The sequence below is a fragment of the Dama dama genome, chromosome 16, assembly GCF_033118175.1.
Source record: "Dama dama isolate Ldn47 chromosome 16, ASM3311817v1, whole genome shotgun sequence".
In the NCBI taxonomy this organism is placed as follows: Eukaryota; Metazoa; Chordata; class Mammalia; order Artiodactyla; family Cervidae; genus Dama; species Dama dama.
The window spans coordinates 27,509,229-27,653,407 of record NC_083696.1 but is presented as its reverse complement, the minus strand read 5'-3'; the positions used below and the strand labels follow the sequence as shown (position 1 = coordinate 27,653,407).

Genomic DNA, 144,179 nt, shown 5'->3' with positions numbered 1-144,179 from the left:
TTGAACTGTGGTGTTGGAGAAGACTTTTGAGAGTCCCTTGGACTGCAAGGAGATCCAACCAGTCCATTCTAAAGGAGATAAGTCCTGGGTGTTCATTGGAAGGACTGATGCTGAAGCTGAAACTCCAATACTTTGGCCACATGATGCTAAGAGTTGACTCATTGGAAAAGACCCTGATGCTGGGACTGGGGGCAGGAGGAGAAGGGGATGACAGAGGATGAGATGGCTGGATGGCATCACCAACTCGATGGACATGAGTTTGAGTAAACTGGCAGTTGGTGATGGACAAGGAGGCCTGGCGTGCTGCGATTTATGGAGTAGCAAAGAGTCGGTCACGACTGAGCAACTGAACTGAACTGAACTGAACTGATCCCTAGGTACTTTATTTTTTGTTGTTGTTGCAATGATGAATGGATTGTTCCCCTAATTTCTCCTTCTGATTTTTCATTGTTAGTATAGTATAGTAATGCAAGGAATATCTGTGTGGTAATTTATATTCTGTGAATTTACTGTATTCATTGTTAACTCTAGTAATTTTCTGGTGGCATCTCTAGGGTTTTCTATGTATAGTATCCTGTCATCTGCAAACACTAAGAGTTTTACATCTTCTTTTCCAATCTGGATTTTTAAAATTTCTTTTTCTTTCTGGATTACTGTGGCTAAGACTTACAATACTATGTTGAATAGTAGTGATAGAAGTGGGTGCCAGGTCTTGTTCCTGATCTTAGAGGAAATGCTTTCAGTTTTTCACTGTTGAGAATAACGTTTGCTGTCAGTTTGTCATATATGTCCTTTATTATGTTGAGGGAGGTTCATTTTAAACCTACTTTCTGGAGAGTTTTTATCATAAACGGGAGTTAAATTTTGTTGAAAGCTTTTACTGCATCTATTGAGATTATCATATGGTTTTCCCCTTTCAATTGGTTAATACAATGTATCACATTGATTTATTTACATATATTGAAGAATCCTTGCATCACTGGGATGTGCTTAGTTGCTCAGTCATATCCAACTCTCTGTGACCCCATGGACTGGACCCCTCTAGGCTCCTCTGTCCATGGGGATTCTCCAGGCAAGATTACTGGAATGGGTTGCCAGGGCCTCCTCCAGTGGATCTTCCCAATGCATGGATTGAACGCAGGTCTCCTGCATTGCAGGCAGATTCTTTACCATCTGAGCTATCAGGGAAACCCCTGCGTCCCTGGGATAAAGCCCACTTATGAGCCTTTTAATGTGTTGTTGGATTCTGTTTGCTAGAATTTTATTGAGGATTTTTGCATCTATCTGCATTAGTGATATTGGCCTGTAATTTTCTTTCTTTCTTTCTTTGTGTGTGTGTGTGTGTGTGTGTGTGTGTGTGTGTGTGTGTGGCATCTTTGTCTGGTTTTGGTATCAGTGATAGTGGCTTTGTAGAATGAATTTTGGAGGTTTTCCTCCTCTACAATTTCTTGAAAGAGTTTGCAAGATATGTGTTAGCTCTTCTCTAAACTTTTGGTAGAATTCACCTGTGAAGCCATCTGGCCCTAGGCTTTTGTTTGTTGGAAGATTTTGATTAAAGTTTCAATTTCTTTATTGTTTTGGGTTTGTTTTTGCAAGTCTTTTCTTTCTCTTGGATTTCTCTTCTAAAGAAATTCCTTTAGCATTTGTTGTAGAGCTGGTTTGGTGGTGCTGAATTCTCTTAACGTTTTGCTTGTCTATAAATCTTTTGATTTTTCCTTTGAATCTGAATGAGATCCTTGCTGTGTAGAGTAATCTTGGTTATAGGTTTTTTGCTTTCATCATTTTAAATATATCCTGCCACTCCCTTCTGCCCTACAAAGTTTCTATTGAAAGATCAGCTGTTAGCCATAGGAATCCCCTTATATGCTATTTGTTGCCTTTCCCTTCCTGCTTTTAATATTTTTCTTTTCTTTTCTTTTAGTTTGATTAATATGTGTCTTGTCATGTTTCTCTTTGAGCTTATGCTCTATGGGACTCACTGGGCTTCCTGGTCTTGGGTGGCTATTTCCTTTCTCATCTTGGGAAATTTTTGACCATAATCTCCTAAAATATTCTCATACCCTTTGTTTTTTTCTTTTTCTGGGACCCTTATAATTCAAATGTTGGTGTGCTTAATGTTGTCCTAGAGGCCTCTCAGACTATATTCACTTCTCTTCATTCTTTTTTCTTTATTCTGCTTTGCTTCAGTTATTTCCACCATTCTATCTTCCAGCTCACTTATCCATTCTTTTGCCTCAGTTATTCTGCTCTTAGTTCCCTCTAGTGTATTTTTATCACGGTTATTGTGTTTTTCATTGCCAGTTGTCTATTCTTTATTTCTTCTAGGTCCTTGTTAAATATTTCTTGTATCTTCTCAATATGTGCCTCCATTCATTTATCTGTGCATCCATTTTATTTCCAAGACTTTGGATCATCTTTACCATCATCTTTATTATCATCTTTACTGTATACTCTGAATTTTTTCAGATAGATTGCCTATTTCTTCTTCATTTGCTTGATCTTATGGGTTTTTATCTTGTTTCTTCATTTGCTAAATGATTCTCTGTTGTTTCATTTTGTTTAAGTTACTGTGTTTGAGGTCTCCTTTCTATAGTCTGCAAGACTGTAGTTCCTCTTATTTCTGGAGTCTGCCCCCTCTGAGTGGCGTTGCTCCAGTGCCTTGTGAAGTCTTCCTGCTTGTGAGGAGTTGTGGCTGTGTTTTGGTGGATGAAGCTGGATCTTGTCTCTCTTAAGGGCAGTGCCATGTTCAGTGGTGTGTTTGGGGTGTCTGTGGGCTTGGTATGGCTTTACACAGCCTATTTGCTAATGCGCAGAGCTGTGTTCCTGTTTTTCTGAAGGTTTGACATGAGACACCTGGTCTAGAGCTTGCTGGTCTTTTTGAAGGGCCTGATCTTAGTGTTGAGATGGAGACCTTTGGGAGATCTCTAACTGATTAATTTTCCATGGGGTTGGGAGTTCTTTGGCGGTCCAAAGTCCTGGAGTTGGGTCTCCCATCTTGGAGATTCAGGCCCAGTCCCTTACTGTAGCACCAATATTCCTCAAGTCACACAGGACAGAAGACAAAACCCACAAAGAATGGTGAGAGTAACACTCAATAGGCAAGAATACCCAAAAACACTTACAAAGAGAAAAGAAGAGAGTAAAAGAGGAAAAAAAGAGTAAAAATGGAAATGAAAAAGGAGAGCAATCAAGCCAATAAACAAACTCATAGGTGTACTGTTAAAATAGGAAAAAATAAAATATATTTATTTAAAAAAAAATGTTTTAAAAAAGGAAAAGTAAGTTTAAAAACTAAAAATTAAAGGACACAGACATAGAGAACAAACTTGTGGACACAGGGAAGAGGGAGGAGAAGATTGGATTAACTGAGAGAATAGCACTGAAATATATATATTACCGTATGTAAAATTAGATAAGTCAGTGGAAATTTGCTGTATGATGGTGCTCTATGAAAACCCAGAGAGGTGGGATGGGGTGGGAGGTGGGAGGGAGTTTCAAGAGGGAGGGGACATACATATACCTATGACTGATTCATGATGATGTATGGCAGAAACCAACATAATATTGTAAAGCAATCATCCTCCAATTAAGAATAAATTAATTAAAATAAATAAATAAAGTAAAACTTAAAGGAATAATAAAGAAGGAACAACATTAGAACAATATGAAAAAGAAAGGAAAAAGAAAAACATGTGTAGAATGGTAGTAAGGATGACCTCCTGAGTCCTCCACTGTCCTCTCCACACAGTGAGCACCAGAAAATCTACTTACTTAGGAAGTCCTGCAATGTTTCTAGAAAGGTCTCTGAACCTGCTGTGGGCACTGTGGGTCAGCTCAGACTCAGCTCTGGCCTTATCCCAGCTTGTGTGTGCATGTTCAGCCCCTGCAGTCCTATCTGACTCTTTGCAACCCTATGGACTTCCGTCCGCCAGGCTCCTCTGTCCATGGGGTTCTCCAGGCAAGAATACTGGAGTGGGTTTCTGTGTCCTGCTCCAGGGGATCTTCCCAAGCCAGAGATCAAATTCGCATCTCCTGCATTGCAGGCAGATTCTTTACCACTGAACCACAGGGGAAGCCCATCCCAGCTTGCACTTGCTTCCAAACCCACAATTACACCCAAAGTACACAGTTTAAGGTAAGTGTGGAGATTGAATTTGCCACACCTGCAGCTGCAGGATTGAATTCCCCTCCTCTTCCTGGCTCACACATTCCCTGGTGTCTGCTTTGGTTTGGGGCCCACCTCTGCCTCTACACCACCCTCCACCGACATATGTTGCTATAGTCTGAGGAGGATCATGTGCTCTTCCAGGGGAACTGGCCCCAGGTCAAGGGTCCCTCAGCAGAATCAAACTGCATAGGCTCATGGGAAGGTGTGGGCAGTAACCTGTGCCTAGTCACAGCTTGGTGGCACTTGCTTCCTCTAGGGTCAGGACCACAGTGGCGACTGTATACCCTGAGTACCCTGTCTCAGGCGCTCGCCCAGGCTTTGGCAGTGGCCCATTAGCTTGTGTTCTCCTCTCCGGGATTGTAAACTGTAGTCGTGTCTAGTTCTTCCTCTGGCATTTGTGCCAGCTTTGGCAGTGGCCAGGCATTTCTACCTCTGGGGTTGTGCAATTCATAGCCGCTGCTCATCCCATCTATGACACTGGCAAAGGATGCTTCCTGTGATCTGTGAGCATGTAGAGTTAGTGGGTCTCCATGGCAATGATCTCTTGCGTGTCTGGGAGGCCCAGGCTTATCCCTGGGACTCCCTCAGCTGTGTTGTACTAGCCCCCTCAGAGTATCTTCATGGTAGTCAACCCCAGTCATCTCCCTGGAGTCCTAATCCTGAAGCCTGAACCTCACCACTCAGCCCCCCTCACTGTAGCACGCATGCAAGCTAGTTCTTGGCTGGAAAATGCTGACTGACAGTGATCTCTGTGGTAAATTCTCTCTGTTTTGCCTTCCAAGCACTTGTTGCTGTGTTCCCCTCTGAGGAGACTTGTGAGAAGCTTCCCCTCTGACGAGCTCCCCTCATCCCTGCCTGGTGAAGGCATTTCTGAGAGTGTGAAGAGACTTTTCCTCCTTCACGACTCCCACCCCAGGGTGCAGATTCTCCTCTCAAATTCTTTGTCTCTTTTTTTATCTTTATCTTTTGCTCTACCTCATTCTGAGGAGAATGGCGTGCCTTTTTGGAAGTCTGGGGTCATCTGCCAACATTCAGAAGGTGTTCTGTAGGAGTGTTCCACATGCATAAGTTTTTTTGATGTATTTGTGGGGAGGAAGGTGATCTCCCTGTCTTACTCCTTCGCCAACCTGAAAGTCCTGATGTGATTGTTTCAAACATATTTTTACTAACAGTGTACCAAATTTAGAAAATAATTCCCCTCTCAGGATAATTAGTATTTTCCTATAGTAAACAGGTAAGTTTTGACTAAAAGTACACATGCCTATTGAAATGAAATCTCTGGTGTGTCTGGAGCTCTGGCCTCTAGATTTGTTCTCGCCCCTGATTCAGTACTGCATGACTTTGGGTCAGCTAACCTATTTGGGTAAGATTCCTCCCTGAGAGAGACTTCTGTAGATGATTTCTAGAACTCCTTGGAGTGCTAAAATCCCAGCTTATCTGTGCATTTATTTCCTTTTTTCAACATCATGCTCTGCTGCCAAATCAACCACAGACTTGCCTTTAAGGCACATGTACTATTGCTCATTCCTCTAAATGCGCACTTAGAACAAAAAGAAAGGAAAGGAAATAAAATTCTTGACTTGTGTCTGGTGTAGGCTATTTGATCACAGCAAGACTCTACTTGTACGGTTGACAGGTTTATCCTTCGGGCTTGTAATGTAATTCTTATCATTAAATAACTGAGGAGATGAGGACTGTTAAAGGAAGAACACAAGAGAGAGAAATAATAAAAAAGACTGTTGGGTCACAGAGTGGCTGTCCTAGAGAGCTTATTGGGCAGCCTTGAGTCTCACCTAGACTTTAGCTCCACTCATGAGTGTCAGTGACAACTTCCTACCATATCCACACTTGGAGGCTTTTGTATCCAGAATGAGCCTTCTGTCTGTGGATTTAGTATGGGTATCTGCTTTCCTGGGTCTTTTATTCAAAATTGAAAAAAAAAGTTTTCTTTCCCATCCTATTATTCCCCACTCTGGAGCCAGAGCTACTCTAAGGAAACCTTAGAAGTAACCACCACTCCTGAACAGTTCCCATGAAATTCTTCACTTTATCATTGTGCCTCAACTTCTGATCAGAGATTTATTTGTTTAACCAGTACAGTTCATCTGAAGCCAGCAGCCAGATTACACTCCTTTGGTGTAATCAATGGGCTTTCTTCTGAACACTTACTAAACTTAGGTTGACTTGTGGCACGTAATGGAGCAAGTATTAATGGGATCAAGGGATGGTAGAGGGTGAGGTTTGCTACACTAAGTGGTCAAGGAACGTGAAGTATGCATATGAAGACAAAGAAGGAAACAAAAGGAGGCTTTTCAGACCTTGACAAAGATAAACCTGATTTATTCAAACATTTTGATCAGTGTCAGCACTGCAGGATTTGTAGCCCTAGAAAAGTAACCAGCAACCATGAGAGGATGTTAAATGCATAAAGAAGCAAACAAAATGATTTAGGGCCAGTCACTGATTATTAGTTTTAGAATTGATTTTGTAGAGTCTAAATCTCTCAAGTTCACATCTACCATTTATAATGAAGCCACTAGGTGTCAGCAGATCTCTGTGCTCTAGGATGGTGTTTGCTCTCAGTTGTCAGCCTAGGAAGTATTTTTAAATAAGTTTCATGATTTCTTCTCATGGCATGTTAAACTGCTTTATGTAATCACTTCGATATAGTTTCTTCCTTTGTTTTATTACTTGTTTTCTTCCATGAATAAGCATACAATATGGAAAACAGGAGGATTTTTGACCAAGCTTCCTGGGGCTAATCTGCCCTCTTGTTAGCTCAGATCTCAGCCTGAATCATTATTAGTGTAGGTGAATGCTATGACTGGACCTTCAAAGCTCTTCTCTCAGAAAAAAAAATTTAAAAAAACAAAATCATTTCCTCCAAAATTTTGACATACATTCAAAAGGCATATTTAAAAGTCTTAAATATGAAACAGATAAAAATATTAAATGTTTAGTTGCCTATAAAATAAATTCACTCAACAAATGTGGGTCAAAGATCTACTTTGAGCAACTAAGATGAGAAGAGATTACAATAGACCTAGCATGAATTGACAATCAGATGTAAAGCAACTTATTGCACTGTCTTTCCCCCAGTTATCCTTTTTTAAAAAAATCAACTCTATTGAAGTATAATTTATATCCAATAAAATTCATCTATTTGAAGTATATAATTAAATTATCACCACAATACATTATCCCTAAAAGATTCATGTCTGTTTGCATCTAATTACACTTAAGTTTGATTGTTACAGGAAGATAGACTTACATTAATTTATTTAGTATTTGATTTGTTTAGTGGAAGAAAACATTTCTTTTCCTTTCGAAAATGTGTCCTTAAATCACCTATCAAAGTCTCCCTGAAGTCTTACATCATTACCTCTGGTTTTGTAGAATCTGCTTTGTAGAACCTGAATGTACTGCATTCCTTTGCAATTTAGCTTTGAAAGTTTTGAGGCTGGGCTAGTCAGACACACTTTGTCTCCAGCATCTCTGACTTCTGGTGCTCAATTCAACAAATTTGAGCTGATTACATAACTGCAGAAGAAAAATAGTGGCAAGAGAAGAACTTGTTGATGCTGTTGAATTGTAGTACAGGTAAGTTCCAAATTAGAGGGAAATATTAACCTTGTGTACCTAGTGACTTTCTAAACTAGAAAGAGGGGAGAAGGGAAATGAAATGCCTTGGGGAACTATTTGCCAAGCTATTTTTTTTCATATAGTATTTTGCATAATATGAACAAGTTTGCAGGTGAGATAACTGGGGTTCAGAGAAGCTAAGAAACATGACCAAGACCACAGAGCTTTAAATGGTCAGGATTCAAGCCTAGGTCTATTTGGCAACAAAGACCAGGCATTTTGCACAAATGCATTTTTCTCCTATTGGGAGAAGAAGAAAAACTTCATGGAAAATGTGGTGTTTGAGATGAATCTTGTAGGTTTTCTGTTGTTTTGTTTGTAGTATATTATCTGGTTTTGTTATCAGGTAATGCTGGCTTTGTAAAATAAGTTTTACAACTTTTGGGAAGATAAAGTCAAAATATTTGATCCATTTGTTGTTTAAGACTGTGTTGTTTAATTTTCATGTATGTGAATTTTATGGTTTCTTCTTGTTATTGATTTCTAGTTTGACATGGTCAGTCAGATAAAATACTTCACATGTTTTCAGTCTTTTAAATTTTGTTGAGACTGGTTTTGTGACCTAATATATAACCTATCCTGGAGATTATACTGTGTGGGCTAGAGCAGATGGTATATTCTGCTGTCTTTGGGTGAAATATTCTGTGTATATCTGTTAGGTCTATATGCTCTAAAGTATAGTTCAGATCCGATGTTTCCATATTGATTATCTGTCTGAATGATCTATCCTTTGCTGAAAGTGGGGATATTGAAGTCCCCTTTATTGTACTGTTGTCTGTTATTGCCTTTGGATCTGGTAGTGTTTGCTTGATATATTTAGGTGCTCCAATATTGGGTGCATAAATATTTACTGTGGTTGTATCCTCTTGATGAATCTGTCCCTTTATCATCATACAATGATGCTTTTTGTCTCTTGTTATAGCTTTTGACTTAAAGCCAAAGCTATATTTATTTACTATTTAATATAAATATATATACCTCTTTTTTAACTTTTTTTACTTTACTTTGTATGAAATATCTTTTGCCATTGTGTGTCTCATTGAAGCTGAAGTGAGTCTCTTATAGGCAGCATGTAATTGGGTCTTATTTTATTTTATCCATTCAGCCACTTCATTCCTTTTGGTTGGAGAATTTAATCTATTCATATTTAAATAATTATTGATAGGTAAGGACTTATTATTGCCATATTGTTTATTGTCTTCTGGCTGTTTTGTAGTTTCTTTCGCCCTTTCTTTCCCTCTTGCTGTCTTCTCTTGGGAATTGACGATTTTATATAGTGGTATACTTTTTTTTTCCATTTATTTTTATTAGTTGGAGGCTAACTACTTTACAATATTGTAGTGGTTTTTGCCATACATTGACATGAATCAGCCATGGATTTACATGTGTTCCCCATTCTGATCCCCGCTCCCACCTCCCTCCCAGTGTTCATTGCAGCACTGTTTATAATAGCCAGGACATGGAAGCAACCTAGCTACCCACCAGCAGATAAATGGATAAGAAAGCTATGGTACATATACACAATGGAATATTACTCAGCCATTAAAAGGAATACATTTGAATCAATTCTAATGAGATGGATGAAACTGGAGCCCATTATACAGAGTGAAGTAAGCCAGAAAGATAAACACAAATACAGTGGTATACTTTGATTCCTTTCTCCTTATTGTGTGTGTATTTACTTAAGTTTCTGTTCTGTGGTTACTCTGAGGCTTACTTGAAACATCTTCTTGATTTAACAGTCTGTTTTGAGAGTGGTCCCAAGATGATGGAGGAATGAGACTAGGAGACCACTTTCTCCCCCATAAATACATCAAAAATCATCTGCAGGTGGAGCAAGTTCTACAAAACAGCTTCTGAACACCGGCAGAGGACCCCCAGATACCCAGAAAGGCAAACCAATCTCTTCAAAATGAGGTAGAACAAAGGATAAAGATGAAAAGTGAGACAAAGAATTTCAGGACAGAGATCTATCCTGGGCAGGGCGTCGTGAAGGAGGAGATGTTTTCACACACTAAGAAACCCTCTCACAGGCAGGTCAGTAGGGAATTTTGGAACCTCAGAGGGAAGCATAATCCAAAAAAAAAAAAAAAAAAAACAGAATTTGCACCAAACGGCAATTACAAGCTGAGAAGCAGCTCACATGCTCGTGTCTGCCTGCAGGCAGCAAGTGGAGGCTGGATGCAGAGGTGCAGGCTACGTGGTCAGTCCTTAGGGTAAGGACTGGGGTTGAATGCCATAAGGACACTTTGAGGGGACTAATGTGACATAGCAACCCAAACCATGGGAATGCCAGAGAGACAAAGAAAAACAAAAGCCCTTTCCCATGGGAAGGCTCTAATGCCACACTGTGACTTGGAGTGCTCACAGAACAAAGGATCAAAGGATCGTGCCCAAATAACAAAGGAGAGCAAGCCGGCTGCCATTTACAGCCCTCCCTGGAGGCAGAGAGACAGGTGCACAACAATCAGAGGCAGAAAGCAAGGGGCCACTGCAATCTCGGCCCCAGAGACTACACCTTCTGCCAAGTTTAGTGGGCCCCAGTCACTAACCAAATCTTCCTAGGATCCTGGGTGGTTCATATCTGCCAGGAGTATCACAGCCTGAGACCAGCTTGGCTGAGGAAATGCACAGCCCACCTGGGACTCTGCCCCTGTAGCACCCCTGGGGCCCAAAGCAGCTTGGATCTGGGACGTGCACACTGCCTTGGACTGTGGCAACCCTCCTTTGGTCCACCCACTGTGAGCATTCCCCACACATCACAGCTGTGTTTGTTTGCACTGTCCCTCTCCTCAGCACAACTGAGCAAGTGAGCCCGAATAAGAGGCCACTTTCGCCCCCTCGTGTCAGAGCGGAGATAAGACACTGAAGAGACTTGCAAGCAGAGGAGGCCAACCTAAGCAAAGAAAAGAAGAGGGAATTGCCCAAGAAGTGGCAGGTATACACAGATTAAAATCCTTCAGTTAAACTCAGACTGCGGATTTGAGGGGCAACTATAGGCTTTGAAAATGAGTACAAGGAACAAAAGATTATCTGACACTGAAATGACACCACACAGCCCACAACAGCTCCAGAGAAATTCCTAGGTATATTATTCTATATTACTATTTTTTAATTTTAAAAAATTTTTATTCTTTTTTTTAACTTTATTTCTCATCCTCTTTTTCTTTTTTCCTTCTTACTGTCCTAATATGGCTTTTTATGTCTGATTTAGTTTTTTTTTTAATATTCTTTTGAGAGTCTAATTTTTATTCTCTGTTTTTAAATTTTGCTTTTTTTTTTAATCTGTTGATATTAATTTTGTACCATTAAGAGTTTAATTGTTAATATCCATTTTCACTTAGGGATTTGATTACTGGCCTGATTGCTCTCTTCCCTTTTGACTCTCCCTGTTCTCCTCCTGGTCACCGCTTTCTCCTTCTTCCGTCTTCTCTTCTCTATATAACTTTCTGAATCTCTTTGGGTGTTCTGGCTGTGGAGAGTTTTTCCCCATTAATCTAGGGGTTTTGTCTTCAGTGCTGTGTGGACGGAAAAGTCTTGATGCTACTGTAAAAGGTTGAAACCAAAAACCAGAGGCAGGAGGAGACAGTGCATTTTCTTTTGTTGGAACTCTCGTTGTCCTTTTTTATATTCCGTCAACACAGAGTCTGCCTCGTTGATCGTGTGGATTTAATCTGCAGCTTGTACAGCTGGTGGGAAGGTTTGGGGTCCTCTTCTTTAGCCACACTGCCCCTGAGTTTCAACTGTGATTTTATCTCCACCTCTGTATGTGAGTCGTCCACAGGGGTTTTACTCCTGAGTCTGCCCTGGAGGAGTCCCCCAGTGAGGACCAGGTGTGGAGGTGGCACAGCTGCTTGGATTGCAGGGGCCCTGGCACGACCAGGTACTTAGGAGAGCCAGTGGCTAGGGCAGCAGGAATTATGGTGCCCTTAGGGTATTTTTCTAGCCTCTGGCATCTCTGTCCCAGTGGGGATCAAGTGTGGAGGTAGTGCAGTTGCCTGGATCACAAGGACTCTGAAGATGCCAGATACAGAGGGCTGCTGGTGGCTATTATCACAGGAGATGTGATGCTAGTAGGGTTTTTTCTAGCCTCTGGCAGCTCTGCCCCATTGAGGATTGAGTATAGAGGTGGCACAGTTGCTTGAATCATGGGGACCCTGGAGGCAAGAAGTGTGCAGGGACACTGACTGCCTCAGTCCCACAAACTATGGTCCCATCAGAGTCTTTTTCTAGCCTCTGGCAGAAGGTGGTCAGAGTGCCTCTTTGGCTGGTCCTTCTCTGTTGCTTGGCGCATCAGGCACTTAAATGACCACCCTGGCTGGGGTCCTTCTCTTTTGCTCCACACGTCAGATGCTTAAAAAGCCAGCCTCTCTGGAGTCTTTTTCTATTGTTCAGCTGCCATTGTTGGCATGTGAGGAGAGAGAGGCTACAGTGATGGCTCCACCCCCATGCATGACTCAGCAGTATCACCTTGCCTCCATGGCTGCCTGGTTTTCCTCCACAGTCATTTCCCACTGCAATCTCCTCCCTCATGTCCCCTCAGGTTTTCTCTCTGCAGTCAACAGCAGACATCCCCCTGGTATTGCTCTCCAGTCCCTATGCTCCAGCTTCCAGCTGCTGCACTTTCTAGGGGACTTGCATCCCTGTCTGGGGTATGTATGGCTGTGCCAAGGATTGTTTGTGTGGTTCTCACTCCATTTAGACTGTCATGGATCTGCTGCTTCACTCTCCAACAGCCTCAAATGCTTCCCCGGTGTCCCAAACAATTGCCCTGATGTGGGGATCTGACCCCTGCTTCAGTTCTCCCACCCGCCAGGTGCAGGTCCAGTCCTGCTCACTCTCTTATTTTTTTCCCTTCCTTGCTTTGTCCTACTGAGTTCTGTGTGGTTCTATATATTCTTTTCCATTGGTCAGGTACTCTTGCCCGCTCTCAGCTGGTGTTCCACGAGATAGTCTGTGTCTTAAGGTGTGTTCCTGATGTATCCATAGAGAGAGAGGTACTCCACATTCACCTACTCCTCTGCCATCTTGTTCGCTCATTTGTAGATTTTATGATCGCCATTCTGGCTGGAGTGAGGTGATACCTCATTGTAGTCTTGATTTGCATTCCTCTAATAATTGTGATGTTGAGCATCTTTTCACGTGCTTTTTGGCCCTCTGTATGTCTTCATTGGAGAAATGTCTATCCATCCATTTTTAAAGTTTTTTTAATTGAGCTGCATGAGCTGTTTGGTATATTTTGGAGATTAATCCCTTACTGGTTTCTTCTTTTGTAAATATTGATTAATCCCTTGATGATTTCTTCTTTTGTAAATATTTTCTCCAATTATGTGTGTGTATTTTATTTTTTGGTTTGATTATGGTTTCCTTTTCTATACAGCAGTTTTCAATTTTAATTAGGTCACATTTGTTTGTTTTTGTTTTTATTTTCACTGCTCTAGGAGGTGGATCAAAAAAGATATTGCTGCAATTTAAAGTCAGAACTTGTTCTGCCTATGTTTTCCTCTAAGAGTTTTATGGTATCCAGTCTTACATTTAGGTCATTAATCCATTTTGAGTTTATTTGTGTGTGATGTTATTCCCAATGATGAAAAAATGAAAGCCTTTCCTCTAGGTCATATATGACAATCCCAGAGCTAACATCAAATTCAACAGTGAAAAGCTGAAAGTGTTTCCTCTAAGATCAGGAGCAAGACAAGGCTGTGCACTCTTGCCATCTTTATTCAACCTTGTGGAAATCCTAGCCACAATCATCACAGAAGAAAAGTAAATGAAATCACATTGGAGAAGAAAAAGTATAGCAGTCAATATTTACAAATGGCATAATTCTATGCATAGAAAATCCTAAAGATGTTGCAATAAAACCACTGGAGTTCATCAGTGAATTTAGTCAAGTTACAGGATGCAATAATAATATGCAGAAATCTCCTGCACTAACAATGAAAGATTAGAAAGAGAATTCAAGGAAGCAATCCCACTTATCATCACATCAAAAAGACAAAATGCCTCAAAATAAGCCTACCTATAGAGGCAGAAGACCTGTATTCAGAATACTATAAGATTACTTTTGCTGTTGTTCAGTCACTAAGTCATGTCTGACTCTTTGTGACCCCATGGACTGCAGCATGCCAGGCTCCCTTGTCCTTCATGATATCCCAGCACACCAGGCTCCCTTGTCCTTCACAGTCTCCCAAAGATTGCTCAGATTCATGTCCATTGAGTTACTGATGCTATCTAATCATTCCATTCTCTGCTGTCCCTTTATCCTTTTGCCTTCAATCTTTCTGAGCATCAGACTCTTTTCCAATGAGTTGATTCTTTGCAGTATATATATATATATATATATATACTGGAGCTTAGGCTTCAGCATCAGTACTTCCAATGAATATTCAGGGTTGATTTCCTTTAGAATTTACTGACTTGATTTCCTTGCAGTCCAAGGGATTCTCAAGCTTCTTCTCCAGCACCATGACTCGAAAGCATCAGTTCTTCAGTGCTCAGCCTTTTTTATGGTCCAACTTTCACATTCATAGATGACTACTGGAAAAACCATAGCTTTGACTATACAGACTTTTGTCAGCAAAGTGGTGTCTGCTTTTGTTTTAAATTTTTATTTTTAGCTTTAATCAAAGAGTAATTACTTAACAATATTGTGATGGTTTATGCCATACATCAGCATTAATCGCCGTAGATTTTCATATGTCCCCTCCCTCTCAAACCTCCCTCCTACTCCCCTACATCCCAGCCCTCTAGGTTGTCACAGAGCACCAGCTTTGGGCTCCCGTGTCATGCAGCAAATTCCCACTGGCTATCTGCTTTACCTATGGTAATGTACATGTTTCAATGCTACTCTCTCAAATTATCCCACCTTCTCTGCTCCCCATGTGTCCACTGGCTATCTAGTAATATTTTACATATGGTAATGGACTGCAAGGGGATCCAACCAGTCCATCCTAAAGGAAATCAGTCCTGAATATTCATTGGAAGGACTGATGTTGAGGCTGAAACTCCAATACTTTGGCCACCTGATGCGAAGAGCTGAGTCATTTGAAAAGACCCTGATGCTGGGAAAGATTGAAGGCGAGAGGAGAAGGAGATGACAGAGGATGAGATGTTTGGATGGCATCACAGACTCAATGGACATGGGTTTGGGTGGACTCCAGCAGTTGGTGATGGACAGGGAGGCCTGGTGTGCTGCAGTCCATGAGGTTGCAAAGAGTCAGACACGACTGAGCAACTGAACTGAACTGATGGTAATGTATATGTTTCAATACTACACTCTAAATTTGTCCAATATTCTACTTCCCCACTATGTTTAAAAGTCTGTTATTTAAGCCTCCAACTAATAAAAATAAATGGGAAAAAAGTCTGTTATTTATATCTGCATCTCCATTGATGTCCTATAGATAGGTACATCAGTAACATCTTTCTAGATTCCACATGTATGTGTTAATATACGATATCTTCTTTCTCCTCCTGACTTACTTCACTTTGTATAATAGGTTCTAGCCCATCCACCTCATTAGAACTGCCTCAAATGCATTCCTTTTTATATTGAGTAATATTCCATTGTGTATATGTAACCACAACTTCTTTATCCATTCATCTGGTTTTGGATATCTAGATTGCTTCCATGTCCTAGCTGTTGTAAATAGTGCTGTGATGAACACTGAGGTACATGTTTCATCTTCAGTTATGGCTCCCCAGTATTGGAATTTCTGGGCCATGTGGTAGTTCTATTCCTAGTTTTTAAAGGAATCTCCATACTGTTCGCCATAGTGACTGTATCAATTTGCATTTCCACCAACGTCCAAGAGGGTTCCTTCTGCTCTACACCCTTTCCAGAGGCGTTTTTTTTTCGGGGGGGTAGCCTTTTTGATGATGGCTATTCTGACTCATGTGAGATGATATCTCATTGTAGTTTTGATTTTCATTTCTCTACTAATGAGTAATGTTTCATGTGTTGATCGTATTTTCACATGTATGTCTTCTTTGAAGAAATATTTGTTTAGGTCTTCTGTACACTTTTTGATTGGGTCGTTTGTTTTTCTGGTATTGAGCATCTTCAGTTCAGTTCAGTTCATTTCAGTCGCTCAGTCGTGTTCGACTCTTTGCGACCCCATGAATCGCAGCACGCCAGGCCTCCCTGTCCATCACAAACTCCCGGAGTTTACTCAAACTCATGCCCATCGAGTCGGTGATTCCATCCAGCCGTCTCATCCTCTGTCGTCCCCTTCTCCTCCTGCCCCCAATCCCTCCCAGCATCAGAGTCTTTTCCAATGAGTCAACCCTTTGCATGAGGTGGCCAAAGTATTGGAGTTTCAGCTTCAGCATCAGTCCTTCCAATGAACACCCAGGACTGATCTCCTTTAGGATGGACTGGTTGGATCCCCTTGCAGTCCAAGGGATTCTCAAGAGTCTTCTCCAACACCACAGTTCAAAAGCATCAATTTTTCGGTGCTCAGCTTTCTTCACAGTCCAACTCTCACATCCATACATGACCACTGGAAAAACCATAGCCTTGACCAGATGGACATTTGTTGGCAAAGTAATGTCTCTGCTTTTTAATGTGCTCTCTAGGTTGGTCATAATTTTCCTTCCAAGGAGTAAGCGTTTTTTAATTTCATGGCTGCAGTCACCACTTGCAGTGATTTTGGAACCCAAAAAAATAAAGTCTAACACTGTTTCCACTGTCTCCCCATCTATTTCCCATGAGGTGATGGGACCAGATGCCATGATCTTAGTTTTCTGAATGTTGAACTTTAAGCCAACTTTTTCACTCTCCTCTTTCACTTTCATCAAGAGGCTTTTTAGTTCCTCTTCACTTTCTGCCATAAGAGTGGTGTCTTCTGCATATCTGAGGTTATTGATATTTCTCCCGGCAATCCTGATTCCAGCTTGTGCTTCTTCCAGACCAGCATTTCTCATGATGTACTCTGCATTGAGCATCTTAGCCGCTTGTATATTTTGGAAATTAGTTCTTCAGCAGTTGTTTCATTTGCTATTATTTTCTCCCATTCTGAGAGTTGTCTTTTCACCTTGCTTATAGTTTCCTTCATAGTGAAAAGATTTTTAAGTTTAATTAGGTGCCATTTATTTATTTTTGTTTTTATTTCCATTACTTTATTTTTTGGGGCTCCAAAATCACTGCAGATGGTGATTGTGGCCATGAAATTAAAAGACCTTGCTCCTTGGAAGGAAAATTATGACCAAGCTAGATAGCATATTAAAAAGCAGAGACATTACTTTGTCAACAAAGGTCTGTCTAGCCAAGGCTATGGGTTTTTCCAGTGGTCAGGTATGGATGTGAGAGTTGGAGTATAAAGAAAGCTGAGCACCGAAGAACTGATGTTTTTGAACTGTGGTGTTGGAGAAGTCTCTTGAGAGTCCCTTGGACTGCAAGGAGATCTAACCAGTCCATCCTAAAGGAGATCAGTCCTGGGTGTTCATTGGAAGGACTGATGTTGAAGCTGAAACTCCAATACTTTGGCCACCTGATGGAAGAGCTGAGTCATTTGAAAAGATCCTGATGCTGGGAAAGATTGAGGGCAGGAGGAGAAGGAGATGACAGAGGATGAGATGGTTGGATGGCATCACTGACTCAATGGACATGGATTTGGGTGGACTCTGGGAGTTGGTGATGGACAGGGAGGCCTGGCGTGCTGCGGTTCATGGGGTTGCAAAGAATCGGGCATGGCTGAGCAACTGAACTGAACTGAACTATTTATTTTTGTTATGCCTATGTTTTCCTCCAAGAGTTCTATAGTTTCTGGTCTAACATTTAGGACTTTAATCTATCTTGAGTTTATTTTTGTGTAACACTTAGGAAGTGCTCTGATTTCATTCTTATACATGTAGTTGACCAGTTTTCCCAACAACACTTATTGAAGAGACAGTCTCTTCTCCATTGTATATTTTTGCCTCCTTTGCCAAAGATAAAGGTGCCTATAGGTGCATGGATTTGTCTCTGGGTTTTGTACATTGTTCCACTGGTCTATATTTCTATTTTGTGCCAGTACTGTACTATTTTGATGACTTTAGCTTTTTGGTAAAGTCTGAAATCTGGAAGATTGATTGCTCCAGCTCCATTCTTCTTTCTCAAAGTTGCTTTGGCTATTCAGAATCTTTTGTGTTTTCTACAAATTGTGAAATAATTTTTGTAGTTTTGTGAAAAATGCCATTGGTAGCTTGGTAGGAATTGCATTGAAAAATAGAGGAAATGTTTTCTTTCAATTTTTCACCATTGAGAATATATTTGCTGTGAGTTTTTCATATATGACATTTTTGTGTTGAAGTATGTTCCTTCTATGGGCTTCCCTGATGGCTCGGTGGTAAAGAATCTGCTTGCAGTGCAGGAGACCCAGGTTTGATCCCTGGGTCAGGAAGATCCCCTAGAGGAGGGCATGACAACCCAGCCCAGAATTCTTGCCTGGAGAAGCCCGTGGACAGAGAAGCCTGGCGGGCTATAGTTCATAGGTTTGGACAGAGTCGGACATGACTGAAGTGACTCAGCACACCACATCATCTTGCTTCTGTGCCTACTTTTTGGAGAGCTTTTTCCTTTACCATAAATGGTGTTGAATTTTTAAAAAATCTTTATCTGCATCTCTTCAGATGATTATATGATTTTTATCTTTCAATTTGGTAATATGATGTGTCACATTGATTGATTTGCAAGAATCCATGCATCTCTGGGATAAAGCTCACTTGATCATAGTGTCTGATCTCTTTAATGTGTTCTGGGCTTCTGTTTGCTAGAGTAGTGTTGATGATTTTTGCATCTATGTTCATCTGTGATATTTTCCTTTAATTTTCTTTTTTGGTGTTATTTTTGTCTGGTTTCGGTATCAAGATAATGGTGACCTCTTAGAGTAAGTTTGGGAGTTCTCCTTCCCCTACAATTATCTGGAAGAATTTGAGCAGGATAGATGTTTGCTCTTCTCTAACCTTTTGGTAGAATTCACCTGTGAAGCCATCTGGCCCTGGGCTTTTTTGGTGGGGAGAGGGGGGAGATTTTTTATTAAAGTTTCAATTTCTGTGTATGTGATTGGTCTGTTAATATTTTCTGTTTCTTCCTGGTTCAGTTTGGAAGGTTATACTTTTCAAAAAAATATGTGCATTTTTTCCAGGTCCATTTTATTGGCATATGAGACTACTCATAGTGGTCTCTTAGGAACCTTTGTTTCTGCATTGTCTGTTGTAACTTCTCCTTTTTCATTTCTAATTTTATTGATTTGAGTCTTCTCCCCCCCCCCTTTTTTTTTTTGATGAGTCTGGCTAATGGTTTGTCAATTTTATCTTCTCAAAGAACCAGCTTTTAGTTTCGTTTATCTTTGCTATTGTCTCCTTCATATCTTTTTCATTTATTTCTGCTCTGATATTTATGATTTCTTTCCTTCTACTAACTCTGGAGATTTTTTGTTCTTCTTTTTTGTATTCCTTTATGTGTAAGGTTAGGTTGTTTATTTGATGTCTCTCTGGTTTCTTGAGGTAGGGTTGATTGCCATAAACTTTCCTCTTAACATTGCTTTTACTGCCTCCCATAGGTTTTGAGCTTTCTTGTTTTCATTGTCATTTGTTTCCAGGTACATTTTGATTTCCTTTTTGATTTCTTCAGTGATCTGCTGATTATTCAATAGTATGTTGTTTAACCTCCATGTGTTTGGATTTTTTATAGTTTTTTTTTTTTTCTTTCTGAAGTTGATATTTAATCTTACAGTGTTGTGGTCAGAGAAGATGCTAGAAATGATTTCTTTCTTTTTTTTTTTAAGTTTACCAAGACTTGATTTGTGGCTCAAGATCTGATCTATCCTGGAGAATGTTCCAAGTGCAATTAAGAAAAAAAGTGGTCTATTATTTTTAGAAGAAATGCCCTGTAGCTATCATACATATCAATCATGTCCAAATGGTCCAATATATCATTTGAACCCTGTGTTTCCTTATTAATTTTCTGTCTGGATGACCTGTTCATTGGTGTGAGTGGGTTATTAAATTCCCCCACTGTTATTGTGTTACAGTCAATTTCCCCTTTAATTGATGTTGGCATTGGTCTTATGCATTGAGTTGCACCTATGTTATGTGCATATATATTAATAATTTTTATAGCTTCTTGGATTGATACCTTGATCACTGTATACTGTCTTTCCTTGTCTCTTGTAACAGTCTTATTTAAAGTCTATTGTATCTATATGTACATTGCTACTCCTGCTTTCTTTTGATTTCCCATGCATGGGCTATCTTTTTCCAGCCCCTCACTTGCAGTCTGTCTGTGTACCTAGGCCTGGGGTGCATCTCTTGTAGATAGTATATATAGGTGTCTCATTTTTGTATCCATTCAGCCAATCTTTGACTTTGGTTGGAGCATTTAGCCCATTTACATTTAAGGTAATTATTGGTATGTATGACCCTGCTACCATTTACTTTATTGTTTTGGGTTTGTTTTTATAGGTCTCTTCTTTTTGTGTTTCCTGTCTGGAAAAGTTTCTTTAGCATTTGTTGAGGAACTGACTTGGTGGTGCTGAATTCTTTTAGCTTTTGCTCATCTGTAAAGCTTTTGATTTCTCCTTTGAATCTGAATGAGATTCTTGCTAGAATAATAATCTTGGTTATATTTTTTTCCCTTTCATCACTTTAAATATGTCCTGCTATTCCCTTCTGTCTTGTAGAGTTTCTGTTGAAAGATCAGTTGTTAGCCTTATGGAGACCCCCTTGAATCTTATTTGTTGCTTTTCCCTTGCAGCTTTTAATGTTTGTTCTTTGTGTTTAATTTTTGTTAGTTTGATTATTATGTGTCTTGATGTGTTTTTCCTTGAGTTTATCCTATATGTGACTCTGGGCTTCTTGGACTTGGGTAGCTATTTTCTTTCCCATTTTAGGGAAATTTTCAATTATAGTCTCCTCAAATATTTTCTCATGCCCTTTCCTTTCATCTTCTTCTGCTGGGACTCCTATGATTTGAATGTTGTTACATTTAATGTCATTTCATTGGTCTCTGAGACTGTCCTCATACTTTTTATTCTTTTTTCTTCATTGTGTTCTGTTTCAGCTATTTCCTCCATTCTAATTTCTAGCTCACTTATCCATTCTTTTGTTTCAGTTTTTTTGCTGTTGGTTCCCTCCAGTGTATTTTTAATCTCAGTTATTGTGTTGTTCATTGTTGATTGTTTATTCTGTAGTTCTTCAAGGGCCTTATAAACATTTCTTGTATCTTCTCAATCTGTGTCTCCAGTCTATTTATTCATGTCTCCATTCTATTTTCAAGATTTTGGATCATTTTTACTATCATTATGCTGAATTCTTTTCAAGTAGTTTGCCTATTTCCTCTTCATTTGTTTAATCTTGTGGGTTTTTATCATGTTCCTTCATTTGTTGGCTGTTTTTCTGTCTTTTCATTTTGTTTTAAATTACTGTGTTTGGGTCTCCTTTCTGCATGCTGGATGGTCATACTTCCTCTGAATTGTGGAGTCTGCCTCCCCTTGGTGGTATTGGGTCAATGTCTTATGAAGTTTTCCAGTTGGATTGATTTGTGATTGTGTTCTTTTGATTTAGCTAGATCATATCTCTCTGAAGGGCAATGTCATGTCCAGTAGTGTGTTTTTGGTTGTCGGTGGCTTCAGTATGGCTTTGAGTAGCCTGTCTGCTAATGTTCAGGGTTGCACTCCTGTTTTGTTGAAGGATTGTCATGGGATATCCTGCACTGAAGCTTCCTGGCTTGAGTGGGGCTTGGTCTTAGTGTTGAGTTGGAGGCCTTTGGGAGGGCTCTTGTCTATTAATGATCTACGGGATGAGGAGTTCTGTAGTGGTCCAAAGTCCTGGAGTAAAGTCTCCCACATCCGGAATTCAGGCCCAACCCCTTACTATAGCAGTAAGATTTCACAAGCCGCATAGTACAGAAGATGAAACCAATTGACTAATGGTGAAATAATTTTCAATAATCAAGATCATTAAGGGAGTGTGAAAAAAAAATATAAACTAGAACTAGAGTTTTGAAAAATGCTACAAACTGTGAATAGGGGTAAGCAAAGTGAATGTCACTGGAAAGGATTTGAAAAAACACTCAGTAAGAGAGAGTATAGGGGGGCAGCCCTAAGATGGTGGAGGAATAGGACGGGGATACCACTTTCTCCCCCACAAATTCGTTGAAAGATCATTTGAACACTGAGCAAATTCCACAAAACAACTTCTGAAAGCTGGCAGAGGACACCAGACACCCAGAAGGGCAGCCCATTCTCTTTGAAAGGAGGTAGGGCAGAATATAAAAGATAAAGAGACAAAAGAGTTAGGGATGGACACCCATCCCGGGGAGGGAGTTGTGAAGGAGGAGAAGTTTCCAAGCACCGGGAAGCCCTCTCACCAGCGGGAGTTTTGGAACCTCGGAGGGCAACATAACCGAGAATTAAAAAAAAAGAATCCACAGATTATGCGCCTAGCTGCAACTTCAGCAGAGAGGTAGCCCAGATGTTTGCGTCTGCCAGCAGCGAACAGGGCTGAACAGAGAGGCATGGGCTGCATGCATAGAGTGGGGACTGGTCCTGAATGTCCTAAGGACAATCTGAGGGCATTGATGTGAGAGAGCAACCCAAACTGTGGGATAGCCAGAGAGAAAAAGAGAGAGAGAACTTTCCCGCAAAAGCTCTGAGGCACAGCCTGGCCCTCTCACAGAACAAAGGATTGAGCCAATACCAGAGGAGAGCTAGCTGGCTGCAGACTGGCAAATCAAACCACAATGAGGTATCATCTCACACCAGTCAGAACGGCTGTTATCAAAAAGTCTACAAACAGTAAATGCTGAAGAGAGAGTGAAGTAAAGGGAACCCTCTTACACTGTTGGTGGGAATGCAAATTAGTACAGCCACTATGGAGAGCAGTGTGGAGATTCCTTAAAATACTGGAAATAGAACTGCCATATGACCCAGCAATCCCACTGCTGAGCATACACACCGAGAAAACCAGAATTGAAAGAGACACATGTACCCCAATGTTCGTCGCAGCACTGTTGACAGTAGCTAGGACATGGAACAACCTAGATGTCCATCAGCAGATGAATGGATAAGAAAGCTGTGGTACATATTCACAATGGACTATTACTCAGCCATTAAAAAGAATGCATTTGAATCAGTTCTAATGAGGTGGATGAAACTGGAGCCTAATATACAGAGTGAAGTAAGTCAGAAAGAAAAACACCAATACAGTATATTAATTCATGTATACAGAATTTAGAAAGATGGGAACGATGACCCTATATGCGAGACAGCAAAAGAGACACAGATGTAAAGAACAGACTTTTGGACTCTGTGGGAGAAGGCAAGGGTGGGATGATTTGAGAGAACAGGATTGAAACATGTGTATTATCATATGTGAAATAAATTGCCAGTCCAGGTTTGATGCATGAGACAGGGTGCTCAGGGCTGGTACACTGGGATGACCTTGAAGGATGGGATGGGGGGGGAGGGGGAACACCTGTACACCCATGGCTGATTCATGTCAATGTATGGCAAAAACCACTATAATATTGTAAAGTAATTAGCCTCCAATTAAAATAAATTAAAATAAATAAATAAAAATAAATTTTAAAAAAGAGAGAATATAAAACTAATTTCCTGTGATATTTTGTCAAAATATGTTTAAAGGAAATAATAATTACTTAAGAAATCGCCTATTAGGGAAGGATGACAGAACACCTTACTTTTTCTCTGGTGACCTCCAGAAAAGACAGAGTTCTTGCCAGTGTCTATTCTCTGATTCTCCCAGTGAGGCTAGGGGTTCTTGCCATCATTTTATGTGTGGGAAGTGATGTACTAATCGCATGGCAGCTGAAGAGAGGTCTGAAACCTAGATTGGCAGTCATCAAAGCCATGATAGACACTTCAAAATAAATGTCTAGAGGGGTGGTAATTTTTAAAAAGACTTCATGCAACCAGAGCCCTGAAAAAGCCTTTGAAATCCTGCCTACCAACTGTTAAGACCACTGGCTTTCTCCCTTAAGAGAACTTTAGAAAATTAAGGAGGTATAAGCCACACTAAAATACGTTTGCAGCTTTACTTTCGGAAAAATCAATCTTGCTATAAACTTTCATGTTCCATGGGATGATCCAATCAATGATTTAATAACAACAGTAATAAAAACAGAGCAATAAGCTCTTCTAGAATGTTCAGAATCCAAGGAGTAATGGCATTCTGGCTTTGATGACTTCTGTTCTTGTTTACACAGCAAATGAGACTAGTATTAACAGCCTTTGGAAATAGGCCCTTTCATATTTGACACTGATGTCATCTGGCTCAAATATTAATAAAAAACCTTAAGAAAAATGAGTCTGTCTTTCCTAGAGGCTGTCATTTATTATTTAAACATTGAGATTCCCTTCATTGTCCTGCTGGATCTTTATGTCATAGTTAGCCTGGCATATACCCAGCCCAACTAGTTGCCCTTTTATCAGTCCTTTGGATGGATCCACAGTTGCCTCACTTAGAAATGGGATCACCAAGCCTCTCTGTGCCCTCTTATTCCCCTCTGGTGCATATGAATGTCCTTTGCTAAATGCGACTTTGGTAAATGGAGACCAGAGACATCCCTCACTTGCTCACCACTGCCTGCATATCTGGTCTCAAAAGCACCCTTGCAGAACACCGTATCCTGTAAAAATCAGCCTAACATCTAAAATGTGTACATCCTTCAGTGCCTTATATATGCTTTGTGTTTTTCCATTTGAAAAACAAATATGTTCTCAATATCTATTACATAAGGAGGTATTAGTAAATTGAGATTTGCTTGCTGATGACTTGAATGTCCAAGGCAGGACCTTGCATATGGCAGTGGGAAACAGATGTGCTGATAGGAATGAAATGATGATGCGGAACGATTTTCGTTATTATTATTAGTCTTATGGTGGGTAACATTTAGGATACTTGCCAAATTATAGAACTGCTTCCTTATCAGCTTTGTCCCATTTTTATACCTTGTCACCTGAAGCAGAATTCCTTTTTTTAAAGACATATCAAAATTTATTTGACAAGTTTTACATTGATAGATGTCTTGGAGCAGAATTCCTAAAATGTGAAAAAGGTACATACACGGAGGTGGATGAAGAAACAATTTGTTTGTTCAACCAAATGGCTAAAAGCACTGTGATCAAGGCTTGGGATCTAAAAATAGTCATTTTTAGAACAGTCGCTTCAATTTACATCAAAGTAACATCTAAAGTTACATTAAGCCCTTGGCAACATTGCCATCTCTTTTGAGGGCCTGCACTACAACCCTCACCCTTCCCCACCCCCAAGCTATTAGATGCCAATATCTGACTGTGGACTGGCAAGAAGTTTGATAGCTGTGGGGCTGGGTATTGCAGCCCTTGGATTTGCAAGTTGTTAAGTATTTCAGATCTGGAAACCTCTAGGACAAGTAATCACAGAAACTGCAAAGAAGATATCAACTCCTAGCTTTTCATCCTACTATAAAGGAGGATTTGAACAGAAAATGAGTAGGTGAGAAGTAAGTCTTATTTTGGGTTGCAAGCCTATTTGCCAGCAAGGCCAACATCAGAGCAGTTCACAGGAGAAGCATGACTTTGAATCACCCAGATAAAGGTGGATCTCCTTACTTAGCAACCAAAATTAATGAAGCGAAGACTTACTAGAAGCAACCACCAAACACTGATTGATGCTCAAGGTCCACTTTGAAGGAGAAAAAGGGGGACTTCATAAAAAATGTCTTTCAAGTTAATCTAAACCATGGCCTTCATAATTTTCATATATATATATGTATATATATGTGTGTGTGTGTGTGTTTATATATATATATATGTCTGACCACAATCATTTCTTCCACTACTAAAATATATAATAATAAAAGATGAACAATCTTTTTTTGATGAACAATCAAAAAAAATACATTAAGCATGAACACACCTGTTGCAGGAATTAAGAGAACACATAAAAAAATGCAATCCGTTGTCAACATGATGCAATGAAGTTTGCATGCCCTAAGTCTTGAATCAGGTCCTGGGTGCAAATGTCCTAGCCTGGGAGATCTTTGGCAAGTCACTAAATGTCCCTAAACCTCAGTGCCCTCATCTGTTAACCTCACAGGGCTGCTATGAAGAGTAAATGTGACAATGAATTTGGAGACCACTTTGTCAGTGCTATTCCAATGTTCTTATTTTAAATTTCATTGCTTTTAGAGCTGTATGTGCTGGGTACTGGGACATTTAAAAATTCCTCACCACATATGGTGGGCTTCAGAGAGCCCTGATTCATGTGATGCTAATTTGTAAATGGCAGCCACACCCAGCTTTGGGATTGTGTGGCAGTCTGTGGCAAGAACTGTCTTCCCCATGAGCTGTAGCTGCTGCTGCTGCTTTCTTCTTCCCTCCATTTCTCCCCAGAATTCCACCACCATCCCCCACCAGTAGCTGTGACAGTAACTTTGGGCACAAGATTAAATACACTTTTCTAGCTGGCTTATACAGTTAAGCGCTAAACATAACTAAGCTTCCACGTCAGAAAATCTTGCAATTTACAAAGGACTGGTATATTTGGAAATTGAGGACTGCTCTGGCAATTTTTTTTTTAATGTGTAGACCTGGCATGATTTTTCTCTAAATTAGATAAGGGACATTTGCAGGTAAAGGCAATACTCTAGCTAATGTTTAATGTTTAGGAGCAACTAGTAAAGTCATGAGGTCTGATTTTTCTTTAAATGTCTATAGCCAAAACTTAACCAAATTAGGAATGGAGCTTCCTTAATCTGATCAAAATTATCCACAAACCACTTACAGGTGAATATGGTGAAATATTGGGCTTCCTAGGTGGCTCAGATGGTAAAGTATCTACCTGCAATGTGAGAGACCTGGGTTCGATCCCTGGAGAAGGGAATGACCACCCACTCCAGTATTCTTGCCTGGAGAATCCCAGGGACAGAAGACCATGGTGGGCTACAGTCTATGGGATCACAAAGAGTCAGACACGACTGAGTGACTAACACTTTACTTTACCTATGGTGAAATACTGAACATGTTCTCCTAAGTTGGGAATAAGACAAGGATGTCCACCCACATCACATCTATTCATCTGGAGGTCCCAAACAGTAGGGAAAATCAAAAGTAAAGGCAAACTACAAAGATGAGACACAAAGAGCTAGAGGTGTCTTTGTTTGTACATGGTGATTGTGTACATAGAAAATTCAGAGTAATTCACATGATGAAACTTTCTAAGATGCTGAAAATATTATGTATTATGCACAACAAAAATATATGTTTTGATCTAGGTGGTGATTACATAGGTACATATTCATGTAAAACTACTCAGCTGTACACTTAAGATTTATGAATTTTACTTTACGTAAATTGTACCTCAAAATAAACTATAAAGCTTTAAAATAATTTGCATCTATCTATAACCATTGATGATTTTAAAACATGCCTGCAAATTATGACATCTGTCCCTTCAAGATGTACAGCTTAATTCCCATCCCCTTGAATGCTGGTTGGACATAGTGACTCACTTCTAATGAATAGAAGTGATGTTATGTGACTGTTGAGACTGGGCCATAAATAGGATATAACCTCCACCTCTCTCATCACATTTGCTCTGTGGGAAGCCAGCCATCATATCATGGAGATATTCAATCAGCTTAGTGGAGAAGCCCATATGGTAGAGAACTGAGGCTTGGTACCAACAGCCAGTCCCTGCTGCCAGCCACATGAATTGGCCAATATGCAGGTTGGTTTTCCAGCTCATCAAGCTATCAGATCCTGACAGCCCTCACCTACTACAACCTTATGAGAGACGGAGAGTCAAAACCACCCTAAGTTCTTTTATCGCAAATAAACTGTAAGAGATAATAAATATTTATTATTAAGTCAGTAAGTTTTGGAGTAACTACATAGCAATAGATAATATATGTGTTCAGGGCCAGTGATTATGTTTCAGTAGGATACTTCATGATTGTAAATGACGGAAATGTTTGAGATTCTTTATATCTTATATTCTAAATATTTTATATTCTCTACATCTTATATTCTAAACTGTAAAACCAGTTTTAAGTGCTATATATAAGGTATTACTTAACATAAATATGACTTTTCATACTGTTGATGGGGTTCTTGAGGCAAGGATACTGGAGTGGTTTGCCATTCCATTCTCCAGCGGATCACATTTTGTCTTTTAGTTGAAAGTTGAGACCGCTGAAGTAAGAGATGAAGGAACCCTGGAAAGATTTCTTTTTTAAACAAAGGAGCTTTGGAATGCCTAAGATGGAGATAGATAATAAAAGTTTGTGGGATGTGTGCATACATTGCTGAGTGAGTAAAGCTAAATTGTTTACATTCTGCTCCAGTTAGACTTCATTTATTTATTTTTGGCTGCGCTGGCTCTTGATTGCTGTGTGTGGGCTTCCTGTAGTTGCAGCAGGCAGGGTCTGCACTTGGCTTTCTCCCGTTGTGGAACACGGGCTCCAGGGTGTGGGGCTTCAGTAGTTGTGGCATGTATGCTCAGTAGTTGCGGCTCCCAGGTTCTAGAGCACAGGCTCAGAAGTTGTGGCACACAGGCTTAGTTGCCACAAGGCATGTGAGATCTTCCCCAGTCAGGGATTGAACCTGCGTCTCTGCATTGGCAGGTGGATTCTTTACCACTAAGCCCCAGAGAAGACTTCCAGTTAGATTTTTGACAGTTGATACTAAAGAAATGAGCTGTGGCCAAGGGGAGAGGAGGTAAGGGCCATAGGGAGCTGTGGGGAACATGTGGCAGAGGTGACAAAAGGCAGATTTATAGATATGAAAAAAGGAAAACCTAACTGGGAGATGGGAAATGCCAGACTGAGGGACATTTTTGGTCACTGGAAACTTTGGCTCAGTGGGGCCAAGTATGAACCTGGGTGGTGGTGGCAAGCAGACAAGTGTCCAGAGGCTTTGGTCCATGACCTCATGACAGGCGCCTCTCTCCCTTTCAACACCTCCTCAGCCAAAAGCCAACAGGGTTATCTAAGCACGCTCTGATCCTGCAGTGGGAGAATTATGCATTTTGTTCTCACTTTGATCCAAGAGATTAGTGTGTTTTTCACCAAGTTCTCTATGAAGAGGGTGGGAACAGGCAAGATTTAGAGGAAAACCAGCAGACACAGCCTATCCGAGGCTGTGCTTGGAGGCAGACGGCATTAAGTGAAACTTTGCAGAATGCCAGGACAGGAAACAGCTTCGAGGCTGGACACAGGGGAACCAGAGCCTGGGGATAACTCATGGACCCAGAATTTTTAGGGTTTTGTATGTTAACAAGCAGTCTTGGTCATCATGTGATACCGCTAGACTTTTGATCAGCCAGTGAATCAAACACACTTATTGAATAACCACAAAATTGTGCAATTAAAGTGGTAAGTTAAGTGTCTGAGCACTTTGTTGTTCAGTCACTAAGTCATGACTGACTCTTTGCGACCCCATGGACTATAGCATGTCAGGCTTCTCTGTCCTTCACGATCTCTCAGAGTTTGCCCAAACTCATGTCCACTGAATCAGTGATGCCATCCAATCGTCTCATCCTCTGTCACTCCTTTCTCCACTTGCCCTCAATCTTTCTGAGCATCGTGGTCTTTTTCCAATGAATTGACTCCTCATTAAAGGGCCTTATAAGCACAGGCCACATTTCTTTCTATTTTCTATGAATTAACCCATGGTGCAAAGTGGCCAGAAGAATTTATTTATACCATTTCTAGGATGCTGTTGACATTGACCTTGCCTTTGAAAAAAAAAAAAAATGTGGTAGTTATTGACATATTGAGCAAAGTAGAGTTAATAAAGCAAGGGTTTAGGCATCAAAGCATGTGCTAAATCTGACCTGGCTACTGGCTGAGGGATGTTGGACTAGTTGCTTGACCTCTGAATGTTTCCCCCTCATCTTTAAACTGAGGATGCTGTTGTTGATGTTGCTCCCTAAGAGCTCCTGATGTTATGAACAACCCATAAATTGTCAAGGGTCATGTGCATGTCAGCTGTTATTTTTATAATTCAGGGCTATCATCCTTGGTCTCATGAAATCTCAGATCTATCCTAGTCTGGCCCATTGCAAGGCTTCTTGAAGTCAGGAATGACAAGTTCTCCATGAACTTGATGGGTGCAGACATACCTCAGGTTCCAGGGACAGCCCTCTCCAGACCCCGCTATCAGCCCCAATGAGTGGTGGGGACTTCTCTTCAGATGTGGTGGGGCAGCATCATGATGGGTATCTTTCAGGCTTTGGCAAAATAAGCTATAGTTTACATTAGCTTTTGTAAATTACAAACTCCTTCAGAGGTCTGAGTGTAGATTCAATAAGTGTGAAACCTTGATGAATAGAATCAAAGGAAAACCTACTGTTTAAAGAATATCATATGATATTGCTTATATGTGGACTCTTAAAAGAAATAGTATAAATGAACTTATTTACAATATACACACTATTATATATGAAATAGATAACTAATAAGGACCTTCAATATTGCACAGGGAACTCTACTCAATACTCTATAATGACTTATATGGGAAAAAATCTTAAAGAGTGGATATATGTATATGCATAACTGGTTCACTGTGCTGTACAACAGAAATGAACACAACATTGTAAGCCAACTCTACTCCAATAAAAATTAAAAAAAAAACAAGGATCTCATAGAAAAATGGATACAATTATAAAACAGAAAAATAAATATAAATATTCAATGAATATAAAAAGTAAAGACTATCAGGTATTTTCGTCTTTTGTGAGAGATGAAGTCTGAATTAATAAGTCTTCTCTTTGAGAAAAGGGGAAAAAAACACCCTACATCAATGATTTTAGTTTTTCAAAAGTCAAGATCCTTCTCTGGAATGGAGTTCAAGGCAATGTAGAATGACAGTTTTCTATAATGTCAAAGATGGTCTTCACTGAAGGTAAAATTGCATTTCTTTGTTTATTCATTTAACTAGGATACACTGAGCTTCCATTGTGGACCTAGCATTCCTTTAGACAATGAGACCTGCCTTTGAGGAGTTCATAGTTTAGTGAGAGAGAACAGACATCAATGGAACAAGCATAAAACTCGTACTGGGTGCTGGGCCATCAAGGGGATGTGTGACTTGTGATGGACCTGGTCTTGGAAGGCTTCCCTGAATAAACTCAGGATGAGTCAAACTTTACAGTCAAAAGGGAAAAAGTGCTCACTTCAGCAGCACAGAGACTAAAATTGGAATAATACAGTTAGCATGGTCTCTGTGCAAGGATGATATACAAATTTGTGAAGTGTTCTATATTTTTACATAACAATGTGAAAGTGTTTAATGCTAATGAAGTATATACTTAAATTGGTTAAAATGGTAAATTTTGTGTTATGTATATTTTACCACAATATAAAAGGGGGTATGGTGTTGGGATGGTTCCATTGCAGACAGAGAGAACAGCATGTACCAATGTCTTGTGGGAAGAGAGAGCATGGATGAAAGGAAAGCCAGCAGGTCTGGTCTGTCGAGATTTGGAGGATGTTTTATGGCCTGAGATGAGGCCGGAGTCACAGGCAGAGAAAAGGCCATAGAAAATCTGGATATTGATATTTGTCCTGAGATCAGTGGGAGATTGTTGTTGAGCCTTCGTCAGGACAGCAACAGAAATATGTTTTAAAAAATTACCACGGACTAGGATGAAGAGTGGGTAGAGGGGCAGTGGATGTGGCTGACCAACTGGGAAGTGTCAGGGTTCTTCAGAAGAGAGATGGAAGTTGCTTGAACTAAGATGTTGAGGCCGAGGTGGAGAGAAGTGGATATTAATAAATCTGAGAAAAGTCAGAGGGCCAATAACTGAACTTGTTGAAAGGTTGCTTTGTGGGGTGAGGGGAGAAATCAGTCAAGAAAGATTTCCATGTTTCTGGATGGATGGTGGTGCCAGTGCCTAGGGCAGGAACCTCAGATAGAGGAGTTTGGAAGGGTGATCATAATTCTTGTTTTGGACTTGTTGAGTTTATGAGTCTCAGGAAGTTTGTGGCTGCCAGTGCAGGGGAGCCTACACATGGGGCTCAGTGCAGGTCAACTGAGGCTCACACTGATTTCTGGGAGAGTTCCTGGTGACACTACCTGGTTCCCAGCGTGACTTGTTCTCTGAGGCATGTTTGTCATGGGACATGTGAGAACCCATGACCACTCCCAAGAGAGAAAACAGATATAACACCCAGTCTGCTCCACTTGGCAGCTGACAAAAATAACTTTTTCTTCTGAAAGGCTGCTCTGTGAGAGAATCTTGACTAAACCATACATGGTGTGGGTGGTAGATAAAATAGGATTAGGTGTATATCACTAGGAGAGCATCCATATCTTCAACTCTAGTCTTTTACACCCATGGATTACCAGTCTTCAGAGTGCTTCTGAAACATCAAGCATAAAAGGCAGATACTGTATGCTAATTCACTGAAGCTAAATGCCATGTTCAGTCACAGTCCTTGAGTCTCTGGAACAGCTGCCTTTTCACTTAATGATTTTGGAAAATGAAAAACATACACGTTTGAGATCCACCCAAGGCAGAGGTAGCATCATATTTTTGAGCTTCTCTGTAATGCCTACCACCATCCCAGTCCCATCTGAGGTAACCTCGTTCTTTATTCATGCCCCACCAGTGAAAGACATGTAAAGGCTTCAAGTGAACAATAAAATGTCAAGAAAACACCATTTTAAAAGGTTCTAGGGGAGGAGCCAAGATGGCGGAGGAGTAGGACGGGGAGACCACTTTCTCTCCTACAAATTCATCAAAAGAATAACTGAACGCAGAGCAAACTTCGCAAAACAACTTCTGATCGCTAGCTGAGGTCATCAGGCGCCCAGAAAAGCAGCCCATTGTCTTCGAAAGGAGGTAGGACAAAATATAAAAGATAAAAAGTGAGACAAAAGAGCTAAGGACAGAGATCCGTCCCGGGAGCTCTTAGGCGGCATTGCTTGGGGTAGGGTCCGGGCCTGAGTGCCCTGAGGACAATCGGAGGGAGCTTCTGTGAGTTGCCAACATGAACTGTGGGAGACCAAAAGAGAGAGAGAAAATTAACCGGCCCGAACACACTGCCGGCCGTTCGCAGAACAAAGAGACCGAGAGGGTCCAGAGAGGAGCTCGCAGGCTGCGGACCGGCCCAGCCCCGCCGGAGGCAGGAGGCACGGGGGAGGGGAAGGTCGCGGCGAGACACAGGGCGCAGGCACCCGACCGGCGCGGGCGGGGACTGGGGCTGGGGACGCGGAGGGCGGAAGGCGCGCGCACCCGACTGGCGCCAGCGGAAACTGAGACTGGGTCCGCGGAAGGGAGGGGGCGCGCCACACCTGGGGAGAGTGCGCCCACCGAGCCCCTGGCTGCCTGGACCGCTCTGACGGGGAAGGCACAGAGAGCAGGCGCAGCTTTTCCTTCTGCGCTTTTGTGGAACACCCAAGGGCTGGAACCTCGCGCAGCGCGGGGCGCGCTCCATATAGAACAGCCGGGAGCCTGAGCAGCGCAGACGGAGAAAGCAGCATCAGCCCCTCCCGGCAGCCCCAGCCCATCCCCGCGGCGCAAGCCCCCCCCCGCGGAGCGACGGAACTAGCTACCTGAATAAGAGTCCACCTCCGCCCGCCTGTGTCAGGGCGGAAATGAGGCTCTGAAGAGACCGGCAAACAGAAGCCAAATAAACAAAGGGAACCGCTTCAGAAGGGACTGGTGCAACAGATTAAAATCCCTCTAGGAAACACTGACTACACCGGAGGAGCCTGTAGATATCGAGAAGCGTAAGCTGGAACGAGGAGCTATCTGAAACTGAGCCGAACCCACACTGACCGCAACAGCTCCAGAGAAACTCCTAGATATAATTTTACTTTTTTCTCTTTTTTTATTTTTTTTCTTTTTTACTTTTTTTTTTTTTCTCTTTTATTTTCCTTTAAAATCCCCTATTACTCCCCCCATTACTCCTTAACTTTCATTTCCATAGACTTTTACGATTTTTTAATTAGGGGGAAAAAAACAAAAACAAAAAAAAATTTTTTTTTTCTTTCTTTTTTTTCTCTTTCCTTTTTCTCTTCTATTTTCTATTTTTTTTCTCTTACTTCTTTTAAAGTCCTCTAGTACTCCTCTACTACTCCTTAATTTTCATTTTCAATACACTATAACCTTACAAAAAAAAAAAAAAAAGAAGAAGAGAAGCCCTATTTTTAAACCGAAGATTATTCTCTCCCAATCTTGACTCTCTGTTTTCTACCTCAGAACACCTCTATTTCCTCCTTTCCCCTTCTCTTCCCAATCCAATTCTGTGAATCTTTGTAGGTGACTGGGCTACGGAGAACACTCTGGGAACAGATAGCTGCGTAGATCTCTCTCTCTCCTCTTGAGTCCCCCTTTTTCTCCTCCTATTCATCTCTATCTCCCTCCTCCCTCTCCTCTTCTTCATGTGACTCTGTGAACCTCTCTGGGTGTCCCTAACGGGGGAGAATCTTTTAGCCATTAACCTAGAAGTTTTCTTATCAGGGCTGTATAGTTGGAGAAGTCCTGAGACTACAGGAAGAATAAAACTGAAATCCAGAGGCAGGAGACTTAAGCCCAAAACCTGAGAACACCAGAAAACTCCTGACTACAAGGAACTTTAAGTAATAAGTGACTGTCCAAAAGCCTCCATACCTACACTGAAACCAACCACCACACAAGAGCCAATAAGTTTTAGAGCAAGACATACCACGCAAATTCTCCAGCAACGCAGGAACATAGCCCTGAACATCAACATACAGGCTGCCCAAGGTCACACTTAACACATAGACCCATCTCAAAACTCATTACTGGGCACTCCATTGCTCTCCAAAGAGAAGAAATCAAGTTCCACGCACCAGAACACTGACGCAAGCTTCCCTAACCAGGAAATCTCGACAAGCCAATCGTCTAACCCCACCCACTGGGTTAATCCTCCACAACAAAAAGGAACCACAGACCTCCAGAATACAGAAAGCCCACTCCAGATACAGCAATCTAAACAAGATGAAAAGGCAAAGAAATACCCAACAGGTAAAGGAACATGAAAAATGCCCACCAAGTCAAACAAAAGAGGAGGAGATAGGGAATCTACCTGAAAAAGAATTTAGAATAATGATAATAAAAATGATCCAAAATCTTGAAAACAAAATGGAGTTACAGATAAATAGCCTGGAAACAAAGATTGAAAAGATTCAAGAACTGTTTAATAAAGACCTAGAAGAAATAAAAAAGAGTCAGTTACAAATGAATAATGCAATGAATGAGATCAAAAACACTTTGGAGGGAACCAAGAGTAGAATAACGGAGGCAGAAGATAGGATAAGTGAGGTAGAAGATAAAATGGTGGAAATAAATGAAGCAGAGAGGAAAAAAGAAAAAAGGATCAAAAGAAATGAGGACAACCTCAGGGACCTCTGGGACACTGTGAAACACCCCAACATTCGAATCATAGGAGTTCCAGAAGAAGAAGACAAAAAGAAGGGCCATGAGAAAATACTCGAGGAGATAATAGCTGAAAACTTCCCTAAAATGGGGAAGGAAATAGCCACCCAAATCCAAGAAACCCAGAGAGTCCCAAACAGGATAAACCCAAGGCGAAACACCCCAAGACACATATTAATCAAATTAACAAAGATCAAACACAAAGAACAAATATTAAAAGCAGCAAGGGAAAAACAACAAATAACACACAAAGGGATTCCCATAAGGATAACAGCTGATCTATCAATAGAAACCCTCCAGGCCAGAAGGGAATGGCAGGACATACTGAAAGTAATGAAAGAGAATAACCTACAACCTAGATTACTGTATCCAGCAAGGATCTCATTCAGATATGAAGGAGAATTCAAAAGCTTTACAGATAAGCAAAAGCTGAGAGAATTCAGCACCACCAAACCAGCTCTTCAACAAATGCTAAAGAATCTTCTCTAGACAGGAAATGCAGAAAGGTTGTATAAACGTGAACCCAAAACAACAAAGTAAATGGCAACGGGACCACACCTATCAATAATTACCCTAAATGTAAATGGGTTGAATGCCCGAACCAAAAGACAAAGATTGGCTGAATGGATACAAAAACAAGACCCCTATATATGCTGTCTACAAGAGACCCACCTCAAAACAAGAGACACATACAGACTAAAAGTGAAGGGCTGGAAAAAAATATTTCATGCAAACGGAGACCAAAAGAAAGCAGGAGTCGCAATACTCATATCAGATAAAATAGACTTTCAAATAAAGGAAGTGAAAAGAGACGAAGAAGGACACTACATAATGATCAAAGGATCAATCAAAAAAGAAGATATAACAATTATAAATATATATGCACCCAACATAGGAGCACCGCAATATGTACGGCAAATGCTAACGAGTATGAAAGAGGAAATTAATAGTAACACAATAATAGTGGGAGACTTTAATACCCCACTCACAACTATGGATAGATCAACTAAACAGAAAATTAACAAGGAAACACAAACCTTAAATGACACAATGGACCAGCTAGATCTAACTGATATCTATAGGACATTTCACCCCAAAACAATCAACTTCACCTTTTTCTCAAGTGCACACGGAACATTCTCCAGAATAGATCACATCCTGGGCCATAAATCTGGTCTTGGAAAAGTCAAAAAAATTGAAATCATTCCAGTCATCTTTTCTGACCACAGTGCAGTAAGATTAGATCTCAATTACAGGGAAAAAATTGTTAAAACTTCAAACATATGGAGGCTAAATAACACGCTTCTGAATAACCAACAAATCATAGAAGAAATCAAAAAAGAAATCAAAATATGTATAGAAATGAATGAAAATGAAAACACAACAACCCAAAACCTATGGGACACTGTAAAAGCAGTGCTAAGGGGAAGGTTCATAGCATTACAGGCTTACATCAAGAAACAGGAAAAAAACCAATTAAATAACCTAACTCTACACCTAAAGCAATTAGAGAAGGAAGAAATGAAGAACCCCAGAGTTAGCAGAAGGAAAGAAATCTTAAAAATCAGGGCAGAAATAAACGCAAAAGAAACTAAAGAGACCATAGCAAAAATCAACAAAGCTAAAAGCTGGTTTTTTGAAAAAAATAAACAAAATTGACAAACCATTAGCAAGACTCATTAAGAAAATAAGAGAGAAAAACCAAATTAACAAAATTAGAAATGAAAATGGAGAGATCACAACAGACAACACTGAAATACAAAGGATCATAAGAGACTACTACCAGCAGCTCTATGCCAATAAAATGGACAACTTGGATGAAATGGACAAATTCTTAGAAAAGTATAACTTTCCAAAACTGAACCAGGAAGAAATAGAAGATCTTAACAGACCCATCACAAGCAAGGAAATCGAAACTGTCATCAAAAATCTTCCAGCAAACAAAAGCCCAGGACCAGATGGCTTCACAGCTGAATTCTACCAAAAATTTAGAGAAGAGCTAACACCTATCTTACTCAAACTCTTCCAGAAAATTGCAGAAGAAGGTAAGCTTCCAAACTCATTCTATGAGGCCACCATCACCCTAATTCCAAAACCAGACAAAGATGCCACAAAAAAAGAAAGCTACAGGCCAATATCGCTGATGAACATAGATGCAAAAATCCTTAACAAAATTCTAGCAAACAGAATCCAACAACATATTAAAAAAATCATACACCATGACCAAGTGGGCTTTATCCCAGGAATGCAAGGATTCTTTAATATCCACAAATCAATCAATGTAATACACCACATTAACAAATTGAAAGATAAAAACCATATGATTATCTCAATAGATGCAGAGAAAGCCTTTGACAAAATTCAACACTCATTTATGATTAAAACTCTCCAAAAAGCAGGAATAGAAGGAACATACCTCAACATAATAAAAGCTATATATGACAAACCCACAGCAAGCATCACCCTTGGTGAAAAATTGAAGGCATTTCCCCTGAAATCAGGAACAAGACAAGGGTGCCCACTCTCACCACTACTATTCAACATAGTGTTGGAAGTTCTGGCCACAGCAATCAGAGCAGAAAAAGAAGTAAAAGGAATCCAGATAGGAAAAGAAGAAGTAAAACTCTCACTGTTTGCAGATGACATGATCCTCTACATAGAAAACCCTAAAGACTCTACCAGAAAATTACTAGAGCTAATCAATGAATATAGTAAAGTTGCAGGATATAAAATTAACACACAGAAATCCCTTGCATTCCTATATACTAACAATGAAAAAACAGACAGAGAAATTAAGGAAACAATACCATTCACCATTGCAACAAAAAGAATAAAATACTTAGGAGTATATCTACCTAAAGAAACAAAGGACCTATACATAGAAAACTATAAAACACTAATGAAAGAAATCAAAGAGGACACAAACAGATGGAGAAACATACCGTGTTCATGGATTGGAAGAATTAATATTGTCAAAATGGCTATTCTACCCAAAGCAGTCTATAGATTCAATGCAATCCCTATCAAGCTACCAACAGTATTTTTCACAGAACTAGACCAAAGAATTTCACAATTTGTATGGAAATACAAAAAACCTCGAATAGCCAAAGTAATCTTGAGAAAGAAGAATGGAGCTGGAGGAATCAACCTGCCTGACTTCAGACTCTACTACAAAGCCACAGTCATCAAGACAGTATGGTACTGGCACAAAGACAGAAATATAGATCAATGGAACAGAATAGAAAGCCCAGAGATAAATCCACGAACCTATGGACACCTTATCTTTGACAAAGGAGGCAAGGATATACAATGGAAAAAAGACAACCTCTTTAACAAGTGGTGCTGGGAAAACTGGTCAACCACTTGTAAAAGAATGAAACTAGAACACTTTCTAACACCATACACAAAAATAAACTCAAAATGGATTAAAGATCTAAATGTAAGACCAGAAACTATAAAACTCCTAGAGGAGAACATAGGCAAAACACTCTCCGACATAAATCACAGCAAGATCCTCTATGACCCACCTCCCAGAATATTGGAAATAAAAGCAAAACTAAACAAATGGGACCTAATGAAACTTAAAAGCTTTTGCACTACAAAGGAAACTATAAGTAAGGTGAAAAGACAGCCCTCAGATTGGGAGAAAATAATAGCAAATGAAGAAACAGACAAAGGATTAATCTCAAAAATATACAAGCAACTCCTGAAGCTCAATTCCAGAAAAATAAATGACCCAATCAAAAAATGGGCCAAAGAACTAAACAGACATTTCTCCAAAGAAGACATACAGATGGCTAACAAACACATGAAAAGATGCTCAACATCACTCATTATTAGAGAAATGCAAATCAAAACCACAATGAGGTACCATTACACGCCAGTCAGGATGGCTGCTATCCAAAAGTCTACAAGCAATAAATGCTGGAGAGGGTGTGGAGAAAAGGGAACCCTCTTACACTGTTGGTGGGAATGCAAACTAGTACAGCCGCTATGGAAAACAGTGTGGAGATTTCTTAAAAAACTGGAAATAGAACTGCCATATGACCCAGCAATCCCACTTCTGGGCATACACACTGAGGAAACCAGATCTGAAAGAGACATGTGCACCCCAATGTTCATCGCAGCACTCTTTATAATAGCCAGGACATGGAAGCAACCTAGATGCCCATCAGCAGATGAATGGATAAGGAAGCTGTGGTACATATACACCATGGAATATTACTCAGCCATTAAAAAGAATTCATTTGAACCAGTCCTAATGAGATGGATGAAGCTGGAGCCCCTTATACAGAGTGAAGTAAGCCAGAAAGATAAAGAACATTACAGCATACTGACACATGTATATGGAATTTAGAAAGGTGATAACGATAACCCTATATGCAGAACAGAAAAAGAGACACAGAAATACAGAACAGACTTTTGAACTTTGTGGGAGAATGTGAGGGTGGGATATTTCAAAAGAACAGCATGTATACTATCTATGGTGAAACAGATCACCAGCCCAGGTGGGATGCACGAGACAAGTGCTCCGGCCTGGTGCACTGGGAAGAACCAGAGGAATCGGGTGGAGAGGGAGGTGGGAGGGGGGATCGGGATTGGGAATACATGTAAATCCATGGCTGATTCATATTAATGTATGACAAAACCCACTGGAAAAAAAAATAATAATAATAAAAATAAATAAAAAAAAAAAAAATAAAAGGTTCTAGCTTGTATAATGGCCAAGTTCTGGGGTAAGTTCAAACATGTATGGCCCTGGAATTGGCTAGTCATAGTCAATTTAAAAGTGGATACAAGTATGACATAAACCTGCAGATTTGATGGTAAATATATATTGAGCGAAACTTGTTAATCTGCAAAGGTCATCCTAGATGACCTTTGAAGTATCCTCAAGAAAATACAGTACAAATGTGAATAAGGCTACATGTAAACAAATATTACAAGTACATCTAAGGAAAGCATTCCAGTATGAAAATAGAAGGGTAATAGTACACCCTGGAGTGAAAGAAAAAGGGTCAAAACATGAGAACATAGGGCAGTTTGTCACTGTTCTGATTCCATAGTCACCAAGTACCATTCTCTTGTTGATTTGGCCCTGAATGTTAGCTTTGGTCTGCAAGTGGAAGAAGGCACCAAAAAGTTGGTACAATGATTTGAATCACCTAGTAAAAACGTTCAAATTGCATATTCAAAGTATTCTAGTTGCAAAATGCTGTATTGTTATTGAAATTTATATCACCTATTTGATAAGTTAGGTTGGTGCTAGTCTGTTTCATAGCCTCCAAACTGCTTTGGTCCCCTTCAGGAACACACAATCTGTGGGGTAGTCAGATGCTTTAGACTTGCCAGTAAACAGTGTGTGTGTGGTGTGTGTGGGGGGGTGGGGGGGTGGCGGGGGTGTTCACAGTCATGTTGGACTCTTTGTGACCCCATGGACTGTAACCCGCCAGGCCCATCTGTCTGTGGGATTTCCCAGGCAAGAATACTGGAGTGGGTTGCCATTCCCTGCTGAAGGGGATCTTCCTGATCAGAGATCAAACCCATGTCTCCTGCATCTCCTGTACTGATAGGTGGATTCTTTACCACTGAGCCATCTGGAAAGCCCCTGCCAGTAAACAGTATTTTGGTTTAAACAGAACATCTGGTCTATTTAAAGTTCCATTGCCTATCAGGACTGGTTTAAATATTCTCTTATGTATGGCTTTTAGACAAAAGCTCAGTCTTTGGAATGTCACCATCCTGTTTTTCCCCTTGGTGTCCCAGAGTACAAAGCTTGTTCCTTACAATAAAGAGTTTGCCAGATCTTTGTCCCTGGGAAGGAGACTAAATCCTAGGAATTTCCTGAGTAATAAGAGTATCTTTGTTATTCATGAGCCTCTGGGATCACACGAGAGTTTCTTCTAACAAGATAACTCAGAATGGAGATTAGTTACCAGAAAGATGAACCATGTAATTAGAGGATTGAGGTTTTGAGCCAGTATGATCTCCTGGGAGGAGAAAGAAGCTGGAGATTAGGTTCAGTCACGTGGCCAATGACTCCACCAATCGTGGCTATACAATAAAATTCCAATAAAATCTCTGGACACTGAAGCTTGGTTAAGCTTCCTGGCTGGTGAACACATTAATGTCCAAGGAAGGTGATGCACCCTGATTCCATGGGGAAGGGCATGGAAACTTTGTGTTCATAACAGTTTCAGATGTCACCCTATGTATCTCTTTTTTTGTCTCAACTGATTTGAATTCTTTTTAATAAAATTCTATTTATAAGGAGAGTGCTTTCTTAAGTTCTGTGAGTCATTCAAGTGAATTGTTATAACTAAGGGGAGTCGTGGGGGCCTCCTGGACTTGTAACCATTCGGTCAGAAAAATAAGTGGCGTAAGAATCCCTGAACTTGTGGCTGGCATCTCAAAGGGGGATGGTCTTGTTGGGGACCCATGAAGTCTGATGCTAACTCTAGGAGTTTGCATCAGAATTGAATTGCATTGCCAAGCACAAAGGTTGTACTCATGGCAGCAGAAGAGATATATCTGCTCTGTCCTGGTGTCCTTGGGATTCCTGCTGGGGCACATCCCCCAGGTAAGTCTACAGACCTGTGATTAGCTTCCATATCTGTCAACACCAAAATATACACATAACCTCTTGACTCTACTAATAACAACTTTGTATTTGAGTCTTGGTCACAGTCTTAGCAAGCAACGCTTGAAAGCTAGACTTGTAGGTTTCTGTTCACTCTGTTATTCACTCTTCCAATCACTATCCCAGCCAAGAGAGTTACCCATTAATAGTTGACTGCTAATTTTAAATATTTATTTTAAAATACTGTGAATTTAATTCCAGGAAGAGTCTCAGAAGAAAAGTATCATCAGGTCACACTTGGTAAAAAGTTCAGTTCAGTTCAGCTCAGTCGCTCAGTCATGTCCAACTCTTCGCGACCCCATGAACCACAGCACGCCAGGCCTCCCTGTCCATCACCAAGTCCCAGAGTTTACCCAAACTCATGTTCATTGAGTCGGTGATGCCATCCAACCATCTCATCCTCTGTCATCCCCTTCTCCTCCTGCCCTCAATCTTTCCCAACATCAGGGTCTTTTCAAATGACTCAGCTCTTCACATCAGGTGGCCAAGGTCCTTCCAATGAACACCTAGGACTGATCTCCTTTAGGATGGACTGGTTGGATCTCCTTGCAGTCCAAGGGACTCTCAAGAGTCTTCTCCAACACCACAGTTCAAAATCATCAATTCTTCTACACTCAGCTTTCTTTAAAAAGTTAGCCCCAGTTAAACACTCTTATTTTTTTTAACCAAGTTTTAACACCTAAATTTTATCACTTGGCATTGTCCTCCCACTCATAAGACCTGACAGGGAAAAGATAAAGCATGATAATTCAAGTGGTATCTCCTGGGACTCCTTCTTGTCCACACATCATCACAGGGTCCCTGTCCTGTGCTGTATTTGGGGGCACTTAGTTTACCACATGTGCTTTAGTTGGCAGGTAGACAAAACAAGAATGATGTCAGATTGGTGTTGTTTCACCCTATGTTCAATGTGTGTCAGACTAGGACAGCAGAAAATAGAGAACTAGAAAAAGAATACCTAGTAAATACCAACCAAGGAAAACTGGGGTAGCAATATTAATACTACAATAAGTCTAAAGTCTGTGATTTCTTTGTTGCACATTTCCAACCCACTGAGCAGCCCCATTATTCAATCTTCTGTACTCATCTAGAGGATGAATTCTTGCATTCTGTTTTTCAACTAGTCTTATAAGAAAGCTTGTTTCTTCTTGGTTGTGATCTGGATATGCTCCTAGTGCAAGGTCAAAAAAAGTTCAACTTTGACCTGACTTTGAGGTACCACCATTGATTCTGAGGTCTTGCACCAAGACTAATTCCTCTGAGACCTGGCTCTGTTTTCAGTTATGTTTATGACCAAATCTTCAGAGTCAGGCTTGTGTTTCAAATTAACTGCTGGGAGGAGAAGGGGCACTTGTTGGTTGACCAGGAAACAGAGATGAATCAACATGAAGTGTCCTCCACCGACTAGTGCAGGGATCCGGGCAGTGCTGTGGGGCTTCACTCAGCTGGACCCTCCAGGAGATACCATGTGCTGGTAAGGAAATGGATACTGCAGAAAAGTGCTAAGTGTTTGGTCTTAAAAAGTTCAGCCTACTCTGCCTCCCTCTCTTATTTAAGCTAGAGAAAGAGGTGAAAAAGAGTAATTACAGAGGGACAAATAGTCAAGGGAACAAGGAAAGAAGGGCAAGAATCAGTGTTTAAAATGCTGATCTTTGGAGGATGTTTGATCAGTCTCCAGGACTGGGCTTCCCTGCTCTTGCAGCTCACTCACCTTCCTGTGCTGTGGGAGCTTCTGAGGAAAAGCTCTGTGAGGGAACTTTCCTCAGTATACTGTGAACTTTTATCTTAACCATGGGTATAAGCTACTATTTTAATTTTTAATACAGTTGACATTTGAATAATGTGGGGGATATGGTCCAGACTCCCTGCAGTTGAAAATCCACTTATAACTTTACAGTTGGCCCTCTATATCTGTGGTTATGCATGTAGGGATTCAACCAACTGCAGGTCATGTAGTGCTACAATACACATTTATTGAAAAAAATCTGAGTATAAGTGGGTCTGTACAGTTCAAACCTGTGTTGTTCAAGAATCAGCTGTACACTGAAATAAATAAATGTACCCCTGCCAACACCTATTTAGTGCCGAGATTTTTCATAGACAAGGATCAGATCAGAACAATAGGGATCTCCTCTCCTGGTTTTACACTGGGGAAGGGTCCCAAACCTCCACTGTTCCAACATCACAGACACTGTTCTAACATATCTATGTACCATCTGTCTTGTTATTTGTTTAACATTTTTTTAAAAATGTGCTCACTTTCTTTTACTTAAATAAATATATATAAACATTTATAAATCTCACCCAGTTTTTTTTTTTTTAACCAATATATACAAATACTTATGGGCTTCTCATATAGCTCAGTGGTAAAAAAATCTAACACAGAAGATGCAGGAGATGTACCAGCACCATTTATTTAAAAAAAAAAATAAAAAAGCTATCCTTCCTCTCAGATGGCTCAGTGGTAAAGAACCCTCCTGCCAATGCAGGAAATGTGGATTCGCTCCCTGGGTTGGGAAGATCCCCTTGAGTAGGAAATGACAACTGACTCCAGCATTCTTGACTAGAAAATTCCATGGACAGAGGAACCTAGCGGGTTACAGTCCATGGGGTCACAAAGAACCAGACATGACTGAAGGCCTGAACTGAGTGACTGAGCATGTACACATGCACATAAATACTTATACATGTCTATGAAGCATTTTTTAAAAGCCTTTTACCATCATTTGTCTGACTATCACATAGCAGGAGATACTGGCTGTGAGAAAAGACTGGAAAGACTCATTACCAGTTGGGATCAGGTGAAGGAGTTCTCTTTCATGCAGGGCTTCTCAGGAGTTGTACCACCTCCCTGAGGATGGATGGACTTTTAAGGAGCCAGCCTGTATTTATTGCACTAGAGTGACACCCTGGGCATCAGGGAAGTATCTGAAGACAAGGGAATGTTCCTTGTGGGAGGAACTATAACATATTTTGGTATCAACCCCAAACAAACAATGTTTAAACTATTGGCCTCATTCCTAATGTACCCTCTCCTGTCATGTCAATGTACCCTAGTCTGTCATGGTCTTCCTCTGGGGAAGGCCTTGCTCCTCACCTGCACTTCAACTGTGCTTCACTGCTCATGGTGTTTTGTGGGGAGGGGGCCCAGGGTTACAAACAATCCTTTGATTTATCCAGAAGTCACTGGGCTCATCTTACCTGAATGTGTAGGACAGTAAATCTTTTTAAGCAGTGTCCACTCCCCACTCCACTCCCATCCCCCATGTCTCCGGTAGCAAAGCCTTTATGTTCCATGTTGTCTACTGGCTGGACACATATTTCAGGTAGTCTGCACCAAAAAATAGTCAGTCTGAGGGCTTTGGCACTGATCTGGATGTTGAGAGCTCTTCACAATTTTACCACTTAATTGCTTTGTGAAAAGAGATAACTTCTGCTTTCATTTCTTCTGTCACTGATACTAAATTGTTTGTCCAAGAAGACCTTTTATAGCTACTTATCAATCATACATGAAGCTGTGGTTTAAATTCAGTAAAGCCTTTTTTTTTTTTCCCAGTAAAGCCTTTTTGAGTGGTGTTCATCTCTAATCTGGTGAAATTCAAGATTTTACCATATTTAGTTTATGTTTCACATAATACATCACATGACACAGGGTAATTAAAGGAAATGTGCTAATTAATTTTGAAATAAAAAACTGTATGTTTAAAGATGTTTGTTTTAAGTCAAAGCATAAGGCAAATTAGTCATGCTTTGGTCCCTATAGTTTATCACTTAAGACCACATTCTTATTTGTACTTTCACTCACCTTGAATGAAGTGGAGATCTCATAAAGGGTACACTTTCCAAATCAAATTATTTGGATAAACATAGTTTTAATAAAGACAATCCCTAGCATCTGTGGAGTGCGTTTTCCACACCACTGCCAGGATTGTTTTATCAGTCACTAAGACAAGTTCTTAGCAAGTTACTGCCCTGCTCAAAAACCTTTGATGAGTCTCCATTGCCATTGGAGACTCATCAACTTTGGAGACTCATCAGCTCCTTAGCCAGCATTTTAAGGGCCTCCTCATTTAACCCCAAGGCATCTCTCCAGCTAAAATCTCATCCCTCAGGAATGCTGTTCCCCATTCTTGAAGGCCTGATCTCTACCTCTCTGTGAGACCTCCATGCTTCTTTCAAGCTGGATCCTTATGCCTTTCTTGTGGCCTTACCCTGTTGATTCAATTTCCATCCCTCTATCCTGAAATAAAATTGACAAATTATATGTATTTAAGATATACAACATAATGATTTGATACATACATAATTTGTGAAATGATTACCACAGCCAAGCTAATTAACATTTCCATCATCTCACTTAGTTGCCTTATTTTGTATGTGTATGTATGCTTGGAGAAGACTCTTGAGAGTCCATTGGACTGCAAGGAGATCCAACCAGTCCATCCTGAAGGAGATCGTCCTGGGTGTTCATTGGAAGGACTGATGCTGAAGCTGAAACTCCAATACTTTGGCCACCTCACGCGAAGAGCTGACTCATTGGAAAAGACCTTAATGCTGGGAAGGATTGGGGGCAGGAGGAAAAGGGGACGACAGAAGATGAGATGGCTGGATGGGTCACCGACTCGATGGGCATGAGTTTGAGTAAGCTCCAGGAGCTGGTGATGGACAGGGGGGCCTGGCGTGCTGCGATTCATGGGGTCGCAAAGAGTCGGACACAACTGAGTGACTGAACTGAACTGAACTGATGTATGCTGAGAACACTTAAAGTCTACTCTTTTAGCAAATTTCAGATACACAATTCACCACAGTGGTTGCCAAGGGCTGGAGCCTGGAGGAAATGGAAAGATGGTACAAAGTTTCAGCTATTCCGGATGACCAAGTTTTAGAGACCTAGTGTACACCTTGCTGACTGGTTCAGTTTTGTATGTCTTTCTCCACTCAATCCTGTGCCCTCGGGAGAAGTCATTCCCAAGTCTGGCTAAGCATCAGAATCTCCTGGGTCGCTCAAATGAAAATGCAGTAATTCCTGAGAGCCATACTAGACCAACAGAATTAGGATCTCTGGGGGTGGAGTCCAGGGATCCATAAACTTTAATAAAAGTTTTCTAGATGATTCTGACTGAGGCAGAAGGTAGATGAATTTCCCAGTGTGAGCAATTGGAGTTCATTCCCTGTGGACAGGAACTCCAAAATATCAATAGCAGGACAATCTAGAGGAGGCTGGGCCTGCCAAGATAAGAGATAAGAGACCACGTATTTCTCATTCTAAAAGTCAGGGAGATCTTCTGACTAGGAAACTCCTTGGAAGTAAAAAGGGGAGTGATGCCAAGCTACCTATAGTCCTCTTCCCTGGAATCCATCTTGGCTGAGAGATGTGTGTGCACACATAGAAGGGTCCTGAGATATATCAAATGCAGACTCAGAACCGGTGTGCAGAATGACTGGCCAAAGGAAACCTGGAAGAAATGACTCATATAAATGACAAACTATCACAGGGTATGACTCTCTCTTTGAGTCTACCTATGTGTCTATCTACATGTACTGTACTCTTTTTTTCTCTTCCTGATGAGGAACTGAGTACATCCTGAGAAACGTTGGGCTGGACGAAGCACACCCTGGAATCAAGATTGCCAGGAGAAATATCAATAACCTCAGATGTGCAGATGACACCACCCTTATGGCAGAAAGTGAAGAGGAACTAAAAAGCCTCTTGATGAAAGTGAAAGAGGAAAGTGAAAAAGTTGGCTTAAAGCTCAACATTCAGAAAACTAAGATCATGGCGTCTGGTCCCATCACTTCATGGCAAATGGACGGGGAAACACTGGAAACAGTGTCAGGCTTTATTTTTTGGGCTCCAAAATCACTGTGGATGGTGATTGCAGCCATGAAATTAAAAGATGCTTACTCCTTGGAAGGAAAGTTATGACCAACCTAGATAGCATATTAAAAAGCAGAGACATTACTTTGCCAACAAAGGTCCGTCTAGTCAAAGCTATGGTTTTACCAGTGGTCATGTATGGATGTGAGAGTTGAACTGTGAAGAAAGCTGAGCACTGAAGAATTGATGCTTTTGAACTGTGGTGTTGGAGAAGATTCTTGAGAGTCCCTTGGACTACAAGGAGATGCAAGCAGTCCATCCTAAAGGAGATCAGTCCTGGGTGTTCATTGGAAGGACTGATGCTGAAGCTGAAACTCCAATACTTTGGGCACCTCATGCGAAGAGTTGACACATTGGAAAAGACCCTGATGCTGGGAGGGATTGGGGGCAGGAGGAGAAGGGGATGACAGAGGATGAGGTGGCTGGATGACATCACCGGCTTGATGGACATGAGTCTGAGTAAACTCCGGGAGTTTGTGATGGACAGGGAGGCCTGGCGTGCTGTGATTCATGGGATCACAAAGAGTCGGACATGACTGAGCGACTGAACTGAACTTAAAGACTGTAATAAAATCATATCAGCATGTATATTTATGCACCTCTATAAAATTAGACACACATATATATGTGTACACAAAATTTGAAAAAATTATAAATGCAAATCTAATCTGTTCATTTCACTACCTGTCAAGGTCTTTCTAATTCCCTGTGGATCAATACAGAATCTTTAGCTTGGGCTCCAGAGGTCCCTGCTCACATCTCCACCCTCCTATAAAATAGTTGCCCTCTTCATCCTGTGTTATAGACACATATTTCCCGGTTCATCACTTCCCAGGACCCTCATTCCTCCTCTACCCTGCAATCCTACTGCTCCTCTTTAGTTCTTCTTTCATGCTGTTTCTTTTCTTCTGCATGACTCTTACTCATTTTTATAGGCCTCAGCTTAAACATCAGTGTCTCAAGGGGCTTTCTCTGACCCTCCGATGTGGTTAGGTATTCTGATATTTATTCCCATGGCTCTCTGTCCTTACTAAATTTTCATTTTATTATTAGCCTCTTTCCCCAAACTTTGCTCAAATTTTCCCAGCTGTAATTTACTGCTTATTAGTTGTATCTGGGCTTCCCTGATAGTTCAGTCGGTAAAGAATCCGCCTGCAAGGCAGGAGATCCTGGGTTGGGAAGATCTGCTGGAGAAGGGATAGGCTACCCACTCCAGTATTCTTGGGCTTCCCTTGTGGCTCAGCTAGTAAAGAATCCGCCTGCAATGTGGGACACCTGGGTTCAATCCCTGGGTTGGGACGATCCCCTTGAGAAGAGAAAGGCGACCCACTCCAGTATTCTGGCCTAAAGAATTCCATGGACTCTATAGTCCATGGGGCTGCAGAGTCAGACACAACTGAGTGACTTTTACTTCACTTAGTTGTATCTGAATTGGATAAGAGCCTATAGCAAGGATTTGAGCATGTACTCTGGATCTCATAACTGAGGGATTGTGGAATCACCTCTCTAGCCCTCTTGCCACCCTGTGACCCCCTTAGCCATAGGATCTCTTTTAGTTCTGCAGTGGCAGAAGTTTATGCCACCCCATAGCATCTGTGAGTGCTGTGATACCCTCCCCAACACCGTGCGTGTCATTCTCTGGGTCGCTCTGGCCATCTGGGCTCTTTGGCTGGCTGGGGCTTTTCACACTGCTCTTGTTCGCAGTGAGGAATCCCTGGGTAGAGGACTGGAGGAGCCCTAGTTCCTGTGACTGACAGAATCCCTCCTGATCTGTGACCATGATCATGTCTGGGCCCAAGAGGAGGATTCCGTGAAAGTGACTTTAAATTCCAAAATGTGTCTAAAGGCAGCTGGAGCTGGCACTTGCTAGAGCGTCAGAGAACTAACCATGACAGGCATGAGGGAGTTAACACAGGACACACACCATTGAGGACACAACAACCAAGTTTATTAACATTATCCTGCTTTCACTGCATGCTTCTACTTAAAAGTTTATAAAAATTTGTATGAGGAGAAAATAATTTAGTTCAGTTCATTTTCAAACCATAATGTTAAAAATTATTCTTTTTATGAGAATAATTTCTTTAGCTTTCTTTCTGTTAGTAGTAGCATTTCTGTCTTCATTTAAAAAGGGGGGGGGGGTGGGGACAGGAAAAAAGATTGTATGACTCTGTTTTTCCAGAATACTTAGGGAAGCCAGGTTCCCAAACAGTATTTGCCCCTGGTAAGCTTGAATAAAATATTCAGATTTCAAAATGAGAAGAAAATGTGGAAATAAAGTACATTACGTGGATCTTTGAAACTTGGAAGTGCTAATTCCAAGAGATTTTTATATTAGATACCCCAAGCTTCATATCCCATTGGCGGTCATCCTGTCCTCTGTGACAGGGAGGATTGAGATGGATAAAGAGTCCCATTAGCACTAGGGGAGGTTTCACATGTAAATCCCTTCACAAATGGGAGAGCAAATAAAGAGTGTCCTGCTGAGTAAGTCAACATAACTTGGGTGTTAGTTTTTCTCCTAGAAAAGTGCCCTTGGTGGTTTATTATCTTTGAAGTGGATGAAGCCGGAAGCTCTCAGCCCACAGTGTTTTCCTGCTTTTCCTTTCCATCAGGATTGTCCAACATCCTCAGCCTCTTCTCCAGTCTCTGCTTCCATTCTTCTCTGAGCCTGAGGAGAAGAAACAACATTCATGGTTATTGCATTTGTTTCCACATCTGCTGGTCCAGTGAAGTTTATTTTCTTCTGAAGAATATTTTTAAGAGAAACAATTTTTTTTTTTTTTACAAATTAATGAAGAAAATAATAAGAGTAATGAACAGTCTATGAATGCGTAGTTTTCTCCAAAATTTACTCCTTCCAAAATTCATATGTGGATTCAGTGTAATATCAATCAAAATCTCAGCAGGAATTTTCTGTAGCTATAAACAAGCTGATTCTAAATTTTATATGGAAAGGCAAGAGAAGTTGATTAGCAAAACAATTTTAAAGTAGAAGAAAGTTGGAGGATATATACTATGTGACTTACGAGGCTTAAAATAAAGCTACCATCATCAAGACAGTGTAGCATCAGGGAAGGAACAAACGGATCATAGAACACAATAGAGAGTATAGATATAAATACACACAAACACAGACAACTGATTTTTGATCACCAACAAAGACAACTCAATGGAGGAAGAATGTGTGAGCGCTGAGTCACTCAGTTACGTCCACCTCTTTGTGACCCCATGGACTGTAGCCCACCAGGCTCTGTTCATGGGATTTTCCCAGCAATAATACTGGAATGGGTTGTCATTTCCTCCTCCAAGGGATCTTCCCAACCCAAGGATCAAACTCACATCTCCTGCATTGGCAGGCAGGTTCTTTACCACTGAGCCACCTGGCACGAAGGATAGCTTTTGAAAAAATGGTACTGGAACATTATACATCCATATTAAAAACAACATGGCCCTTGACCCACACTCCACATCTTATACAAAATTAACTAAAAATGGATCATAGACTTGAAGGTAAGTAAGACTAAGGCTTCAACAACAAAGCCAAAAAAACAATATCTTCATGATCTTGGGATCAGGGAAAAATTCTTATATACAACACAAAAAAACATGATTCATAAAAGAAGAGAAAATTTGGGACTTTATCAAAATTAAAACATTTGCTCTGTGAAAGATACTGTGAAGAGAATCCATTAAAAGACAAGCCATGAACAATATTTGCACTTAACATGTCTGATAAGAGACTTGTTTCTAGACAATATAATATTTCAAACTCAATAATAAGAAAATAATATAACGGATAAAATATTTGAACGGCCATTTTTCTAAAGAAGTTATGAGTGGCAAATAAACCCGTAAGACATACTCAACATAATTAGGATGAGTGGCAAATAAACAGATAAAAGATGCTCAATATAATTAGGAAAATATAAATTAAAACCACGATGAGGTATCACTCACTTGACAGAAAGACCAAAACAAAAACAAAGCCAACTCTGTCTCTCCCCACCTCCCCCGGCAAAGCTAAAATTCAACCTTCACCCACCAAACCAAAAAAACCTTCACAAAAAAACTCACACCAAGCATTAGTCAAGATTCTGAGTAATTGGAATTTTCTTACATTGTTATTAAAATACAAAATGGTGCAATCAGTTTGTAAAACAGTTTCTTACACAGTTAACCGTATGTTAACCATATGACCCAGTAATCTCAATCCTGAGAGTCTACTCAAGACAAATAGAAATTTATGTTCACATAGAAATCTGTATGTGAATGTTTATAGCACTTTATTTATAGTCACCAAAATCTGGAAATAACCTAAGTGTACTTCAGTGGGGGAGTGGATCACCAAGTTATGACACATTCCTACCATAGAAAAGTACTCATCAATGAGAAGGAATGGATACACACAATTGATACACACAAGAAGAAGAAATCCCAAATACATTGTGCTAAATGAAAAGAACCAGACATAAAAGACTACATACTGTATAATTCATTTATGACATTCTGGAAAAGGCAAAACTATAGTGAAGTAGAATAGATCAGTGGTTGCTATGGACTGGAAATTGGCACAGAGGTTGACCCAAAGCAGAAGCATAAGGGGATTTTTTCAGAGTGATGGAATTATTCTACATTTTGATTGTGGTGATTATGTGATTCTGAGCATTTGCCAAACTCATAGATCTGTACACAAAAAGAAAAGAAATGTAGGCATATAAATCAATTAAGAAAAAGAAAGTCTATAATCTAACAGGCACAGCCTATACATATATAAATATAGTTTCCTCAGAAAAAAAATCCAGCTAGTTCCTATGCATATGAAAAGATCTCAACCAAACTTGTAATTAATTAAATTCAGTTTAAAACAGTGAGATGCCATTTTCACCTGTTAGATTAAAAGTGATAAAAAGTTTGACACCACACAGAATGAGTGACAGTAAAATTTGGCATTCCCACGCTTGAGAGGAAGTTTAAACTAGAACAACCTCTTTGCAAGACTAGTTGTCAATACTTTAAACATTCATCCTTTGACAAAACATCTTAATTTCTATGAACTTATCCCATAATATTATCCATGTATGAAAAATGTATGTATAACTATTCTTATTGCAACATTAACTGAAAAGTCCCAAAATGAAAAACAGCTTAAACGTCCTTCAAGGTGATTGGTTAAATTGATTGTCACGTCATTACAGTAGAAAACATTAAAGAAGAACTGAAAATGTTAATATAGAGAAACTTTCAAGATAGAGTAAGTTAACAAAGGAAGTTGCAGAATAGTGAAGATTGTATAGGTCCTATTTTGCATAGAAATATAGCACACATATTTATTTGCTTACTAAAACTAAAGTTTTGGGGAGACATATATGAGAAATTGTTGATGGCTATTTTCTCTGGAGAGCATGTCAAGGAGCCTAACTGAGAAGGACACTGGTTTTCCAAGGTATACAATTGGTTAGTTTCTTAAGTTGGATAAATGCTTTTATTCATTTACTAGGGCAGCCATAAAGAAATAACACAGATTGTTTGGCTTAAACAACAGACATTTATTGTCTCATAGTTTTAGAGGATGGAAGCTTGAGATGGAGGTGTCAGCAGGTTTGATTTCTCCCAAGGCCTCTTTCCTTTGCATGCAGGTGGCCTTCTTAATCCATCCTCACATGGCCTTTTCTCTGTGTTTGTGCACTCTTGGTGTCCCTTTGTGTATCAAACCTCTTCTTATCAGGACAACAGTTAGATTGGGCTGGGAACTACCATAAAAGGCCTCATTTCAACTCTCATCTTTTTTAAAGGCCCTATCTCCAAATACAGTCATGTTCTGAGGTGGGACTGGGGGTTAGGACTTCCACATACAAATTTGCAGGGTGGGAGGCACAATTCATAACAATGCTAAAGCAGTGCATGATTATTATGGATAAATGAGAATATATAGTAAAGAATAAAGAAAACTTGGATTCAGCTTTACTTTTCAGTCTTGTAAATAACGCTAAAATGAATATGATAATATGTAATACTCTTTCCATATACTAGTCTACTTTCATTGAAGAGATTCCCAGAGGTGAATAACGAGAGGGTGTAATTTTTTTAAATTTGTTTTTATTTTTGACTGCTCTGGGTCATCATTGCTGTGCTCAGGCTTTCTCTGGTTGTGTCTAGTAGGGGCTACTGTCTAGTCTCATTGCAGTGGTCCCTCTTGTTGCAGAGCATAGACTCTAAGGCATGCAGACTTCTATAGTTGTAGGGTGTGGGCTCAGTAGTTGTGAAAGCATGTGAAATCTTCCCAGACCAGGGATCAAACCCATGGTCCCCTGTATTGGCAGGGAAATTCTTAACCATTGGACCACCAGGGAAGTCTGAGGGTATAAATATTTTGAAAGCTCTAGGCATCTATTACCAAACTGTCTCCAGGAAACTTCTTACTTAAAAGTCTGCTCAATTATGGGCTCAAGAGAGAATGGAAAGAATTTGGAATGTTGGCCTGTTGGTTGGTTGTAGTTGTTGCTTAAGCACATTAGCAACCAAGGACTGAAAGTTGAAATATTGAGAGAACTAGGGACATGGGGGAATACTGTAAAGACATTGGTTATCATCCTCATTCTGCTTCAGCTTTAAATAGAATGAATGACACAAAGATATAATTTTCCAGTTTGAAAGGGGAAATAAAACTTGTAACTGATGCTTTTCCATTAGTGGGCATGTGATGGCTGGATGGCATCACCGACTCGATGGGCATGAGTTTGAGTAAACTCCGGGAGTTGGTGATGGACAGGGAGGCCAGGCGTGCTGCGATTCATGGGGTCACAAAGAATCGGACATGACTGAGCAACTGAACTGAACTGACCTTACACATGGACTTCCCTGGTAATTCAGTTGGTAAAGAATCCACCTGCAATGCAGGAGACCCCAGTCTCATTCCTGGATCAGGAAGATCCCCTGGAGAGGGTTGCCATTTCCTTATCAAAGGGATCTCCCCAACCCAGGGATTGAAACTGTGTCTCTGGAGTCTTCTGCATTGGCAGTCAGATTCCTTACCACTGTGCCACCTGCGAAGCCCCAGTATCATGTAGGTTCATCATTAATTAAAGGGGTTTTAACTTTTCCTTTGGGTGGCGAGCATGAAAATGTGTTGCTCAGAGATCCAGCTGGCCAACTGCTTGTTTTTGTAAATAAACTTTTATCAGAATATAGCCCTGCCCATTTGTTGAGATACTGTCTGTGACTACTTTCACACAGTAGCAGAATTGAATAGTTGCAACACAAGAGCATATGACCCAGAAAGCTGAAAATATTAAGCATTTATTGTTTGTCTGATTTCATCAAATCATAGCTGAATTGCAATCACAGGTGGACTATAGACACAAAGATTAGCAAACGCCAATAGAAAGATGCTATGAGAATCTGTTAGCTATATGAAATGTGTAATAAAAAGCATTGCATGTTTTCTTATCGTTTGTAAAGATTTGTGTTGTACATCTTTTTATCAGTAAAATTTATAATAAACTATGTACATATAAGTGTATATATATCAGTTCAGTTCAGTTCAGTTGCTCAGTCATGCCCAACTCTTTGCGACCCCATGGACTGCAGCACACCAGGCTTCCCTATCCAAAACCAACCCCCAGAGCTTACCCAAACTCATGTCCATTGAGTCGGTGATGCCATCCAACAATTTCATCATCTGTCATCCCCTTCTTTTCCTGCCTTCAATCATTCCCAGCAATAGGGTCTTTTCAAATGACTCAGCTCTTTGCATGAGGTGGCCAAAGTATTGGAGTTTCAGCTTCAGCATCAGTCCTTCCAATGAACACCCAGGACTGATTTCCTTTAGGATGAACTGGTTGGATCTCCTTGCAGTCCAAGGGACTCTCAAGAGTCTTCTCCAACACCATGGTTCAAAAGCATCAATTCTTCGGCGCTCACCTTTCTTTATGGTCTAACTCTCACATCCATACATGACTACTGGAAAAACCATAGCTTTGACTAGACAGACCTTTGTTGGCAAAGTAATGTCTCTGCTTTTTAATATGCTATCTAGGTTGGTCATAACTTTCCTTCCAAGGAGTAAGGTCTTTTAATTTCATGGCTGCAATCACCATCTGCAGTGATTTTGGAGCCAAGAAAAATAAAGTAATGGAAATAAAAACAAAAATAAATAAATGGCACCTAATTAAACTTAAAAGCCTTTTCACTATGAAGGAGACTATAAGCAAGGTGAAAAGACAACTCTCATGATGGGAGAAAATAATAGCAAATGAAACAAATGTCGAAGAACTGATTTCCAAAATATACAAGCAGCTCATGAAGCTCAATACCAGAAAAACAAACAAAAGCTTTGACTAGACAGACCTTTGTTGGCAAAGTGATGTTTCTGCTTCATAATATGCTATCTAGGTTGGTCATAACTTTTCTTCCAAGGAGCAAGTGTCTTTTAATTTCATGGCTGCAGTCACTATCTGCAGTGATTTTGGAGCCCCCCAAAATAAAGTCTGTCACTGTTTCCATTGTTTCCCCATCTATTTGCCATGAAGTGATGGGACCAGACAACATGGTCTTAGTTTCCTGAATGTTGAGTGTGTGTGTGTGTATATATATATACATACACTCCACAGAGAAGTAGTTGTTAAATATTTACCAGCACACCATAACTTGCTTCCCATTTTTCTCTCACAGGAGTTTCCCCCAATAAATCTCATACTCATCTAACCTCATCTTGCCCTCTGCTTCTTGGAGGACCCAAATGAACACATCTGAAATGATGTATTTATTATAGGAACAGAATTTAGGAATCTGGGGTTTATGACACATTTATTCACTTTTTATAGTAGCTATATCGCTATACATTACCAGATGGATGATAGATGCCACTATCCACCTAAATCCCCATTAAATCCTGTTTTATGAGTATTTATACTGTTAACTTCCCCCTTCTGGTCACTATCTTTCATTACCGTGTTGCTTCTCTTAATCTTTGTGCTCTCAGTAATTTGGTGAATGGCAGTATGTATATGGACCTTTTAGTCTGTAGTAAGAAAGGTCAATATGAAAAAGATAATACTTAAAAATTGATATACAGAGTCAGATACAGTAGAAGAGTAATTAAACAGACATTAAAGCTTGAAGAGAACTTTTATTACCTTAAGCCTAGAAATATTGACCTCACTTTTCAAATGGAGACCAAATAATACCTACTATTTATTGTTCTAGATCCATATGATTTGTGAAGGAGTTGTAATTAATATCTAGGAATACAAATTCTGCTTGATTAGTATGGGTTTTGACTAGAAAGCAGGGTTTGGTGAGGGGAGTGGTGAATCTTAAACTAGAATCCTAAGAATCAGAGATCAGTTGGGCACATAATTAGTGTTTTTCTATCACATGCTTGCTAGGCCCAAAAAAATGTGTCAGTTTGGGTCCTCCAAGAAGCATAATTGAAGGAATTACCTATGGAAAATAAAGCAGGGGCTAGGGGGTGGGGTGAGGAAGGAAGGAATGATTGGGTAGGAAGAACCCAAAACCACAGCATAGTTGACATAACTGATAAGCAGGAATCAAAACAAAGGAAGGTGAATGGTCTTGGGGTGAGGACTAATAAACACCTCTTGTTACACAAGTCAACCAGATTTAATGTATATTGACATTGTGAGTTCTGATAAATTCTGAAGAAGAATTTTGAAGGTCATACTTATTCCATTAAAACATTATTTTTTTCATGTAAGTATTATACAGTTACTCAAATATAGTTTCAGCCTGGTTATTTAGACTTAGAGGTTCATGTAAGTTATCATCTAAATTGAGATACTTTGGAAAATAAAAGGGAGCATAATACATGATGATAACAAAATGATATACATACACCTGGACTGTCCCAACACACTAGGAGATTTGTTCATTATTCCCACAGCACGCTTGACTTCTCTCAGATTGCTTCAACAGTTATTTCAAACCCGTTTTCTACTTCTCCAGGAGACTGACACCTGCTGTTGCTTCTTTGTAGCCAGACTCAGAGAGAGTAAGAGGATTTCTAGTTCTGAGGCCACCCACTTTGCCTTGTGATCTCATCTCCAGGACCTCTTCAACTCACATGTGTTCCCAGGGTAAATGGATTCTCCACAGCTCTGGCTGCATTCTTCTCCATCAGTGAACCCATAGGCATGAGCTAATAAGTCTGTCCATGGTAAAACACCTGTTTCCACTCTACCCAGATTTGGCACAAGGTCTTGCTGGTTAGCTTAGCTTAGCAACAGAAGGCATTATTGGCTCTGGCATTGGTGAAAATTTTTGAGATTTTTTTTTTTTAGATTTTTGTCTTCTACCACTCATTTAGAACATTTCTTGATTGCACAGTGGCTTGCATTTGCCACTTTTTTAAATGGAGGGTAAAAGTTTTTTTAAAGTGTGTGTTTGTCACTTACATATATGCATTTTGGAAAGTCATAACCCAGGGGGCTGAAATAGGAACCCAAGTGTTTATTGCCATTCATTGGCCTGGTCAAGTGTATACTGGAAGATAATTATTCTAGGACAAAGTTTCAAACTGTATGGTTACATTAGCAATGTATAAACAAATATTCTGACATTTGATTTTGATTTCTCTGGGTACTGAGCAGCTATTTCCCCTTAGGAGCTGAAGAAGGGTTTTAAGAAGTTAATGTTGGTGCAACACAATACATGTGAATTATATGTGTTTTTAGCTCAGCATACTCAGAAACATGGAGGCACATGCCTCATTGTCCCTCAGAACACAGATGCCATTACACTTGTGAATGAGCATCTTAGCAAACAGACAGCTTGGCTGGGCTATTCCCATTTCAGTGATGGAGAACTCAGACAGTCCCTGAAAAGCTGAGCTGATCTGTCTGCTCCAAGGCACTACACATGTGAGGGCAAGTGCTGGCCGTCTTAGTCAGAGCAATGTTGACACCTGTGACACATGTCTTCTCACACAAATAAATGTTCCCCTCTTAGCAGACTCTTTAGCTAAAACAAGTTCAACTGCCAGTGAAGGGAAGACCATATTATCCTCCCCACCCCAGATCTTAATATGTACGATCTCAAAGGTGGGATCTTTCACACTTATACACATCTGTTGATCTAACTCTGAAATTCAGTGTGACCTTGTGTCCTGGGGATTGCAACAGAGGCAGGGTGAGGAAGAGATTTTTTCAGTTCATTAAGATATAAATAACAGAAACTCAATTTTGTTTATACCAAAAAAGCTTGTTCATATCTATATCATTGGTTCTCAATCAGGGGTGACTTTGTCCTCCAGGGGACATATGGCAATGTTGGAAGATAATTTTTGTTGTCACAATGGGGGAAAGGAATCCTACCAGCATCTAATGTTTTAAGGGATACTGCTAAACTTCTTACAAAGCACAGGACAGCTACTCCACTAACAAAGAATTATAAGGCCCTAAATGTCAGTAATGCTAAAAGGTTGAGAAATCCTGATATAGATGGTGGCATGAGTAGATGAATAAATCATGTCTGTAATTTTCTATATTTTATGATATTTTGACATCTTAGAAAGCTTGATGGCCACAGAAAGGCTGCCCTTCCCAGGGCTAGCCCTTTCTTTTGCATGTCAACCAATCCTGTGTCTATGGCCCCTACCACCTCCTTATCTCTCTATCATACATAAAGCCGTATTTCTTCTGCCCTATACCATCCCAGGGCCAGGACAAGCACAAGACAACTAGGGACCACCCATAAATCCCAAAACCCCTGGGCATTACTCAAACTAGCCAGTCCTAAGCTGTTTACTCTGCCTTGACTTGTCTTTTCCTTGGAAACACCAATAAAGGCTCTGACTTAGACTTACCCCTTGCTTTCATCTTCTGTCACCTGGCCAAAACCCGGTGCTTCCCCTGTGGCACTGAATGGCATGCAGCGATACTCTCTCTGAAAGCTGTGACTATAATAAACACCTTCCTTCTAAGCCTTATTCTCCTTTTGATTTGTGGCTTGCACTGACCTAACAATATCGCATCCAACATTTCCATAATGAGGACAGTAGGTAATGAAAATAATTCAGCTTCTCCATCTTCACATCTGGTATATTTCTGGGGAAATCTCCCTTGTAAAACAGTGAAAAAACAATTCACATACTTTCTCAGGGCACTCCTTCCCTGACGATCTTCCTCCAGTTCCCGGTAACAGGTCTGTTTGCTAATTTCCTTCTCCCAGAAGCTTTTGAGCTCATGACAGGTTTCACAGCAGAAGACTTCCCGACGAATGTATTGATTGTTCATCCTCTAAAAATAAAAAGAAAACAAATCCAAGTACTTCAAATAAAGTCACTCTAATTTTGGAATGATGAAAGATGTTTGAATCCATATACTGCTATTTACAGATTTTGTGAACCCATGGATTAAAGCCCTCCAGGCTCCTCTGCCCATGGAATTATCCAGGCAAGAATACTGGAGTGGGTAGCCATTCCCTTCTCCAGGGGATCTTCCCAATCCAGGGATAGAACTCAGATCTCCTGCACAGCAGGCAGATTCTTTACCATCTGGTCCACCAGGGAAGCCCTGGTTGCCTAAATATGGTTTTTTTTTTTTTTTTTATTCTCCTTAAATCAGTTTTAGTATCTTACTAATTTTGTCATTAAATAAAGTAAAAAATTTGATACTAGTTCATCTCATATTTGTGAGAGTCATGAGTTTAACTTAAAAAATTATCTGTTAACAGTTATTTCCTAACTCTGTGTGTGTGTGTGTTTGTAGAATGAGATGGTATGTGCAAAGCTCTAGATGCAAAGCATGGCAAATAGCAGGCACCCAACAAATGTTATGCTCTTTCCATTCTTCCTCACAGAATAAAAATAACATCTACCATTTACAGATATCAAAGGAACATTTCATGCAAAGATGGTCACAATAAAGCACAGAATGGTAAGGACCTAACAGAAGCAGGAGAGGTTAAGAAGAGGTGGCACGAATACACAGAAGAACTATACAAAAAAATTCTTAATGACCCAGATAACCACCATGGTGTGATCACTCACCTAGAACCAGACATTCTGGGATGTGAAATCAAGTGGGCTTTAGGAAGCATTACCATGAACAAAGCTAATAAAAGTGATGGAATTCCAGCTGAGCTATTTCATATCCTAAAAGATGATGCTGTTAAAGCACTGCACTCAATATGCCACAAATTTGGAAAACTCAGCAGTGGCCACAGGACTGGGAAAAGTCTGTTTTCATTCCAATCCCAAAGAAGGACAATACCAATTAATGTTCAAATTACCACACAATTGCACTCATTTCATATACAATAACAAGGTAGTGCTCAAAATTCTCCAAGCTAGATTTCAACAGTGCATGAACTGAGAAATTTCAGTTCAAGCTGGATTTAGAAAAGACAAGGGAACCCATAGATCAAATTGCCAACATCTGTTGGATCATAGAAAAAGCAAGAGAATTTCAGGAAAACACCTACTTCCACTTCATTGACTATGCTAAAGCCTTTGACTGTGTGGATCAAAACAAACTGTGAAAAATTCTAAAGGAAATAGGAATACCAGACCACCTTATCTGCCTCCTGTGAAACCTGTATGCAGGTCCAGAAGCAACTGTTAGAACCGGACATGGAACAACAGACTGGTTCAGAATTGGGAAAGGAGTACATCAAGGCATATATTGTCACCCTGCTTATTTAACTTATATGCAGAGTACATCATGTGAAATGCTGGGCTGGATGAAGCACAGGCTGAAATCAAGATTGCTGGGAGAAATATTAATAACCTCAGATATGCAGATGATACCACCCCTATGGCAGAAATTGAAGAGGAACTAAAGAGCTTACTCCTTGGAAGTAAAGTTATGACCAACCTAGATAGCATATTAAAAAGCAGAGACATTACTTTGCCAACAAAGGTCCATCTAGTCAAGGCTATGGTTTTTCCAGTGGTCATATATGGATGTGAGAGTTGGACTGTGAAGAAAGCTGAGCGCCGAAAAATTGATGCTTTTGAACTGTGGTGTTGGAGAAGACTCTTGAGAGTCCCTTGGACTGCAAGGAGATCCAACCAGTCCATCCTAAAGGAGATCAGTCCTGGGTGTTCATTGGAAGGACTGATGCTGAAGCTGAAACTCCAATACTTTGGCCACCTCATGTGAAGAGTTGACTCATTGGAAAAGACTCTGATGCTGGGAGGGATTGAAGGCAGGAGGAGAAGGGGATGACAGAGGATGAGGTGGCTGGATGGCATCATCGACTCGATGGACATGAGCTTGAGTAAACTCCGGGAGTTGGTGATGGACAGAGAGGCCTGGCATGCTGCGATTCATGGAGTTGCAGAGTCGGACATGACTGAGCGACTGAACTGAACTGAAAGAGCCTCCTGATGAAGGTGAAAGAGGAGAGTGAAAAAGCTGGTTTAAAACTCAACATTTAAAAAACTAAGATCATGGCATCCAGTCCCATCACTTCATGGCAAAGAGATGGGAAAACAATGGAAACAGTGACAGACTTTATTTTCTTGGGCTCTAAAATCACTGCAGATGGTGACTGCAGCCATGAAATTAAAAGACGTTTTCTCCTTGGAAGAAAAATTATGACCAACCTAGACAGCAGAGACATTAATTAAAAATATTAAAAAGCAGAGACATTACTTTGCCAACAAAGGTCCATATAGTCAAAGCTATGGTTTTTCCAGTAGTCATGTATGGATGTGAGAGTAGAACCATACAGAAGGCTGAGTGCCAAAGAATTGATACTTTTGAACTGAGGTGTTGGAGAAGACTCTTGAGAGCCTCTTGGACTGCAAGGAGATCAAACCAGTCAGTCCTAAAGGAAATCAACCCTGAATATTCAGTGGAAGGACTGATGCTGAAGCTGAAACTTCAATACTTTGGCCAACTGATGTGAAGAGCCAACTCGTTTAGAAAAGACCATGATACTGGGAAAGATTGAAGGTGGGAGGAGAAGGGGACAACAGAGGACGAGATGTTGGATGGCATCCCTGACTCAATGGACATGAGTTTGAGCAAGATCTGGGAGATGGTGAAAGACATGGAAGCCTGGCATGCTGCAGTCCATGGGGTCGCAAAGAGTCAGACAGGACTGAGCGACTGAACAACTACAATTTATTGAGCATATAGTATAATAGGCATTTCTTACACATTGTCCCATTTGATCCTCACAACAGTTCAGACAGAGGGATGTATAAATGTCTTAAACACTCTCAGTTTCTTCATGAGTTCTTCATGGTTCAGATGAAGAAACTGAGAGACAGAATTTGCCTATAGCCTCATAACTGAACATGAAAGAGCAGAAATTTAGATGTTGGTCTGTCCATCTTAAAAGTGCATGCCCTCTATTTCTATTAATCCTTGTCACAAGAAATGGTGACTATTTTGGAATTGGGCATATCCAGAGCAAGTTCATGTAGCATGTGTGTGTATGTCCCATGAAAGTATACATGTTTAATACTAAAAATCATTTACTTTTTACCTAAACATTGCTCAGTCTTCAGATCTTAGTGGCTTTCGGGGGCAAGTAGATGCAAAGACTGTAAAACAAATCCTTTTCTACTTACTGGTGAGTGCCTACTCAGAGAAAAGCTTTGTCTCCGGCTGGAGATTAGAAAGGACCTTGACCTTCAGTCCCTCACTACAGAGTGCCAGTGATCCCGTGTAAGCTGAATTGCCTAGGTGGGCAGCCCAGAGGGTTGAGAGAGAAGTTTAGAAAAGGTTTCAGGGAATAAGTAATCCATTTATTATTTTGCATTCATAATATAGAATAATTATAATTCTATAATACAGACATATAATTATAATATTTTATATTCTAGAATATGCAATTTATTCATATAACATAATATTTATAATACAGAGTAATTCAGAACATTTTGTTTATATTTATAATAATAGACTGGCACCTGTACCATCAAAGGCTCCCTTGGTGGCTCAGAGGGTAAAGAGTCTGCCTGCAATGCAGCAGACCCAGGTTTGATCCCTGGGTCAGGAAGATCCCCCGGAGAAACAAATGTCAACCCACTCCAGTATTCTTGCCTGCAGAATTCCATGGACAGAAGAGCTTGGTGGGCTACAGTCCAAGGGGTCGCACAGAGTCAGACAAGACTGAGTGACTAACACTGTCTGTACCAGAGAGGTGGCAAGACCTTCCCACTTAGAGGGATGTATAAATGTCTTAAAGTAGAAAGAAGCTTGGTTTTTCTGGAACTGAAGGCAGCTTTAAGTATTCCATGAAGATTTTTTCCAAATCCACTCCTATTTTTTCTCCTAGACCCATCTTCTAGTCATCTGGTCATTTCTGTAGTCACAAATGACTCAGACAAAACTGTCAGGAGCATGAGGGAAGGTGCTATACTCTAGAGTCTCTCCAGATTCTCTCTGACCCTGAGTCTTAAGAGTAGAGCAGAGCCCATTCTGCAGCCTGATGGAAGCATGTTCTGTTTTATAAGGGTGCATTTCCCATTTGTTTTCTGTCCTTGGCGATAGGATTCAATGCACATATTTCTGATAAATTCCTGGTCACTTGACATTAAAAGAGTTGTTAATAAAAGTATATATCAGATTTTAACAAGTGTATATCATATTAAATTTTCATTCATAGAATTAGAGTATAGAATGTGTGCAATTAGGTTTCCTATGAATTTAGTTCAAGCTATCTAAGGCCTCTCACTCTCTTGATGTGATCTCTGCCTCTATAAACACTAGATAAGAAAATACCACTTGCTTTCACCTGGGAGGAAAGTGTTAATGCAGACTTGCAACTGAAGTAGACAAAAGCTAATGCAAGATTTATTCACACATTCTTTTATTACAAAATGTCCCTAAAAATTTCAAGTTTATACTAGATATTTGGTATTCAGAAAAAGGATAGTTTGTTCACTAACTTCTTTTCTTGATATTTAGAATATTTTTTTCTAAAGAGATTTTCATTTTTAAAAAAGAGGCCTATGCAGGAACATAGACTGCTCACACCATCATGTCATTTCACATTCATTCCATTCATTAAAAAAAGGTGCAATTTGGATATGGAAGGAGGATTTTATTTCAAAAATCATTTCAGTTGTGTAGTTAAGAATTAGGTTAGGTTAAGAGAAACAGCTGAAAGCAGGGTGATATCTACACATCCAAGGAATAAATTAAATCAGAGTGAGCCTTTGGGAATTCGAGCAGCAGGCTTTGAATAATCTGATGCATGCTAGCACTGCTTCCTGTTTCCTTTGTGTCAGAAAGCACTTCTGAGGCTGTGACATTTGGGAGGACTTGAACAAGGGTCAAACTCAGATATTCTCAGGAGTCAAGCCAGGCTCCCTCTACTCCTAGGGGAGTGAAGCCACTAGACCCGAGCAACAGCGAGCAGGGAAGACATGGTCATTTGCAGAGCACATGCTCTGCTTCAAGACATCACATTTAAGACGGAGGTGAACACTGCTTGCTGAAGAAAAGAGGGTTTTCAACTGCGTGCCGTCTGACAGCTCCCTAATTGCTTCTCTTAACGGATGTGTTCTCCATTTAAGACTTTAGCTTTACATCTTTCTTCCTTTTCTCAAAACCCCCTCCACAGCCTCTCTCTGCAGGGCATCTTGTACTATTTCACTTTGTCTCCCTTCTTCCTGCCAATCTCTTTGAGCAGTCACTTTCCTGCCTCCAAACCTGAATGTGCAAACACCATCCTCATTGGCCAGCGTGGCTCTTGCTGTCATCCCAGCAGCAAAGGGGTTGAAACTTCCCACCAACTCCCACCTCAATTATTAGATAGCATATAGGTACAGTGGCCTACCAAACACAAATTTGGTTCTGGCCCCATTTACCACATCTAGAGGATGGCCAAGGAGCTAAGAAGGAGGACTGAGAACTGTTGTTACTGCTGTGACTTTGGGCAATAACTCCTTCAACTGCTCTGAGCCATAGTTTCATTATCCATAAACTAGAGATTAGATATGGTAATGTAGAGGAAACCACCTAATACGCTGCCATTAATTCCCCAAACGTTCATCTACCAACACAACACATGCCTACCCTCAGGGAGCTTACAGTCTATTGTCCTATCCCTGGTAAAAGATCAAAAAATGTAATGAATTTGAACCATCACCTAAACAAGCTCTTATCATCTTCACTTCAGGGATTCCCAGGTGGCTCTGTGGTAAAGAATCCTCCTGCCAATGCAGGAGACGCAAGTTCAATTCCTGGGTCAGGAAGAACCCCTGTAGTAGGAAATGGCAACCCACTCCAGTATTCTTGCCTGGGAAACTCCATGGACAGAGGAGTTTTGGTGGGCTACAGTCCATGGGGTTGCAAAGAGTTGGGCACAGCTGAGCGACTGAGCACCTCTTTATAAATGGTATTAAATGTTTTACTCTTTCTTGGCTCAGATGTATTTAAGGTTAATTTACCTCTGTTGATGAGCTGTCAGAACTGGAAAGCCTTATACTTAAGGGATAAGATGCTTCCATTTTTGTACAAGGCCCAGAGTTGAACAATGTACAGAGAACACTTCAGCAAAACTTCTTGGTTATGTTTCACCTTCACATCATGTAGGATACTATATTTGGGGATCCTTGTGGTCATATTTTATAATCCCATTCACTAAATAATGTCCAATATGTTTAAGAAGTGATTGTCTTACTAAAGTTGACAGTTGCTACTCTGCCAAAGTTTTACTCAATCCTCCCATGTTACTTCATAATCTTCTTGTTTTGCTAGAAACTGCTGGAAAATGTGAACTTCAGCATTTAGGATCATGATGGCATGTAAGAATTTACATTCAATACAGGAAATACATTTTGTTTTAGATGATCTATGCCACCTGTACTCCTTTATTTTTACTTGTTTTACATCTATTGCATCATATATGGTGCTATAAGCAGCACGGTAGTAGCTCTTCTCATTTTTCGCCTCAAGAAACAGAATTAACAGTAACTTTACAAAACCATTTTTTAGGAAAATATCAAAATGAGGCAGGGGACAGAAAATGAAAGGTGTCCAGCTTTCCCTAGGAGTGCTGATGGGAAACCTAAGCACTGATAGTTACTTTCTCTGCATCCTCACATGTCTCATCAACTACGTCTGTAGTGCTGCCCCTGTAGGGGCTCCAATGAGACTGAAAAGGCATTACTTTCCTAAGTTGTTCTCTGAGTGGAGTCAGGAAGAAGGGAAAACCACTGTAATCTACTATGGGATAGATCAGTGTTGCTTATATAGTTACAGGGATAAAAAATGCTAAGGAATGTCTGGACACATAAACTCATCAGGTAGCTGAGAACTCCTGAGTCATTTTTAAAGATCTTTGAGATTAAGATCTTATCTTTTACTGAGAAAATTTTCAAACTCAGTTGTTTCCATTATGTTCTTGTGAAATTGATTTTTTAAAATAAACCCAAGTTTAGATCTTTACCCTCATCCCTTTTATATTTCAACTTGCTACTTTCATCCCATGGTGTATGCAAATTAGAGAGGAATAGACTCTTTAGATGAATCTATGTGTGTACTTTTGAAGTCTTTTTAAATTCCCAGTATTAGGGCTTCCCTGGTGGCTCAGTGGTAAAGGATCTGCCTGCTAACGCAGGAGACGTGGGTTTGATCTCTATGTTGGGAAGATTCACTGGATAAGAAAATGGCAACTCATTTCAATATTCTTGCCTGGGAAATCCCAAGGACAGAGGAGCCTGGCGTGCTACAGTCTATGGAGTCACAAAACACTCAGACAGGACCTAGCAATGAAACAACAATCCTGAGATTCTCTAAGAATATAAGACAATTAGTTTTTATTGACACCTAGATAGATATGTTTTCCCCAACTTCAGTGGCTCAAAAATCAGGAGCAGCAAACTTAAATAGCTATCATGACCATGTTGTGCCATGCTCAGTAGTATCTGACTCTGTGACCCCATGGACTGTAGCCCCCCAGGCTCCTCTGTCTATAAGAGGGGTTGCTGTTTCCTCCTTCAGAGGATTTTCCTGACCCAGGGATCTAACTCTCATCTCCTGTATTGCAGGCAGATTCTTTACCCACTGAGTTATCTGGAAACATTCACATAAATGAGTTATTTTTTTAATAAGAAACTCTTAGGAATAAGTGATTCCCAACCTTTAAAAATATATATCAGGTTTACTGTATTTATCTTTTCATTTTCCAAGTGTTGATAGGAACATGGATAATGAGAAATAATTCTCCTCTTTAAGATAAACAATAGAGTAAAACTCATTGGCATTGGAAACTGAAAAGCAAGAGAGCTCCAGAAAAACATTTACTTATGCTTTAGTGACTACGCCAAAGCCTTTGACAAAGCCTTGTTGTGTGGATCACAACAAACTCTGGAAAATTCTTAAAGAGATGGGAATACCAGACCACCTGACCTGCCTCTTGAGAAATCCTTGTGCAGGTCAGGAAGCAACAGTTAGAACAGGACATGGAACAACAGACTGGTTCCAAATAGAGAAAGGAGTACGCCAAGGCTGTATATTGTCACCCTGCTTATTTAACTTATATGCAGAGTAAATCATGAGAAACACTGGGCTGGAGGAAGCACAAGCTGGAATCAAGATTGCTAGGAGAAATATCAAGAACCTCAGATATGCAGAGGACACCACCCTTATGGTAGAAAATGAAGAAGAACTAAAGAGCCTCTTGATGAAAGTGAAAGAGTTGGCTTAAAGCTCAGCATTCAGAAAGCTAAGATCATGGCATCTGGTCCCATCACTTCATGGGAAATATATGGGGAAAGAGTGGAAACAGTGGCTGACTTTATTTTTGGGGGCTCCAAAATCACTGCAAATGGTGACTGCAGCCATGAAATTAAAAGACACTTGCTCCTTGGAAAAAAAGTTATGACCAACCTAGATAGCATATTAAAAAGCAGAGACAACTTTACCAACAAAGGTCCTTCTAGTCAAAGCTATGGTTTTTCCAGTAGTCACGTATGGATGTGAGAGTTGGACTACAAAGAAAGCTGAGCACTCAAGAACTGATGCCTTGGAACTGTGGTGTTGGAGAAGACCCTTGAGAGTCCCTTGGACTGCCAGGAGATCCAACCAGTCCATCCTAAAGGAGATCAATCCTGGATGTTCATTGGAAGGACTGATGCTGAAGCTGAAATTCCAATACTTTGGCCACCTGATGCAAAGAGCTGACTCATTTGAAAAGACCCTGATGCTGGGAAAGACTGAAGGTGGGAGGAGAAGGGGACAACAGAGGATGAGATGGTTGGTGGGCATCACTGGCTCGATGGAGTTGGTGATGGACAGGGAGGCCTGGCGTGCTGCTGTCCATGGGGTCGCAAAGAGTCGGACACAGCTGAGCAACTGAACTGAACTGATTATATTTGGGTCTTAAGAAAAGGCATAGGTGAAATAAAAAACTGCCTGGGACGGTACAAGTGAATTCTGAGATAGCTAAAGATTTTAAGTAAGAGAAGACTAATAAGAAAATAACAACTTGTATTGAATGTGCTCATAAAAATTCAGTCCTCTTGTTTCCTCTGGGACTTATCTAAATTAATTGGAATGACAGTAAGTCATGAAGGAGGAATACCAATAATTATTAGGCAAGTAGTTAATTAAATAAAGAAGTGGCCTTGAGTCCATGTAACCCTGGGAAATTTCTACAACCATTCTAAAGCTTAAAGTTCTCATACCAAAAAAGATTGTTCTGAGAATTAAATGAGATTAGATTTAAAACACTTAACATAATAACTGGCTCATGGGAAAATATCCTCATCATTTTCATCTATATTCAGATTATGCATCTACATCAAGTACAGTACCAAATGTTGTCTCATTTAACCCTCAATATTGTGGTAGGTTTTATTATTTCTGTATTTGTGGATAAGAAAGTAAGCCTGAGAAGCTTAGTGACTTACCCTGAGCCACAGGGTTAACAAGGGGGAAAGTCTTGAATCTACCCCTGACCTGTGGATTTCACGGTCCCTGGTCTGTTCACTCATCAGATATTGACATCACACAGAAGTAGCAGCAGGTGATGAATGAGTTGCAGTTGCTAATGAGATCTGGAAAATTATCTCATTTAATTATATAAATAGCCCTAGGAAGTAGATCTTATTTCCTGTTATCAGGCAAGAAACAGGTTTAGAAGGTTTAAATTTTTGTTCAAATCACAGAACCAGTAAACACTGATGCTGAGCATTGAACCTATGCTGTCTGATTCCAAAAGTCCTGTCATCACCTCCCGCAATTTGAACCACTTTCCTCACTCATTTAGGGGAAAATTCACCTACCCTAGAAAAAATAAAGACTACTTAGTTTCTGTCATCAGAGAATATAATTATTCTCTGCAAGGGCATTGGTTGGACTCACTGAGGTCCAAACTATGCTCTCAATCCTGAGAATCTCTGTGTCTCTGTGGGCTTAGACTGGGAGGTTTGTGACTAGATCAGAACTATTCTTGTAACATTTCACAATCTTGACTTTTTTTTTTCCAAATAAGATGTTAAAAAACTAAAAACTACTGTTCTCTTCTTTCAAGAGAAAAATCACCATTGGAGTCCCAGAGAGTAGGACACGACTGAGTGACTTTAACTCATTCACTCACTCACTCACCTTGCTTCTCTCACATTTACCACTCTGCCTTGCCAACTTCATATGCAGAGCATTGACCTCTGATAAATAAACCTTGGACACATGTTACCTATTAAAATCCCTGCTACTGAGCATTTTGTAATGTCAAAAAGTAAGAAAAGTCTTTAAAAAAGTGAAGGGAATTGAAAAAAGATGGGAGACCAACTTGAAAGAGCTCCCAATATCCAAAACTGGGAACAATTTGAGCAACAAAATAAATAACATGATATTAGTTATAACCCAAAGGATGAATCTCATATAAATTATTGAAATAAATAAATGGGATAGAAGGGAAAATCATCCCTTTTAGAATAATTCCAATGAATAAATGTAGAAGGAATTAGGGGAATTGAAATATCACCATAAGAATACCACATAGCTGCCTCAGGTGGACTCCTCTGATGAGTGATAAAATTAGTGGAGAAAACTTTAAGAAGAAACAGGGTATTTGTGTAGCCTCAAAAAAACCTCTCCAAAAATTTAGTAATTATTGTGATAATTTTAACTTATGACGATAAATTGTTGATTACTCACCCCCAACCCGAGAATGAAGCTGAATTCCCCCTCCCCTTGAGTTTTGGATGACTTGGTGACTGAGGAGAAAATAGTAAAATTTACAGTAGAGAAATTAATAGCACCCTTAATCATATGAACAAGGTTCGCATCCCTAGTAATAAGCAGTGTTGATATCGCATGTCCTCTTATATAAGACAGAGGGGCACATCATCTCTGTGGTATACTTTCCTTAACTCCAGAAAGTTCTGCCTGTCTAGTCACAAGAAAATTGCAGACAAATCAAATTCAGGAACACTCTACAAAATACCTGACCACTACCCATTAAAATTGTTAAGGTCACAAAAGATAAGGAAAGACTGAAAAACTGTCACAGACTGGAGGAAACTAAGGATATATATTTACACAGGCACACATATATATACATATATCTCATCTAAATTACATAAATACAATGTAGTATTTTGGATTGGATCCTGAAACAGGAAAAAAAAAAACATTAGTGGAAAAATTGGAGGAATCAGAACAAAATCTGCAGTTAATTTTATTGTAATTTTTATTATATAGTTTTGGTAAATGTACCTGATTATATAAGATGTTAACATTAGAGAAAACTGGGTGACAGATTCACAACTTTGAAATCTAAATCTAAAATGGTTTCAAAATAAAAATCTAAAAAACAGCTTTATTAAGCAGGTGCATTTCTCTGACACTATTGACAGTTGTGAATTATGGGTCATTCTATTTCAGAGGAGCATTTTCAATGAGTTTAGAATTAACCCCTTCAAGAGCACAGCCTAACCTGAGTCATGGAAAGAACCCTGAACTATGAATTAGGACATCTCTACATTCCGCTTGGGCAAGTTACTTGAACCAAGTCTGTTTTTTTCACATCTGTAAAATGGAACAATATATACTTTCACAAGATTAGTAAGTTTTCCATTGAAAAAACTGCTGTGATAAGCATTCAGCACCTGACTACAGTAGTGCTTAATAAAATCCTGGGTTGTCTATTTATATTTGTAATACTGATTGTGAATGAGGGAAAAGACCCTGATGCTGGGAAAAATTGAAGGCAAAAGGAGAAGAGGGCAGTAGAAGAAGAGAGGGTTAGATAGTATCACTGACTCAACAGACATGAATTTGAGCAAACTCTGGGAGATAGTGGAGGACAGAGGAGCCTGGCGTGCTGCACTCCATAGGGTTTGCAAAGAGTTGGATGTAAATTAGTGACTAAACAACAACAACAGCAAATGCTGACTGCCTACAAATCAAGGGCTGCAGAAGCCTGCAGGTCCAGGCTTGTTTAGACAGCTCTGTAACAAATTCTGGAATACATGGCCCATTTGAAGGAGATACTGTCACTTAGCTCTAACTGACTTTTGCCAGCAGTGCTTAGTCCCAGTGCTGCCAAAAGTTTTTCAAGTGAAGCTGAAAATTCTAAGTTTTAAAAATATGTAATCTCCTTATTTTAAAATGCTGATAGTGAATTTAAGACATTTTAAGCATGTGTGTAAATATCAGAAAATGTCTGTTGGCCAGATTTAGCTCTTTGGTCACCAGTTTTTGAGTCCTACATGGTCTAATGGGAAAAACCGTGGAGATCTCCATGGGCTATGTAGCTATGCCTTAGTGCATTAGTCACTCAGCCATATCTGACTCTGCAACCCCATGGACTGTAGACCCCAGGCACCTCTGTCCACGGAATTCTCAAGGCAGGAACACTGGAGTGGGTTGCCCTTCCATTCTCCAGGGAGAAATATACACTCAGCACATGCAGAGTTAAAATTAAAAACTGCAAAGCGAAAGCAAACAGTTTGACCTCCTCCACCTTTCTGATCATCACTAAGCACTGTAGGTTTACATTGGCCACATCTAGGCTGCTGCTCGGAGAAAGCAATGGCACCCCACTCCAGCACTCTTGCCTGGAAAATCCCATAGACGGATGAGCCTGGTAGGCTGCAGTCCATGGGGTCGCAAAGAGTCGGACACGACTGAGCGACTTCACTTTCACTTTTCACTTTTATACATTGGAGAAGGAAATGGCAGCCCACTCCAGTGTTCTTGCCTGGAGAATCCCAGGGACGGCGGAACCTGGTGGGCTGCTGTCTATGGGGTCGCACAGAGTCGGACACGACTGAAGCGACTTAGCAGCAGCAGCAGCAGCAGGCTGCTGCTCCACTGATGCCTAGTCATCTAATTGGGGTTGAAAGGGAACTGGGGGGCGATAAAGCCCATCCTGCCCATCACAGAGAAACCCTGGGTCTACATTTGCCCAACTCCATTGAAGCACAAAGAACCTCTGTGCCTGGCTGAGTTGGGACCAAGAGCCAGGTCCCATTAACTGTACTCTGAACACTGTAGGCCAAGTACCTTGCTTAATACAGCACCCTTCACTCAGGGCATCATAAACTTACCTGTCCAATGGGCAAAACGCCTGTGATTTCCTCATGATGATGTCACTCATCTGGTAAATTCTCCAACAAATTTTAAGTTAAAAGTGATAGCTCCTCTAGCAAATTTTATATTCTTTGAAAAAGCTTTAAAGGTAAGTGGTAAGATAGCCAAAATATGAAATCTGACTAAAATATTTTTCTCCCCCCTCACCCTGACAACCCCACCCCAGCAAATTCTAGCCCATTGGCTATTTGACTGTCACTAATCAACGTTACATTTTTCTGAACAGAAAATGAACTGTGCATCTTTTTTAAAACAGTGGACATTAGCCAGAGTCTGATTTCCCAATATCTTTGTGTGTCCAGAAACATTTTTTTTTTTCTTTTAGAAAATGGAATGTCTGGAACAAACCTCCTAAATCATCTTTATTGCTTTCTTAAGGGAGAATAAAAATCATGATGGTTGTTAACTCACATTTTTGCACCATAGATGATGGTTTCTAAATAAGCTGGATCATTGTGATTAATAAAACATAATTCATTAGAAAATCAAGAGATGTAAGAGAGGCAGCTATATCTAAACAGAAAAAGTCAGGAAGACTGGAGTGTGAGGAGGAAACAGTGAGCAGGGATGACAAGGAGAATAAACACAGTTGGTACACTTAGTGGTGATTGAGTCCGACTCTTTGCAACCCCGTGGACTGTAGCCTACAAGGCCCCTCCGTCCATGGGATTCTCCAGGCAAGAGCATTGGAGTGGGTTGCCGTTTCCTTCTCCAGGGGATCTTCCCGACCCAGGGATCGAACCCAGGTCTCCCGCATTGCAGGTAGACGCTTTAACCTCTAAGCCACCAGGGAAGCCCATTGACGGAGATAAGACACTTGAAACCAAAATTTGGAGGCTTACGGAAGCATTCGCTCTCCTTTTTCTCTCTGAGTATTGTAGGTCCGTTTAAATTTTTTTCCCTTTGTTGTGACCATCCATATATTTGGGGATACATATGAAAAGTATTGCATGCCATAATTTATTCAATCTTTCTCGTCAGGAAATCCCCAAATAATTTGATCAACAAGTTTTGAAATTTTACAGTATTAGCAAAGATGCTCCTTGAAGAATATGAAAATATGGTAGTACACAGCAAACTATTTCAAAAAGTACTGAAAGGATATAATACCCAAAGTCTTCTCTTTCCTTGCTGCTGCCAGATATACTTTTCAAAGATATCCACTGTGAATGATGTCTTATGTATATTTCCATTTTTATGAAACCAGATGTGTGCATGTTTTTTCACAGGTTGAACTATATTAAGTACACTGTCCTCCATTTCTAATTTTTCACTCTAAAAAATATTTCCTTTCCAGCCTGTATTGTTTTTATGGTCAGCATTTTTAATGGATTTGCTATCATTTACTTAAGCATGCTTACATGGATGGACATTAAGTTAATTCCTATTCGGATCTACTACAAAAAAATTATAGAGTGAATTATTCATTTTGTTCACAAGTTTATATGGAGCATAAACTCCTAGAAGTATAATTACAGGTCAAAGGCTATGTATTATTAAACACTGAAAGTATAATTCCATATTGCTCTGCAGTTATGTGTGTTGGAATGTTTATAGACTTAGAAAAAGCCAGTATGTATTTCAATTCAATTGTGTTCAAACATAAAAAGAACTCATCATTTAAACAAACATAAATTTTAACAAGTTTCATTGCATTCTTGTGCTAATCAGAAAGATACATATTTTGAGATAATTTTTTAAAATGTTCAGAGTTTTCACAGTAGGTAGATAATCTAAATGGCCAATTATTGCTTTCTATTTCTGCTATTTTCTTTTGATGATATGTGGTCTCTAGTTATCCCAACTGTATTATGATTAACATATTCATTTCTTAAATACATATTTAAATGGTTTTTATTTGTGAGTTTCATTTACTTTGCTTACAGAATTTCTTTTTAGATTTTGGCAAGGACACTTCACTTCAGTCACCTCATCTGTGAATTGAGCTATTTGGTTTAGACTTTCACCAAGCTTCCCTTCTAGCTCTAATAGTCAGGGAAATCCATTAGTATCAAGTTCAAGGGAATAATCTGTATTTTCAGCATTATAGGAGCTTTGTATTTCAGTTTATATCTTCCCAATGAGGATATCTGTTTGCTTTACACATAAGTGAAGGGCAAATATCAATGATTAGACATAAAGGCACTGTAGCAAAAGGGGACTATTCTTTGCCAAATGAGCAGTTCTGTTCCTCTGCATCTCTGCAGCAAAGTACTTTTTACTAAAGTTTATATCTATTAAAATAATTAGTTTTATTTGCAGCAACTCATTACCAATTTGGAAAAGTCACAGTTCCTTTGGAAACTGGTGATTTGCTAAATAACTTATACTGAAAGAGTACTAGAACTTCCTTTAAATAAATATCAATTTAATCAAATAACATTTATTGAACTTTGATTTTGTTTGAGGCTCAAGCACTTACGTCATCTAATGAGGGGCAAGGCAATGATGAATTATATAAACTAAAACAAAAAAAACTTCTACAGTTTAATTTCCCAAGTTCCAAGTAATTCAGTCAAGTGAAAAACCCAACTAAAGATTAACTCTCCTGACCTTCAGCTTTCTGAGAAGCCTCCATGCTTCTGGCACTCACAATCAATGTTTCATTGGGACTAAGTTATCCATTAATCAACATGAGATGTACTCTGCATTTTATTTAATCTCAAGAAAGCCTTCCTCAGTGAGATAAAAAGCTAATTTCTGACTTCTCACACTCTTTAACTTGAAATTCATGCATAACTGACACATAGAAATCAGAGACAGAAAAACTCTGTTGGCCTAACTCTATTTCCAAACTGGTGCAGAAGCGGGTAAAAAAAAATGAGTCTAAGTGGCCAAAAAAGAACACATGTATAAGAATTGGGACTCAACTCCCAGCTCCAGAGGTAAGCTGTTCCCACACCTGACAACACAGAGCTGAACAGACTGTACCTTAGAGATGAATTTGCAGGTGAACTGATATCCTGCTGGGTTACAACAGAGGGCAAGGCTCCTGGTCCCACTCCTGGATCCTTAGCTCTGATTTGTGAAGGCCTCAGGTGCTGCCCTGAAATCTCATTGTTACAGCCCTTTATATACGAGGAGTTATACAGAAACCCCTCAGTTTTTCAAGGTCATCGGAACCAAATTAGTAGCAGAATCAGACAGTATCTTTCCAGGGACATTGTAGCCTTCCCTAGTGGTGAGAGATGGTTCTAAACAAATTCCATCTCCTACTACCCCACCCACCCCAGGGCAGGGGAGCTTCTGTTTTGGCAGATCCCACAAGTGCCATGACTTGGCCTGAACCAAACAAGATGATTTAGAACATGAACTGGATTATTCATGTGCCCTGTTTCTCTGAGACTTGTAAAAAGCCATCCTCTGTCACTCAACGTGCAAAGGGGACTGGAATGGTGGGACAAGTCACTCCTGGGTGTAACATTACAGGAAGACTTAGAGAGGCATCTTGCTCTTTGGAGCCATTAATCCTTGAATGGAATCTGGTGATGACATATCACGGTCTGCTCAGTTCTCTACCAGTTGAAACAGGAACTGACCCTTGCTGAGTGTTTTCCAATAAAATGCATCCAAGTGAGATGACTTCTCATTTTAGAGTGGCTCTTATCCCATTTTGGAGAAGCACATTTTGTCCTTAGGGAAAAACATTCAGAATACTCACTCATCTGATAACAAAAATAGCTCTGGTTTTCAGCAAATCCTTCTATTATGCTATTAATTGCATGCCCATTCATTCAGTGGATTATAATTGTTCAACTTACATTACATGTGACAAGCTTATCTAATATTGATGTTTAAATTTTATCTTACTGAAGTATAATATTTAATATTGAGTCTATGAAAGTACTTTCAGTTCAGACACTTATTTGTGTCTGACTCTTTGGGACCCCATGAACTGTAGCACGCCAGGCTTCTCTGTCCATCACCAACTCCCAGAGCTTGTTCAAACTCATGTCCATCAAGTCAGTGATGCCCTCCAACCATCTCATCTTCTGTCGTCCCCTTCTTCTCTTGCCTTCAATCTTCCCCAGCATTGGGATCTTTTCCAATGAGTCAGTTCTTCGCATCAGGTGGCCAAAGTACTGGAGCTTCAGCTTCAGCATCAGTTCTTCCAATGAATATTCAGGACTGATTTCCAGGATTGACTGGCTTGGCAAGAGTCTTCTCCAACACCACAGTTCAAAAGTATGAATGAAAATAATTTAAAAAGTCTATTTACTTTAAACTGAATGCCTACTTTAATAGTGGAACCAAATTTTACAGGAGAAAAATGTTTTCATAGGGAAAGAAAGGAATTAATTCTGAAACCATGTTGTAGGTTACCACCAGTACAAGAACAACAATTTAAAGTAAGGAAAATCCAGCAAAAATGTTTCCAATGAGCACATTGAAACCATAGGGAAAAATACAGTGAAGTTGAATAAATAGCAGATGACAGATTACTTGATGACAGTTTCTTTCTCTCCCTCTTGATGAAATAAAATTCATATTTTATGGCAAGATACGAAAGTTTTATACGTAAGATTTTTCTTTGACCATTTGGGCTTCCTCTCTCCCCTTTAGTGCCTGTTGTGCATTTGTATTAACCAGACTTCCTTAGGAGATAGCATTCCTTCTTAAGCTCATCCAGGGTCACAACTACTTAGGAGGTAATCTTTTATCTTCATCTTGTAAGGGGCTATGATGACCCATGACCTACCACTTGCTTATTACATGTAGATCTGGACTGTGTAAACTGTTAACACAGCATCATTTGACATATAACTCTTTATCTCAAATTTATTTAACTGTGCTTTGACCTCTAATGGGTAGGAACAGTCCTCAGACCTTTCTGAAAGACTGTCTCCTGGGTTATAATCTTCAGGGTGGTTTGAATAAAATTTTCCACTTTTTTCTTAGGCCTATTGATTATTTTCTTTCAAACATGCATAGTATAGCCAGCAGGATATCAGAGGACAGATAGGTGTCTACCAGAGGACACCTAGGGTTTCCCCAAACTGGTGCTTAGAGCAAAGCAGGGGCCCATTGAACCCCACTGACTTCTCAGTACTCCTCAGGAGTTCTTGTGAGTTATCCTGGCATCCAACTTTCATTGTTTCAGCAGTGATCCTGCAAGTTTTATTCAAGCTGTTTTTACTTAAGAAAGACTTGAAATCTTAAGGGACATTTCCTAGACAGGGTCCTAGGAGGATATGAGCAGAAGGCTGAGGGAAACAGGTGGCTGGGGTTTTGTTAAACTTGGCTTTGAAAAACACCCAACAGGTTGAAACCTAAATGTTCATTGACAGGTGAATGGATAAAGAAGTGATAGATAGATATATATGTGTGTGTGTGTATATATATATATACACATAAACATACATACATATATATATATATATATAATGGAATACATTTCAGCCATAGAAAAGAATGACATAATGCCATTTGCAACAACATAGATGGAGCTAGCAATGACCAGACTAAGTCAAAAAGAGAAAGACAAATACCATATGGTATCACTTATATGTAGAATCCAAAATATGATACAAATGAACATATCTATGAAAAAGAAACAGAAACAGACTCACAAACATAGAAAACAGACTCATGGTTGCCAAACAGGTTAAACAAGGAACAAACTGGAAGTCTTTAGTTAGCAGATACAAACTATTACATGCAGAATGGATAAATAACAAGGTCCTACTGTATAGCACAGGGACTATACTCAATATCCTGAGATAAACAATAATGGAAAAGAATATAAAAAGAATATTTACATAAAATATATATTCTTCCATTATATGTATTGCATATATATGTGTGTACATATATATATATATATCAGAATCACTTTTGTTATACAGCAGAAATTGACACAGCATTGCAAATCAACAATACTTCAGTAAAATAAACAAAAAATCAAGTTATGACCTGAACAAAACTCGTGCTAGTGAAATGAGAGGTTAAATTATTCAGCTCCAAAGAACAAGGGAGACCCACTACAACCAGTAAGTAAACACTGCATGACAGAGGCTAATAACCTAGTGCTCCAAGCACTCACAGGGGTTTTTAACTGTTGGAAGGAGAAATTGAGACATGCAAAAGAGTCAACTAATTCAAGGGTAACTCCTTGAGGAGTTAGACTCAGAAGTAGCACATATTCAATCTACCACACTCTCCTCAGAAAACTGTTTAGATCATACCTCGTATGTGAATTAGGAAAATGTGTCTTAAAGGCCAAACAGCTCCCATTCAGGCAGCCACCTACAGGAATGTCAGCTGGGTTTATGAATGCTGCAAGGACTTAATTGGAAATTAAAGGAAATTCTCTTCTGAAATGGCCAAGATGGGGTTCCTTTTGTTTGAATTCCAAAACTGATTTTTCACAAACAATTGAATCCAGCCGTTTCCTGGATCTTTGCCTGTAGGGTCCACCGGAAACAACAGTGTTGAGAGTTTTTCTCTTCCTAAAAGTAGATTAGCAGGGAAAACTATTTTTAGAGCTAGCTTTTTGGATCCTTTGGCTTGGAAAAAACTTCTAAATTGTTAAAATTTTAGAAAGCTCGCATCTTAAACTGTCTATTTTGATTGGTATTCAGAATCCACAAAAGGCTTCAAAATTCCAAAATAACCTCACTGAAAGTTTTGTTTTAAAGGCTAACTAAATGTTAATGATGGAAAAAGTGTCTAAAACTTCACTGCTCCCATTTAAGTTTTATTTGACTAGTGGTTCTAGTGATCTTCTGAGTTGACTTTCCACAGTGAAGACACTATTAAATGGTTCCCTTTAGAAATGCAACCACCTGAAGCTGTGAATGAGCCTCGTCAGATCAAAAATGAAGTAAGGGCCATAGTCAAAGAAATTCTTAAACCTAGGGAGGATCCTCAAAGGTGTTTGTAAGCAAATTGCCTAGATTAGAGACCACCAGTCTGACTATTATTCCGAGTCTGGTAGGAATATCAGACTGGATAAAGCTATTATTTGGTGTCTGATAGGAATTTTTTTGAGGGGGCCTTCTCTCCTAAGCTAAATGAGGGAAAGTAAAACATTCTGACACAGGTGAATGGGTGTCTCAGTCTTTTGATATCATTTTGGTGGCCACCCAATTTTTTGAAAAGTTACAAAATGACTGTCTTTATTTTACAAATCTAGTTTTCATAGGTGGAGAAGGAAATGGCAACCCACTTCAGTATTCTTGCCTGGGAAATACCATGGACCGAGGAGCCTGATGGGCTACAGTCCAGGATGTCACAAAAGAGTCAGACACGACTTAGTGACTAAACAACAAAAACACAGTATTTATAGAACTGAGAAGTATGTGTCTTGAGTTCAGATCAGTCGCACAGACATGTCTGACTCTTTGCAACCCCATGGACCACAGCACACGAGGCCTCCCTGTCCATCATCAATTCCCAGAGTTTACTCAAACTCATGTCCATTGAGTTGGTGATGCCATCCAACCATCTGATCTTCTGTCGACCCTTCTCCTCCCACCTTCAATCTTTCCCATCATCAGGGTCTTTGCAAATGACTCAGCTCTTCACATCAGGTGGCCAAAGTATTGGAGTTTTAGCTTCAACATCAATTCTTCCAATGAATATTGAGGACTGATTTCCTTTAGGATTGACTGGTTGGATCTCCTTCCAGGCCAAGGGACTCTCAAGAGTCTTCTCCGACACCACAGTTCAAAAGCATCAATTCTTCAGCACTCATTCTTCACTATCGTCCAACTCTCACATCCATACATGACTACTGGAAAAACCATAGCCTTGACTAGACAGACCTTTGTGTTCAAAGCAATGTCTCTGCTTTTTAATATGCTGTCTAGGTTGGTCATAACTTTTTTCCGAGGAGTAAGCCTCCTTTAATTTCATGGCTGCAGTCATCATCTGCAGTGATGTTGGAGCCCGGAAAATAAAGTCTACCATTGTTTCCACTGTTTCCCCATCTATTTTCCATAAAGTGATGGGACCAGATGCCATGACCTTAGTTTTCTGAATGTTGAGTTTTAAGCCAGCTTTTTCACTCTCCTCTTTCACTTTCATCAAGAGGCTCTTTAGTTCTTCTTCACTTTCTGCTATAAGTGTGGTGTCATCTGCATATCTGAGGTTATTGATATTTCTCCCAGCAATCTTGATTCTAGCTTGTGCTTCTTCCAGCCCAGCATCTCTCGTGATGTACTCTGCATATAAGTTAAATAAGCAGGGTGACAATATACAGCCTTGACATACTCCTTTCCCGATTTGGAACCAGCCTGTTGTTGCATGTCCAGTTCTAACTGTTGCTTCCTGACCTGCATACAGGTTTCTCAAGAGGCAGGTCAGGTGGTCTGGTATTCCCATCTCTTTCAGAATTTTCCAGAGTTTGTTGTGATCCACACAGTCAAAGGCTTTGGCATAGTCAATAAAGCAGAAATAGATATTTTTCTGGAACTCTCTTGCTTTTTCGATGATACATCGGATGTTGGCAATTTGATCTCTGGTTCCTCTGCCTTTTCTAAAACCAGCTTGAACATCTGGAAGTTCATGGTTCACGTATTGCTGAAGCCTGGCTTGGAAAATTTTGAGCATTACTTTACTAGCATGTGAGATGAGTGCAATTGTGTGGTAGTTTGAGCATTCTTTGGATTGCCTTTCTTAGGGATTGGAATGAAAACTGACCTTTTCCAGTCCTGTGGCCACTGCTGAGTTTTCCAAATTTGCTGGCATATTGAGTGCAGCACTTTCACAGCATCACCTTTCAGGGTTTGAAATAGCTCAACTGGAATTCCATCACCTCCACTAGCTTTGTTTGTAGTGATGGTTCCTAAGGCCCACGTGACTTCACATTCCAGAATGTCTGGCTCTAGGTGAGTGATCACACCGTAGTGATTAACTGGGTCGTGAAGATCTTTTTTGTACAGTTCTTCTGTGTATTGTTGCCACCTCTTCTTAATCTCTTCTGCTTCTGTTAGGTCCTTACCATTTCTCTCCTTTATTGTGCCCATCTTTGCATGAAATGTTCCCTTGGTATCTCTAATTTTCTTGAAGAGATCTCTAGTCTTTCCCATTCTACTGTTTTCCTCTATTTCTTTGCATTGATTGCTGAGGAAGGCTTTCTTATCTCTCCTTGCTATTCTTTGGAACTCTGCATTCAAATGGGTATATCTTTCCTTTTCTCCTTTGCTTTTCACTTCCCATCTTTTCACGGCTATTTGTAAGGCCTCCTCAGACAGCCATTTTGCTTTTTTTCATTTCTTTTTTTGGGGGGATGGTCTTGATTCCTGTCTCCTGTACAATGTCATGAACCTCCATCCATAGTTCATCAGGCACTCTGTCTGTCAGATCTAGTCCCTTAAATCTATTTCTCACTTCTAGTTATAGTCATAAGGGATGATTTAGGTCATACCTGAATGGTCTAGTGATTTTCCCTACTTTCTTCAATTGAAGTCCGAATTTGTCAATAAGGAGTTCATGATCTGAACCACAGTCAACTCCCAGTCTTGTTTTTGCTGACTGTATAGAGCTTCTCCATCTTTGGCTGCAAAGAATATAATCAATCTGATTTCAGTATTGACCATCTGGTGATGTCCATGTGTAGTCTTCTCTTGTGTTGTTGGGAGAGGGTGTTTGCTATGACCAGCGTGTTCTCTTGGCCAAACTCTATTAGCCTTTGCCTTGCTTCATTCTGTACTCCAAGGCCAAATTTGTCTGTTACTCCAGGTGTTTCTTGACTTCCTACTTTTGCATTCCAGTGCCCTATAATGAAAAGGACATCTTTTTGGGTGTTAGTTCCAGAAGGTCTTGTAGGTCTTCATAGAATCATTCAAATTCAGCTTCCTCAGCATTACTATTCGGGGCATAGACTTAGATTACAGTGATATTGAATGGGTTGCCTTGGAAATAAAAAGAAATCATTTTCTCATGTTTGAGACTGCATCCAGGTACTGCATTTTGGACTCTTTTATTGACTATGATGGCTACTCCATTTCTTCTGAGGGATTCTTTCCCACAGTAGTAGATACAATGGTGTCTTCAGAAGCAATCAAAAGCCCATCAATCCTTTTATCATTCCCAAAACCTCCTCTATTTATCTTAACAGGCTGGTAAGTGTTGAAAAAAAGTTTCTGGCCTTAAAAGAACTAAGACTTACCAGGAGGGACTTGCCTTTCTCCTCCTATGCATTTGACATGCAAATATTCTAACTCGTCTTTCTCCAGAAGACGAGTTTCTTCCCCAGAAACTCTTATGTTTAAAATACAAATTTCAGAAAGGTAAAAAAAAGAGGGATAGATAATTAGGAACTTGACTTGTCAAGGACAAAAAGAGATCTTAAGTTTCTTCTCTACAAGTATTAGTAAAAAGGATGTAGCCATCTGGACAAGTAACTTTGATTTGTTTCATCTGCCAGAAACCCAATTTGAATCCATCCCCTTTTGCAACTGATGAATCCATCAGTTTATATTATTGTAATGAATTCATGGATGCAATTTTGTAATGGTAACTACGGGGTGTCTGTTTGTGTTTTTATATACATGTATTGTAAGGGGATCCAACCAGTCTATCCTAAAGAAGATCAGTCCTGGGAGTTCATTGGAAGGACTGATGCTGAAGCTGAAACTCCAATACTTTGGCCACCTCATGTGAAGAGCTGACATTGGAAAAGACCCTGATGCTGGGAGGGATTGGGGGCAGAAGGAGAAGGGGACGACAGAGGATGAGATGGCTGGAGGGCATCACTGACTCAATGGACATGAGTTTGAGTATACTCTGGGAGTTGATGATGGACAGGGAGGCCTGGTGTGCTGCGATTCATGGGGTCACAAAGAGTCGGACACTAATGAGCGACTGAACTGAACTGAACTGATTGTAGATGTGTGGTATTCTCAAAGTTAATTTGTCAAAGAGCTCTATTTTATTGGTTTATAGGAAATTAAGCACTTTTATAAATATTCAGAAATATAAAAGAAACTGGTCAGCATGAGTTTTGAGTTCACATAATCTGGGAAATAGTACTGTGTTAAAATCTGGTATTAAAGATACTGTTTTTAAAAAAAAAGATACTGTTTTGTTGGCTTAATTATTAAAACATGTCTTTAGAGTTAGCAACATTGTCAACTACAAATTGGCACTTGCCATCTACCTTTACGGGGATTAAACTATGTGATGTTGCAACTGGTGATTTTCGATACTCCCTAAAAGGAGTTCAGGGCAAGAGAGCAGAAGTGAGGCACTCTGTGCTTGGGAAAAATCTGTCAGGGCAGGTCTTCAGATATTTAGATATATTCGGGAGCTGATTTTATGAGCCCAATTCTTGTATCTCCTCATGTCTAGAAATGCACTGAAATCCTTCATGGTGATGATTGTTTCTCATGACTAGCAGAAATCTGGAAAAATATGTGCTTGATTGCATGTATTTCCCCATCACCAGAATCACATATATACTGACCTTCCCCTCGGCCTCTTTGGAGCAGTTTCTCAGAACTATTTGAGGTGCTGTCTCCCAGACTGCAGTCCTCATTTTGTCCCAAATAAAACTGACCTCACAGCTCTCACACTGTGCATTTTTTAAGTCAACATTAAATATAATACTTTTATTATACACAGGTTTATTAGAAATCAAATAAGATATTATTCCTGTTACAAAGTCTTTTGGCAAGAAAAATAACTTGGTATGATGAAATTTTTAAGTAAATAAAAGAAAGGTAAATGAGATAAAATGTGTTAGATGAACTCTTCAGGAATGATTACATTTTGGGGATAACCTTTTAAAAATAGTCTCTCCAGATTTGGGTAAGTTGAGTTTTGTTGAAGTTAAATGATGGGACTCCATTAAAAATCCAGATCATTACCAAATAAGATATTGGAACATTAATTACTGAACACTGACTTCCTTTTACAGAGAAACTAAAGATCTTTATGAATATTAATAAATATGTTTGGTGCCACATTAAGAAAATTTCTATTTAAAGAGCATATATTTTCTAGATACTATAAGTAATATTTATGTTTGCTAAATCTATTTAATGCTAGACAGTTCATAATTAAAAAGTAAAAGACACTGAAGCAGTACAAGACAGTTCATAATTGCTTACTTAGTTTTTGAAAGAAACCAGGTTTTAAGGTGAAGAATTAAAATATGTGTTAAAAAAAAAACTACTAAAATAGTACGGGAAGCATTTCAGTATGTAAGGAAAGTAGGAGGTGTGTTTTTAGTAATAGAAGATGGGAGAAATGGAAATGGGCTCTATTTAACTGGCTTATAGGAAATTTAGGGAAAAGAAACCCTGAAGGAAAAAATTTGTGCACAATAAATATTGGTTCATATTATATTGACTGATTAAGTAAATTTTAATATTAAAGGTAAAGTGATATAAAATCTGGCTTTGGTTTTCTGTTAAAAGGATAAATATTTCCTAAAATGCTGATCTGCTTTTGATAGCAGATTGCAAAGCTTCTCTGCCTTTAACTGGCAATCTATTATGACTTTCTGTATTTTCTTTAAAAATCGTTTATTGTCACTTTCATTAAGTGAATAATCATTGTTCCATAGTACCCTATTTAACCAAGTGTTTTGAAACCTTTTGACATTTTTTTTCCCCAAGAAGTTTTTCTGTTTGTTTTAAAATATTTATTTATTTATTTGGCTGCTCTGAGTCTTACTTGTGGCTCTCAGGATCTTTGATCTTTGTTGTAGCACACAAGACATTTAGTTGCTATGTGTGAACTCTCAGTTGTGGCATGTGGGATCTAGTTCCCTGACCAGGGATCAAACCCAGGCCCCCTACATTGGGAGCATGGAGTCTTAGCCACTGGACCACCAGGGAATTTCCAAACCTTTTGATATTTTTTACAAACTTTCCAATACCGAATTCTAATAATTCTTTGACCTCTAACCTTGGGATGTTCTGCTCTTTTTCTCAGAGAGAGAAATATTAAGCTAATTAGGCTTATTTGGTATGTTAAATTACATGGGAAACATTGTCAAATGAGTAGTGATAAACAGGTTACATTTTATGGGTAAATGTTACTAATATAGATTTCTAGAAATAATGCAGAAATCCAAAAAATCTGGTATGTCCCCGTAGAATCTTGCTGTTGTTGATATTCAGTTGCTAAGCCATGTCCAACTCTTTGCAACCCCATGGACTAGAGCACATCAGGCTTCCCTGTTCTTCACCATCTCCTGGAGTTTCTCAAGCTCATGTCCACTGAATCAGTGATGTTATCTAACAATCTTCTCCTCGGCCAACCCCTTCTCCTGTTTCCAGACCTCAGGGTTTTCCAAGGAGTCAGCATTTCCCATCAGGTGGCCAAAGTATTAGAGCTTCAGCTTCAGCATCAGTCCTTCCAACAAATATTCAGAATTGATTTCCTTTAGGATTGACTGGTTTGATCTTCTTGCTGTACAAGGGACTCTTCTCCAGCATCACAATTCAAAAGCATCAGTTCTTTGGCACTCAGCCTTCTTTATGGTCCAACTCTCACATCCATATGACTAACATAGCTTTGACTATACAGAACTTTGTCAACAAAGTGATGTCTCCGTTTTTTAATATGCTGTCTAGGCTGGTCATAACTTTTCTTCCAAGGAGCACCTGTCTTTTAATTTCATGGCTGCAGTCACCATCTGCAGTGATTTTGGAGCCCAAGAAAATAAAATCTGTCACTGTTTCCACTTTTTTCCCAACTATTTGCCATAAAGTGATGGGACCAGATGCCATGATCTTAGTTTTTTGAATGTTGAGTTTTAAGTCAACTTTTTCACTCTCCTCTTTCACACTCCTCATCAAGAGGCTCTTCAGTTCCTCTTTGCTTTCTGCCATTAGAGTGGTTTCATCTGCATATCTGAGGTTGTTAATATTTCTCCCAGAAATCTTGATTCCAGCAATCTTGATTCCACCTGTACTTCATCCAGTTTGGCATTTCACATGATGCACTCTGCATGAAAGTTAAATAAGCAGGGTGACAATATAAAACCTTGACATACTCCTTTTCCAATTTTGAATCAATCCATTGTTCCATGGCCAGTTCCAACTGTTACTTTTCGACCTGCATACAGGCTTCTCAGGAGGTAGGTAAGGTGGTTGGGTATTCCCATTTCTTTAAGAATTTCCCACAGTTTATTGTGATCCACACAATCAAATGCTTTAGCACAGTCAATGAAGCAGAAGTAGATGTTTTCTTGGAATTCCCTTTCTTTTTCTATGATCCAAAAATGTTGGCAATTTGATCTCTGGTTTCCTCTGTCTTTTCTAAATACAGCTTATACATCTGGAACTTGTTGGTTCACATACTGCTGAAGCCTAGCTTGAAGGATTTTTGAGCATTATCTTGCTAGCATATGAAATGAGCACAACTGTACAGTAGTTTGACCATTCTTTGGCATTGCCCTTGTTTGGAATTAGAATGAAAACTGACCTTTTCCAGTCCTGTGGCCACTGCTGAGTTTCCCAAATTTGCTGGCATATTGAGTGCAACACTTTAACAGCATCATCTTTTAGGATTTAAATAGCTCAGCTGGAATTCCATCACCTCCACTAGCTTTGTTTTTAGCACTGCTTCTTAAGGCCCACTTGACTTCACACTCCAGGATGTCTAGCTCCAGGTGAGTGACCACACCATCAAGGTTATCTGGATCATTAAGACCTTTTTTGTATAGTTCTTCTGTGTATTCTTGCCGACTCTTCTTAATCTCTTCTGCTTCTGTTTGGTCCTTACCATTTCTGTTCTTTATTGTGCCCATTTTTGCATGAAATATCTTCAATTTTCTTGAATAAATCTCTAGTCTTTCCCATTCTACTGTTTTCCTCTATCCCTTTGCATTGTTCACTTAAGACCTTTTTATCTCTCCTTTTTATTCTTTGGAACTCTGCATTCAGATGGGTATATCTTTCCCTTACTCCTCTGCCTTTTGCTTCTCTTCTTTTCACAGCTATTTGTAAGGCCTCCTCAGACAACCATTTTGCCTTTTTGCATTTCTTTTTCTTGGGGATGGTTTTGGTCACCACCTCCTGTAAAATGTTGCAAACCTCTGTCCACAGTTCTTCAGGCACTCTATCAAATCTAATCATTTGAATCGATGTGTCACTTCCATTGTATAATTATAAGGGATTTGATTTTGGTCATGCTTGAATGACCTAGTGGTTTTCCCTACTTTCTTCAATTTAAGTCTGAATTTTGCAATAAGGAGCTGATGATCTGAGCCACAGTCAGCTCCTGGTCTTGGTTTTGCTGACTGTGTATAACTTCTTCATCTTCAGCTGTAAAGAACATAGTCAATCAGTATTGACCATCTGGTTCAGTATTGACCATCTGGTTCAGTATTGGCCATCTGGTGATGTCCATGTTTAGAGTTGCTCTTGTGTTTGCTGTAACCGGTGTGTTCTCTTGGCAAAACTCTGTTAGCCTTTGTCCTGCTTCATTTTTTGCACTTCAGTGTACAAAATGAAGCTTATTTTGTACAATGTAGCTCAGCTGCATTCAGAGACCCAGATCACTTCTGATGCGCTGTGTAAGCACAAGTAATGGCCATGCCTGCGTTGTACTGATGATGCTCCAGGTCTGAGCCACCTTTTCCTCTCATAGTTGAGCTTTTTCCTCAGCTTCAGCAGCTCTTCCTCTGGTGTGGAGCTGTGTTGTTAAGGGAGTGGGACTAGCCTAGTTGTTTTCCTCAGGCTGGGGTGTGTGACAGAGTGGTCAGGGGAACTGGCCAGTAACCAGTACAGTTCTAGTCGCCTCTCTCTGTCCGGTTTCAGGAGTAAACAAGCAGGCACATGCTTCCCTCAGCTGAGTCCAGGCTTCCCACAGCCCTCCTGTTAGTCGCTCCAACAAGCCAAGCAGACTGGTTTTCCTGATGTTGGATCTTAGAACGGGAGCACCCAAAATGTGGCTTGAACCTCTCGCTCCCCAGTGAGGATCTCTGCCCATGTTATCTTCCTCCTCTCCTTCCTACCAAGGGTACAGGTCTCAGCCTTATCACTTCTAGTCCCTTCCTACCCAATTGCATGTGATCTTTCTCATTGAATCGGTTATAAAGGAATCTTTCTGCTGGTCTTCAGATAGTATTAAGTGAAAACAGTTCCATATGTAGATATATTATGATGTGTTCATGAGGGAAGCTGAGTTCCATGTCCTCCTGCTCCATCATCTTTATCTCCTCCTCTTTCTTCATTTTTTCCTTTCTATTTCTAACACTTAATATCCAATTGTCCTATCTTTAGGTTGGCTGATTCTTTAAACTTCTGCCTGCTTAAATCTGCTAGTATATTCCTCTTGGGAATTTTTCAATTCATTTCTTGTACTTTGCAGCTCCAGAATTTGTTTGGTTCTTTTTAAAAAGTAATTTCTATTTTTTGTTGGTATTCTCATTTCCATATAATATTCTTGATTTCCATTAATTCTTTTTCCTTGTTGTCGTTTAGTCTTTTGAATACATGTAAAGCAATTGTTTTAAAATATTTCTTCTGTAAATCTAATGTTTGCACTTCCTCAGAGATGATTTCTGTCAATTATTCTGTTCCTTTGAAGGGCCATGTTTTTCTGTTAATTTGGATGCCTGTGATTCTTTTGTTGAAAGTTGGGCTTTGTGGCAACTATGGAAATCAAATTCACCCTTTCCCCAAAGTTTTTTTTAAATTGTTGAAGGCTGTGGTAGTCTGTTTGTTTTGAGAATTTTCAAAAGTACTTTTTAAAGGCTGTTACTTTTTGTTTCTTATTACCGAAGTCTCTCTTACAGTAGCTCATGTTCAGCTAAAGTCTGGACAGATTTACTTGAATGGCAGGGCCCCTCTGAATTTCATGTATTAGCTCTGTTCTGGAGCTATCCTTCAACACTTATCTATGCTAGCTCTGAGCCTAGGCTAGCTTTCAGCCCAAAGTGAGAGCTTGAAGTCTTCTCAGGTTTTTTCTGAGCGTGCATCTTGCCTGGGCTTGTGCATAGTTTCTAAATTCTCCAGTATAAACCACTGATTTTGAATGTCCTAATTTCCCATATTGTCTCCCCCTAACTCCTCCTTTCTCATATGGTCTTTTGTATGTTTTCATCTAGAACCTCTTGCTCAAGTCACTATGGGTCTGTATAAGCAGTGCCTATCATTTTTGTACCTGAGCTCTGAGTTAGGCAAAAAAGAGATGAGCATCTTGTATCAGACACTCAGATATCCCCTAGATAGGTTAGAATAGATGTACACAATAATACGCAACAAATTCAGCTTCCTGTGGTTGACAGGGAATAACTGGGAACTGTGATGCTACCGTGTAGAGACAGGAACTGCCACTGTGTTGCAAGGTATTGGCACAAGGGTGAGTAAAAATGCCACGTAGTTTTCCTTACATTTTGAAAATGATTTTTCTTAATTGGGCATTTTCTTTGTTGTTATAAATCTTTCACTGTTTTCCAGAGCTCTGACAAAGTTGTTTCAGTTTCTGCTTTAAAAAAAAAAAAAGTTTCTATGAGACAATGAGAGCTTAGAGCTTTTGAGTCTGCAATTTTGTTGCCATCCCCTTTGAAAACAAAGTTTTAAACAAAACAGTATATTGCATGAGGAATCAGGGCAAGAAGGTAGGAAGTGTGGAATCTGAATTTTATTCATGAAAGAGTGGCTTGATAAATTATTTTAGGTGTTGAGGAAAAAAAACAGTAAAATGAAATTCTTAGTTTAAAATGGGAGAAAATGAATTTTTGTTTAAAAGGGATTGAAATAAAAAGATTTGCTTTCAATTTTGACATTATGGTTTTCTCTCAGCCTTCTCACAAGTGTTATTAGATCACTAAATTATTGAAATCAGTCAAATGCCCTTCTCCAAGAAGAAAGATGGATGAGACCCTCATTATCACTAGAGAAGCTGCTGACAGCACTGTCTTGTTAGCATTAATCTCACAGTAATCAAAATTAAATAAGTTGTCCTGGTAGAGACAGGGCAGTTACATATGCTGTAAATGGTAGGTAGACATAAACTTGAGGATGACATACACTTTGGAAGAATAAAACCCAATTTATGTAAAGAGGAGTTCACGAAGAAATTCTTTAATTAACATTCAGTTTGATAAGAGCTCCCGACCCAGGGATCAAACCTGGGTCTCCTGCATTGCAGGTAGATTCTTTACCATCTGGGCCATCAGGGAAGGCAAGATTTGTTGTGATGCTTAGAAAGATAATTTATTTATTACTTTTGAAAATTTAAACAGATGGGCTAACCCAGGTCTAAAGCAGTGATTTTTAATGCTGACTGAACTTTGGAATCATCTGAGGAAATTCAAAATTATGGCTGACCAGAGTGACCAGAGGCTTTCCTGATGGCTGAGATGGTAAAGAATCTACCTGAAATACAGGAGACCTGGGTTCAATCCTTGAGTTAGGAAGATACCTTGGAGGAGGGCATGGCAATCTATTCCAGTATTCTTGCCTAAGAATTCCATGGACAGAGGAGAGTAGTGGGCTGCAATTCATGGGGTCTCAGAATCAGAGATGACTGAGCGACTAATGCTTTCAGAGTGAACCACAGACTAACTCAGAATCTCTGGAGATTTTTTCAAAAATATTTATTGAGGTATAGGTTACATAACATAAAATTAACCTATTTAAAGTCTACAGCATAATGATTTTTAGAAGTAAATTTATAAATATGTATAATTATGGTGGCTCAGACGGTAAAGTGTCTGCCCACAATGCGGGAGACCCAGGTTGGATCCCTGGGTTGGGAAGATCCCCTGAAGAAGAAATGGCAACCCACTCCAGTACTCTTGCCTAGAAAATTCCATGGATGGAGGAGCCTGGTGGGCTACAGTCCATAGGGTTGTGAAGAGTCAGACATGACTGAGCGACTTCACTTTCACTTTCGTAATTATTAGCATGATCCAATTTTAGAACATTTCCGTCATTTCAAATAGATTTATCTTGCTGGTTTGCTGTTAATCACCACCTTTTTTTGGACCTTTCATAAAAATGGAATCATACAATATGTGGTATTTTACATCTTCTCTTTTCTTACGTTAAATGTTTTCATACATTCGTGTATGTTGTTCACTTTTCCACATTAGATTGCTTAGCATATATATTGCAGTTGCTTTAAATTCTTGGTCTGATAATTCCAACATCTCTGTTACATATGAGCCTGGTTCTGATTCTTCCTCTGTCTCTTCACACTGTGTGTTTTCTTTTAGTATGTGTATAATTTTTTTTCCCAAAAATGAAACATGTTGTTAGAGTGAGGTTTCAGTTATCTGGCTAGGAGTTAGGCTGAGTTTAGTGTTTTCTGTAGCTGTAGGTGTCAGGGGCTAAAATTTCCTCTGGTGCCCTTGTTTTTGTCCTTCTTACTACCTTTAGGTTTTCCTAGAGACTTCTGAAATGAGATTTGAGACATACAGTTTTTTCAGTTTGGCCCTCAGTAAGGCCCTGCCTTATTCATGTGGCAGTAAATTATGAGGGTGAAGGGGGAAATAGTCTATAGGCTTATGTCTAAGTCTCAGTCTTTTAGTGATCCTGTGACCATGGGCTATGACCTTCACAAGTGCTTCTCACTTTTTTCTTTAGGTCTCTCTTTAGAGAGCCTGAAGTTGGATATTTTCCTTTTCCCGTGTTAAAGGCTAGTTGGAGCTGGAGTTGGGTACTTTTCTTACCCTGTTCAATTAAGCCCAGTCAGTTAATGTTTTGCAGAATAGTTTCTCTTGATAAAGCATCTTATTGAAAATACAGTGCTTTGTATGCATTACAAAATTACTCCTTTCCTGCCTCTTCTTCCCAGAAGCATAAGGAGCCTTTTCTCAGATATTCACTATGAGAACCCAGTTGGCCTTTTAGAGGTAAAACACAAAAGTTGTGGGGTCTCCATTAAGACTGGTTTGCCCTGGCATTTTTAACTCTCAAATTTGTCCACAGTGAGTCTCCAACAATTTGTCTATTACATTTTAATTTTTTGGTACAGTATAGTCAAATCTATAGTTTTTCCAGTAGTCATGTACAGATGTGAGAGTTGGACCGTAAAGAAGGCTAAGCAACCAAAGAATTGATGCTTTTAAACTGTAGTGCTGGAGAAGACTCTTGAGAGTCCCTTGGAAAGCAAGGAGATCAAATCAGTGAATCCTAATAGAAATCAATCCTGGGTATTCATTGGGAGGACTGATACTGAAGCTAAAGGTCCAATACTTTGGCCACCTGATGCAACGAGCTGACTCATTGAAAAAGACCCTGATGAGGGCATGAGGAGAAGAGGGTAACAGAGGATGAGATGGTTGGATGGCATCATCAACTCAATGGACATGAGTTTGAGCAAACCCCGGGAAATAGTGAATAACAGGGAAGACTGGCATGCGGCAGTCCAGTTGCTCAGACATGACTGAGCAACTAAATTACATGATATGAAGCCATTTCAGTATTAAAAGTTCCAAAATTTCAAACAAAGTAAGTACCCTTGACCTATAAAATGAAAGTTGCCAAAGAAGGGAGAAAATAAGCAAAAAGGGAAATATAGAAAATAAAGCATAAAATAAGATGACAGAAATAGATCACAATAGAACAATAATTGAATAAAACAAGATAAAAATTGTCATACGATTTTTAAATTTCAAAAGAAATAAAATAACATTGAAAATAAAGTAATAGAGAACACTTAGAGAGCAAATGTGAATGCAAATTTAGACCTAAGTCTAAATTTTGATAGAAGGTTGAATTCATGATAAGAATATTATAAAGAAGGGAAAGAATGAGCAACAATTGAAGTATACATTCACAGCAATGTAGCTAAATAAACCCACAGGCTCATGTTCCCACTAAAGCTATATGAAAACATTATAACTCACAAATAGAGAAATACACATTATTTTAAACCTCCTTGGAGCATTAAGACAAATCTACCATGTGAATCCCTCATCGGCTCCTGTGTTACTAAGGATTAGAGAATTGCAACGTAAGGGAATTTTGTGTAAGACTCAAAGTTCCTTCTCTATATAGTTCAGGCTGGACTTAAAGCTTTAGGAAGATGCAGTGAGGGGAATGGCAAAGCACACTCAGAAAACAGAGTGTGTATGTAACATTCTAGGCCTGTCTGAAGAGGCTGCTCAAAAACAGACTCAGCCCCAAGGGTTTGACCCCTAGTCCTACTCTTTACCCTACTACCATTTAAGGTCAGTACCTTAGCTCACCCTAACTCATTCCTGGCTTCTGGGTATAGTACAAGTGCACATGTCTGAATGTTCATGTTCCCTAAAAATTTAAATGTTGAAATCCTAACTCCTAAAGCTGGGAAGTGAGGACATTGGAAAGTGCTTATGAGCTTTCATGAATGGGATTAGTGCCTTATAAAAGAGACCCCAGAGATATCTCTAGCTTCCTCCCATCATGTATAATACAGAAAGAAGACTCTGGCTTTGAACCAGGAAGAGCGGTCTCACTAAGGTGACCGTGCTAGGTGGTAATTTGATCCTGAACTTCCTAGCCTCCAGAACTGTGATAAATAAATTTCTACTGTTTTTAATCAATTCAGTCTAAGATATATTGTTATAGCAGCCCTAATAGATTAAAACAACATGTTCCAAAACTTATGTAGAGAGTAGGGACTGTCTTATTGTTGCAAACTAAGAAGTTGTGGACAAGGAAATGGCAACAAACTCTAGTAGTCTTGCTGGGAAGCCCCATGGGCAGAGGAGCCTGTTTTGCTACACAGTCCACAGGGTTGCAAAGAATTGGACATGACTACTAAACAGCAGTAGCAAGAAGTTGAGCTGAGACAACATACGAAAGGTTTTAAGTAGAAAATTATGGGTTATTAGATTTGAAAGTACTGGATTGATTAAGGAAAGATGAGTGTGGGTATGAATAAGTGTGTTTATAGTATGTCCCAAAGCTCTCTGTGCAGTTTAAAGCTTTACTAACTCCAGAATTATAAATGCTTCATACTTACAAAAATATCATTTGAAGGTTTAACTGTTACCAGATGCAAGCATGTGTGTGCCCATTTTAAGCAATATTGAGTTTGGAGCAGAGAAAGGTTTATAGCAGGGCCATGCAAGGACACAGGTGGCTCATGCCCAAGAAGCCTTTTAGAAAACCTTTTTAAAGGCAAGGTGAGGGGGGATGGTTAGATGTTGCAAACTACAGGTGTTGGATCCTTTGTTCTAGCAGCTGTCCAGGTAGGTCAAGTCATAGTCATGTCATGATATTCCTGTAAACTTCCAACAAAGGAAATGTTATTTTCTTTTCTGCAACTTTTTATCTCCATATGAATGAGCTTTTAAAAGTCAGCGCCATGAGAATAGGCTATCCTGTATATTTCAGGCTATAGGCAACATTCTTCTACAAAAAGTACAAAGCCAGCATGACTAAACACAGTTTACATCCATTTACAAAAGATGCAGAGCCATTCTGGGGTCCAGGGAATGGATGAGGTCAGCCTGGAGTCACAGGAATGGGCAGAGTCAGCATGAATAAACACAAGCAACAAAGCACAAAGATTAAAGTAAAAAGAAACAGATCTAATGTGGAGTCAGATTTGTTCTTCCTTATTACACAACTACTTATAATTCTTTCATGTTTATGAATTTTTTTTTGAGCTTTATTTATTTTTTCATGTTTATGAATTTTTAAAAATAGTTTTACATTTGCATGTTGGTCTCTCTGATAGAAAACGGGATAAAACATATGCTATTCAAAATTCACCAAACTAAACAAGTCTCTAGGTTTACATTAGACACAAACATGTGGGAAAGTTGGAGTTGAGGATAAAAGAATTTCTGAGTGTAAAAATTGCTGGCAGATAGCCAAACTTTCAGGGTCAACTTCAGATTTTCAAGGGTACTAAAACTGGTGAGCCTTGGCTCCAGATCTCTAATGGATGAAGGAACAAAGTAATATCTGTATTCCACGTGGAATGAATAGAAAATTGGCTATGGTCAGTGGATGAGACTAGTTGGAAGGCGGGATCTAGAAGGCTCAGGAGGGTGCAGGGATCTGTGGGGCTCAATGAGAGGGAGCCATGATTCAGCCTACTCCTCTTCCTGCCCCTCCCCCACCCTTAGGACTCCTTTGTGACAAGGCCATAGCTCTGTGATGCAGGCCTGGGGTTCTGAGCTCAAGTGAACTCCCAGTACTCTGCTGCCTAAGGGCAACAGTGCAATTCAGAAAATGGAGAATTTATTTTCTTTGAAAAGCATTACTGCTACCTTGCTGAGATCCAGCTCGACTTCCTGGCTGATTGATATCATTCTTGCATTCCTCTGTGGACTGGGGCTCTTCCTTCTGTTACTCCCATGCTTGCAGAGTAATTCATACTTCCCACCATCTAGAAAACATAGAAACATCAGGAAGGTAAGAAACCTTTGCCTCAATCCCAACAGAGATTATCTGTTTTTTTTTTAATTCTTCTATCCACTTTCTAAAATCACTCAGAGAGATTACTGAGATGGGAACTCTCAAGAAACCATAGAACATCATCCTTCTAGGGACAAGCCAGGCCAGACAAGGGTTAGAGTGGGCGTAAGGATTTATAGTATTTATAGCTCAAGATCTCAGGCCGGGAGTCCAGGTATGGTGGAGAGCTCTGGGCAAGTCCCAAATGCAGTGACTAATGGCCAAGGACTGAATTACTAAGAGTTCAGTCTCTGCAGGAAAACTGATCCCTGAGCACTGGTTCACTAGCCACCTTCCCACAGCAGGTGTTGAGTGAGACTTTCCCCTGTGTTGGGACTGATCCTTATAAGCACAATGTTGAGTCCCTGAGAACCTCAGAGCAGAGGGTAGAGAGGAGGTCTGGCCTTGGGAAGCAGAATCCTATCTGACAAAGCTCACATGGGAAATTAGTTTCACATAACTGAAAATGTGTATGTTTCTTGATCCGAGGAACAATGACATAAGAAATTTATGGTGAATATCACTTACAAAATCCTTCTTTGCACTCTTCAAAGAAAAAGCTGAAAATATTGTTATCCACTTTAAAAATAAGTAAACAAGGAAAAAAAACCACAGAGCTCCATTAGTTAAATGTAGAAAGTCATACTGTTCATGAACACTAAGCATCTGTAGCTTACCTGGAGAGAGGAGAGAATTGGGTGATAGTCTCTCCTTTTTTTCTTATCTCTCAGCATCAAGTGGAGGTGAAGAGGAGGAGCCAGAGTAGGAAGAAAAGTGGATCTTTGAAAGGTAAGCCTCTGTCATTCAGTCCTGCATGCCCCAAGAGTTAGCTTCCATCTCTCCTGTCCCTGAGGGCCCAGCTCCATGGTCTCTGAGGATGCCAGTGGCAGAGCCTATTCTTCAGGAAACAGAGCCTTAGGGAGGCTCCTGGGAAGGAGGTCAGAGTCCAGATACTTCCCAGAAATGTGTGCTTAGAATGAAGCCATGAAGAACCTGGAAATGGGGTATGTGGATCGTGGTGGAACAATTGTGCCTGTGTTGGGAGGTGGGACCTCCAAGTCTAACTATGGACAAGTTGTTTAACTTTGCTCAGATTCTTCTGTGAGATGATGCTGACCTTTCTCCTATAGGGCAGTTGTAAGGGCCATAGGGAGTAATGAATGTGGAAGTAATTTGCAATGGACAAACCCTTGTCAAGTGAGCCTTGCCATCACTGTCAGGGACATATGCCTTGGACACTGATGCTTGGGCTCTAGAGCTTAATCCCCCAAAGATTTCCTTTAAAGAGACATTGCACTTAGCCTCCTGAAGCACTCTTAGGCCTCTGCTTTCACCACCATGACACAGTCTCCTGATTTCCAGCTTGCAGAGATTGCCTGGAAGAACTGGAGGGGACTCACCACTTGGTTTCACTTCTTCAAAGGTAATGAATCTTTCCCCCTTCCCTCCTGGGTCCTCCTTCCTCCTGGAACCAATAATGTGACCCCCAGCCCCGGGAAGGGTGGCAAAAGCCCTAGGGTAAGGGGCAATAGGAGCATGATGGCGTCAGAGTAGGGGCAGAGGAGAGATCCTGGGCTGCAAGTGTCCACCTCTGCCTGGCCTGCCCAGCCCTCCTGGGCCCATCTGCTCCTGCTTGCAGCTTCTGTCTCCTGCCTCCTGCAGCCACCTGGGGAGGCTCCCTGACAAGAGCGGCTTTCATCAGTTCTCCTGTCAAGACCTCCTTGATGAGGTATGCAAAGCAGTGCCTGCTGGAGCCTGCCAGCCATGCGGGGAACCTGTGGAAGATGCCGCTCCTGCCATGTCCCTACTGGCTCCTCTGACCAAGCATCGTGTACCTCTGGCCTCCGTCATTTCACCAGGCCCGACGACTTCCTCAGTTTCTGTTCATTCACACACATCCCTGAGCACCTGTCAGCCACCTGAGCCTTTAATTTCCCCAGACCTCCTTTCATCCCCACCAGTTGCTCTTTCCTCGCCCCCACCATATCCGCCTGATTCAGAGGCCTGTCCTCTGACATCCTCCTCTACCCCACCACTGCTAGACTCCATTTTGACTCAGCATGACTCCTCGATGGCACAGCCTCTGGGCACTGTCCCGCAGAGCTTGTTTCCACATCCTCCTTGGTCAGCTTCTCTCATCCCAGCTATCTCAGGCCTTGGTCACTCACATGGCCCTGTTTCAGCCCTGTCCTGGTGGCAGACAGCTGCAAAAGCCTTGTATCTCTCAACCTCATCAGAGTACAAGTCCCAGAAAAAGCACCTTTCCCACAACCCAGCAGGGGCCTCGTTCTGGATAGGCCCCACAGACAGACAAGTAGCTGCTAGTAGCCCTTCTCTGCTTGACTCTCATGAACAGAAGCTCCTAGATATACAAGTGACAAAGAGAGTTGAGATCAAGGTTTGGAAGGAAAAAGAAAAAGATGAATCACATCTAAAACAAATGAGCCCAGACTGTCACCTGAATTCTTTGGGGAATATGTTGAAATCTCTGCATGCTAAGCAGGACACCACAACCCCCCAGCCTTTCTGGAGCACAAAAGACAAACCAGAGCCGCTGCCTTGTCCTCAGCAGTTCTCATATCCCAAGGTCCTGGGGAACAATCTACAGCAGAAATATAACCAGCTTTTCTGGGGTCTCCCTTCTCTGCACAGTGAATCCTTGGTGGCTACTGTTTCGATCCCTGAGACCTCTTCTGTACCACAGTCTCCTTTCTTATTCAACGGAATTTCTCATGCCTGCCCAGTTCAAATGCAAGCTAAAATATCTCCACTGCTTCCCCAGTTCCAGCCCTTGTCCCATCTAGAGTTCCAGTCTCGACCCTTTATTCCAACAATACCTCAATTCCAGCCCCCACCTCTGGCTCAGACCCAAACCCAGGCTCATCTAAACTCCTCTCTCCCAATTCTACCATCTTCTTCTTCAGCCCAGATTAGGACCTCTGGACTGTCTTGCCCTACAGCCCAGAATAAGCCACAGTCTCTTACCCCAACAGAGATTCAACATTCAGAATGGTCTTTGTTGCAGAAGCAACTAGAAAATGGGAGGACTTTATCTTCTGTAGTCAAACAATCTCAGGAAGTCTTTAATGCCTTCCCTTCCAACCTTCCTGAAGACAGCTGGATGGTCTCCATCCTTCCTGAGAATTTTCCGATCAGTCCAGAGCTCAGGAAGCAGCTGGAACAACATCTCCAAAATTGGCTCATCCAACATCGATGGGAGCTGCCCCAAAGGATCCAAGAGTCTTTAGAGATAAGGCAGCTTCAGGGAGAATTACCAGGCACATGCCAGGCAAAGGGCAAGGATAGACCCTCACAACCATCTTCATTTACAGGTGAAAGCAGCAAGGATGCACAGAAGGTGAGGTTCCAGCTAAGCCAGAATGTGGGCAAGGGCCTAGGGCATATTCTGGGGAAGGTTCCAAAAGATCTGTCTAGGAACTCAGAAAGCTCTGTAGTGAAGTTTCAGGAGGTGAACTCTGAGGAGTCAGAAAATGACCTGAGGCTCTTGAGGAGTGACTCAGGAATTGATTTACTAAGGAGCTTAGATAAGAATCTAGACAACATTCTGAAAGGCCATTTGGGCAGAAAGTTGGGGCAGAACAACAAGGGTTTTGTTCCTGTGAATGTACATCAGTCTAGCCTTGATGTCAAGCATCCTTCTTCCAAGTCTGATACTCACACGAAAACCAGCAATCTAGGCATCTTGAAGGGTTGGGAACCCTGTGTGAACACCTGTTATGGGGTTTCCTTCCTTGATCCAGACACTCAAGAGGAACTGGAAGCACATATTACAAGGTTTTGGGTAAAGCATAGGTGGGGCCTACCTCTCAAGGTCCTCAAGCCCATAAATCTCTTTAAATTGAAAAAGCCTCCACCCTCCGCCATGCAGTTCGTCTCCCCGCCCTCAGCCACCTGTGTATCTGAGTCCCACTCAACAGTAAAATTTGCTGAGTTCCTCGGAAGACCTCCTCAGGCCCATTCAGGAGAGAAGGCAATAAAAGAAGAGTCAGCTCCCACCCTGATAAGGCCTCCCCTTACCCCCTCACCTGTGTATAAGGAAAATCAGAGGGTGCTGGCAAGTATCCCATGTGATGACTACCTTGGACCCTCAGAGGCTTCTCTGACTGGACTGGAGAACAGGTTACCTTCTCAGTCCTTCAAACTCAGCATTGTGGGAAGAACCTGGAAGAATGAGACTGTGAAATGGACCAAGAGGGACAGCCTAGAGTCACATCCAGGCTCTACAATGGCCAGGAATGAGGCAAGAGAGGAGAGTGGTGGTCAGGCCTCACAAGACCCCTGCCAAAGGGTAAAAATGATGGAGGTGAACTTAGGATCCCAACCTTTGAGAAGTAAAGAGGCCAGGGAAGCCACAGAGGCCAAGGAGTCTCCTGCTTTTCATCAACAGTCTAGAGTTACATTGGGAACCAAAGTGTTAACAAAACCCCAAACCACAAGTGTACACAGGAGGAATTTAGAGGCCCCAGGGGCCAGTAAACATTCCCCACTCACTAGAATGTCTGTTTTCCAAAGTCCAGGTGAGCCTTGCCTTAACACGAACGTTGCTAGTAAGTTTAAGTCCAAAGTAAAGGCACAGTCAAACATCCAGCTTCAACACTGTCCCAAACACACATGCCTTGGTGCAGACAACTTGACTTCTCCAGTGCCTCACTGCCATCCCCAAAGATTCCCCACCAGAGACAGATTAGCTTCCCAGACACTACATGGCTTTAAGGCAGCCCAAAGGAGAAGCCTAAGGCAGCAGGAGCCCAAAACTCCAAAACTTCAGGATTCATGGAAGAGCCAGAGCAAGATGATAGCCCCTACTTACAAAAGAGAGGACTGTAGGAGGCATAAACCAGGAGAGCATAAGGAAAGCTTCAAAGAATTAGGGACCTCTCAAGCTGAAAGTATGAGACGCCCTGCCCAGGTCTGGGGAAAAATACAGTCTTTTGGAACCAAATGTCTTCAGGTCACACCAGAGAAGAAACAGGGTCCTCAAGAAAGCCTCTTCAGAAAAAGGATAAGGCTACTTTTAAAGTGGATTGTCCCCAGTAGAAAAGTTAAAGGTGGCGATGCCCTGCAAAACTGCAAACCCATATTGGCCACTGCCCAAAGCGAAGGACCAGTCAAAAGCGAATCAATCTTGAACAGTGAGAATGCTGAGACTCAGGCACTTATGACAGCTGTTGGACACATCCTAGAAGAAAAAATGGCAATTCACCATGGACTTCATGCCACAAAGTTAAAAGAACCCAAACAGGAACTCCAAGCCCCGTTATGTGGGTGTTTCTGCTACCACAGGCTTCCCTCTTCCCCACAGCAAGGGAAAAATATGGGTTATACAGCCTGTAGTCATCAAGCCACCTTCAAGGGCCAGAGTTGTTCTATCAGAGAAAGGGAAGTCAAACATCAACCGAGCTCAAAAAGTGTAAGATTCAATGATGATCAGCTGAGCCCAAGGTGCCTCCCAACCTCATCCCCCAAGAAGACTCTGACTCTGGTCCGTCCCTGCCACTATGGACCAAGGCTTCCAGGTGCCCTAGTCCACCATCAACACTGTCCAAGGCACTGTCATCTCTGGGGAGGTGTCTTGCCTGCTCAACTGTAAAGTAATTCTCTAGTCTTTCCTTTAGTAGAAAAACATGTCTCCCAAAAAAATTCAGTCCATGTAAAGAAAGTTTTTCTCAGTGTATCCAAGATATTTAATGTTCCCCAATATATATGTTTTTTTTCTCATAAGAGTATAGTGCAATGACTGCTGTCTATGCTGTGTACTTTGTTTTCTAGAAGGCAGGGGCATGGAGGGGCATAGAGGAAGGAAGGAGAGTAGCATTGTAAGCTTGCTCCTTGTCTTGAGTCTCTTCATTGCATATTATAACACTGTCATCACACAAACAAAAACTATGAGGTGGGGAAAAGCTATGAAGCCCACACAAAGGATTTGGTTCAACCAGTCTTTCTCCTGCTTCTACTCTACTTTGAACTTTATTCAGCTATCGCGGATAGGTTTACAGAGGCATGATAGAGCTAGACATTCCAACTGAGGCGCCAGGAAATGTCAGAAGCAAGTGGATGGAAGTTTGGAGGGAATTAGGGTACTGGACTCTGAGTTTAAAAGCAAGAGAAATCTGCCCCTGGATCTCTTGTTAGGCAATATACAATACCTACCCTTGAGAGCTCCTTCTCTCTATGATGAAAGCTGGGATTGACATACGCCCTATGAACCCCTTTGAGTTAATAGCGTTAATAAAGAGTACAACATCACTCTCCACCTCCTCTCCTTTTCCTACACTTTAGAGCAGAGCAAGGATAGCATTTCCAGCTCTGTGTGTGTAGGTGGGGGAGGATTAGGGAGGCTGCTGAGGGCTGTGTTGACCCCTGTCCCATATAAATGAATAGCTATGTTCATGGTCACCTACCTTCCCCTCTATGTTAACCTCAGAGAAGAAGCTTTAGATGAATAGAACAGGGCTGTTCTATGTGTACTAACTATCTGATGGTCATACACTGTGAATCTAATGTAAGATATAGATGAAGATAAAAGGTTGTATCCAGGGAAGAAGGCAAAGTGGTGTGAGGTGCCCATAACTGCACAGTGAAAGAGAAGCCTCCTGACATACAGCCATCTAAAGGCCTAGAAGGAAGAGTTAAGAGTCCAGCAGCTCATCATGGTCCCACCCCAGGGTCTCTACCCTATTCCAACTCTAAGATCACAGACCTACAGAAAGCACCCCAGGGTCAAAACAAAAGGTCAAACTTGTAGAAGTAAAGCAAATCAGGGAAGGTTAACACTATATTTAACAAGCTTATACATCACTTCTCGAATTCTCAAAAGGATGATTTGACAATAAGTATAAAAGCCAGGTCTAGGGAACACAGAATGTGACTCCTAGTCTGGTTTACATTAACACACGGCCAATGACTGCTCCAGGGGTGAAGTGGAGACTAAAAAGTCCAAGGGACTTGCTTGTGATTATGTAGTTATCACATAATTACTTGCCTGGCTCTTAGTCCATGATCACCTCAGAGTCTGGCAAGAGAAGAAGCAGTAAGACAGGATTTGTCACAGGATGGTGGTGGGCGGGAGTGCTGTACTTAGTCACTCAGTCATGTCTGACTCTTTGTGACCCCCTGGATTGTAGCACTCCAGGCTCCTCTGTCCATGGGGATTCTCCAGGCAAGAATACTGGAGTGGGTTGTCATGCCCTCCTCCAGGCGATCTTCCCAACCCAGGGACTGAACCCAGGTTTCCCACATTGCAGGCTAATTCTTTACTGTCTGAGCCACTAGGGGAGTGACCTGTCCAAAATGGGGGGCAGGGTGCAGTCCAGGAGTGTTCCACTGCTCTGCTTCTAGCACAGCATTTCTTGTCCCCTGGCCCCCATTCATACGGGAAAGCAGGGAAATGAGGAAGAATTTCCTTAGAGTGATTAGGTGCATTCTGCCATGTGCAGGGTACACGGTGGACACAGCTCCCGGGGGTGTCTTTCCCATTGTGGAGAGTTTTGCTCCAGCATGTGCCCCTGATCCAGATGGCAACAGAAACAGACCCCATCCCCCACACCTGTCAGACTTCTCAACACGTGGAACTGAGACCTGGGGTGGTAAGGCAGAATGGACACAGGACTGCTCACAGCTCTGCTTTCTCCCTGGAGCCAGTTCCTGCCTCTGGGGTCTGATTTCCAAGGCAGTCTCGAGAATGGGCCGAGCAGTGAGAATGGAAGCTGGACTTGTGGGAGGAGTCGGGACTCAGGGCTGGAACCTGAGCCTGGCTGTTACCGGATCCTCTCCAGGGCACCCAGAAGGGAGCTCTGGGAATGTGGGGAACCTGAACACGGACCCCTGTGGCTCCTGCTGGGAGAAGACAGGTGATGCTGATGGAACAGCAAGAAAACAGGAAGAAGCCAGTCCATTTGCCCTTCCTTCACTGCTCAGTCTTCCATAAGGTACAGCAAGACCAGAAATGAGAGGAACAGACAGAGACAATACACAAAGACTTTACAGAGACCGCTCTCGAGAGAGACTTCCTGCACAGATGCCTTCCACAGAGATTCCATACTGAGGCCTCACACAGGGACCTTATGTTGCCTCACAGGCGCTCAGACAGAAACCTAGGACAGATTTAACAGACTTCCCAGAGATACTTTCCAAAGGGACCTCATACAGAGACTTCACCCAGAGACCTCATGTGGCCTCACCAGAGACTTCACATGCAAACCTCACAGAGAGTTCATTTAGAGACAGAATGCAGGAGCTCTCTCATGCCCTAAAGAGACTTCTCACTGAAACCTTACCCAGGTAACCCCCAGAGACTTGACACAAAGGCCTCATAGAGGCCTCACATCTTTTCTTTAGGACCCATTGACAAATCTTCCTTAGTGAATATGAAACCACTAGCAAATTGGCAGCATAAAAAAAATATTATCTGTTGTGCTCCCTTGAGATCCACCATTACTCTAAGTGGGGAAATGTTTGGGAAGTTTTGTTCTTTTGTAATGTCATTGTCTCTGAACCAAAGCATTATACATTCCACATGTAGATTTGCAAAGTTAATTCTTAGGTGTTCATTAGCTTGAGGACCACAAATTCTATTTTTTAATTTTTATTAGAAAAATGAAGAAAATAATGTTTATTTCTTAAAAATACACAAGTACTTGATTTACTTATTTTTTTTAAAAATTATTGGAGTTCAGTTAATTTACAATGCTGTGTTAATTTCAGATGTACAGCAAAGTGAATTAGCTATAATATACATATGTCCACTTTTTAAAAAGATTCTTCTTGCATATAGGCCATTACAGAGTATTGAGTAGAGTTCCCTATGCTCTACAGTAGGTTCTTGTCATCTATTTTATATATAGTAGTATGTAGACGTCAGCCTCAATGTCCCAGTTTATCCCTCCCCTGCCCCTTATCCCCTAGTAACCATGTTTGTTTTCTACATCTGTGATTTGACTTCTGCTTTGTAAATAAGTTCATTTTTACCCTTTTTTTAAAGGAGAATCACAAATTTTAAGCACAACACTTTCAGTCTCCAATGAGAGAAAATATTTGTCCAGTTTTAATTATCAGCCAGTCATATGGTATCTTTCACATTTTTTACTTTATTGGAGGTAAGACCTGCATTTGAGATGGCTTACTTATTTCCTTTGGAAACATAAGAAAAACCTGCAACAAATGGACTCTAGGAATGAAATATATCAATAAAGAAACATCAGGACTCACATTCACTTCCCAGAGGACTTTGTAACTAGCACATTATTTTGCACATAACAGCTTCCAATGGGTTGGTGGAGTCTTGTTTCCCTCATTTTTTAACAGTCTAGTAATCATGTGAGGATTTTTCACAAGTCAAATTCCTGGCTATTAATATTCTATTATATTTTATCTGGCAAAATTATGTTCCTTAACATTATTTTATTTCTTAAAATGTAGTAATGCCCTAAAATGGTATTAGACAATCCTAACACTCTGCTAACATACATACAAGGATGGTCTATTAAGGATTCATTCTTAAATAATTCTATGAAATGCACATTTTATAAAACATCAGTGGGGATCCATTTTATATTTATTATAGGGTTAAAAACATATTGCTTTAAAATTTTTTGAAGTATTATAAAATATATCACAGCTTATGCTTGAGATTATACATGTGGCCTAATAAAATTACTGAGGGAGGGATATCTTAATATCTGAATTGAAGGTAGTGTATATTTAATCTGCATTTGGTTTATAACAATGAATAGTGTTATAAAGCTTTCCTTTGTTATCCCACACTTTCCAAAAGGGTACACTACTAATAGACTACTTATTTCTTATTGCTAATAAGCAACCTATTGTCCATGCCTTGGTAAAATCTATTGGGTTGGCCAAAAGGTTCATTCAGTTTTTTCTGTAAGATGGCTCTAGTAGTGCTTACTTGTCTTTGACTTCATTTGAAACAATTTTGTTAGATTGTGTTATGACAGCTGTCATATCAAAGTGCATTTACAAAAATACCATCAAAATGGGTGAATTTTTATGTAGCCATTTTAATACTGAAGATGGAAAGAAAAAAGCAACATTTTTGGTACCCTAAAATGAACACACACTCTAAAATTGCCATTAAAAAATAAATAAATAAATAAAGGAAAAAAAAAAAAACACACACACAAAAAAAATAAATAAATTAAAAAAAAAAGAAGCCTTACCTGATGGCAGAAAGGGTGACTGCAGAATCAGCAGCAGAAAGAGCAGCAGCAGTATGCAACAAGGCAGGCTTTGCAACAAAGGTCTGAGATTTCCAGTGTGTGATTTCCAGACCTGTAACGAAGGTATCACCTGGAAACTTGTTGAAAGGGGACTCTTCAATTTCTCCATATTTGAGAGGTGCATTTTGCCCAGATCCCAAAGTGGGAGCTACTTCTTGGAGGCAACCCTGAGATAGCACTGTGGTATTGAGACCATCTGGACAGTACACAGGACTGAACACAGTCTAATAAAAAAAAAAAAAAAAGCAACATTTTTGGCATATTATGCTTTATTATTTCAAGAAAGGTAAAAATGCAACTGAAATACAAAAAGACTTGTACAATGTATGGAGAGTGAAAAAGCTGACTTAGAACTCAACATTCAAAAAATGAAGATCATAGCATCTGGTCCCATCACTTCATGGCAAATAGATAGGGGAAAATGTGGGAACAGTGATAGATTTCATTTTCTTGCGCTCCCAAAGCACTGTGGACAGTGACTACAGCCACAAAAAAGGCACTTGTTCCTTGGAAGAAAAGCCATGAGAAACCTAGACAGTGTATTAAAAATCAGAGTCATCATTTTGCTGACAAAGGTCCACTTAGTCAAAGCTATGATTTTTTTCAGTAGTCATGTACAGATGTGAGAGTTGGACCATAAAGAAGGCTGAGGTTGAAGAATTGATGCTTTTAAACTCTGTTGCTGGAGAAGATTTTTGAGAGTCCCATGGATAGCAAGATCAGACCAGCCAATCCTAAAGGAAATCAACTCTGAATTTTCATTGGAAGGGCTGATGATGAAGTTGAAGCTCCAAAACTTGGCCACCTGATTCAAAAAGCTGATGTTGGAAAATGCCCTGATGCAGGAAAAGATTGAAGACAGAAGGAGAAGGGAGTTGAGGGAGTTGGATGGCATCACCAACTCAGTGGACAGGAGTTTAAACAAACTCTAAGAGATAGTGAAGGATAGGAAAATCTGGCATGCTACAGACCATGGAGTTGCAGAGTCGGATACAACTTAGCAAATGAACAAGTGTGTGGAGAACGTGCTGTGACTGATTTAATGTGGTCTGCAAAGTTTTGTGATGGAATATTCTCACCAGTTGATGCTTCACTGTCAGGTAGACCAGTTGAAGCTGATAGCAATCAAATCAAGACATTAATAGAGAGTAATGTTAATACCAAGTGGGAGATAGCCAACATATTCAAAATACCCCAAATGTTGGACATCATTTGCACTAGCTTGGTTATGTTAGTTGCTTTGATATTAGAGTTCCATACATATGCGAGGGAAAAAAAACCTTCTTGACCATATTTCTGCTTGTTCTAATTAAAATGTTTCAATTAGACCAACTGAAGGCAGCACTTGACAAAAAGTGTCTGGAATTAGGTCAACAGAAAATGCATAATCTTCCATCAGGATAATGCAAGACCAAATATTTCTTTGATGACCAGGCAAAAACTGTTACCACTTGGGAAGTTCTAATTCATCAGTCCTATTTATCAGATTTTGCATCTTCAGTTGTCTATTTATTTCAGCCTTTACAAAATTTTCTTAATGGAAAAAATTTCAATTCCCTGGAAGACTATAAAAGACACCTGGAAGAGTTCTTTGCTCAAAAAGATAAACACCGGGAGGGTTGGGTCTATGGTCGCTCCACGGGCGGTTCCGCCAGCTGGTGCTTTTTTATCAGGGCAAGCTGTGTTCCATGGCAGGGAACTTTTGGCAGAGCTCCCACTATTTACAATGGATTTTGGATAAACAAGATCTGTTGAAGGAACGCCAAAAGGGTTTAAAGTTTCTCTCAGAAGAAGAGTATTGGAAATTACAGATATTTTTTACAAATGTTATCCAAGCACTAGTTTGGATAAATTAAGACAAGTTATTGCCACTGCTACGGTCTATTTCAAGAGATTCTATGCAAGGTATTCTCTGATAAGTATAGATCCTGTATTAATGGCTCCTACATGTGTGTTTTCGGCATCCAAAGTAGAGGAATTTGGAGTAGTCTCAAATACAAGATTGATTGCTGCTGCTACTTCTGTATTGAAAACTAGATTTTCATATGCCTTTCCAAAGGAATTTCCTTATAACATGAACCATGTATTAGAATGTGAATTCTATCTTTTAGAATTAATGGATTGTTGCTTGATAGTGTATCATCCTTATAGACCTTTGCTCCAGTATGTGCAGGACGTGGGCCAAGAAGACATGTTGCTTCCCCTTGCATGGAGGATAGTGAATGATACCTACAGAATGGATCTTTGCCTACTGTATCCTCCTTTCATGATAGCTTTAGCTTGCCTGCATGTAGCCTGTGTTGTATAGCAGAAAGATGCCAGACAGTGGTTTGCTGAGTTTTCTGTGGATATGGAGAAGATTTTGGAAATAATCAGGGTTATTTTAAAATTGTATGAGCAGTTGAAAATTTTTGATGAGAGAAAAGAGATGGCAACTATTCTTAGTAAGGTGCCGAAACCAAAACCTCCTCCAAACAGTGAAGGAGAGCAGGGTCCAAATGGAAGTCAGAACTCTAGCTACAGCCAATCTTAAAACATTCCAAAGAATTTCATGGTGGACCAGTTGGAAATAAACCATTGGACAGATTTTAGTAATGTCTTCAGTGGAACACAAATGAAAATGAATAGCTTGTTTCTGTCAAGCATATTGGGAAGTGATTTTATTTTTGCAAAATGTTTTCCTTACCTAACTTGATTCTAATACATAATTGTTTAAAATCTATTGTTTATGAAAATTTGGAAAGGTTCTAAGAGGACCTACAGACAGACATACAGAGACTTTTGAAAATAGCTTCTGATTAGTAAAATTTTTCTTAATTTGGATAATAGAAATTTTAGCTTTTTATTAAGCCAGAAAACATGAAACATAATTTGTTTAAAATTCTCTTTGGTCACTGAATGACCAAAAAAGGAAATAAGTCAAATATATGAGGGTCTTTTTTTTTTTCTCCTTAAGTTAAACTTTAAAATTGTATTTAAGGAATCTTACAAAATCCTGGAAGGTTTTGGTGATGATGATGATGATTTCAGGGAAATGAATCAATTACCTATGATTTTAAAGTGTATTTTATTCAGTAGTTTTGGTATCTTGCCATGGAGGATACTAGCCCAGCCTAGCAGAAAAATGCAATTTATACAGCATACTTTGACATTTTAAAAGTTATATTCCATAACCATTTTGAAATGCTGGGCAAACATTTTTAAAAATTGCATTTAATTCAGTTAATCAGGCATTTTGAATGCTAATTGGATGGAAACTGTAATATGGTTGAAATTTGTTAACATTTTTGTTATGTTTACTGTGAAGTTTTTATATGACGTACACACCCTAGTTCATTTTTGTGTCTTAGTGTGGACTTACAGATTTATTACAGGAATCCTGAGCCAGGAACACAGTCAGGTTTCAGGCCAGTTAGATACTGGCTGTTCTTAATTCTCATCTGACTGTAGGACTTCAGACTAAATATTATGTCAGTGGGACTTTGCTGTCTGTAGAAGTTACTAAATTACATGATCGTTTTCTTCAGACTTGAAGGAGAGTGATAAAATTTGGAGTCATAGGATATTGATGTACAATTTAAGGATTAAAAATTTTTATAATTCAATTGTGAATAATGGATTATTAAATGTTGACTTCCTAGTATAAAACTACAAGAATAAAAATACATTCTCCAGCTTATATTGACTAGTGTCTTGAATTTATCTTTTTTGAATCTTCTTTCTGTTGTTTTTGGAGTCTTTCTTCCTTTGGATAAGTATTAAAGCCTTCTATAGTTTATCAAGTAGTAATTTCATATGGCTTATAAACAGACTTTTAGAATTCTGCTTCCTTGTGGAGAGTATCACATAAGCTGGAAAGAGATTATGAAGTCAGTACCATTGACAAACATTGGTCTCCTAGGATTATGAAATAAGAAAAAAAGCTCTCCTCAGGTCTGAAGGAATTAAGATTGGGCTTGGGTTGGAAGGGCAGAATGATTATATATATCACAGTCATTGACTTAACCCTAATTTTTTTTTAAGCCTACCTATATTTCTAAAAATTTTTTATTTTGAAAATATATATGCCTGGTACTTTTATTTTCAACCTGTTAAGTAGAAAACGTAAAAAACATACAAGAGTAGATAAAATGTTATAATGAGCCTCCTTAATACCTGTCAACTCATGGCCAGTTTCATTTTAAACTCCCACCACTTCCTCCAATATGCATATTATTTTGAAGCAAATCCAAGATATTTTGTCCATAATTATCTTAGTATGGAATCCTAAGAGTAAAATACCTAGAAAAGAATTTGTCAAAATAGTTTTGTAATAAATGTCTAGTGTTTATATTTTTAGTTATTTCAATATCATAAAAATTATTAAATCTACTTAGGATCTAAAAAAAAAAAAAGATAAACAGTTTTGGGAAGATGGAACTATGAAGTTGCCTGAAAAATGGCAGAAGATAGTGGAACAAAACAGTGAATATGTTGTTCAATAAAGTTCTTGGTGAAAATGAAAAATGAGTCTTTTACTTTCACTTAAAAAATTGAAGGAAATTTTTGTCCAACCCAATAATCTCTCAGAATATCCATTGATATTACAGCATCACGATTCTTTCTCTAAGAGAAGCAGGGTTGACACAGGACTCTTCTTTATTTCAACAAGAAATTTAGTTTGTCTATTTTCCTAATTAAAAATATATAATTATTAATTTTCCTCCTTTACTCCCTCATGATGTCATTGAATCAGAAAACAATGGACTATGATCATATGTCATCTGATTACCCTATCAGATAAGTTTTTCTTAATAGTACAGCTTATGCAGGTAAGTTTATTGAGAATAAAACGGAATCAATTATGAAAAAATTCACACAGGAAAATATCCTTCAAGTTGACTATTTTAAGATAGTTTAAATTAATGATTATTCTTTAATCCTTTGAGTTAAAGCTGCTAAGCATGGCCAAGAAAGCCTGGAGACATGAAAAATATCCATAAAAGCAGTTTACTGCTATAATATGCTGAATGTGTTATTCTTCATTATTAATTCATAATTCATTAAACTGTGAAAAATTGCAATGAACAATGTACATTAAAGTAAAATTCCCATCAATCATTTCCATCAGTCATACATTGTGTCAGATGATTTGTGTGTCTAATTTTCATGGGAAAACATGTACATTTACCTCAGAAATCAAGGGCGGTCAATCTATTAAAAAGATATTAATATTCCCAGCCTCTATGGCCATCTGTATTTTGTTTTTAATAAGATTCACCTAGTGCAAATATTATAAATATTTTTACCATTTTATATGCCCAGACAAAATGGATACAAAAATTAGGTAAAAGAGAAAATAACAAAAATAGATCCTCTTTGTTTTAAAAAATTTTACATCAAAACATTTCTCTGAAAATGAAGAGATTTTTTAGTCTACAGTTAAAAGACATTCTATAATGATATTAAAAGAATATATTACAAATTTGGATTTTTACAAACAGATTTTTCATTAAAACAAGTCTTACACTGATTTTAATAAACCAAGCACTCTAGAACAAAATATGGAGATATGGCAATTATGAGGTGACTTCTTAGTACGCCAAGGGATAAAGATATTTTCCAAAGTAGTCTGTCTACAGTGTTAACCCTTAAGAGCTGCTGCCCTGATAGGTTTCAATATTATTTACTGTTTCATACACTTTTATTTTATAACTAACTCCCACAGGAGGACATGTTCCCAAATACATACAGCCACACTTTGTCATGTGATGGAAATGATAGAAATGATTGATGGGAATTTTGCTTTAATGCACATTGTTCATTGCAATTTTGCACAGTTTAATGAATTATGAATTCAATGATTATGAATTCAATGATTCAATGATTAATGAATTCAATGATTAATGAATTATGAATTCAATGAATTATGAATACAATGTCAGCGAATTTATTTTGTGGCCCCTGGACTCCACCTACTAAATGTTATTTAGGCAAGTTATTTGTTACTTAGCTATACAAATTTTATAAAATCATATTTTTATAAAATGTTATTTTATACAAATGGTAAATCTAGGTATTTAGGCTAAAATTATTGCTTTTAAAAATGTTGGTTCTTATCCAAAATATTTGCCAATTTTCTTTTCTTTTTGCATATAGTGGAAAATATATTAAGAATTCAACTGTGAAGATATCACTATTTCATTGATTTTTTTTCACTCTGTGTACTTTTATAACAAATCCTTATTATTGTACAGGAGACAAGAAAGTTTGTTTCTTGGAAAATATCAGCCTTAAAAACTTACTAGGTTAAAACTTAGCATGTTAGATGTGAGGGCAAACATCATTTTTTAATTTTTTTAATTTTTTTTTCAATTGGCAAAAAAAAGGCCTTAAGAACTTAGCAACAGAAGCAAATTGAAAATTTGCTCAAAATTCTCCAAGCCAGTCTTCAACAGTATGTAAACTGAGAACTTCGAGATGTTCAAGCTGGATTTAGAAGAGGCAGAACCAGAGATCAAATTGCCAACATCTTTTAGGTCACAGAAATAGCAAATTCCAGAAAAACATCTACTTCTGCTTCATTTGGGATTCCCAGATGGTAAAGCATTTGCCCCCAGTGTGGGAGACCCGGGTTCGATCCCTGGGTCAGGAAGATCCCCTGGAGAAGAAAATGACAACCCACTCCAGTACTCTTGCCTAAAAAATTCCATGGATGGAGGAGCCTGGTGGGCTACAGTCCATGGGGTCGCAAAGAGTCGGACACAACTGAGCGACTTTACTTTCACTTTCTGCTTCATTGATTACACTAAAGCCTTTGACTGCAGATCACAACAAACTGGAAAACTCTTCAGGAGATGGCGATACCAGACCACCTTACCTGCCTCCTGTGAAACCTGTATGCAGGGCAAGAAGCAACAGTTAGAACAGAACATAGAACCATGGATTGGTTGCAAATTGGGAAAGGAGTACATCAAGACTGTATATTGTCACCCTGCTTATTTAACTTCTATGCAGAGTACATCATGTGAAATGCCAGGTTGGATGAAGCACAAGCTGAAATCAAGTTTGCTGGGAGAAATATCAATGACCTCAATGCAGAAGACACCACCCTTATGGCAGAAAGCAAAGAGGAACTAAAGAGCTTCTTGATGAAGGTGAAGGAGGAGAGTGAAAAAGCTGGCTTAAAACTCAACATTCAAAAAGCTAATATGGCATCTGATTTCATCACTTCACAGCAAAGAGATAGGAAAACAATGGAAACAGTGACAGATTTTCTTTTCTTGGGCTCCAAAATCACTGCAGATGGTGACTACAGCCATGAGATTAAAAGATAATTCCTCCTTGGAAGAAAAGCTATGACAAACATAGCATATTAAAAAGCAGAGACATTACTTTGCCAACAAAGGTCCATCTAGTCAAAGCTATGGTTTTTCCAGTAGTCATGTATGGATGTGACAGTTGGACCATAAAAAAGGCTGAGTGCCAAAGAATTGATGCTTTTGAGCTATGGTGTTGGAGAAGACTCTTGAGAGTCCCTTGGACTGCAAGGAGATCAAACCAGTCAATCCTAAAGGAAAACAATCATGAATATCCATTAGAAGAACTGATGCTGAAACTGAAGCTTCAATACTTGAGCCACTTGATGGGAAGAGCTAACTCATTGGAAAAGACCCTGATGCTGGGGAAGACTGAAGGCAGGAGTAGAAGGGGATGACAGAGGACAAGATGATTGGATGGCATCACTGACTCAATGACATGAGTTTGAGGAGGCTCTGGAAGACGGTGAAGGACAGGGAAGCCTGGCGTGCTGCAGTCCACGGGGCCCCAAAGAGTTTGACATGACTGAGAGACTAGGCAACAACAACAACCTTCCCAGAAGGAAAAAGGGCCTGACTTCCTTATCTCTTCCCAAATCTGGGGATCCCAGAGCCTTTTATATAAAAGTAGGTAAAATAGGGAACAAAAAGAAAAACCCTTCTAAATGTCCCCTTAAAAACCAAAACTTGTACATTTAAAGAAACTGACCAAAATGACTTTCAGGTTCATGTGAACTGAGAAATATTCAATATTAAGTTGATACTAATATTGTTTAAGTTTGTTAGTCTAATTAATATAGGCATGCCATTAAGAGTCAAATTCATTTACATGAGACTGAATTTACTAATAAATATGATTTCTAGCTTCATGACCTTAGAAAATATACTAGCTTGAATCTTCATTTTTCAGAAAACCTTTTCTCTTATGCTGTGGCCTACAACAAGGTGTTAAAATATTCCCCTGTAAACAGAGATAAACCATCTTTGTTTTCTATGTACCTGATTCTGCTAGAGTTTAGCTTCTTCAACTGGCTCCCATAGACTTCATGATTTACTGCAACTGGATTACAACTATTTATACTAATCATTGCTTAGTTTCTCCTTTGTTTCCCAATTGTTTGTGCATTTGTCTCCCTGTTACTCTATGACTTTGTCAGTGTTATTAGCTTCATTACTTATATCTTGTCTATTTTATAAGATTGTCTGTTACTGTACCCAGTGTGTAACCAGTCCTCCCAGCAACAGTAATGATAACTAGGTGACTTAAAGCAGTTGATCAGAAATGCAGTTCCATGTAAGATCAATGATTATAATGGTATAATTCTAGATAGGGGAAGAAACAACAAAAGACCATTTTTTTCTGGACCACAGGATACTAGTAACTACAGGTAGTCCAGAGAATTCTGAATACTGTTTTATGGCCTAGTCCAGTAACAGCACATTGAGTGGCCTGTTAAAGAAATCTTCACAAGACCTGGGAATGACCATTTCTAGCACTGAGGGGAAAATTGGTCATGTAATGCCCCCAAACCATGGTTATACTCATGAAAAGAAAAGCTATGACCAACCTAGAAAGCATATTAAAAAGCAGAGACATTCCTTTGCCAACAAAGGTCCATCTAGTAAAAGCTATGGTTTTTCCAGTAGTCATGTACAGATGTGAGAGTTAGGCTATAAAGAAAGCTGAGCACCAAAGAACTGATGCTTTTGAACTGTGGTGAAGACTCTTGAGGGTCCCTTGGACTGCAAGGAGATCCAACCAGTCCATCCGAAAGGAGATCAGTCCTGGGTGTTCACCAGAAGGACTGATGCTGAAGCTGAAACTCCAATACTTTGGCCACCTGATGAAAGAACTGACTCATTTGAAAAGACCCTGATGCTGGGAAAGATTGAAGGCAGGAGGAGAAGGGGATGGCAGAGGGTGAGATGATTGGATGGCATCACCGACTCAATGGACACGAGTCTGAGTAAACTCCAGGAGTTGGTGATGAACAGGGAGGCCTGGTGTGCTGTAGTCCATGGGGTTGCAAAGAGTTGGACATGACTGAGTGACTGAACTGAACTGATAAAGCAAAAGTCAAATTAATTTTTTTTTTGACAGAGAAAAATTAGTTTAGGTAGCTTCATTGTGGCCTTCCCCTCAATGGGCCTTACAGATGCTAATAAGAGCAACTAAGAATATCAACAAAAAACTTGGGGGGAAAAAGTCTGGCTATTATTTCAATGAGGTAAAAAAAAATTTTTTTAAGGAGTTACTTAATATGAATAAAAAATTGTTTGGATGGTTATTTAGGATGAGAAAAATAAAATAGACATTGACAAGATTAAACAAGATTTGATACTACTACACTACGGGATGGGCTTCCCTGGTGGCTCAGCTGGTAAAGAATCAGCTTGCAGTGCGGGAGATCTGGATTGGGAAGATCCCCTGGAGAAGGGAACGGCTACCCACTCCAGTATTCTGGCCTGGAGAACCCCATGGACTGTATAGTCCATGGGGTTGCAAGAGCTGGACACAACCGAGTGACTTTCACTTCACTTCACACACTACTGGCAAAGGTCAGTTTTCATTCCAATCCCAAAGAAAGTGATAGTCACTCAGTCGTGTCCAACTCTTTTCAATGCTATGGACTGTAGCTTGCCAGACTACTCTGTCTATAAAATTATCTAGGCAAGATACTAGAGTGCATTGCCATTTCCTTCTCCAGGGGATCTTCCCCACCCAGGGACTGAACCCAGGTCTCCTGCATTTCAGGTGGAGTCTTTACCATCTTAGCCACCAGGGAAGCCCAATCCCAAAGAAGCCCAAACCCAATGCCAAAGAATGTTCAAACTACCACACAATTGCACTCATTTCACAAATAATAGCAAGGTAGTGCTCAAAATCCTTAGAGCTAGGCTTCAACAGTACATGAACCCAGAACTTCCAGATGGACAAGCTGGATTTAGAAAAGACAGAGGAACCAGAGATCAAACTGCCCACATCAATTGGATCATAGAAAAAGCAAGGAAGTCCAGAAAAACATCTACTTCTGCTTCATTGACTACACTAAAGCCTTTGACTGTGGATCAAAACAAACTGGAAAATTCTTCAAAGATGGGAATACCAGACCACCTTACCTGCCTCCTGTGAATCATTTATGCGGGTCAAGAAGCAACAGTTAGAACTGGACATGAAAAAACAAACTGGTTCCAAATTGGGAAAGGAGTACATCAAGGCATATATTGTCATCCTGCATATTTAACTTATTTGCAGAGTACAACATGCAAAATGCTGGGTTAGATGAAGCTGGAATTAAGATTGCCAGGAGAAATATCAATAACCTCAGATATGCAGATGATACCACCCTAATGGCACAAATCAAAGAGGACTTAAAGAGCCTCTTGAAGAAAATGAGAGCGAAAAAGCTGGTTTAAAACCCAACATTCAAAAAATTAAGATCATGGCCTTGGGTCTCATCACTTCATGGCAAATAGATGGAGAAACAGTGACAGACTTTATTTTCTTGGGCTCCAAAATCACTGCAGACAGTGACTTGAGCCATGAAATTAAAAGACACTTGCTCCTTGGAAGAAAAGCTATGACAAACCTAGACAGCATATTAAAAAGTAGACACATCACTTTGCCGACAAAGGTCTGTTTAGTCAAAACTACGGTTTTTCCAGTAGTCATATATGTATGTGAGAGTTGAACCATAAAGAAGGCTGAGCACAGAAAAATTGATGCTTTTGAACTGTGGTATTGGAGAAGACTCTAGAGTCTTAGACTGCAAGGAGATCAAACCAGTCAATCCTAAAGGAAAACAACCCTAAACACTCATTGGAAGGACTGATGCTAAAGCTGAAGTTCCAGTACTTTGGCCACCTGATGCCAGGACCCACCTTGAGGTAGGAGATAGAGTGGCTCTAGGTTAGACATTTGCAATCATCCAGCCTCCTCTTTGCATTTCCTGAAGCAAGAGATAGGTGGGGTCCAGTTGAAGAATTTACAAGCAGCCTCCTGTGTGTTCTCCAAGACGGAAGTAACAGCAGAATCAGGGTAAATAACCTGTCTTTGTCTCTTGTAAACATCTCAAGGAAATAATCATGGCAAGGACAAAGAGAGGCAAAACCCTGTCTGAATAAAAGATTAAAGGATCTCTGCTTCCCCTTTTTACGATAAGGGAGACACTACATGAGTACAGAAAGGCTTCTTGGAGTCAAGGATAATGCCAGGTCATAATGAGTCTTGCTACTCCCAGAAGCATTCACTTCAAGATCCACCTTGGCTAAGGTGTGTGTGCACAGCCCAGGGGAAGGTCCTGAGACTAATTAAGCAGGGACTGGAGGGAGACAAAGCAAGATTATTGGCCTGAGGGAAGACAAAGACCTGGAAACTGCCCCCTAATAAAGATTTACTTCCCAAAGGTGAGACTCTCTCTGAGTCCATCCTTGCTCCTTTCAGCATGTAATTTTCTTTACTCTCTGCCTTCTGCCTCCTTGCCTGAATTCGTTCTTGCCTGGACAGGCAAGACTAGGGACCTTAACCCTAACTGCCAGCTCCAATGGTCCAGTGGTTAGGACTCCCAGTCTGGGAAACAAAGACCTTGCTTCCAGCTACTGCTCACTGGGGCTTACTGCATCACATGTCCTGAACCAGATTCACTGGAAAAGACCCGGATGCTGGGAAAGATGGAGGGCAGGAGGAGAAGAGGGTGACAGAGGATGAGATGGTTGGATGGCCTCACCCACTCAATAGATATGAGTTTGAGCAAACTCTGGGAAATAGTGAAGGACAGGGAAGCCTGGCATGCTGTAATCCATGAGGTCACAAGGAGTCAGTCAGGACTGAGCCACTGAAAAACAAAGTAAATGAACCATGAGGGACCCCTACTGGTCTCTAACATTAAAAGCTAAACAAGTCTATTCTATTTACCCCAGTTTCAAGTTATCTATTTAAGGGACTACTAAACTTTACCCGTACTATTGCCTGGAAAATCCCATGGATGGAGGAGCCTGATAGACTACAGTCCATGGGGTCGCAGAGTTGGACATGACTGAGCAACTTCACTTTCACTTTCAAACTTTACACTGAGGTATCTGACCAATAATTTTGGGACAGTTAGGCCAAGGGGCCTGACTTCTGGGCTTTACCTGACTCTGGAGATTGGAAAGCCTTGTATATAAAAGTAGGTAAAATAGACAGGGACCCCCCCCAAAAAAAAAGGTTTCTAAACTATCTCTTAAGACCAAAGCTTGTTGATTGGATCCTTATGAAAACTAAAGTTGAAGGTATACAGTTGGTGTAATTTAGATAAATGTATACAAATTGCTATATTTAAATGCACTTTATATAAGGCGGTTACAGCTCTTATTTAATTATATTGTGGGAAAGACAAGGCATATAGATTGCCACTAAGGAAATAGTAACTAAACATGCTGAGGATACCAACAGTTACCTGAGTCATACAGAATAAGTAAACTGGTAATTAACATGCAAAGTTTAATTTTTTTTAAAAAGTAGTGCTTTTGCTTGGGTTTAATTTATAAACTCAGAAAAGTCTTTGCTAAGTGCCTTATACAAACCTTTGAAGACATGATAAATTAAAACTCTAAAGTTGTAAAACATAGAACTTTGTAAATTAAAATTCAGTTTTATTAAAAATCTTGACACTGATTTTTGGTAACTTTAGGTGACAGAACTGTTCTTTGAAAAACCAAACAATTGCCTTTGTCTTGTAAGTATGTAAACCAGAATATGAAAACAGGCCTCTAGGAGTTGAGGCTAAGCCTAATTAAGCAGGCAAGTCTTAGGAAATAAAAAGAAAAAATAATGGCAGTTTTAAAATCAAACTGTTGCAGGAAGGGGACCCCTTCCAGGGCCCGAAACTGGGCTCTTGTCCAACACTCGGAAATGAATTGTCCGAGGAGACACATGTGCTGACAAAGCAAGAGATTTTATTGGGAAAGGGCGCCCTGGCGGAGAGCAGGGGGGTAAGGGAACCCAGGAGAACTGCTCTGTCATGTGGCTTGCAGTCTTGGGTTTACGGTGATGGGATTAGTTTCTGGGTTGTCCTTAGCCAATCATTCTGACTCAGAGTCCTTCCTGGTGGTGCACGCCTTGTTCAGCCAAGATGGATGTCAGAGAGGATTCTGGGAGGTGGTCGGACAGGTGGTGTCTCCTTTTGACCTTTCCCGAACTCTTCTGGTTGGTGGAGGCTTATTAGTTCCATGTTCCTTACCAGGACCTCCTGTCGTAAAACAGCTCATGCAAATAGTTACTATGGAGCCTGGCCGGGGTGGGCAGTTTCAATCAGTGTGCTTCGCCTAACAAAACTGCTGAGAATATTCCCTCAGCCAGACCTTACAGATAGCAAGTCTTAACCATATGAACAAGAAACTTTGAGGTATTCTAACTGTTAACTAGTAAGTTTATATCTATATTATAATACCTGGTTCATGCTAAATTTTTAGTAAGCCATGAGATCTTGTAAATCTCTGCAAATTGTAGCTCATGTAAATCATAGCTACCATACAAAGAATACAATGATGGGGGAAAATAATAGTAGGTAAGGTATTATTATGGGGTTTCCCAGGTGGCACAAGTAGTAAAGAACCTGCCTGCCAAAGCAGGAGACATAAGAGATGTAGTTTCGATCCCTGGGTTTCGAAGATCCCTGGAGGAGGTCACAGCAACCCACTCCAGTATTCTTGTCCGGAGAATCCTCATGGATAGAGGAGCCTGGTGGGCCACAGTCCATAGGCTTGCAAAGCGTTGAACATGACTAAGCACACAGCACAGCATTTTGGTTTGTAACACTAGTAAAATCCTGTGTGAATTACACAAGTGTCTGAGCTTCCGTCGTACCCTCTAGAAAATGTGATTAATTGTGTCTATATCATAGATAAGAAATTTGGAAGGGAGAACTACATACAGAACACACTATGATGTCTGAAAAGAGTAGATATTCACTAGTGATACTCCAGCTCAATGCTTCAGCGTCACAGGCAGACTCCTAGGGGCCAGTAGGTGACACCTAAAACAAGCTCTGATTCTCAGCAGGGCGGGTGCAGGGGTCATTGGTGCCTAGAAGATACACAGTCAGGCAGATGCCGTGGCTCAAGGAACCCCAAGAAACGGCTGGCACCCAACTCCTGTGTGTACCTACATCCCTCTTTCTGTCCCCGTGGCCTGAGGGTCTCTGCTGGCAAGAAGCAGGGCATCTGCAGCAACCCCTCTCCTGCACCATCCTGTAAGAGCCACACCTCAGAACTGGGCAGTCAACAACTTCACCTTGTCATCTGGGACCCACTAGGAAGATCGGGGGAGGGGGAAGGAGATGAGGGGGAAGGGAGGACCCAGTCTGGGCTCTGGGAATTCTGGGGGAGGGGGAAGGGAAGGAGGGGGAAGGGAGGACCCGGTCTGTTCTTTGGGAATTCTGTGCCGAATGGTCTCAGCAGTGGAGAAGAGGGAGGAGCATGCAGTGGACTGAGAAGCTCAGACTGACCCGACCGGACTCTTGCTTCCAGTTCCCCTCCCATTTCTGGAGCTGCGCCCCCATGCCCCCACCCACCCACCCACCCACTGTTTCCTTTGCTCAAGTTCATTCCCAACCCCTCAGGGAAGATGCTAACCCTGATCCACTGAGCTATTTCCCCCGCCCCTGAACACTGCCTCTCCCCTCTCAGCAGGACGCTGACTCACACTGTATCTAGAACTGCAGAAACGCGGTGACCTCCCAGTGTCCACTCCCATCCATACCAGAAGGATGTGAACGCCTTTCTGGGGACGAGGAGTGCCCGCTCCTGCCCAAGGCCACCTGGTCTACTTTGTATTCTCTGTTGCCACAACCCACAGATCCAAACCCTCCTCAGGGCCCCTGCAGGCAAGCCCACCCCTGCTCCTGGGACCCCTCCTGCCAATTCTGCCCAGGGTCTGTGTTTACAGAACTCCACCTGAGATGCCCACGGTTCCTTCCCAGCCCCCTGCTCGCTGCCCCACCTCCCACCTGGCTGTGGTCACACAGCTGTGACCCAGGGGACAGAAGTGTGTCTGCTTCAGGGCCCAGCCCGGAATGCCCTCAATCCCATGGGGTTTCCTGGATGCTGGGAGCATGTCTGTTCATGGATGGCTTCAGGACGGGGACTCTGTCACCAAAATTACTGAACCAGGATTAGAGGCTTAGAACTTCCAACTCTACCCACCTCCCAGGGGTAGGACAGAGACTGGAGACTGAGTTCATGATGGATTGTGACTGTGCCTACATGATGAAGCCTCCATCAAAACTCATGAACTATTGGGTTCAGAGAGCTTCCAGGAGCACGGGCACAGTCCTAGATCCACAGGGCAGAAACTCCTGTCCCCCAGACACTCCCAAACTTCACCCTCTGTGCCTCATCATCTGACTGTTGGTGTGTATCCTTTAACTTCATCCTTTTCCGTATTAGATAACAAATCAGTAAACATAAGCAGTGTTCCCTGAGTTCCTTGAGCAAATTATGGAACCCAGGGAAGGGAGCCCAGGTAGGTCGAAAGTGGGAGAGGCCTGGAGTGGTGTGTGGAGCTGGGTGTCTGTTGGACCCTGTTTAACTGCAGTGACCCTCTCTTCATCCTGCATGTAATCCTCCAAAAATGACCCTAGTCTTTATTTCAAAGGAGATGGTTGCTCATGAGAATGATAAGATGGAGAATTCTGACAATACCAAGTGCTGGCAAAGCTAGGAGGGGGCAGTGACTGGAATTCTTGTGTTGATTTTTGGGGTGCAGACAGAACGTTTTATCAGGAACATCATCTGCAGTCTCATAAATTAAGCGTGTAAATACCATCTGATCCAGCAATACCATTAGGTATTTATCCCAACTACATAAAAACATGCATCCATGAGACTTGTACAAGGAGTGTTTTTGGCAGCCTTATTCAAAACAGTGCCTGTGAAGAAACAACCCAAGAGTAGGTGACTAGATAAACAAATCCTGTTACATCTCATGCAATGGAATGCTACTCAGATTAAAAAAAGAACAATGTTGATAAATCTGAAAGAAATCAGACACCTGGACTATCTATGCCCATGTATGTGCTGTTCTTGAACAGGCAAAAATAACCTCAACCTCAAAAAGCCTAGGATGAGATGCAAGGCCTGGGAGGAGCCCTGAGGTCATTTGGCTGATGGAGATATTGGCTGGTTGCCGGCAACACAAGCATATGTGTTTTTCTAAACTCATCGCACTGTACATTTAAAATGGGCCCATTCATTTGACAGTATGTAAATTGTCCCTCAAGGGAGTTCTTTTTTTTTTTTTTTAAATGAATTGTATATCAAGGTAAAGAAGAGGCAGAATTCGAAGTGAGTTTTAACATGATCAAGAAACACTACGAATGTTAACTCCATCATCCCTGTGGGTTCTTTCAGTCTCAAGGCCCTCCTTCTATCTTAATTAAACCTACTTTCTATTTTATCTCCGCTGAAACTAGCCTCCAGTCCACCTCCCCAGTCTGCTCCCTTCTCCTTCCATGAAGCCTAGGTTTCTAGAACGTGGTCCAGTCCGTCTCCCTAAATCCGCACTAATGGATTCTCCCCCCTATACAAGGTTCATCACTATCCTTCTCCTCGCCTAGTTGCACCTGTGTGCAAGACCCACTAGGTACCTTTTTATAGTCAGGATTCCGGCCCTCCCCCAGCGGCCTATGCTCCCCAGGTTCACCACGCCCCCCTACGTTTCCTTCACTCTGCATCCACACCCCTCACGCCCTGCGTTCCCATGTCCACGCCCCTCACGTTTCCTTCACTCCGCGTCCCCACCCCTCACGCCCTGCGTCCCCACGTCCACGCAGCCCGGCTCAGTCGTCCGCCGCCTCTTTCCCGTCAGTCCTTGGACTCTGCTGAGGCGTTTTTAAAGATTGTCGTACCCTCTCGTCCTCTCGCTGTGAGTAACCGCTCTCCGTGCTTCACCTCAGTTTGTTTTGCGTCAAACAGAACCAACTTGGTGACGAATTTGGTGATGAATTTGGAAGCGTTCCGGGAAGGAGGGAGTACAGGGGACATCGGCCCGAGGACTTGGCCCCTCACGGGGACCGAGAGGCCCAGCCTGAGCCTCGGGTCCTCCTGCTTCAGAGCCGCCCCCTAGGTCTGCACCGGACACCCTGACCTCCTGTGGTCAGTTTCGTTTTGTGGCAGAAAAGCGGTTTGGGGGTTCGGGTAGAAAGACGTCTTCTCGGTGTGTGGCCTCGTTAAGAGACCCTCCTGTGCTGGGTTGTCGGATGGTCCTGACTGGACAGAGCTGGAGGCTGGTTGGAGGGGTCTGGAGACAATTAGGGAAAGGCAGGCAGCTGAGGGGCTTCCTGGATGGCTCAGTGGTAAAGAACCCATCTGCCAATGCAGGAGAGTCAAGAGACGAGGGTTCAGTCCCTGGGTCCGGAAGCTCCCCTGGGGAAGGAAATGGCAACCCACACCAGTATCCTTGCCTGGAGAATCCCGTGGACAGAGAAATTTGGCGGGCTACAGTCAATGGGGGCGTGAGGAACCGAAAAAGACTGAGCGCACGCACGGCGCCCACTGGGGCTGGAGACCCGGGCGCTGGTGTTCACGTCGGTCTATATGACTATCTTAACTGTTGAGAACTGGCTGCTGGGTTATTGGTGATAAAAGAATGGCCCAGATCTTGGTTCTGTTCAAGAAACAGTTATCCAAAATGGTAATAAACTGAATATGCCACTCAACTCTGAAGAGTTAAAGCTTAGGCAGGCAGTCCAAGGCCCTTTAAGGAGGAGGTGAACATTCTCGCTCATGCTTTCCTTAAGCCTTGTGCAACAATGTCTCTTGCGGGAGAACCGGCCTTTCTTTATGAGCTAATGATCACACAGCACAGTCTCTTACTCATGGAAATGCTTTTCTTAGGCTCTGTATTAATAATTACAATGGTAACAAATCTTGCCTGCAAACCTGTTTCCCAAGACTTGTACCCATGATGACATATCATCAGTATATCTCGCCCAGAGACATTGCTCAGAACCAGTTCTTCCTGGCTAATGTTGTGCCAAAGTTATCTCAGTAGGTATACCTTGGGAAAGGGTCTCGTGGAACTCTTACAACCCTAAGGTATTCTTTTTACCTGTTCACAGCAGCCGGTTGATGTGGTTAATGCCCTGCTTAACTAGTGAAGGTGGGTGCTTTCCTACTCCCTTTTGATGTCTACGTCAGAAACTTTTTCTATTATTTTCACTTTAAATAAAAATCTGAACAAAACTCTGAGTGACTGAAATGCATCTTTGGTCCCGGAGTTAAATCTTCTCCTTCGGAGACCACAAATCCAGCGGCACTGAACACCTTAAGCTATCAACTCTGAGAAAATTATACAAATGGAGAAAATACACTTCAATCTGCATGAGGTTGTGTAGAGTACAGAAGTGTGTGGATGAAGCAGCTGATGTGGAGAACTTCTTTTATTAATCTTTGTATTTGTGGATAATTGTTTAAATTGGACAGTTGAAATAATAGATTCTGTATGCCCTTTACCCAATTTCCTTCATAATAACACCCATGTAGAATTGTAGTTAAACATAGTAACTAGCATATTGACCCTGATACAGTCACATGCTAAGTTGCTTCAGTCATGTCCGACCCTGCAACCCTATGGACTGCAGCCCACCAGGCTCCTTTGTCCATGGGATTCTCCAGGTAAGGATACTGAAATGGGTTGCCTTGCACTTTTCCAACGGATCTTCCCAACACGGGGATCGAACCTGTGTCTCTTATGTCTCCTGCATTGGCACCATACAGTCACATACAGAATATTTCAGTGCCCACAAAGACCTTGTTCCTTGCCTGCCTTTTAACAGCTATACCTGCTTTCCTTCTATCCCTCCTGCTACCTCATTCATCCTTATCTCCATTTCTGTGATTTCCTCACTTCACAGATGCTGTTTAAATGCAAATCATATGGTATTGTAACCTTTGGCTTTTTTCACTCAGAATAATTTTTTGGAGATTCATACAGATTGAGGGCTTCACTGATCTTTTCGTTTTCATTGCCAAGTACTGTATCATTGTATGGATGTATTACAGTTTATTTATCTGATGAATGACATCTGCATTGTTTCCTGTTTTGTGTTATAATAAGTAAAACTTCTGTAAGGAAAGCAAGATCTGGCTATTGGGGACTAAGCTTCTTGGTGACCACAGCAAGGACCCTTACATTTCATTGCTCTTATCCCTGGAAGCAAAGCTGCTTCAGAATGGGAGATGGTAATTGCAAGGTTCCACCTTGTGATTCCCTTTATGCTGTGTTCTCCAAAGTTGGGTGACCTTGACTTATGAATCCACGCACAAGGAAGAAGTGGTTTTCTTTCTGCCTGTCCTCCTATGCCTCCACCCTGACACACACCCACCAACACCCACGCACCCACCTACCCACCCACCCACTCCATGGCCACAACATTCTTTAGACTCCAGAGGAAAACAGCCTGGAAATGGATTCTTAAGTTAGAATACAACTTTTCAAGATTTATGTTGTAACTGGGAAGGTGAAATGCTTTTTTACAGTCTCCTATGTTATATCAGAATAAACCTATGCCAAGAAGACAAAGTGCCACAGGGAACGAAAGAAACCTGTTTTGCTTGGTCCTAAACCTGTGACTTAGCAGCAGAAGCAAACCTGTATGCAGGTCAGGAAGCAACAGTTAGAACTGGACATGGAACAACAGACTGGTTCCAAATAGGAAAAAGGGTACGTCAAGGCTGTATATTGTCACCCTGCTTATTTAACTTATATGCGGAGTACATCATGAGAAACACTCAGCTGGAAGAAGCACAAGCTGGAATCAAGATTGCCGGGAGGAATATCAATAACCTCAGATATGCAGATGACACCACCCTTATGGCAGAAAGTGAAGAGGAACTAAAAAGCCTCTTGATGAAAGTGAAAGAGGACAGTGAAAAAGTTGGCTTAAAGCTCAACATTCAGAAAACTAAGATCATGGCATCTGGTCCCATCACTTCATGGCAAATAGATGGGGAAACAGTGTCAGACTTTATTTTGGGGGGCTCCAAAATCAGTGCAGATGGTGATTGCAGCCATGAAATTAAAAGACGCTTGCTTCTTGGAAGGAAAGTTATGAACAACCTAGATAGCATATTAAAAAGCAGAGACATTACTTTGCCAACAAAGGTCCGTCTAGTCAAGGCTATGGTTTTTCCAGTGGTCATGCATGGATGTGAGAGTTGGACTGTGAAGAAAGCTGAGCGCCGAAAAATTGATGCTTTTGAACTGTGGTGTTGGAGAAGACTCTTGAGAGTCCCTTGGATTGCAAGGAGATCCAACAAGTCCATCCTAAAGGAGGTCAGTCCTGGGTGTTCATTGGAAGGATTGATGCTGAAGCTGAAACTCCAGTACTTTGGCCACCTCATGTGAAGAGTTGACTCATTGGAAAAGACCCTGATGCTGGGCGGGATTGGGGGTTGTAGGAGAATGGGACGACAGAGGATGAGATGGCTGGATGGCATCACCAACTCAATGGATATGAGTTTGACTAGACTCTGGGAGTTGGTGATCGACGGGGAGGCCTGGCATCTGTGATTCATGGGGTCACAAAGAGTCGGACACGACTGAGCGACTGAACTGAACTGAACTGAATGAAAAGCAGGATGACTTACTGTCAATCAGACCTCCCTGGGCACCTGATTGGGCCAGAAATCTACCCAAACTCAGGTGGGGCAACATCTGTTAAAGCAAGTTCCCCTTGGGGGTGTGAATATGAGGTGGGTGGGTGGGATGGATCTGGGTCCACTCTTCTTCTGCACTCTTCTTCTGCAACTTTGAATTTATTTGAAAGAATAATATGCCAACTTACAGAAATGACCCCAAGGGGATAGAAAATATTTTTTCAATCTTTTTTTTCCCTCTTGCAATCTGCAGCCTGACCTGTGCAAATGTTCAAAGTGTATTAAACACCATTCTCAACTTCAGAAGAATGTGGAATAGTGCAGGATAAAGCTCAGAAGGAGGCAGATGGGCTTCCTACAGAAACCCTAGCAACCCAGCTCAGGCTGCAGCAAGTGTAGCTGTATGAACAGGAGATCCCAGTTGGGATGTGAGTGCTGGGGACAGGATGAAAAATGAACATTACAGAAATTGCATTCTTGTAGGACTGTGAAGAGGGGACCAAAACAAAGAAGTCTTAATAAAGTATAGAAGGTAAAACAGAAACTGAATGAGGAGGCTTCAGAATTTCTAGGCAGGATCTGTAAAGCCTACTGGCAGTACAGATACAGACCATGAGGACCCAGACACTTAAAAATGGTCCCTATGATTCTCATTGGTCAGAGCAACTCTCACAAACAGAAGAAGCTGCGAAAGATGGGAGGGGCTTTAAGGATGCCAGTGTCTCAACTTGTTGGAATGGCCTTAAGTTTGTAATGACCCTTGCAGGAACTAGTTTCAGGAGAAAAGGAAACAATGGAGAATGAAACAGGCCTGAATGAAACAGGCTGGCTGCTGCCCAAACCCAGGGAAGAGTGAACCAAATTGAGGCCCACATGAGGAACTCAGCAAAAGGTAGGAGGCCTCAAACCTCCACGCGAATGGGGCACCTGATAGTGGGACCACACCAATGTGTATACTGCAGGCAGGAGGGACCATGGAATAGTGTCCCATGCTGAGACTCTTAAGGAAGGTAAGCAGGTGGCATATCCAGTGCCCCAGGTAACTGACGATGACAGTGACCAAGGGTGATGCTGCCAAGTCATCGCTGCCTCCCACATGGAGCCCTGGAGGGACTTGACTTTAGAGGGAAATCACTACAATGTTGGGAGCCCGGGAACTTGATTTTAAGTACCTGGCTTTCTAAACTTTCTTTGGAGACTGTTAGTAGCAAGGGGTGTTAGAGAAACCTAGAGAACAGCTTTTCACCAGCAGGGGAAGAGCCCTTAATGGCTTTCTGTCTATGCCTGATGGTCTCACTTCCACTCTGGGGTGAGATTGACTGAACTAAGTGCCAGGGTAGCCTCCGCACCTGGACGCTGCTACTGCTGCTAAGTCACTTCAGTCGTGCCCAACTCTGTGTGACCCCATCCCTGGGATTCTCCAGGCAAGAACACTGGAGTGGGTTGCCATTTCCTTCTCCAGTGCATAAAAGTGAAAAGTGAAAGTGAAGTCACTCCTGGACACTAGGTGGACCTTAAAGCACCATCAGAGCAGACCTGCAAATTGCAGGCTCTACTGTGGTGGTTCTGGGAGAGAAACCCCAGAGGGCAAGTCTGGGGGATGGGTGGATGGGGGTGCTAGGAAGAGGGGAAATGGCCACTGAATATGAGTCAGGCTCTGCAGGGAGCAGGCATCCAGACTGTATGCAGTATCCATAAAGAGGAGGAAGCAAAGCTTGGGGTGGACTCCTGATAGCCTTTCTCCAATATGGCCCAGTATGATCCTGCTGGTCACTTTGTGATTGACTGGTCCACAGCTGAGTTTTAAAGAGCACTTAATAGGTTGTAGGAATGCATTGCTCTCCCTAACCCATACACTGCTCATGACTTTGTCCAGGGACTCTTTGGACCATTTTGGACTTGAAGGAGGCCTTTTCTGCACACCTTTGAGTTTCGAATCCCAAGTCTGCTTTTGAGTGGGAAGATAGAGATAAAGGAGTTAGACTACAGTACTGTTAGACAGCGCTTCCTTGGGGGTTTACAAGTTCACAATACTTGGAGAAGTCTTGGCCAGACTTGGAGGACCTTGAACTAAATAGAGGAGGCCCTGCTCCAGAATGCAGACGATGTTCTGATCACCAGTGAGACAGAGGACACCTGGGACCAGCATATGTATTTGACTTCAAACTTCTTGGCTGAATGAGGCTGTAAGGTGTCCAGGAAGAAGGCAGATTCTCAGTCCTCTGTTAAATATTTGGGATTTCAACTCAAGGACAGATAGCTGCCCACTGATGGGAGTGGGGAAGCTGTAACCAGGATTGCAGTTGCCTTCAGAAGACACCGTGGGGGTCCTGGGAGTGACCAGGCTCTGCCACATCTGGACCCTCAATTTTTGACTCACAGCAAAACCTTTCCAGTGACGCTTTTGAAGGAGGAGACAGGGCTCCACTAGGCTGGAATCTTGGAAGATGAATATCCAGAAGACTGGCTCCATCCCTGCTGGTCAGGCCCTCAGGAGAACTGCACTGGGAAATGGAAACCATGCTGAAGAAGGAGAACCTTGACCAAGGTTGTCCAAACCTGGCTGGCTCCAGCTCCACTCCCGACACTGGCTGCTCCCAGGGGCAGAGCAACCCTGTCCGATCTCAAGTTGCTTTTCAGAAGCTGCAAGGAAAAAAAAAAACCCTGCAGGAAAGAAACCAAGGTGAGTGGGTTTGCTGCAGTGGTAGCTTTGTTCAAATCAGATGCTTTGGAAGGCAACGTAATGACTTGCTAGGTTATGAGGAGAATGTGTTTTTTTTGGGAGTCCTTTGTTTCTAACCTCCCAGGCTTGGAAGGACTTTCATGCTTTGGTAGAAATAGGTAATGATGAGGATTTCTGCTACTTTGGTAAAAGAGGGTGATCTCTCTGATGATGGTTCTGTCTTCTAAAACCTGTCTCTGTTACCAGATCATGCTGAGCCCTTGGTTGCGCTGGTCAACTTTCTGACCACAGCTAACTTCACGGACTTCAGATATAACCTATCAATTGGACTGATCATCTGTCCCCTCCTTTCCCTAGATAAAGCCTCTAAACATCCTGAATGTTAGCTATGGATGGCATTCTGTGTGCCCAATGAGGGTACATCTTTGCAGTTTCAGTTACCAGCCTTGGGCCTGTGGCTGTCGTGACAGCTGGTGCACCGGAAGTATTTGTTTGTTGGGGTCAGTGTTAATGTGAAACCAGAAATAAGAAAATACACTCAGATGAGTGCTGAGCAGCTTGACTCTTCAAGTCCTTGTTGGGTCTACTCCCCTTATCAGCAGAAAGTAGCCAAAGCCGTCCACCCCCCTCCCCTAGATTGAGGCACGATCACAAGATATGGGGGGGCTGAACCCATTCTACCTGCTATCCCTAATCAAGGTTGTGAAGGCCTACATGTCCTTCAAGCAGTTCAGAGCCCAATCAATAAGCTGTTTATCTGAGTTGTCTTCTACGAACTTCAAGGCAGCTCTGTTGAGTTTGGGCTGAGCTGGTTGAGATGGGATAGGATCACCAACCCCTCACCTGGATCTACATGTGTGCTGGTGACCTTGTGAACATGCAAAGGCCTGGAGCCTAGTCATGCCTGTACACAAGGATGGGTAGGCACCTTTTTAATCATGGTGCCCACATGGTCCTGTTCACTGTCCCATCAGTTCCCCAGCCCCATGACTCCTGGGAGGCAGACCTGAGATTTGTTCTCCAATCTTCTCACTTGGCTGCTTCATGAATAAGCCCTCTTTGCTGGTGACCTTGGCATCTCAGTGTCTTGGCTGGCTGTGCACCAGGCAGAATGAACCTGGTCCACTAAGAATGACAGTACTTCACTTGTGACATGTTATCTAGGAGGGCGCCTGCATACTCCATCCCCAGAAAGCCACTGATGAGCAACCCAGGGCAGTTGGGCTCAGCATCCTCAGACGCCAGGTCTTGCCAGTCGATCCTGAAGACCTAGTGACTCGTTATCAGAACTGGCTAGTCTTCTAGTTGTTCAGAACTCAGAGGCAGGTCCGTCTTCCCTCCTGGCTGGAGCACTTCCTGAGTGGGGTTGGAAGGTCAGGGAAGCCCAGGGAGCAGGAATTCTGTGACCAGGATCCAGGGAGTGTGGACTGGCATCAGTAGTGCTTTTCCAGACCCAGCTGTCCAGAGACAGTGGACTCTGAACTTGAAGGACAAGGACCACATTCCCCGACCACTGTGGTAAATGCCATCATTTGAAGGGCCAAGGGGTAAGGGTGGTCCTGCACTGAGGGTGGATGCTCCTCAGGGGACGCTGGGTCAGTGAAGAAAAGTCTCTCCTGGGCAGCTTCTGCCCATGCAGGGTAGCATGCTTTTCTATGGACATAGGCACACTCTGTTCTGTGCTCTGCAGATGCTGTATTTCTTACTAATTGAAGGTTTGTGGCAAGCCTGTATTGAGCAAATATGGTGCCAGTTTTCCAGTAGCATTTTCTCACTTTGTCATATTTTAGTTACTCTTGGGGTATTTCAGACTTTCATTATTTGATTTGTGATTAGTGATTTTACTCTTCTGACTTGAAAAGCCCAGGTGCTGGTTAGCAGTTTTTAGCAGTGAGGTGTTACGTCTGTGCACTGTTCAGATGTAAGCCTACACACATAACAGACTGAAGTGTAGTGTCAGCGAGCTTTATGTGCACCGGACACCAACCAGTTCACATGACTCACATTGTGCGATCAAGTCGTGATGATGACCTGAACCCGAGTTCTCTCTGAGGTCTGCCTGTCACTTGCTTCAGAAAGAACCTGTGGAGTTCTGCAAGCAGGACTGGGGGTCCAGGAATGCTGAGCCCCCTTGCACTGTGGAGGAGGGACAGTCTGTGCCAGTGTGACAGTGAAAAGTGGGCTGGGGCAGAGAAGGGCCACAGTCTGTAGCACCAGACTCTAGTCGGGCTCCTCTGAGTGGCTCCCAGCGAGGCCCTGACTCCCCAGGCTTCAGAGTCTATCTTTTCATCTCTGATTTTAGCTGAGATTCCTGTTGAGTCAGATTAGCCAGAGCTCCCCAGACTCAACCTCAGACCAGATTGCTCATCCCCCTTCCCTCGATAATGAAGTCTGATCCCCTACCTGCCCTCAGCATGAATCCTGTATGCCAGTTTAGTGGGGTTATTCTGCTACAGTCTGAGTGTCTATTCCCCCAAAACTCAGATGGAATCCACGTGCCTAGGGTGGTGGTGTTGGCCTTTGGGGGGTGACAAGGTCATGAAGGTAGAGCCCCCCCATGAATGGGATCAGGGTGCTCCCAGCCCTTCTGCCACTTGAGGACATGGGGAGAAGGCACCATGTGTGAACTGGGAAGGGACCTCACCAGACATTGAGTCTGCGGCGCATTGATCCTTGACATTTGTCCTCCAGGTTCTGAGGACTCAGCTCATCGTCCTGTTGTTATAGGGACTCAACAGACACCCCCATCCCTGCTGTTTCCTCTCACCACCTTCCTGTTGGTGGCCCCACCCTGCTCCTGGCTGTCACCCCCAGAGTGGAAGGTGAGCTTGACCTCACCCGCATGTCAGAGTCCTATGACAGGAATGAATCCCTCTTACCTGTCCTGACAAGCATTGGGACAAGTGTGAACACAAGCATGAACAATGAGGGAACCCAAGGATGGAGGGGCGGCTACTGTGCATCCTGTCAGGCAGCGTCCTCACGCGTCTGCCATCAGACCGACTGCCTCCTGACTTCACAGAGGAGAGCGTGGGGCTGAGATTTACTGGGCTGTGTCTATGCTTGTCTCAGTTTTCATTTGTAGTAACCATTAAAATATAGTAAGCCCATTACATATTGACATAACATTTCCTGTTTTACGAGAACTGCTTTCCAAAGTCAACCGTTCACTGATGAATTCCTCTGCTTCAATCTGTTGATGTCTTCTACTGTATTAATTTCAGTTATATTCTTCATCTCTGGTGGGTTTTTAGTATTTTCTGTTTAAAACTTCTCTCTTCTTACTCAGTTAATCCATTTTTCTTCTTAGTTCTTCAGTCAGCTTTATGATCATCATCCTCAGGTAGATTCCCTGTCTTCACATCATTTCTAAGAAGAACTTGTTCCTTCATTTGGAACACGTTCCTGTCTCCTCATGTTGCCTACATTGCTGCACTTTGTGTATGTGATGTTTGGTTCAGTTTCCCGAAATTGGACAAGTGGCCCATTAGGAGACATCCTACATGTCCCAGAAGCACACTCCCCTCTTTTGACCAGAGCTGTATGCTCTAGGGTTCCCCGTGAGGGCTGCATAGGTCCTATGCATAGTATTCACAGGCTGAATACTATGGGTGGTCTGGTAGATGTGGCTGCCACCCACCCCACTCCCCACCCCCGCCCCATCCATTTGGTTGCCAGGCCCTGCCTTGCATAGAGGCTGTGAGATTCTGGTTGGAGGGGAAGGTACTGAGAGGGTGATTGCAGAATCACAGGGAGCCCCTGGGGCTATTGCTGGCTTACAGGTGGGGTGAGTCAGGGTCCAGGTAATCCCAGGGCTGTTCCTCACCCACCAGGTGGTGACCCCAGGTCCTGGAGCTAGTGCTGGCCTGCTGACAGGAAGAGCCAGTCCTGGGGGCTGTCTGAGGGCCCATGGATTCAGTGGCTGGTTTCAGACTGCCGACGGGTGGAGTCCAGGCATCCTGAAGCTTGTGTTGGCCTGCTGGTGAGTGGGCTGGGTCCTGTCACAGCCAGCTGTAGTTGTTCTGGGGCTAGTGTCTGCCCACTGCTAGGTGAGGATGGCTTCAAGGCTAGAGCAGGCTTGCTGGTGGGCAGAGCTGGGTCTGGGGTCTCTGGTTACAGAGCTATGAATGTCCATGGTCTAGGGCCTGTGCACTGCATGTGTGTGGGGCCAGGTCCTGGGCCTTGTGGTGTGTAGGGCCATGTCCAGGAGCATCTGTGGGCTGGGGGTGGGGCTGTCTGGTGCGTGGGGCTTGTCCCTGCCCAGTTGGTCGTGGAACCTGAGCATCTCAGTCCTGGTGTCCACAGGCTGTTGAGTAGGGGCAGTCTGACCAGCTAGAGACAGGATCCCACAGTGCTTCTGGCCGGCATGTGTCCATGTGGGACAGTGAGATCCCAAATGGCTGCTGCCAGTGGCTGTAAACCCAGGGCAACCAGTCTCCTGAAAGTAAGCCCTTCTGGCCTTCAAAACCAAATTGTCTAGGAGTTTGTCTTCCTGTTATAAGACCCCCATTCTGGGGTGCCTGATGGGGACCCAAGACTTCTTGCTGCTTGGAGAGAATCTCTGCAATTGTAACTATTCTCTGATGCATGGTTGACCCACTCTGAGGGATGGGTCCTTTTTTCTTAAAATATGTTGTTTCAGGTATACAGTGTAGTGACTCAAGTGTTTTTACAGATTATGCGCCATCATAAATTCGTATCCGATAATGGGTATAGTTCCCTGTGCTGTACAGTAAATCCGAACTCGGATTGATTTTATCTTATTGACTTTATCTATTCATGTTTGTCACTCCCATTCCCCACTTTGTGTCTCCCTGCTTCATCTCCCCTTTGGTAACTATAAGTTTATTTTCTGTGAGTCTGTGTGTCTGTTTCTGTTTTACACATGCATTCATTTGTATTTCTTAGGTTTCATGTATGGAGTGATACCATATAGTATTTGTCTTGTTTCTCTAGGCATAATATTTTCTAGTTCCCTCCACGTTGCTGCAGATGACATTATTTAATTTTAGTCTTTTTTTCCATTGTGTGTATGTACCACATCTTCTTTATCCATTCTTCTGTTAATGGACACTTTATGCCTTCCATATCTTGGCTATTGTAAGTAGTGCAGCTATGGACATTATGTTATCCATTATGTTTTATGTTTTATCCATTATGTTTTCCAATTAGTGTTTTGTGTTGGAAAACCCATTACTATTAAGTTAGCATTAATTTTTTAGAAAATTAGTAAGCTGATATTTTTGCAAAGTATCTGCCTTGTCATTTTAAATTTTAATAATCCAATAAAAATGTAGAAATATTATGATTTCCTTTCTCTTCTAATTGTGGAGTAGAGAGGTAGTGATATTCATGGTTAGGGGCATAAAATTATCATATTTTGCACCCTGAATTTTCTTAATTTTTCTCCATTTTCCACAACAATATTCTCCCACCTATGGTAACTTATGCATTTCAGTTCAGTTCAGTTCAGTTGCTCAGTCGTGTCCAACTCTTTGCGACGCCATGGACTGCAGCACGCCAGGCCTCCCTGTCCATCATCACCTCACATTGATTAGAATGGCCACATCAAAAACCTACAAAAATAAATTCTGCAGGGGGTGGGGAGAGAAAGGAGCCCTCCTACCCTGTTGGTGGGAATGTAAATCAGTACACCCACTAGGGAGAGCATTATTGAGGTTCTTTTAAAAACTAAACATAGAAGTACCTAGTGACCCAGCAATCCCATACCTAGGCATAGATCCAGAAAAAACCAAAATTTTAAAAGACAACTGCACCCCAAAGATCATGGAAGCACAAGGTACAATAGCCAAGATAGGAAAGCAACTTATTTGCTTCCATTTGTACAACGTATTTGTACAAGAACAGATGAATAGATATAGAAAACGAGGTATTGTTCAGACATAAAGAAGGATGAAATGATGCCGTTTCCAGTTACAGGGAAAATGCTAGAGGTGATCATACTAAACGAAGTAGGTGAAACAGGGAAAGACAGATAATGTAGAATATCACTTCTGGTAAAATCTAAAAATGGATACAAATGAACTTCACTACAAAAGACAAACAGGTTCACAGACTTAGAAACTTATGGTTACCAAAATGAAAAGGTTGGGGTGGGCAGGGAGTACTTAGCTGGTACAGATCAATATTTATATGTTAAATCAGGTGCTGTTGTTGTTGTTTACTCACTCAGTTGTGTCTGACTCTGGGATCCCATGGACTGTAGCCTGCCACGCTCCTCTGTCTATGGGACTCTCCAGGCAAGAATACTGGAGTGAGTTGCCATTTCCTCCTCCAACGGATCTTCCCAACCCAGGGATCAAACCCAAATCTTCTGAAAATCTCCTGAACTGCAGGTGGATTTTTTTCCCATTGAGCCAGCAGGGCAACCATAAAAACAGGTGCTGAAGGGCTCTTAATAGTCACAAATTTGACAGGGCTTTAAATGACACCTGCCCTCAAGAAGTGTCTTGGGGTACATCATCAGAAAAGAATACCAAACAGGGCCAAGTTTCAAGAAGCCAGTTTCAAGAGGTAAATTGTACTCACAAGGTATAAAATAATAAAAGTACATGGAAAGGTACTCCACATCAATAATTATTAAATCAATGTGAATCAAAACTATAATAAGGTATCACCTCACAAGGGTCACAATGGCCATCATTGAAAAGATCTACAAAGAATAAAGATAAAATAAATAAATAAAATAAAAACTTGCACAGAATGTATGGAAAACAAAATCCTGCAATCTGGGTGGGAATGTAAATAGTGAAGCCACTATAGAAAACAGCATGGAGATTCCAAGAAACACAAGACATAGAGGTATCATAAGATCCTGCAGTCCCATTCATGGGCTTAGGTCTAGAGAAAATCACCATTCAAAATGACACGTGTGTAACAGACATAAAAACAAAAGTAAACAAATGGGACCTGATTAAACTTAAAAGCTTTTGCACAGCAAAGGAAGTTATAAGCAAGGTGAAAAGACAGCCCCTAGAATGGGAGAAAATAACAGAAAATGAAACAACTGACAAAGAATTAATTTCCAAAATATACAAGCAGTTCATACAATTCAGTGTCAGAAAAACAAACAATCCAATCAAAAAGTGGGGTGAAGACCTAAACAGACATTTCTCCAAAGAAGACATATAGATGGCTAACAAACACATGGAAAGATGCTCAACATCGCTCATTATTAGAGAAATGCAAATCAAAATTACAGTGAGATATTACTTCACCCCAGTCAGAATGGCCCTCATCAAAAAGTCTACAAACAATAAATGCTGGAGAGGGTGTGGAGAAAAGGGAATGCTTTTGCACTGTTTGTGGAAATGTAAATTGATACAACCACTATGGAAGATGGTATGGAGATTCATTAAAAACCTAGGAATGAAAGCACCATATGACCCAGCAATCCCACTCTGAGGCATATACCCTAAGGAAACCAAAATTGAAAAAGACACATGTAACCCATTGTTCATTGCAGCACTATTTACAAAGGCTAGAACATGGAAGCAACCTAGATGTCCATTGACAGATGAATGGACAAAGAAGTTGTGGTACATATACACAATGGAATATTACTCAGCCATAAAAATGAATGCATTTGAGTCAGTTCTAATGAGGTGGGTGAACATAGAACCTATTATACAGAGTGAAGTAAGTCAGAAAGAGAAAGATAAATATTGTATTCTAATGCATATATACAGAATATAGAAAAATGCTGCTGAAGAATTTATTTACAGGGCAGTAATGAAGAAACAGACATAGAGAATAGACTTATGAACATGGGGAGAGGCGGGGAAGAGGGTGAGATAAATGGAAAGAGTAACATGGAAACTTACATTACCATATGTAAAATAAACAGCCAATGGGAATTTGCTGTGTGGCCCCAGAAACTCAAACAGGGGCTCTGTATCAACCTAGAGGGGTGGGATGGGGAGGGAGACAGGAGGGAGGTTCAGAAGGAAGGGGATATATGTGTACCTTTGACTGATTCATGTTGAGGTTTGACAGAAAACAACAAAATTATGTAAAGCAATTATCCTTCAATAAAAAAAAAATGACACATGCGCCTTGATTGTCAGGGCAGCACTATCTATAATAAGCAAGACATAGAATCCACCAAAATGTCCAGACAGAAAAATGAGGACTAGGTGGTACATCTATACACTGGAATACTACTCAGCTGTAAAGCAGAGCAAAATAAGAATACTGTCAGCAGCATGGATGGACTAAGAAATTATCATACTAAATGAGGTAAGTCAAAGAGAAAAAGACAAATATCATAACTTATCACATGCAGGTGGAATCTATAAATATATAACAATGACCTAGTGTACAAAACAGATTTGCAGTCTGAGAAAATCAAATTATGATTATCAAAAGAAAGGAAGGATAAATTAAGAGTTTAGGATTTAAATATGCACACTAATATCTATCAAACTGATAATCAAATAGGAAGTAGCAAACAGACCAGGGAACTCTACTGAAACAAACTGTAATAATCTATATGAGGAAAAAATAGAAAAATAATATACCTCTGTGTAAAATCAAATCAAGCTCCTGTACAACTAAAACTAACAAAACAATGGAAATCAACTCAACTCCAATATAAAATAAAAATTAAATGACAAATTAAATGACCTCAGGTCCGTCTAGGGGACATCAGACAGTGGTGACCCTACAGATTAGATATTTGATATGCTATGACATTAATATGACATTACCAAAGGTTTTCACTCAGCAGAACACAGAGCAACAACCCACTCAAGGTGCCTGGCCTCATGTGAATGCGACTGGGTGAACAGAAGAAAAAGGATTGCAGGTTAATCAGGGCAACACCCTCAATTCAGATGTTGGAAATCTCCAAGGGGACAAGACACACAGCAGATACAGGGTCCCCAGGTACAGGATCCTGACCCATGGCTTGGGGTGAGACCCACACAGTCTCCAGAGCCGGCACTTGGGGTCACATGACCCTTGGTTAGGACACCACTTTCTGCTGGTTGGGCCCCTCAGGAGTGGGTCCCTGTAACCTCCTGGGATGGTAGAAAGAAGTGTAGGGTCGGTCTCCTCTCCCCACACTTGCCCCAGAGAAGTCTTCATCTCTTCCCTTTGGTTGTATGTAATTTTAACTGTTTTTACAGGTGTCATGATAATGCTGGACACACCACCTTGGTTCTGGCAGGCTTGGTTCCTTTCTTACCCCACTGAGGTGTTGAGAAAACACACCAGACGTAGGGCTGGAAGAAGAGGGCCAAGTCTTCTCTGCTGAGCAGGGATAGCCGACTGGAAGGAGATCATAGCAGCAACCCCACCTGCTGCCCTTTGGCCTTTTGTCTGACCCACGTGCCCTGCAGTCAGTTTTCCAAGTCAACCTGCTCCCTTCCCGCCATGCTTGTCCTGGTAAATTAGAATGAGTACCAGGTAGCCCACCTGAGAAGTCTCCAGGAGCCTCAGGGAGGGTGAAACTTGAAGGGGTAAAGAAGCAAACAGGCACGTGTCTGTATAAAGTGAATAGCATAAGGTATTAATTCCTAAACACAAATGAAGCTCACATGTATTCATCCCCTTTTCTTAGCTTTGTGCGTGAGGCCTTCCTGTACATGTGATCCTGAACTGTGCAGAAGGGGTGAGATTCACACAGTCCCCAGACCCCCAAACCTGGGGTCACACATCCCCTCGGTTAGGACACCATGGCTATGGTTAGTGGGCTCCCAATGTGAAAGGAAGCCAGGCCCCTGCGACCTTCTGAGACCCTAGAAAGAAGTGTAGGGTCTGTCTTCTCTGCTCACAATTGTCACTGAGAAGTCAGGTCTTGCCTGTCTTCACTTTAGGTCTGTGACTTTTTGCTGGTTTGAGAGTCATGCTAGAGTTGAACATACTACCTTGGTTGTGGCAGGCTGTCTTTCTTGTCCTGCTGAGATGTTGAGAAAACAGAAGAGCTGGGCTAAAAGACGAGGGGCAGCTCAGTTGTCTTCAGAGGAGAGTCAACCGGAAGGAGATCACAGTAGCAAACTCACCCGCTGCCCATTGGCCATTGGCCTGATCCCTGTACTTCTCACATCTTCATGTACACCAAATAAGAAATATCTGGTGAGTTCAGATTGTAATAAACACTCTTTCCATAGCTTTTCCCATGTCAATTGAGTCAGAACAGGGAGGAGGGTTGAAATTTTAAATGATTTATAAGGCCCCTAAAAAAATGTAACATTAGACAGAAATCCTAGCCTTCACTGGTGTATGTGAATGAATTACAATGTGTCTTTCTTATAAAATTGCAAGACATGAATAATCAGAGTTGCAACAAATTAGAGTTATGCTTGAAATGATTTGAGCTGAAACAGTTTGGATGAAGGCATATGAAGATGTGTGGGATGATACATACTTAAGGAAGTATCAACAAGTATGTATCATTAAGTTGATAAGATATACTTTGTAAACAAAAATGAAACATTTAACTTTTTTACACTACCTGACCCTTACAGAATTTGCCATCACCACCTGAATCTCCTGTGGACTTGATGGTTTATTGCCACCAGATTAAAACTAGTTACATGAGTCCTGGTTAGATTTGTTTTCTTTGAAATTCTTTATGTTTCTCTCTCATAATATGATTTTCTAAATGCCACTATCTGTATCACTTATTTTGTCTACCTATAAAGTTGTCTCTCACATTGTCCACTGTGTAACCATCTTCCATGTATATATTTATATGTGTATATAGATATCTACATCTATATGTATGTATAATAGATATTTACATCTGTATGTACATAGATATTTATGTCTATATATACATAGATATTTATATTTCTCTTTATATAGATATTTATGTCTCTATGTACCCTGGCATTTTATATCTCTATGTATCTAGACATTTATATATCTGTGTACCTAGAATTTACATTTCTGTGTACCTATATATTTATGTATCAGTGTTCCTAGACATTTACATATCTATGTACCTAGAATTTACATTTCAATGTATCTAAACATTTACACATCTAAGTACATAGATATTTATGTCTCTATGTACCTAGAATTTATATCTATGTACACATATGCGTAAACAAATAGATGTCTTACAAGTGTAACAGGGACTAGAGAAAAGGAAACGCTCCTATAAATATAGTCAGACATGATGACTAAACAACAACAAAATAGAAAATGTATTTGGTTCACCTGCCACCAATAACACATTGTATATCAATGTTACTACAATATGAAATAAAGGATAACTTAAACAAGAATGCACAGGGGTACTTCACTTCAGTCCAGTGGTTAAGATTCTGTGCTTTCCTGGATGAAATATGGGGAAAAAATTCTGATGGAAATTATATTATTCCTTAAAATTATACTATTTTCAGGAAAATGTATTTACATATTCTCATCTAAGGCAAGCTTGTCAGAAACACACAGAAAACTGCCATAGGAAATCACATTTAAGTTCAATCTAAAATATGACACAAATGAACTTATCTGTGAAACAGAAAGAGATTCACAAATCCAGAAACTAATGGATGCCTGTGGGGATTTGGTTGTGGGTATTGCCAGATGAGGGTAGAGGTTAAGAGATAAAAATCACTATGTATAATGTATGAAAAATAGTAGGATATAGTATGCAGCAGAGAGAAATAAAGACATGATTTTGTAATATCTTTAAATGGCATATATTCCATTAAAATATTGAATCACTATGTTGTATCTCAAAGCAAATATATAATGTAAATCAACTGTACCTCAGGTAAAAAAGAAACAGTGGATGGATAGCTATAAGCACAACAAATAATCAAGAATGAAGGTTGAAGTGAAGTGAAGTGAAGTGAAGTCGCTCAGTCGTGTCCGACTCTTTGCGACCCCGTGGACTGTAGCCCACCAGGCTCCTCGGTCCATGGGATTTTCCAGGCATGAATACTGGAGTAGGTTGCCATTTCCTTCTCCAGGGGATCTTCCCGACCCAGGGATCAAACCCAGGTCTCCCGCATTGTAGGCAGACGCTTTACCATCTGAGAAATAAAAATGGGAAAATTTTAGGAATGGAAATTCCCATCAAGAAATTAATTTGGATGAAATTACTAAAAATGTTCATTGGTTCATCCACTAGATGGAACAATATGAGGATCTTCAAAAAATAAAACATAGACGTGCCTTAGGAAGCAGTAATCACATGCCTGTGATACAGCAAAAAGCAACATGTTCAAAGACGAGGGTACCCTTGCCATCCCTGTCAGACCAGTTTCCATAGCAAGGACACTGATGCCACTTAAGTGTCCAAGGACACAGAAATGAATAAAGAAAATGGGTTCTATACACACAGTGGTGTATTAATCAGTCATAAGGAACAATGGAACAATGCCATGTTCAGGCACAGGCAAGAAGGTAGAGCTGATCATAGCAAGTGAAGTAAGACAGGGAGTGACAAATAGAAAATGATGTCACTTCTAGGTGGAATCTAAAAATGGATACATGTGAGCTCTTTGAGCCAACATAAACAGTTCACAGACTTAGGAAAAATTCTTCTCACTGTTAGCAGAGAAGAAAGCTTTTGGAAAGCTACTTGACTAACATGTGCACACTACTATTGAGAAAATAAGCCCCAAGGACCTGCTGGGTAACACTAGGAATGATACTCCATTTTCTGTCATAATCGATACAGGAACAGTCCCTGAAATACAGCATGTACACATCAATGTGTGAGTGAATCAAGTGACTATGAATTAAAAAAAACAAAACACCCACTGCCTTGTAATTCATCTGTATACTCAAGTTCAAATAACTAGATGACACAGTAAATATAGAAACATATACTGACTCTATTCCCTTCATCCCATGATTACCTTGGCTGGTGTCACATCTCTGGAGACTGGGCAGGCTTGGGTCCCAAGCCTGGATTGTTGTGGGGCTCAGGGTTCTGGGAGGATGTGGCAGGCAGTGTGACCCCACAATGTTGCTGAAGTGCCTCTTGCCCTCTGCAGAAGCCCTCCATCTCTGGATACAGGTGAGGTAAATTAAGAGATTTGAATAAAGGTAGACACACATCTGGAAAATCCCATGGATGGAGGAGCCTAGTAGACTGTGGTCCATGGGGTCGCTAAGAGTCCGACACGACTGAGCGGCTTCACTTTCACTTTTTATTTTCATGCATTGGAAAAGGAAATGACAACCCACTCCAGCATTCTTGCCTGGAGAATCCCAGGGACGGGGGAGCCTGGTGGGCTGCCGTCTATGGGGTCGCACAGAGTCGGACACAACTGAAGTGACTTAGCAGCAGCAGACACACACATATATATCCAATAGATGATAGAAAACGACCTGCTGAATAGCAGATGGAAGTTTACTGAACACACCATAATCACCTAGGTGGAAACAAAAACTTTAAAGAGAATACATAAATGCTCACACATTAATGAATCAAGTTTCTGTACACCCGAAACACACACAATATCAGAAATCACCTCGATTCCAATATAAAATCACACAGAAATGACCGGGGTTGGGGGGGAAATGTGTGAGGCTGAATAATGCTGCCGCCTTGTGGCCGTTTTCTGTAACAATAGTTTGAAAAGCTGTGCTGATGGGCATTGAGTGTTCTCAAGGCCAAAGGGTAAGTCAAAAACAGTTGATCTCAACAAACGTCCTAGGGGTGGTCATCAGAAAAGAACTCAAAACAGGGTCAAGTTACAAGAAGTCGCCTCAAGAGGTAACATGAAGTCACCCTTGAAAAGAAATTACATGAAAAGAGG

At 40.8% G+C, this 144,179-nt stretch overlaps 1 protein-coding gene and 2 pseudogenes across 1 annotated transcript; 2 read left to right on the top strand and 1 right to left on the bottom strand.

Annotated features, from left to right (window-relative positions):
- Positions 1 to 30,965: 30,965 nt before the first annotated feature.
- Positions 30,966 to 31,066, top strand: LOC133071525 (U6 spliceosomal RNA; annotated as a pseudogene).
- An 18,764-nt stretch (positions 31,067 to 49,830) lies between these two features.
- On the bottom strand, positions 49,831 to 143,528 carry LOC133071426 (uncharacterized). Its single transcript, XM_061164012.1, has 4 exons — positions 143,274 to 143,528; positions 96,370 to 96,488; positions 59,836 to 59,981; positions 49,831 to 50,395 (listed from the first exon to the last, which is right to left on the bottom strand). Exons 1-4 carry the CDS (start codon positions 143,518 to 143,520, stop codon positions 50,302 to 50,304), a joined length of 606 nt encoding a protein of 201 aa, XP_061019995.1. The 5' UTR covers positions 143,521 to 143,528; the 3' UTR covers positions 49,831 to 50,301.
- LOC133071425 (cyclin-C-like) lies at positions 108,440 to 109,725 on the top strand (annotated as a pseudogene).
- Positions 143,529 to 144,179: the final 651 nt, after the last annotated feature.

Bases quoted from the DNA above. Each gene is read 5' to 3' on its own strand.
- LOC133071426 (XM_061164012.1), bottom strand. From the start codon at position 143,520: ATGGACCACAGTCTACTAGGCTCCTCCATCCATGGGATTTTCCAGATG. The intron at 59,982-96,369 runs GTAGCAGTAATG...TTTTATTTTTAG, and splicing joins TCGAGCTGGATCTCAGCAAG to AGGATGAACAATCAATACAT. The intron at 50,396-59,835 runs GTATGTGAATTG...TCTTCTCCTCAG, and splicing joins GGAAGGAGTGCCCTGAGAAA to GCTCAGAGAAGAATGGAAGC.